General features: G+C 39.3%; 1 long non-coding RNA gene across 1 annotated transcript; it reads right to left on the bottom strand.

Moving 5' to 3' along the window:
- Positions 1 to 50,000: 50,000 nt before the first annotated feature.
- On the bottom strand, positions 50,001 to 119,745 carry LOC134211554 (uncharacterized). The gene is made up of 2 exons (XR_009979039.1): positions 119,443 to 119,745; positions 50,001 to 50,192 (listed from the first exon to the last, which is right to left on the bottom strand). It is a non-coding gene; the product is annotated as an uncharacterized LOC134211554 (long non-coding RNA).
- Positions 119,746 to 144,179: the final 24,434 nt, after the last annotated feature.

Here is a 144,179-nt window from a genome sequence, read left to right as displayed (position 1 = left end):
TGAGACCATGCAAAATATGTGCCGCGTTTTTAATACCTGTTCTAATGTGTTTGATTTTACTTTTTCACGTCTGAGATCACGTCTAGAGATTAAGAGTAGATTAAAAAAAAAGTTAGCATCATAAGCTGTTGTCATTTGGGTTAAGATTTTACCTGTTTACCAATTAAATGAATAAACGAATAAAATGGGAAGCATACCATTTTGCATGCTGACGAATCAAGTTTGAATTTTTGAACAGTGTTTTCGAAATTCTCCACAAGCATATTCAGCTGTAATGTTAGATTAGAGTTACCTAGAGTTTCCCTCATAACAAATTGGTTTCCTGTTGCAAAAATACCATCATCCTCTTTGCCTTTTGCGTATACTCAGTATACGTAAAGGCTGGATCACTCCAAAACAGAACTTTTGATAGAAGACCCGGAGACCATAGTGTTATATACCGATCGACACAGCTCGACGGCCCCGCTTGGATTTTTTTTTTCAAATACAGAAAACAATACTCATTAGTTGGTTGATACTTGTGGGGTGATTGTTTACTGTAGCTCTTTGCTTACTTTGAAGTAGGAACGCACGAGGAAGTTTGAGATCACTCGTAACATCTCCCAATGAAAAGATATGCTCGCATTCCAAAGTGAAATGGAGCAAATGCAAAAGAATTTGATATCCATATGAAAGAAAGCCACCTATATGAACGTTTAGCTGTAGTGTGACTGTGTGAGAATGAAATTGGAAACCTATAAGAGAAATTGCATTTTAAAATCCTTGTTTGCTCGTCGCATACATTGCAAATATTTTGCTACGATTTGCATATTATTGAACTGCGCCCGACACGGGGTTCAATTGCTGCTACAGCATGGAGAGCGTTTACTTTTTTTCCTTCAATCGCAATAATAAGACTGCGAGTGAAGAGGTTCGTTTGTGTCAACAGCACAGTTTGCAGAAGAAGTACCTCCCGAAGTGCGCTTTTCCGATTGCGGCACTTGTCTACACACCAAGGACCAAGCACCGAAGACCGGAGTCAGAGTGAAGATTTATGACGAGGGGGCATTCGGTCCAACCAACAACGCTAACGGGAAGCGCATGTTTTCCTCTTCAACATGAAAGCTCATCCTTGCTTTATCATTTCCTAATGATGCACCCCCACAAGTCACCCCGCCCGGCCGGGCACTGTTCCCATTTCATTAGCATAAGACCATTTAGGCGCGGGTATGCGGCAGTTCGGCCTTTGCTAGCTTTGAACGAACGCGATATTTCTTCTGGAGAGCAGTTTTTTTCCGCTCTTAATGCAAACATAACACCGCCCTCCGTATAGAAGGTACACCTTCTGCAGCACTTGTAGTCTAGAGTAGTTTGCCGGTGAGGATGAAAGCGAGTAAAAATTAATTTATTCAGATGTATGTTTTGCGTTCTCATATAGTCCGTGTGGCACTTAAACACTTTCAGCGCAGCATTTCTCTTTTTGTTACCCGCTTAGAACTGTTACGGTTTGCGAATTGCGCAAAAAGATACCTGCAGCTTTCTAAACACGAGCGACAGCTACAGCAGATTACGGCATTGACTGTTATTCAGGATTTAGATGAGTGTGCAGGCGAAGGGTCCACGAGCTAACCTTATACAGCAATAACCCTGCGTTCGAAGAGTGGACAAACATAATGGGCGGAATATGTAGCAAGAATGCCTGACATCCCCTACTTGCGATTTGCTTCTTTTCATGAGCAACTCGTTTAGTATTATGGATAATTTGTGAATCATTGCATTGGTCTGGGAATAAACGCCCCACTTCCAAAATCCCACTGTCTGGGATACAATAAAAAATAAGCAAAAACTTTGGAGTCCACACTCAAAGTGAGGGCAATACAATTTACTTAGTCACTGAGTAGATGAAACTTAGCGAGCAAAAGGGATTTAATGTAGTTCTAGATCCAGCTGAACTTTTACAACATTTGGTAAAACTTGTTGGAACGAATTTCTAAGCTTCCTCGTGCTCTCAGAGGCATGAATGTCATGAAGAAGAGACAAAACACCGAAAATGTATAATTTGTTGTAAAATGTTTGCTTCGTTTTAAGTTTTAACAATGTTATATATGGGTACTTTCTTGTTCCTCGCACTTTGAAGTAGTAAAATTAATCAAATTACAGCAAATGAAGTTATGTCGCTGGTTGTTATCATATTGTGGCAAGAATTTCACTTTATTCGTCCTTATTTGCAGCACTACTCAGTCATCTCAATTTTAGATGAGTATCGAGTTTAGGTGCATTTCTTATTCACACGTTAACGTTGAAATTAATGCCTCTGTCTAGCGCTATATTCTTATTTGTTGGCATACTATCAATGTCCCCATTCGGGTAGGTTAGCCGGTCTGATCTGATTCTTACTAGTACTCATATTTCGAAACGCTATGCACAGTTTCTTCACGTCAATTGTCATAAGCCCATTGTCGCTTGGTTTCCATTCCACCACACATCGGCTTTCATGGATGGATTGAGAAAGGATTTTCACAGTTCGTCGCTATTCCATCATTCCATCGAACGACGGTAAATCCAACAAACCTACAGCTCAACTGTGTCTGATGGTGTAGTAAGCTGACATCCTGTTTTGAATATTATTACAATCAGTCTATTCCCTACCCCTTGCTGGAGAACCGCTTGTTGTCCTTTCCGATGTGGAAGTATTTGCAAGCGGCAAACCAATAGCGGTTTTCACGCATCGTTGGGTGGAATTTACAGGACGAGCTGCTGCAGGCGATGTTGTCGACGACAAGTTTATTATTTCCTCATTGTTGCGATGACATGTCACTTCATATTCTGAATTTACTCAAGATGTCAAATAGTGATTGAGTTCGTTCAGTTTTTGGGTTCACTGTTTTTTTTTGCTAGTGCGATAATATAGGATTTTATTCTGAGAATATTCTAATGACGTTATTTCAAATAATAGGGATCAAAGAACTTCTGAAATAATGAGAAATCCTTTATATTGATTTGTGTCTATTTTTTTCTCATGATTAAACCCAGTTTAAAACCATCAGAGAATTTAAGATAAAAATAACGTAACGGCTCCCCTGGAACTATGTTCAATATCCTTCATAATCTTTAATCCTTAACGCGCAATTCTCTCCTAGCAAAATACTCTAGACTCCAGTGCAATTATACCACGATGGCTTGGGCAAGTGCTCGTACCTTCGCTCGAGTATCTCATTAAACGTTTTTGAAGTGCCCTCGCCAAATCCAGTGTCGTGTACTTGATGTGCCATTACGCTCCCATCTTTACCCATCACCGCTCTGGCTGGCAGTTGTGACCGACATCGACGAAAACCAACCAATGCGATAACGACATCGTCGTCGGTGGCGGCGTCCGTTCCATACAATGGACGCGAGATTTCATTTGTTTTGTCTTTCAAGAGGACACTCAAGTACAGCACGCTTCTTTGAAGTGGTATTTGTGGGCGTGGATTTAATTTACCTTTGGTTGGTGAAATTGAATCGTTGCAGTAATGGCGTGCAAGTTGAAAGAATTAATGAAGGTTTTTTGGTGAGGGCGACAGATATCAATGGGACCTGCTTTTGAATGGGGTTGGAAGAACTCGGCTTTCAGTCAGACATGTTGAGGGCATTCCGAATTCAGGCACATTATTATTACTATATTTACTATTTAGAAATCTGTTTAATGTTAATCAATCTGTAAATTAATCTGAGTTATCTCCACTACTGCTTGCCTGTGATCGCTCTCTTGTATGCAGGGCATTTGTAGCCGCCCGTCTGGTGGTATTCCTTTCTGAAATTCCTTCAGAAATTCAGTTTGCCCAGATATATCTCTGAAAATCCACCCTGAAAGAACTACCAGGAACTCTTCGGAAATTGCCCCAAGGAAATCTTACGGAAATTCATTATGTAATTCCTTCAAAAAATGTCCAGGGTTTTTTGTTCCAGAAATTGCTCTGAAAACTCCCCACGGAATTTCTCCAGAAATTCACTCACAAAATCTAGTGGAAATTACCCAAGGAACTCCCACAATAGTTCCACAACAATCTCTCTAGTAACACCCGATGAATTCTTCCGAAACTTCCGCTAGAAAATTATCCGAAAACTCATCCAGCAATTTATCCGAATATTTTCTCAATAATGCCGGTCATAATGCTCATGCTCGCCATGCCCACCAAAAATTCATTCAAGTGTTTCACCAGAATTCACTCAAGAATTTCTTCAGGAATTCATGTAGAAATTTCCGAAGGATATAATGCGTCCCGGATCAGCTTCCTGAAAGAGTGAGATGGCTTAAGCGCCACTCCAAAGGAGACCATCCACCTGATTTACAAGCTTGCCCGGCTTTGAGACCTTCCGGAGGGGAGGATCAAGGTTACCCTGATTGCGGGAAGGAAGCTGACTTTCCGGCTGCAGAACGGCCACCGTACTTCACGAGAACGAGTAAGATACCCCTACTTTAATTCGAATTCAGTATGACCAACTTTGAGATCGATTGAAGAAATTAACTCTAGAGCGGATTTATCATCACCGGGCCAATTTCAACATTTCCACATCATCACAATACGCATCAAAATAGGGAGTTGTATACTGGGCTGATAGTTTCCTTTAAACTAATAAACTTACCGAACTCGGAGCAACATGAGACTCAAAAGTAGTAAACCTCGAACTTTCTTCAGTGTAGAAATTCAAATTTATTCTCATGAGAAAGACATTTGTACCGTTCGCTCTACCATAAAGCTCAAAGCTCAGTTTCGTACCATAATTTTATTTATTCTCTGAGGACTTTCAGCGATGGGACTGACAATTGAAATCCAAACAAAGTGTGTATGCAGTTGAAAGGAACTCACTTCTGGTGTAAGCCGCGCTTAACATTTTCCTTTCAATTGTTATGTCAGTCCGGTCAGAATCTGTCAAAAAATCAAGGTAAACAAAAATTGTCAGCTGATCGCAGCTGTCTTATGGATTGCCTTACACGCCCGTTTCAAATCACTCAGAGACTGAGTAAAATTGTATTGCCGTCTCTTTTTTTCTCACGAAAATCTTACTCAATTTTCGTAAAAAGTGGAACTACTCAAATTTTGAGTAGTTCCACTTTTTACGAAAAATGAGTAAGATTTCCGTGAGAAAAAAAGAGACGGCAATACAATTTCACTCAGTCTCTGAGTGATTTGAAACGGGTGTGTATACCGTTTCCTTCTCTCTCTTTCTCTCCGTCGACGGCGATGTCGCCAGCAGCAGTAGCTGATCAATGAGCTAGACTTTACTAAGGTGGCGCAGATCAGCGCTGCGTGCCACTAGTTCTCTCTTTCACTCTCCCGCTGTTCTTATGTTATGTTAGTGACGTCACTATTTGCGTTGCATAAGATCAATGGGAGAGTAAAAGAGAGAACTAGTGGCACGCAGCGCTGATCTGCGCCACCTTAGTAAAGGCTAGCTCCTTGGTAGCTGATCTCCTTCCAAGCGCGCGTGCAAATAGCCGGGCTACAGACTATTGTGTTCTGGGGCAGCAGGGACCATGTCCAAGGGCTTGACGACCCCTCCCCAGCTGTCAGCTGTGAGTCAGGGAGAACTGCCTAGGGCGTGGTGGGATTTAGCAGTGGGCTCTGCTAAAATCCCTCCCAAAAAAACCACAAGTGCCCGTAAGCAGACTCTATCAAAGCGACTGTGTGCCGCTTCAAAAGCACAAGCCCAGGGAGTGCCAATTGGCATGGGGAGTGTCCCTACTCCGGTAGGGTAGCGCGTGAGCTGCTTCGGCAGGGAGTGAGTGATCTGGTTGTGCTGAGGCAGGAGTGTCATAGCGCGTCACCGCTATTGTCACCTCGAAGCGCAGCAGAAGTCTGAGTATGGACTGCACATGCTAAGGTAAGAGTGTCGTAGCGTAGTATCGTTGATTGGTCCCTACATACCGCTATCGACACCTCGAGGCATGGCAGTGGAGTGTTAGAGTGAGTTGTGGAGTGTCCCTACTTCGGTAGGGTAGCGCGTGAGCTGCTTCGGCAGGGAGTGAGTGATCTGGTTGTGCTGAGGCAGGAGTGTCATAGCGTGTCGCCGCTATTGTCACCTCGAAGCGCAGCAGAAGTCTGAGTATGGACTGCACATGCTGAGGTAGGAGTCGAGGTACCCATCGACACCTCGAGGCATTGCAGTGGAGTGTTAGAGTGAGTACCCGAAAAAGGGTCACATGGAGCGAATGGTCTTTGGAGAAGCTGCTTCGGCGGCAGGGTAGCAGTGGGTTGTACCCACACACCTACAGTTGTGCACATGTGGTGCATGGGGAGTGTCCCTGCTTCGGCAGGGTAGCGTGTGGTCTGCTTCGGCAGTGGTGTGATTGATCTGCTCGTGCTAAGGCAGGAGTGTCGTAGCGTAATATCTGTAGGCCCAGGCAGTTACCGCTATTGACACCTCGAAGCGCAGCAGAAGTCTGAGTATGGACTGCACATGCTGAGGTAGGAGTCGAGGTACCTATCGACACCTCGAGGCATGGCAGTGGAGTGTTAGAGTGAGCACCCGAAAAAGGGTCACATGGAGCGAATGGTCTTTGGAGAAGCTGCTTTGGCGGCAGGGTAGCAGTGGGTTGTACCCACACACCTACAGTTGTTTATCGGAGTAGGCTAGGTCCACCGCCGGGGATCAGCTGAGTAGACCGTGGCGTGCGAATGTACCGGCTTCGGGTCGTCGGGGCACCATTGAACTGGAAGTTATCTCCACCCGGAATCTTTGGATTGACCTCGGCACTCGCCCGGTCACCCGTTGAGACGGGTCGTCGGTTACGGGGGAGCTTCCGACGTCGGGGAACTCCCTGTCGGAGTAGGATTGATCCACCGCCGGGGACTATCCGAGTAGTCCGCGACCAAGGTGAGAGCTGAATGGCTCATCGGTTAAGCAAGAAGCTGAAAGGCGCAGTTCATGGGAAATCGGTTAATCGGAGTAGGCTAGGTCCACCGCCGGGGACCAGTTGAGTAGATCGTGCCGCGTGAATGCACCTGCTTCGGGTCGTCGGGGCACCACTGAACCGGAAGCTATCTCCACCCGGAATCTTTGGCCTGACCTCGGCACTCGTCCGGTCACCCGTTGAAGTGAGAATGTGCGTAGGACTTGAGCGGATCTATGAACATGCATACCAGGTGAATGTGTAGTGTTGGTAATGTAACAGCCATCCACGAATGCGGGTCGTCGGTATCGGGGAACTTCCGCCGTTGGGGGACTCCCCGTCGAAGTAGGATAGATCCGCTGCCGGGGGACTATCTGAGCAGCTTGCGAGCACGTTGAGAGCTAAATGGCTCTAAAAATAAAAAGGAAAGTAGATGCGTTGCTGAATGGCACAAGGAAAAAAAAGTAAAGGGCTTAAGGGCCCACGCTTTTGTGTGCTTGCTGGCACCAATAAGAGAGCCAAAGGGCTCAGACGTATGACAAAACATCGAAGAGAGGCACTGTGAAAGGTGTTGTTTTGGGAGGAGTACTTTTAGTACTGCTTTCCCCCACAGAAGTAATACTGAAAGGTAGTCCCGGGGGGAATTGTGCATTAGAAGAGAGGGTAACTCAAGTAACCTTCTGTTGCTTGGGTGGGTTTAGTGGGTCCGGCGGTCTGGCCTTCTGCCAAACGCGTCAACCCCACTCCCTGAGTGATAATTTCAGGTGTCTGTATGCAGATTTGCCTTCATCCCTCTATAAAAAAAAAAAAAAAAAAAAAAAAAAAAAACACACCTACAGTTGTGCACATGTGGTGCATGGGGAGTGTCCCTGCTTCGGCAGGGTAGCGTGTGGTCTGCTTCGGCAGTGGTGTGATTGATCTGCTCGTGCTGAGGCAGGAGTGTCGTAGCGTAATATCTGTACTCCCAGGCAGTTACCGCTATTGACACCTCGAGGCATGGCAGCGGAGCGCCCGGGAGAGCATCCAAGTAAGACTCAAATGGTGTGCGAGCACCCAAGTCAGTCTCGCATAGGACGAGTGCCTGTGTGAGCGATAATGAGCGAGTACGCTTAGTACTGCCATCCCCCCAGAAGTAGTACTGCGAGGTAGTTCCTGGGGGAAACGATGGTGGAGCCCAAGGGAGTTTAGTCGGTATTGCCGGTATGGTCGAGTCCGACACTCCAGTACACTTCCGTGTGGTAGTTTGGCAACTACAATGAACGTGTACTGGGTTAGTGTGTAAATGCATTCTCCCTTGTAATAATAAAAAAAAAAAAAAAAAAAAAAAAAAAAAAAAAAGACTATTGTGTTTCATCCCGCTCATTGACAATGGGATGCTTTCGATTTTGTGTGCCTTTTACGGTCACATGGCCATGGACAACGACACAACAAAAAGCATCCATATGTAGTACTCACGACCTAGGATTTACGATGAGCATCGACGCGAGGGCGGCGACGGAAAACTATCACGGCTGTGATGTGATGCCCGCCGGCATATGGGTTTTCCTCCCTCGCTGATTCGTAGACTTCCGCTAAGCGTGGTGCATACGCTTCGGTGGTCCGTTGGCGCGCAAGACGATAATGCCGCTAGTAAGTCTCGCCGTCGGGACGATGATGTAGGGGCGCATCGGCCGTGCGCGCGATGACGTCGGCAGATGCTAAGCGATCGGTGATGATGCGTACGATGGCGTCGATGTATTCTACACGGACCTACTCGTCGACGTGGACCATGACGATCGAAATACGGTTGTTTTGCCTGCCTAAGGTACGGAAATTTACGGACGCAGCCTTCTTCCGGCCACGTGCACCCCGGGAAAACTTTGCAGCCGATAGGTGGGGTCTAAGAGCGGTCGTAACGAAAGGTGTGATGTGTCGGCAATAAACCGATGCTGCTACGAATCTGAATTGTTAAATGAAACACCACGCACAATGTTTCAATTATATATTATCAATTAACAAATCTTCGGTGTTCTCTTTAACTTCTAATCTTCGTTTCTATTCGCACTAGTCGCCTACCAGAATTTAATTGTGCTTTATACTATTTCGCTTTACTACAGGGAAAGGAAAATTAAATTTAGCTAACTACTTTTAAAGAATCATGTCATTAAAAACCTTTTTCAACACACCACACACACTCAGCAAGAAATTTTGCTTATAACCTTTTTTTCGGAATGTCTTTAAAAAATCCAAAAACTCTTCCGGGAAGCTCCCCCTGAATTCATCTGAAAACTCCCCGAAGGCAGACTTCGGGAATTTTCCAAGGAATCCCTCTGGGAATTTCCCCTTTTCCGGGAATACCCCAATTCCTCCGGGAATACTCTCAGAATTCTGTCTTGAACTTCCCTGGTGTGCTCCCCCCCTTCCGAATTCCTGCGTGAATTTCTCTGGAATTCCTCCAGATTGAAGGAAGGAAGAAGGAAAAAGGAAGAAGGATGAATGAAGAAAGAAGTATTTTCCTACTTCCTACTTCCTTATGCCTTCCTTCTTCCTTCTTCATTCCTCCTTCTTTCTTCTTTCTTCTTTTTTCTTCTTTCTTCCTTCTTCCTTCTTCCTTCTTTTTTCTTCATTCTTTTTTTTCTTCTCCTTTTTTGCTTCCTCCTCAATCTTTCTTTTTTCTTTTTCCTCCTTCTTTCTTTCTTCTTCATACTTCCTTCTACTTTCTTCCTTGTTCCTTCTTCCTTCTTGCTTCTTTCTTCTCCCTTTCCCGTCTTCCTAGACGTACAACCTTACTACTAGTGAATTGATTTCGTCTTTTTGAATAATTTTATTGACAAATTCGCAAATTTGACATTTTTGGGCATTTTAATTTTGTGGTTCGGTTGCAGGCATGCAAAGAATGAAAACCGCTCAGTTTTAAAGAAAAGGAACATTCAATAATGTTAATTGTCATCATGGGCGTAGCCAGGATTTTGAAGGAGGGGGCCAACTTTTTTGGTCTTCTAAATCTTATTCTTTGGCTTTATAGTAGTTTTATAAAACACATGAAACCAAATCCTCGGGCAGCAGGGACTATGTCCAAGGGCTTGACGATCCCTCCCCAGGCCATCCGCGAGTTGTGGGGATTGCCTAGGATGTGGTGGGGTTTGACAGTGGGCCCTGTTAAACCTCTATAAAAAGCTGCATGTATCCGCAAGTAGGCCCCACTAAAGCGACCGTGTGCCGCTCAAAGCGCACAAGCCCAAGTCCTGGTGTTAGGTGGGACGCTAAACAGCCCTGACACGACGGCCCTCCGACGAGACAGGAGGTTTGCGCAGGCCCAATAAGCCGCCTAGAAAACCAATCATTATGAACAATATAATAGATAATGCGACTCGATATAATCGGCAAAGACCTAGGCGACGAATACAGGGATGGAACGATTGGAAGCTTGGAACATGGAATTGCAAGTCGCTAGGTTTCGCAGGTTGCGACAGGATGATCTACGATGAATTACATCCCCGCAACTTCGACGTCGTGGCGCTGCAGGAGATTTGCTGGACAGGACAGAAAGTGTGGAGAAGCGGGCATCGAGCAGCTACCTTCTACCAAAGCTGTGGCACCACCAACGAGCTGGGAACCGGCTTCATAGTGCTGGGTAAGATGCGCCAACGCGTGATTGGGTGGCAGCCAATCAACGCAAGGATGTGCAAGCTGAGGATTAAAGGCCGTTTCTTCAACTATAGCATCATCAACGTGCACTGCCCACACGAAGGGAGACCCGACGACGAGAAAGAAGCGTTCTACGCACAGCTGGAGCAGACATACGATGGATGCCCACTGCGGGACGTTAAAATCGTCATCGGTGACATGAACGCACAGGTAGGAAGGAGGAAATGTATAGACCGGTCATCGGACCGGATAGTCTGCACACCGTATCGAATGACAACGGCCAACGATGCATAAACTTCGCAGCCTCCCGCGGAATGGTAGTCCGAAGCACCTTCTTTCCCCGCAAAAATATCCACAAGGCCACATGGAGATCACCTAACCAAGAAACGGAAAACCAAATCGATCACGTTCTAATCGACGGTAAATTCTTCTCCGACATCACGAATGTCCGCACTTACCGCAGTGCGAATATTGAATCCGACCACTACCTCGTTGCAGTATGCCTGCGCTCTCGACGGTGTACAACACGCGTCGAAGTCGAACGCCGCGGCTTAACATTGGGCGGCTACAAGACGGTAGACTAGCCCAAGAATACGCGCAGCAGCTGGAAGTGGCACTTCCAACGGAAGAGCAGCTAGGCGCAGCGTCTCTTGAAGATGGCTGGAGAGATATTCGATCCGCAATTGGTAGCACCGCAACCGCTGCACTAGGCACGGTGCCCCCGGATCAGAGAAACGACTGGTATGACGGCGAATGTGAGCAGTTAGTGGAAGAGAAGAATGCAGCATGGGCGAGATTGCTGCAACACCGCACGAGGGCGAACGAGGCACGATATAAACAGGCGCGGAACAGACAAACTCGATTTTCCGGAGGAAAAAGCGCCAGCAGGAAGATCGAGACCGTGAAGAAACGGAGCAACTGTACCGCGCTAATAACACACGAAAGTTCTATGAGAAGTTAAACCGTTCACGTAAGGGCCACGTGCCACAGCCTGATATGTGCAAGGACATAAACGGGAACTTTATTGCGAACGAGCGTGAGGTGATCCAAAGGTGGCGGCAGCACTACGAAGAACACCTGAATGGCGATGTGGCAGACGAAGATGGCGGTATGGTGATGGACCTGGGAGAACGCGCGCAGGACATAATTCTACCGGCTCCGGATCTCCAGGAAACCCAGGAGGAGATTGGTCGGCTGAAGAACAACAAAGCCCCTGGGGTTGACCAACTACCAGGAGAGCTATTTGAACACGGTGGTGAGGCACTGGCTAGAGCGCTGCACTGGGTCATCACCAAGATTTGGGAGGAGGAAGTTTTGCCGCAGGAGTGGATGGAAGGTGTCGTGTGTCCCATCTACAAAAAGGGTGATAAGCTGGATTGCAGCAACTACCGCGCAATCACATTGCTGAACGCCGCCTACAAGGTACTCTCCCAAATTTTATGCAGTCGACTAACACCAATTGCAAGAGAGTTCGTGGGGCAGTACCAGGCGGGATTTATGGGTGAACGCTCTACCACAGACCAGGTGTTCGCCATACGTCAGGTATTGCAGAAATGCCGCGAATACAACGTGCCCACACATCATCTATTTATCGACTTCAAAGCCGCATATGATACAATCGATCGGGACCAGCTATGGCAGCTAATGCACGAAAACGGATTTCCGGATAAACTGATACGGTTGATCAAGGCGACGATGGATCGGGTGATGTGCGTAGTTCGAGTTTCAGGGGCATTCTCGAGTCCCTTCGAAACCCGCAGAGGGTTACGGCAAGGTGATGGTCTTTCGTGTTTGCTATTCAACATCGCTTTGGAAGGGGTAATACGAAGAGCAGGGATTAACACGAGTGGTACAATTTTCAATAAGTCCGTCCAGCTATTTGGTTTCGCCGACGACATAGATATTATGGCACGTAACTTTGAGAAGATGGAGGAAGCCTACATCAGACTGAAGAGGGAAGCTAAGCGGATCGGACTAGTCATCAACACGTCGAAGACGAAGTACATGATAGGCAGAGGTTCAAGAGAAGACAATGTGAGCCACCCACCGCGAGTTTGCATCGGTGGTTACGAAATCGAGGTGGTAGAAGAATTTGTGTACTTGGGCTCACTGGTGACTGCCGAAAATGACACCAGCAGAGAAATTCGGAGACGCATAGTGGCTGGAAATCGTACGTACTTTGGACTCCGCAAGACGCTCCGATCGAATAGAGTTCGCCGCCGTACCAAACTGACAATCTACAAAACGCTAATTAGACCGGTAGTCCTCTACGGACACGAGACCTGGACGATGCTCGTGGAGGACCAACGCGCACTTGGAGTTTTCGAAAGGAAAGTGCTGCGTACCATCTATGGTGGGGTGCAGATGGCGGACGGTACGTGGAGGAGGCGAATGAACCACGAATTGCATCAGCTGTTGGGAGAACCATCCATCGTTCACAACGCGAAAATCGGACGACTGCGATGGGCCGGGCACGTAGCCAGAATGTCGGACAGTAACCCGGTGAAAATGGTTCTCGACAACGATCCGACGAGCACAAGAATGCGAGGTGCGCAGCGGGCAAGGTGGATCGATCAGGTGGAAGATGACTTGCGGACCCTCCGTAGACTGCGTGGTTGGCGACGTGTAGCCATGGACCGAGCCGAATGGAGAAGACTCTTATATACCGCACAGGCCACTTCGGCCTTAGTCTGAATAAATATAAATAATATGAAACCAAATCCAAACCAAATCGAAACAATAAATGGATTTAAAAATGCGTGATTTATTGCTCATCAGATATTTTTAAATAAAGTGAGAAAAATATTAACCAACTTAGTATTCAGAAAGAATATAAAATCGGCTATAACAATTATTATAAAAATCATGCATTCTTCCATAAGTTTAAGAAAACTAGAACCATACATCTGAATTTCTAAACAAATCCTCTCTGAAATATTATTTATTATAAAATAGGCAGAAAAATCAATATGCAAGCTTTCTCTAGGAATTCCTTCGACAATAAATTTTGCCAGGAATTGATCCGAAAATTTCACCATTATTTACTCCAAGAAAATCTTCACGAACTTCTTTATAAGTTCTGCAGAACTCCCTGCAATAATTCAAATAATTTCGTGCTGTTTCCCATCATTTTTTAAGAATAAGAATATTCCGTGGAAATTCCGCAGAATTGCCAGTAAACATTCCTGAGAATTTGTAAATTCCATAAATTTTTCCGTGAATTGTTTCGAATAATTTCTTGTGAAAATTTCAAAGAATTTCTCCAGGAATTCCACCGGAAATTTATACAGAAATTATACCGAAAATGAAATCAAAAATGGAATTTTCGGAGGAATTCCTAGATTAATTCGCAATGAAATCCTGAAAGAATTCCGGTGGAAACTTCAAGATTTCCACTGGGAGATCCTCCAGGAGTTTCTCCGAAAATTTCTCCTGGAATTCTTCCAGGAGCTTCACCGGCATTTCCACCAAAAATTTCTCTAGGATTTCCTTCGAGAATTATTCCGGTAGTTCAATCGGCAGTTCCTCTAAAAATTCTTCCGGGAATTTCGGCAGAATTGGAATTTATTTAGGCTTCTTCAGGAATTTATATAGATTTTCCACCAGAAGCTCCTCTGAGAATTTCTCTGCGAGCTCCTCAGGGAATTCTCCGGGAGGTCCTCTGATGATGATGATGGTCCAGCTACAAACCCCAACAAAGGTTTCAGCTAGACGAGATTTGTCTATAAGATGAATTCTCTTGTTTCCGAGAATGCTTCTGGTAGTTTCCCCGGGGTTCCTTTGAAAATTCTCCCGGGAGTTTCTTCAGAAATTCTTCCAGAAAATTTCTTCGAGAGTTCCTCCGGGAATTCCACCAGCAATTCATCCGGGAGTTTCTCCGGAAATTTCTCCGGGAGTTCCACCAGAAGCTATTCCAGGAAATTATTCAGGCTTTTTTCAGGAAATCATTTAGGCTTTCTTCAGAAATTAAGCTGGAAATTCCTCCCGAAGTTCTTCCGATAGTTTCTCTGGGAGCTCATCCGGGAGGTCCTCTAGAGATTCTTCTAGGAGTTCCTCCTGAAATTCCTCCGGGAGTTCTTACGGGAGCTCCTCCGGCAGTTCCTTCGGGAATTCCTCCGGGAGATCCACCAGCAGTTTCTACGAGAATCCCTTCGGGAGTTTCACCGGCAGTTTCTCCGGGTGTTTCTCTGAAAAGGAACTCCCGGAGGAACTCTCAGAGTAATTTCCGGAGGAACTCCCGGGAGATTTTTTATAGGAATTTCCGGAGAAATTATCAGAGGAATTCTCGGAGGAACTGCCGGTGGAACTTCTGGAGGAATTTATTGAAGAACTACAGGAAGAATTTCCGGAGGAAATCCTGGAGGAACTCTCGTAAGAATTCTAGGATGAACTTCCAAAGGAACTTCCGTAAGAATTCCAGGAGGAACTCCTGGAAGAATTCTTAAAAGAACCTCCCGGAGGAATTCCCGTAAGAACTCCCAGAGAAATTCTCCGAGGAACTTCTGTAGATAAATGCCTAAAGAAATACTAAATGAATTCCTGGAAGAAAGCCTTATTGAATTCTCGAAGGAACTACTTGTGGAACTTCAGAGGAACATCCGGTGGAATACTCTAGAGGAAGAGAAAAAATATTTCTGAAGGAGCTTCCGAAATCTCATTTCCCGTGAAATTCCTGCCAAATATCGTCCCTGTGAAGTTCCTGGAGGTATTACCGTAGAATTTCTTGGAAAAACTCCCGGAAGAACTGTCGGAGGAACTCTCACAAGCACTTCCGGAGGAATTTCCACATGGAAGTCCTGAAATAATTCTTAGAGAAGTTCCTAAAGGAATTTCTGAAAAAATATCTGAAGGAATTCCCAAAAAAATACCAGGAAGAATTAATGCAGAAATTCCCAGATGAAATCCTGAAAGTATTCCCAGATGAATTGCTGAAGAAAATCCCTGCGGATTGTTCCGAAGAAATTTCCGGAAGAACTCTTGGCAGATATCCTAGTAAATTCCGAGTGAAATCCGGAAGGAATTCTAGTACACTTCCGCGGAAAATCTCCCGGAGAAATAATTGAAGGAATTCCTGGAGAAGTACCTGAAGAAACTCCCGGAAAAATACCTGTAAGAATTTCTGGGGAAATACTTGGACGAATACCAGGAGAAACTCATGAAGATATTTCTAGAGGATTTCTTGAAGGATATTCTGAAGTAATTGCGAAAAGAATTCCAGATTGAAATGCTAGAAGATTTTGCTATTGAATGTTTGGAGGTATTCCCGGCAAATTTCCTGGAAGTATTCCCGGAGGAATTAAAGGAAGAGTTCCGAGAGGAATGCCCGGAGAAGTTCCTAGAAGAATTTCCGAAGGAATTTCGTATAGATTTACAAGTGAAATTATGGAGCTAAATCGGAGGATTTCCATCATAATTTTTTGAAGAAACTTCTGGTAGAATTTTGGGAAGAAATTCCATATGTATTCTTGACGGAACTCTCGAATGCGTTCCTGAAGGAAATGCCGGATTCTTCCTGAAGAGAGAATAGCCGAAGAAATATCTAGAAGTAAATCTTGGAGAGAAGAAAAGAAATCTTCAAGGAATTTCTTTGTGAATTTCCTAAAAAAAAATTAATGGGGGGTTTCTAGACAAAAAAGAATTGCAATTACATGAGAAGGATTTTCGAACGATTTTCAGAGGAATTTGTGGATAACTTTCCAGAGGAATTCAGAAGTTCCCAGGGGAGCTTCTAGAAGGATTTCAAGGAGAATTTTTTAGCACGAAATGTTTCGAGTTGTTTTGAACTTTCATATATTATGGATCCTGGATGCCCTAATAAGTTTTGGGAATCTTTTGAATTTCAACCACCTATTTTTGTATATGATTGGTTCGTAAAGTGCACATGTTTGAGGGAATTCATTTCAGTACCCGTTCAATCTTTCCACAATTTAGGGGGGGCGACGCACCCCCCTGCCCCAGCCCCAATCCCTGCCATTTAGCGAAGTGTGATTTGTCAGGGTTCTCCTCTGTAAGGAAGTAGACGGGTGATAAATTCGTGAGTGCCGGCGCGCCAGATAATTTTATTGTACTCCACTGAATTCTCTTCGCTCCTTCAAATAACTTTTATAAGCATATTCACAAAAATTCAGAAGCGCAACGAGATTCTAACCCAAAACAATTTCGAATCGATTGAAAGCAAGAAGAGTGAGTGAAGAATCCGAATCATGGCCGAATGATAGGTATTTATTTTTAGTACGTATTACCCTGAGATGGAATCAAACGATTGTGTCGAGAGAGAAATCATCACCGCTGGGGGGATAAATTCGGGTTTTTTGTTTATCTAGCTTCTTGCGGTTGAAACGGATAACATATCTGAAGAATACAGCAGTAGCGATCATGTGCTCGTGGCAGTAGATAAAATTCCAGCTCCAGAAAAGTTGAACAAGTCGAATGATCCACTCGACAATGATCCACTCGATTTGAGGAAAAACGATCCTCAAGAAACAACAATGTTTCTACAGGATATCCAGTTCACACTGAAACCAGCTGTCATATTAGTCGCACAAGTGGCGTCTTAGTTTATACCAGGGATCTGCCAAGCGGCCATGTTTCTGATGCCAGCATCAAAATCATCGATTAATTTAATACGAAGGCGTAATCATAATCGTTGAAACCTGCCATTGAAAATATATTTTAAATATCACAATATTTTGGCGAAGTAGAGCGCTTGGAGCCGATTGAAATATGAAAATTTATTAAAGACATCAATATTCTTGTTGAAATACACCTCGCATTCATACTTTCGCACAAGTTCTTGAAAAATTATGAAAAATAATTTCGGCTATTTGGAAAAAATCACTTCGGAATAGTGGTTTGTTTACAAAATAGAATTGTCAGTGGCATATACACCCATATTCTTGTTTACGTACAAACGCGCTTTCGAACGAAAGTTGAAGTGCATTCTCGTTTACGCCAGCAAAATCAAATGGAGGAACGGTTCGAACGAATCGCATTCGTTCGAAAGTATTTATCGTTCGTCCGTAAACAAGAATAAGGGTGATAGAGTTACGCAAAGAGTGAAGCCAAATCTACCTATTGAACTGTCAAACCGTCTACCTATCGAGCAAAGTAAACAAATGATTGTTGGTAAGGCGGAAGTATTGTTATCGCCTGATGATTATTATGGCGAATTATAACTCATGAATTGAAATGTATTAGATTTGTTCTAGAAACAGCTTCAAAAAACTTCTATACACCCCCCAATAAAGTAGCAACAAGAAACTCACGTGTTTGCACTCTGTAGGTGACTTTGGTTATCGAATTAAAAAGCTTTAGAAGTGATCACTCCCGTGAAGTCACTTGAAGGGTTGAACAAAAATGAGAGTTTTCAACATAATAACAAGAGCATCATTCAGAATAAGAGTAAGAAGATCCTCTTTGCGCAACTCTATATAATAGACTCTGGTCAGTGGGAAACCCAATTACAATAGAACAATGGGAAACTCAAAGATGTTGGCTGTTGTCAAACGTAGGGGGTAGGATTGGGGTTGCCAGATATTGTGCATTTAGACCAAAACTGTTTATATGACGCTGATGAACTGACAGCAAGGCCCACTTCCGACGAGATTCACACCGAAAAATAAAATTAATATGCAGCACTGCACGATGTTATCTGTCACAAAATCGAGCTTGTTTTGTCGCTGACAACGTCGCTGGCACCAAATTGAAGTTCGGAAGTCGATTCCCACACTTCCGAACGCTCTTCCGATAATGTGCACTCTAACTTTCACTTACTCAGAGACTGAGTAAAATTGTATTGCTATTTCTTTATTTCTCTTGGAAATTTTACTCAGTTTCCGTCAAAAGCGGGACTACTATGAGCTATGAGTTATCCTGCTTTTGGCAGAAACTGAGTAAAATTTCCGTGAGAAGAAAAGAGAGGGCAATACAATTTTACTCAGTCACTGAGTAAGTGAAAGTTAGCGTGTGTTGGTAGCAAATTCAAATTTTGTTCTGACGTTCATGATGTCGGAAGTAAGTTCGAAAGTAAAACGTCGGAAGTCGGAATACAATTTAGTGCTGGCGACACAATACCTGGTTTATACAATCATAACTGCTCATATTGAGCTGTCATTAATAACTTCGACATCTGCAATATACAAGATTACAAAACTTGTCCCAGTTGAATATGTTTTGTCATCGAGTGCCACAACAGTAGGGGAACTAGGGGTCAGACGCCTACGTTAAGGAGAATGTTGATTTTATTCATGAAAACCACTCTCCCAGCAAGCTTTTACCACAGAAAACTGAAGAACAGTATATCGGTTGCTGACTACCATCACTACTACTGACATCACCATCATTGCTGCAGCCATTGAGCGATTCAACGGACTCTGATCAATACAAAGAAAGTAAGGATAAAAACTATGCCAAAACACGTGAAGCAAAACTAATTGTTTAATGCATCAAGAAAGGGAAACGCCAAATTCAAACTAAAATTGACAGAACTAAAAGATCTTGTAGTGCACGCAGTTGTTGAGGCCAAAAAAGCAAGGACGGGTGAAAATACAAATGCTGGTATTTCGAATGTATAATTTATTTCTCACTTTTACAAAATGAAACTTTGTTTTCATACACTAATAAAAATCCACACATTTTTATTGGCAAAAATCTAAAGAAATTCACAAATAAATTTTATGTGTGCGTTAATAACCACCCGCTATAGGAAAATCCACATAAAGGTTATTAGTTAATAACAGTTATGTGTGTTTCCACATACGTGCTATGCGAATTCAAATAGCCGTTATGTGGGAAATGGTATAGTCAAAATTTATGTGTGCCACACATAATGGATATGATTGGATTTTTGTCAGTGTACGATTCTGACATTACATTGTTTAATGCATCAATCCTTGGTGCAAATAAAGGGTATGCCAAAAAGAGCGTAAATTTGAATGATATTATCACCTGAATGTATGCAATTTCTATGGCATTATGTAACTATACGATATAGTGTCATAATGCTATAGAAATTGCATACATTTAGGACGAACTTGTTTGCAAAGATCCATGCACGCCCAGAATAGTGTAATTTATCACGTCTTCATTTTTTTCGCGCTGATTAATTTTAATTTTTTTCTGTGCATCTAACGGAGTAGGGAGTTTCAAAAGGAATGTCAGTGAAAAGTCGTGTATCAAACCGAATGCCCATAGGCTGAATTTCGAAATGCTTTTTCACATTACATGAACATTTGTAATTATCTCCAAAATCATTTAATCCATAATAAGAACGCAATTATGTTTTGTTTGTTTTGGAGGAGATCAAAAGTCTTATCCTATATGAGCATGATTCACTGATCTGTACATATTTTATGGTGATTTGATGTGCTATTTGGCGTATTATGCACTAGTGTGACAATAGGTGCTAGAATAATTGTGACGTGACTGCTACATCTACATCTACCCTAATTTATAAACACTCAGTATATGTGGAATAAGTAAAATAGATCAGTCAATGCTTCTAAAAGTGCTACATTCCCTTTAAAGATTATTAGATCCCTTTTCAATTAAATATTCAAATCGAGCATTGATTTATAAGACATAAGACAACGAAGTCTAGAAAATTTCCATAAGCCGCCGGAGCGTCCACGTTAAACACCTTGCCGGCGTTCGGCAGATGGAGGATTTGCGAGCGACGACGGATGAAACAACAAAGAAAGAAAGATCCTTCGGCCAAGAAAACACGGGACACACAAATTTGAAACAAATTTATTTCATTCCTGCGCGACCGTCCGTCGTGATTCCTGAAGGCCGTCAACAAACTACGTCAACCGCGGGATCATCCTGCCAGCTGGAAGCGCCAGTCAAATATGCTGGGACACAAAATCAGGACCCAATGGGAGACATTCTGAATAATCCACCCATTCAATTCCATAGCTTTTCTCTGGGAGACTTGAGTATTTAGCAATCCTTTCTCGGTTTTTAGATAAATATACAATTACATGAATTAATGATACAAATATTGCGTATTTTACAATAGGATGAATATAGATAGATTACAATTGCAATGTCAGCCATTAATATTTCAATATTTAGGAAGATTTATTACAGAGTTGTAAATTATTCTATTTTTTTTTATTATATAGGAAGCCATTTAGGAATACATTTTTCCCATAGAGATTCATTTCTTATAAGTTTAACATATCTAACACTTGATAGTATTCTGAGACTTTTATTTAATTTAGCGAAATTATGGCCTTTCATAACAATGAAAAAGCTAGCCAGTCAACAATAGGAGAAAAAAAAACTTCTGGGCAAACGAAACAGAATCTGTCGTCGGGCACAAATTATGCAAATTTGGCTTTTACTCCCTCGCAAATAAGTTTTTTCCACTTCTTAACGATTTTCCTGGCTTCAAGCGTGTATAAAAGTCCAACGTGTCTACAATAAGTCGCGAGCAGAACATTCTAGAATTGTTTTCTTTCCAAATAGAATATGTACACGTTCCGGTGAACTAGTAATCCATCTGTATAGCTTTTGGTCGCAACGGCCGTGTTTAAAAAATAAAAGATAGTTAATCTTGTAAGGATCTAGAATTCAAATCCTTTTGATAGATAAGGAATCTGTATTAAAGACTTTTTGCCTTTCGCGTATACTAAGTATACGTAAAGGCTTTAAGATCACTTCAAAACTAAACTTTTGATAGAAGACTCAGAGACCCATAGTGTTATATGCAAATCGACTCAGCTCGACGAATTGAGGTGATGTCTGTATGTATGTATGTGTGTGTGTACAAAAAAATGTGAGACACACTTTTTTGTCCTTAGCCCTATCCAATTTGCTTGCAACAGGTTGCATTCGACGCGGACTCCTTCCTAATTTGTCGCCTTCCTAATCGGCCATTGCGTTGCGGAGCTATTAAAAAATTAATTGTTTTTTCCACATTTTTCCCAAGGGTCTCCTCTTGAAAAAAAAAATCAAAATCGATTTTTGCCTTTCTCGTACAATTAAGTTGTACCGAAAGGCTATCATTTCACTCCGAAAACGAACTTTTTATAGAAGCCTCTGAGACCCATAGTTTTATATACCAATCGACTCAGCTCGACGATCTGAGCACATGTCTGTCTGTCCGTGTGTATGTATGTGTGCATGTGTTTTTTTTTCCTTCCTAAACAATGGAGGGGGAATCTGCTCAACAGACATCCTGGGTTGACCAGGAAGTGCTGGGTTAGGGGCCACCTCCAATGAGGGAGGCAGGACTGCATCCCCGACCCGCTAAACCGTTTCCATTGCCGCCAAGCCCATAGTCCCTTCGGTACAACCAGAAAGTAATGCTTCAAAGGGGGGCCAGTGCACAACGCACCCTCGAGGTTAGCTGCGTGTCCTTGCAGCATCGAACATCGTGACTTGCTTTTTTAGAAGAACACCATGGTATCGTGCCAGCGCATTGCCGGCTTTCCAGGTGGCCTTACCACGCCCTATGTCCTCGGAAGGTGGGAAGGGTCGACTTCGCGCCTGCTTCCCTCTGCACGACTGGTATCAAGAATGATGATGCCGCGTGCACCCCAAATTGACCTCTCTGCGATAGGGCCTATTCGCCAGCACACAGAGGGACTTGCCGACGCGGTGCCTACGCCTGCCCCAGCCTTGACGAGGAACCCTTTCCGTCCTCGGGCTCGGAACCCGCCCGGTTGACCGACGCCGCGAAAGCGACGATACCATGTTGTTCTTCACGCGGCCACTTGTTCGATAAAAGGATCGAGTTCGACCACAGGGCACCGGTATGACCCATGAAGCCGACTCCGAACCCTTGGACCACCTCTTATTTGCGCCTGAACTAGCCATTCCTCGAGTCCACGCGCCACCTTCTGTGTAGCTCCGAGACGATTTGGACGATAGCCGATAAAACGGCGTTCCAGCCAACTTCATCTTTACACATCCTCCGGACTAGGTTGTCCGGGGTAGTGTCCAGATCACATGTGGCAAGCATGTGGTCGCGCATTGTGCGAAAACGCGGGCACACGAACAACACGTGTTCCGCCGTTTCCTCTAAACCTACGCACACCGGACACTCGGGCGAGGCCACAACGATTCATCAATTTTCAAATTCATTCCGGGCCTTCTTTTGTGAATCATTCGCCTTTTGATGAGGTTTTATTTATGATACATTGATCATCGTGCATACTATCGAAACATATCTAATATCTATCATCTGAACCGATTTGCGTTTACTATCACTATCTCCATTGTATGAAGGGCCAACTGCTATATGACATCGCCCATGTTCAATTGCGTTAAACGTTTCGTTTCAGCATTCCCACCTCCTTCGCCACTTCATCTAGTTTCCTTTAGTTTGCTTAGTTTGTTATGTTTCTAGGATTTATATTTTTTTGCAGGATAACTGGAGTACAAATTCATCAAGTCATTAAAAATGTATAAAACTTCCATTTACCAAATTCAATATGAGTAAAACCGATCAAGTTTTATTTATTATTGTTCAGTTTATTATTAGTTACCGTGTATTGTGCAGTCCAAATATGCAAAACAAATAAATTGACTGGATCTGTTGAAAATCGTACCCCGGCTGTTACACCCGGCTCTCCGCATGACACCTTCTAGCGCAATGTTGAATAACAGGCACGAAAGTCCCTGACGTAGTCATTTTCTCCGCTGCCTTGACTTTCACTGCCTGTACTCTCAATGCCATTCAAATGTTCCTCGTAGTGCTGCTTCCACCTTTCGATCACCACACGTTCGTCCGTCAAGATGCTCCCATCCTTATTCCTGCACATTTTGGCTCGCGGCACGAAGCCTTTGCGGGATGCGTTGAGCTTCTGATAGAACTTGCGTGTTTCTTGAGAACGGCACAGCTGTTGCATCTCCTCGCACTCCGCTTCTTCCAGGCGGCGTTTCTTCTCCTGAAAAAGGCGGGTCTGCTGTCCTCGCTTTAGTCTATAACGTTCCACGTTCTGCCGGGTACCTTGATGCAGCGCGACCGTCTGCGCTGCGTCCTTCTCCTCCAGAATCTGTTTGCTTGCACTCTTCGTCGAACCAATCGTTCCGTCGACTTCGTTCCACATACCCGACGTTCTTCTCCGCTGCGTCGTTAATGGCTTTGACTGCTGTCCTCAAGAAGGGCCTCATTGAGCTCACCCTCTTCCGGCAACGCTGCATCGAGATGCTGCGCGTATGCAGTGGCGACATCAGGTTGCTTCAGTCGTTCTAGGTCGTTCCGCGGCGGTCGTCGGTACCGAACATTATTGATGACGGATAATTTGAGGAGCAGTTAAACATCACCAGATAGTGGTCAGAGTCGATGTTAGCGCCACGATATGTCCTGACGTCGATAATGTCGGAGAAGTGCCGTCCATCAATCATAACGTGGTCGATTTGTGATTCTGTCTGCAGTGGTGATCTCCAGGTGTACCGATACGGGAGGCTGTGTTGGAAGTAGGTACTGCGATGGCCATATTCTTGGAGGTGGCGAAATCAATTAGTCGTAGGCCGTTTTCGTTCGTCAGCCGATGAGCGCTGAACTTCCCAATAGTCGGTCTAAACTTTTCCTCTTGGCCAACTTGAGCGTTCAAATCTTCTATGACGATTTGACGTCGTGGCTCGGGCTGATGTCGTACTCAAGTTCCAGCAGCGCGTAGAATGCGTCCTTATCATCATCAGTGCTTCCGGAGTGTGAGATTGATTATGATTGATTATGCTGAAGTTTAAGAACCGATCTTTGATCCTCAACCTGCACATTCTCTCATGGATCGGCCACTACCCGATCACACGCCTTTGCATATCGCCCATCACTATGAAAGCTGTTCCCAGGGCCTGATATCAAACCCCCTAAATTTCCGGAGGACCATTCCTCCTTATTCCCGGTGGACCATGGTGCACAGTTTTACTTAGAGTCCCTCGCTGGCACTCGGACGATGATCAGCCGCCCCTACCATGGAGAACAGACGGTGTTGTGAGATAATCCTGACATGGAGAACAGACGCTCAGTAAGATTTACACCTCCGGAGAGGAGCAAAGCCCCCCTTCCCTGTCAGCATACGACCATAGTTCCCTCCGGGGTTGGTTACTCGATCTTCCCTAAGGTTGCTCGTATTCCGGCCAGCACCACGAAGAGGTAAGGATATGAGTTGCTGGGTAAGAGGCTAAGGACCGCGAGATGGGGTCTATTTTACTCCTTCAGGTACGCGAAGGACCATAATGGTACGCTTTACACAGCATTTGCCGTGCCACCTTGCGTATTATGTGCAGTCCAAATTAGTTTGACGCAGATGTTCTATGTTAGTCCACAAGGTCTACTACGCCTGGTTTCAAAACGAAATCAACTCAGCATGTCCACACAAGTCCCTAGAGCCCTTGCCTGTTATATACAGTTTAAAAGGTCCGCTAATCCTGGTATCAAAACGATATCAAGCCAGCATGTCCATACAAGTCCCTTGAGTAGTTTGTAACAGGGAGTTTTCGCCTTCAAAGTCATGGAAATACACTAGAACGAACCGACCAAATCATTTACAACAAAACCTTTACAAACAAATCCACGGTTAGCTGGCCAGACATGGGAATCTCAAAAACCAATCGATTTATCATTCCTTTGCTTAAAAACAATCTCCGAGTTCATTAATTTCGTTACTCAATTGATTCTCTTATATCTTTATTATTGAAGTTTTCTGCCCTGGGCTGGTTCACCTCAGTTTGATCCCCTCCGTTGATCCCCTTCCTACTTTGTGACCAAATAAACTCGGAATTTTCCCAATCAAACAACAAATGCCAGTAACCAGTCGATTTTAGAGGTCAAAAACTACAAATGCAACACACGAGCATTGCGAATACAATTTCAGATTTTGTTGTCGTAGACAAACGCCTTTTTACTCGGTCTGTATAACTATATAACAACACAGATAGAGTTGAATATTCAAACCTAAAATAAATCGCAGATTTCTGTGAAATTTTACCGATATTGTCTACACATGATCCTCCGGGATGAATCTTGCTTACTGCCGAGAGACGTGTCTATTTTCTCCAAAATCCTAATTAGGATAACTTCAATAACAAGCAGAATTTTAATAACAATGCACAGTAACATGATGCGTTGCTAATTGTCGCACACAGATAGATCCCCCTTTTCCAAGACTTCCTTTAACATGCCCTACATTCAGTCAGCCGGAAAAATTACTGTGTCCAGATATTGCAGAATATTTTTTTGAATTTTTCATTTGCTTTTATCGGTGAGTTCACACGAACGAAGCTCAAAGTATAAAGAAGCAATCGAAAGCAAAGAAGAACAGAAAAATATCGCAAGTGAGCGACAAATACGAAATTTTTATTTAATACACTCTAACTTTCACTTACTCAGAGACTGAGTAAAATTGTATTGCTATTTCTTTTTTTCTCATGGAAATTTTACTCAGTTTCCGTCAAAAGCGGGACTACTCATAGCTATGAGTTGTCCTGCTTTTGGCGGAAACTGAGTAAAATTTCCGTGAGAAGAAAAGAGAAGGCAATACAATTTTATTCAGTCACTGAGTAAGTGAAAGTTAGCGTGTATAAGCCGAACTCGTCATAACCGAATTGACAATCTCGGCATTTGCTCGCAAGGCTAACTGGAGAGTTAAAGACCCCTAAAAATCGCTAAACTTAGTCCGTGATGACGGCGGTTTGAATTCTTATTACCAGCTTACAGTTTCTAGAAGATCATTTTAATATTTGATGAAAAGCCAACTTTAAATTATTTGTCCTTCCTCATACCTCTGTACAATATTTCAAATATACTATATGGAAGTTCAACTCTTCAATCCTTTCCTATTGACGTTTTCTTGATGGATCGAAAACAATTTAAATCATACAGCACGCAAATGATAAAAGTTGCACACGATACGGTAGTCGTAAGCCGTGGTCCACATCAACAGGAGTAATTTTGCACCCTAATTTCATTCAAAAAACAGCTTAAAGGATGGTATGTATCCTATTCCTACTGCTTTTTTTTGTAGAACAATCCTATCTATTATATTGTTCTCGTGAATACCAGCCTCACTGAAGCCGATTAAATGCCACAATGAGCTGAAATTGCTACCTACTGTTCAAATAGCCATCCCGCTGCGATAACTGTTGGGTTTGGGTAGTCCGTGCTCAAAGTGTTTGATATCCACTGCTCAATAACCGAACCAGGACCAAAACCGCCCGTTAGGGGTGTAACACATCTAAACAGAATCCTGACTTTTTTCACTTCCCAAACACCGACGACGGTTTTATTTTGCCTCATTCACATTAGTCCTGTCCAGATCCTGCTGTGAAAAAAACATTCAGCTTCACGACTAAGAAGGGTCGCTGTACATTATTGTATGAACCCATCAACCCCTGTTTATTATGTTCGGCTATCTGTTTACGCTTCCCGCTTTGTATCTTGCACAACATCAAGGAGAGGGAAATGGAATGGATCTTTGTCCGTTCCCTTCCAACAGTAATATCCATCATAGTCTGTTTTAAAATATATTTTTATTCCGCACTGTTATTTTATGTAACAGTTTAAAAACACATTCTCCCCATCCAGTGTTCAAATAGGACGTCGTCGTCTGTCGTTGCCTTAAAGCTCTCTTCCCGAGTGCGACCCTCCGGAAACTTGTGACACGCCGCATGGGTATTGTTGAAAATTTTCTCCATCATTCATCAAATTAGCCAAATTGAAATATTCCAATAAAATTTCATGATTAACTATTTAATTTGATTGCGTATTCAATGCAAGCGTGAAGATGAAACCGACAGCGGGGGAGATATGACAGCATCGAATACCACAAGACGAGAACCCGTCCTCCAGGTTGCGTAGTCAGCAGGAAAGGAACGCTTTCGCAATCAATTCTCACACCGAATTCAATATCACGGATTCATCTGTCCAAAACAGCCGGCACCGATGTCGGGCGACAAACCACCGTCAACCACTCTCGGTGAACCATTTGAAGATTTCTCACCGGATTGTGACAGGTTGAAATCAACATTCAGAAATCCAGGGACATTGCCGGGCACGGACCGAATGGTTAGGTTTACAAATTCGAACGAGTTTTAATTTGTTGCGGTTTGTTGAACGGGACATGTATTCGCTTCGGTGTAGTCGGGATTCAAATACAAAGTGAAACGTAGGTATGCTTTTTTGCTAGGGGAAAGGGTTACGAATGGTAGTGAAAGGGTTCTAATTGAAAATAATGTTGTGCAAATGGAGTGCTAATTGAAGGATATGTGCGTAGCGATTGAATCTTATCCTTCTTTAGAAAGAAAAGTTTAAGGATGTTTAAAAAAATGACTAGAATCACGATTATGTTTAGGGTTTTCGCCAATCACATAGAAGTTTTGTAGGCAAAGCCGGTAACGCAACAGGTCTCCAAGTTGGCTTTCTGACTCCAACTGGAGTGAGAAGCTACTCTTTTGTGCCGTGTCAACAAATGTTTTTTATATTGGTGACATTGAAAATTGATTGGAATTGATTAAGCAATACGAACATTTTATGACTTGCCTAGTGCAATCATTGCCAAAAAGAATTAAGGATGAAAATTTTATTCAATAACTTATATTTGTGGTTTTCATAACGAAAGGCGTTCAGCACAATGTTAGCGACGAGCATTAAACCAAGGGTTGCAAAATATTAAGAGGTTCTTTATTAATAAATCAGGACTCACAAAGACTACTTCATAATCCCTGACAACGCTGAACGAGGATCCCTCGTGCCCAATAATAAAATAGTCTTCATCATTCCCACAGACACACTCCAGAACAAACAAAGCGGAAGCAAAACGATTTATTATATCCGAATGACTTTCATTTTGTCACGGTGACATCAACAAAAATATTTTTTTGCCTTCGTTTGATGGGAGCGCGCCCCGATATCAAGTGTTGAAGATCTTAATTCGCGCTCGCCAGCCAGCCAGCAACACCGCGATTCCAAAAAGATACGACATGGTCGTGTGCCTTCCGTCGTCGGATTCGTCCGACGGCAGTCGGTGTGCTATGGCTACGCGATTCCGTAGTGGGTAGTTGGCATTGTTGATATATTTTCCAACATTAATCCGGACGCCAGTAGCAGGCGCCCTTCGATTTCATCCTCCAGGATCGCTCGGGGAAGGAAAAAAAAAAGATAAATGGAACATCATAAACGAAGCGCGAAAAAACAACACATTTTCCCGACTGACTCCCTCGTTATTGTCGTGGCGGTCGTTGTCATTTTCGCGAAACGCGGATTGCGTAAATCGTGTGAAAAATTGTAATCTTTCCTATTGGATAAACATCGTGCTGTTTTGATAGACGGATCGTTTCCGGATCCGCTTCGGCGAGTAAATGTTGCCCGTGGGGGTAAATGATTGACAAGATGGTTTGCAGGTTGGAGTAACTTCATGTGTTCAAGATCAATGACATTAGCTTTACGGTTGCATCTTCTTCTTCTTCTTCTTCTTATTGGCATTACATCCCCACACTGGGACAGAGCCGCCTCGCAGCTTAGTGTTCATTAAGCACTTCCACAGTTATTAACTGCGAGGTTTCTAAGCCAAGTTTACCATTTTTGCATTCGTATATCATGAGGCTAACACGATAATACTTTTATGCCCAGGGAAGTCGAGACAATTTCCAATCCGAAAATTGCCTAGACCGGCATCGGGAATCGAACCCAGCCACCCTCAGCATGGTCTTGCTTTGTAGCCGCGCGTCTTACCGCACGGCTAAGGAGGGCCTCACGGTTGCATCTATACTACGATTAGAAAAAAAGTCAGCTAGAGACTTCTGTTTGTTTATCCACGCCATGGTTTCCCAAACTGTGGGTCCCGACCCCCAGGGGGGTCGCGAGCGGATTGTTGGTGGGTCGCGCAGAACAAATATTAATTGCAGCTCGAATGCTGAACTTTTCGATCATTTTTTTCAAGAACATTATTTCAAGTTCAAACCGCATTTTATTTGAAATATCCATCGCCACGCTATTTTATTTAAACATTTATGCCTAAAAGCTGTCCCCTTAATGAAGTGAAATAAAAATGCTAACATTTTGACAAACAATACCATGTTCGTAATGTTTTGCATTTGTACATGTAAGGTAACGTAAATATTTTTTATGTGGAAGAAGCCGAAACAGATGACATTCTGATTCAATCAATGCTTAATACTACTTGGTAAAATGCATTTTTTCATAGGTGGGTCGCGAGACATATATAATTTTGCTAGGTGGGTCGCATACTTAAAGGTTTGGGAAGCTCTGATCCACGCTATTTGTGTTATCAACGAATTCTTCTTATTTGCTTGATCATGGCTTATGGTCTTGCTTTAAAGCCGCGCATCTTACCGCACGATTAAGCAAGGCTCCAGACTCAACGAATACATTCCCCAATAAACTAGGTACATTCCGTTTTATTAAACTTCGTTTTAATTTTCGAACGAAAATCTTTTTTTTGCATCTTTATTAAAGAGATTTGCAGCTCTGAACTGGACATTAAAATTGAATTAAACTTAAAAGTGTCACTTCAATAGTTTTCAAATGATCTTGCTCGCAGAGACCAATGGCATTTTTGGGTGAATCGACAGCTCTTGTTTTTCTTTCTATTGGAAATCAAGCTTTTTCGCGCTGCTGTGTAAAACTAGATATAATACCAACACTGGCCATTTTCAAACTAAAATGTCTCTAACACGGAATTGAGAAGGAATGTCGTTTATCCCCGAAATTTATCAAGGAATGTTCCTGGAAAATTCCGTAAACCTACTTTTTCCCAAAATTGAATGAATCTCTAAATACTGAACTATTGAACAAATAAAATTTTTGCATCTCAGTACCTCTCTCCAATGATTTGAGGTATACAGGAACCGAATCTAACAAATTTCTATTGACAAAAGTTTTGAAATTTCCATTTGGTGTAATAAATGGTATGTAACCGCATAAAATTTTGATGGGAAGTTATTTTACTTCAACAAAATTTTCCAAAATCTATGCCAAATTACAATTTTGGGTGGGCAAGCAACAGCATATTTTCTCGTGGCGCACGAGAGGAAAGGAGCGTTGAGAGCGATCAATTTTGTATCTAGCGTGACACTACAAGAAAGTGCATTTACATTTGCAAACACGAAGTTACCAAAACTATAATTGGAAATCAAATAGAGGAATGAGACAAGTCAAATAACACAAACAAGGCAAATAAGACAAATAAGGCAAATAAGACAAATAAGACAAATAAGACAAATAAGACAAATAAGACAAATAAGACAAATAAGACAAATAAGACAAATAAGACCAATAAGACAAATAAGACAAATAAGACAAATAAGACAAATAAGACAAATAAGACAAATAAGACAAATAAGACAAATAAGACAAATAAGACAAATAAGACAAATAAGACAAATAAGACAAATAAGACAAATAAGACAAATAAGACAAATAAGACAAATAAGACAAATAAGACAAATAAGACAAATAAGACAAATAAGACAAATAAGACAAATAAGACAAATAAGACAAATAAGACGACAAATAAGACAAATAAGACAAATAAGACAAATAAGACAAATAAGACAAATAAGACAAATAAGACAAATAAGACAAATAAGACAAATAAGACAACAAGACAAATAAGACAAATAAGACAAATAAGACAAATAAGACAACAAGACAAATAAGACAAATAAGACAAATAAGACAAATAAGACAAATAAGACAAATAAGACAAATAAGACAAATAAGACAAATAAGACAAATAAGACAAATAAGACAAATAAGACAAATAAGACAAATAAGACAAATAAGACAAATAAGACAACAAGACAAATAAAGACAAATAAGACAAATAAGACAAATAAGACAAATAAGACAAATAAGACAAATAAGACAAATAAGACAAATAAGACAAATAAGACAAATAAGACAAATAAGACAAATAAGACAAATAAGACAAGACAAATAAGACAAATAAGACAAATAAGACAAATAAGACAAATAAGACAAATAAGACAACAAGACAAATAAGACAAATAAGACAACAAGACAAATAAGACAAATAAGACAAATAAGACAAATAAGACAAATAAGACAAATAAGACAACAAGACAAATAAGACAAATAAGACAAATAAGACAAATAAGACAAATAAGACAAATAAGACAACAAGACAAATAAGACAAATAAGACAAATAAGACAAATAAGACAAATAAGACAAATAAGACAAATAAGACAAATAAGACAAATAAGACAAATAAGACAAATAAGACAAATAAGACAAATAAGACAAATAAGACAAATAAGACAAATAAGACAAATAAGACAACAAGACAAATAAGACAAATAAGACAAATAAGACAAATAAGACAAATAAGACAAATAAGACAAATAAGACAAATAAGACAAATAAGACAAATAAGACAAATAAGACAAATAAGACAAATAAGACAAATAAGACAAATAAGACAAATAAAGACAAATAAGACAAATAAGACAAATAAGACAAATAAGACAAATAAGACAAATAAGACAAATAAGACAAATAAGACAAATAAGACAAATAAGACAAATAAGACAAATAAGACAAATAAGACAAATAAGACAAATAAGACAAATAAGACAAATAAGACAAATAAGACAAATAAGACAAATAAGACAACAAGACAAATAAGACAAATAAGACAAATAAGACAAATAAGACAAATAAGACAACAAGACAAATAAGACAAATAAGACAAATAAGACAAATAAGACAAATAAGACAACAAGACAAATAAGACAAATAAGACAACAAGACAAATAAGACAAATAAGACAAATAAGACAAAAAGACAAATAAGACAAATAAGACAAATAAGACAAATAAGACAAATAAGACAAATAAGACAAATAAGACAAATAAGACAAATAAGACAAATAAGACAAATAAGACAAATAAGACAAATAAGACAAATAAGACAAATAAGACAAATAAGACAAATAAGACAAATAAGACAAATAAGACAAGTAAGACAAATAAGACAAATAAGACAAATAAGACAAATAAGACAAATAAGACAAATAAGACAAATAAGCCAATAAGACAATTAAGACAAATAAGATAAATAGGATAATTTTATTTAATTTATCATCAGACTAAGGCCGGAGTGGCCTGTGCTGCACATAAAAGATTTCTCCATTCAGCTCGGTTCATGGCTGCACTTCGCCAACCACGCAGTCTGCGGAGGGTCCGCAAGTCGTCCTCCACCTGATCGTTCCACCTTGCCCGCTGTGCACCTCGCCTTCTTGTTCCCGTCGGATCGTTGTCGAGAACCATTTTCACCGGATTACTGTCCGACATTCTGGCTACGTGCCCGGCCCACCGCAGTCTTCCGATTTTCGCGGTGTGAACGATGGATGGTTCTCCCAACAGCTGATGCAACTCGTGGTTCATTCGCCTCCTCCACGTACCGTCCGCCATCTGCAACCCACCATAGATGGTACGCAACACAAGACAAATAAGACAAATAAGACAAATAAGACAAATAAGACAAATAAGACAAATAAGACAAATAAGACAAATAAGACAAATAAGCCAATAAGACAATTAGGACAAATAAGATAAATAGGACAAATAAGACAAATAAGACAAATAAGATAAATAGGATAAATAAGACAAATACAGTTAAACCTCCATGAGTCGATGTTCTATGACTCGATATCGACTCATAGAAGCAAATTATTCTATATTAAAAAATATTTTCTGGGTTACTACGATGGTCCCTTCAAACAGCATCACAAGGTTTGTGTATTCCACATCTCGATATTTCCTTGAGTCGATGGTCCCTTCAATATCGACTCATGGAGGTTTTACTGTAAGACAAATAAGACAAATAAGATAAATAGGACAAATAATACTGCACGTGCGGGTTGCTTCAACTGTGAGGCCGTCTTCAGTGTTTCGTACTTGACTCGACTGAATCGGGTAACACGACAGTGACTATGAAAACGTTCCACTAAAAAGAACTTTTTTTACCGCGTACATTGCGTAGATTGTTTTTTTTTCGGGAATCCTTTCAGAAGATCATCAGAAAGTTTCTTCAAAGACTTATCCAGGAATTTCTTTGAAAATTCCGACAATTTTCTTTTGAAATTTCCCACAGGAATTTATTTGAAAAATGTTGTTTATGACCATTTCTCAGGAAATGACTAGGAAATTGCTTCAGAAACGTTTTCGGAAGCTCGTCAAGGAGTTACTTCGGAAATTTCTTCGAATATTCTTCAAGGAATTCTTTCGGAAATTCCTTAAGAAATTGCTAGAGAAATACCTCCTAGAATTTCTTAGGAAACTCATCCAAGGGATTCTTCCTAAAGTCTTCCAGGAATTTATTTGGAAATTCTTTTGGACAATACTCCTGGCATTTCTTCGGAAATTTCTTCAATAACCTCATCAGAAATATCTCCAGATGGTGCTCATTTTTTACCTCAGGGAAGATCCATTAATTACGTAACGCAACCCCCCTTTGTCACACTTTTTGTATGGATTATCACACTTCGGGCAACCCCCTCTCCCCTTTAAGCGTTAGGTAATTTATGGGTGTTCCCTCAGGAATTTGCCAGGGAAATTCCTCTAGGAATTCTTTTAGCAGTTCCTCAAGGAATTACTTCCTAAATTCCTTTATATATTCCTTAAAACTTCTCCAGGAACTCCTGAAAATTATTTCAAAAATTCACTTAGGATTATCTCCAAGAATTCCTTCGGAAAATACTTTACAAATTCCCTCAGATGATCTTAATCGACGCACCTCGTGAATTGCCTCTGAAACCCTGGATGCATTTCGGAAGGTCCACAGGAAGTTACATTGGATTTTCTTCAAAAATTGCTTCGCAATTTCTAACGGGAATTTCTTCGGAAATTCCTCCAGATGTTGCTTATGAACTTGCCCCAGGAATTGCCTTGGAAATTCCTTTGTGAATTCCTTTGGGAATTCTTTCAGGGGTACCTCAAAGAGTTACTTCTTGAATTCCTCTGAAAGTTTATTTTGGTAATTCCTCTAGGAACTCTTCAAAAATATTTCAGAAATTCGATTTCAGAATTCTTCTTCTTCTTCTTCTTCTTATTGGCATTAAATCCCCACACTGGGACAGAGCCGTCTCGTAGCTTAGTGTTCATTAAGCACTTCTACTGTTATTAACTGCGAGGTTTCTAAGCCAAGCCTATTTTAGAATTATTCTTCCGGAAATTCCTCCCAGAATTCCTTCGATAATTCTTTCACAAATTTGAAAATTCACCCAAAAATTGCTTATGAACTTCCCTCATAAACTTCCCAAAGAAACTTATCGGATATTTAACGAAAAAAATGTTTTCGTACGGCCGAGTTGCCGAATAATATGCAATTAACTGTTTTGAAAATTTCTCCAGGTATCGGCTTGGACATTACTCCAGGAATTCTTTCGAGAATTATTTAAGGAATTTGTTAGGATATTACTAGATCCCGGTTTCTTCAAAAATTACTTTTTTAAACTCAAAATCATCTTAATTAATAAAGCAATTTTATTAAAACGTCTTCCTAGTGAATTTTCACAATAAATTCTCAAAATATTATCCTTATAAAATCCCCTGAGAGTTATTTTGGAAATTCTCTCATGAGTTCCATCGAAAATTTCTCCAGGAATTGCACAAAAAATTCCTTTATTTATTTCCTGAAGAATTTCATCGAAAATGATTAAACAAATTGCTTAGAATGTTCCACGAATGAATTCTTTAAGAAGTTTCCGCAGGAATTTCCAAAGAAATTCCTTGAAGAAATTTACGGATGAAGTTCCTTAATAAATTCTGTGATTTTAAGAAATTTACAAAGAAATTCCTGGAAGGGTAAATTATTAGGGAATTTCTCCAGGAATTTGGAAGGCAATTTTTCTGGGCCCTTTTCGGGAATACGGAGAGATACTTCCAAGAATTCGAAACATAATTCCTGCGGGAATTCAGAGAATAACTCCTCAAACAAAATCAGATGGGAGTTTCGCGGGAATTCTGAGAGGAATTCTTCGGGAATTTGGGAGGGGAATGTCGTCAGATATTCGGAAGGATGTTCCTCTGTAAATTTGAAGAAGATTTCAAAGAAAAATTTCTCCAGGAATTCGGTGAGAAATTCTCTCAGGATTTCGGATTCCTCCAGGAGTTGTGAAAATTAACTTCTTTAAGAATGTATAGAAAAATTACTCCGGGAATTCTGAGAGGAATTCGATGAGGAAATAAGGAGAGGCATTCATCCGCGAAACCAGAGGGGAACACTTCCGGAAATTCGTAACGCAATCTCGGTGCTAGCTCTATTGCAGCTCCAGTCACCCATTTCAGACTGCATGATATTTCATGACCAGTCCGAAGACACTTTTACTTACAATAAGCCCGGCCTGTTTATGCTACCATTACCATTTAGGTAATGGATCCACAAACAAACTTCCGGATAATCCATCCAGCGCGTATTTAGTATTGAAATGAAATCAAAGTGCATATTGAAACAATCTCACCAAATCTGTAGCAGCAACAACTATCTGGAAATCGGCTTCACAGCAAAGATGCGCTAAATAATGATTACATTTTTCACGCGATCCTCAGTTAGCAAAGCTTTATCCGACCTGTAGTGAATTCATTCTCCGAGCTATTTATGTTTCGCCATTGCCGATAAAAATCGACAACGGACACACCGGATTTATTTGCACCAACTGCACTATTTAAGGGTTCAGTCAAAAACACACGCGTCAAAAACGGATCTCAACCGTAAACGGACCTCACCGAACGAAAACCGAAGTTGAAATGTGCTTCCTGGATCAGATGCCGCTATCGCAGCCAAATTGCTCGTTTCTGCGTTCAAATTGAGCGAAACGCAGTGCTGACCCCGTTGGAACAGCCTCCTGGAGCCGTCATTTTTCTGCCGCATAGAACCAACCTCCCTATCACAATCTCGCAATAAAAACAATGTATCTCCAGGCATTTTTCCTATTTTCACAGACCGGCCGAAACAAGAAAACTGGTTGGCTCCAATAGTTTTTCCTTTCACGAATTTTTCAATTTTCTCGAATTTAAAAAACATATATTCTAGAGACTCGCTTACAGTTCTTACAATGTGATTTTTATGTGTGTAGTGCGATAGTGGACGGTATTTTAGGTAATTAAAATAAGCCTCCGTTCAGCTTGGCGCCGCCGGGCGGTCGGTCAAAAAAAAAGGAATAATCAAATAATCTGTAAAGTTTTTTGTTTAGAAATTTACATTACATCATTCCAAATAACGAGTACCTAACAATTATAAAAATTTATATATACTTGAAATTAATGTTTAAAATTGTAGAAGTGACAAATATTGAACAGTGATATAAAATTACGAAGATAAAGCGTTATTCTATGAAATTGGATTTAAAATAGCATTCAGATCTCAATAAAACACAAGTATAACAAAAGTGTGACACTTTTCACGCATTTTATGAAAAATACTTCAAATATTGATCTTTTTTATAAGAGCATTAATATATATGAATGATGTCAAATTCTTTACAGTTTTGCATAATTTAGCTGATACAATTTGAACTTGAAATTTCCAAGAAATTTATAAATTAAACGTATACAAAATACCAAAACATAACATAAAATAAAAAATTATATAAAAACATAACTTTGAAAATATCAATTTAAAATAAGTACACATTAATAGCTGAATAATGTCTACCCTATAAGGACTATAATATGACTATCCACGATGTCAAAACACTATTCACAATGTCAAACACTATTAATTATTTAGCTAAACAATCTTCATAAAGATGGAGAAAAGGATATCCCTTGTAGAATTGTGATCATGGTGAGAAACTAAACACCAAATAGGTAAGTGATCAATCTAATTTCAACCATATGGATAACAATCTTCTTAATATTCTGTATGAACCAAGCACTAAATACGTACAGAGCATCGTTTGCTGACTATTGCCGCGGATATTGTGGGAGTCCCAGATATCCGGTTCAAGCTTTAGTTGGCAGTGGTGGCTCTTCTTGACCTTCTACTCCCCGAGTAGTCAGTACGAATAAGGGCGTCTATGCGATGTTTTGCTGCACCTGTTACGAACCCCTAGTACATCCCAATCCCTAAACTTGATGAGACTTCTTGTCTCTAAAGTGATCCTTTTTTTGGTACTAGCCTTCGTAACGATAAGGGCACCATTAAGTAGCATTAGATTTGATCAAATTATTCGTAGTACTACTTATTCAACGCCCCCGGATGGGTGAGGGATAGAGGATGACACACACACACACACACACACACACACCGGTCGAAACAGGAAAACTCGCAAGCACGGCACACTTCGATCAATCAATGGTACTGCAAGTCAAACGTTGATCTTTATTGCTTGACTATGTCTGTCTATGGACGGTGACCAATGATCCCATCGTCTCCAGCTTAACTGCGCCATGATTATGGAAAATGGCGGAAAGTATTTTTTTCTTCTCAGAACAATTTTGGCGTATGTAATCAACTTATGGGGAAATATTCGATTTGGTGGATCACACGAGCCCCAGCTTAACTCCGCCAGTGCAGACCAACATTTCAAGATCAAGCCTGTAAATTGTCGGCTTTCACGTTTCATGCTGAAAAATGCTCTGCGTTTAATATTTCGTGACGAAGCCTTCGCATGCATAGCTGGGATTTAATTAAAAAAATAACAGGATAAATTAATCATTTGTTTGAGAAACTGCATATATCCATTTTACACAATTTCGAGAAACAACAAAAAACTGTTTTTGAACAAATTGGTACCGAATCTTTCGATTTTTTCGATACAGATCAATAGTTTTTGGCAAAACTCAAAAACGTGGGTCACTTCCAGTACAAAACCTGCAAGCAGTACTCCATAATTGCTCTTCAAAGCGCGTGCGTGTTTTAGTCATCGCTAAGTTGTCAGGATATTGAATCAGTCTTCTGTAGGCTGACCAGATCATTTCGGTGAAAAAACGGGACAAACGCACTGGCAAAACGGCAAACGTCAAAAAACCTTGTGACCAAATTCAAGAGCTGTGGAAATTTTAAAATTTATGGGCTTAATTTCCATTTTCCGTGTAAGAAATTAGAAATATTTTAGAGTAAATCAGTCACCATCATAACCTTCTATTGTATAAAGTTAGTTATGGGAAAACATCAAATCTAATCAATTCACAGTCCTTTTTATCGAAATTGATATAAATTACGCTAAAAGTAGTTTCACACCTCGGGAATCTTGTCCGTTGATTTTGTTCCCATGTTCTCCCAATAAAAACGAGACTTATGCAATTCCGTTGCGAAAAGTAAAAAAAAAATCTGGTCAATTTATAGTCTGGATTACAGCTTGGACTCTCGGAGATCTCCTCCGGATTGTATTTTGAATCGGACCGAATTGCTAATTTTTCGTAAAGGATTCCCATAAATCCCATAAAGTACGTGAGGACCTTAAATCTAGCCTTTAATCTAGGTCTTTAATCTGACCTAATCTTCCCTCGGTTTGTAACTGCTTTAAACTCGCTTTGTTCAGTTGATTGATAAATTATTTTTCCATGTCGTTGTTTCTTACAGTGGATGATTTTGAAATATTCAGAATTATTCAGAAAGACTTTGAATGATTCTTAATGTTTCGAAAAGAATGAATTGATTGAAAAATATGTGGTAAAGCAGATTAGAAGAACAAATTGAATTACCTACTTCAGGAGATTCAAAAACAATAATCGAAAATGAACTTAATCTGAAAATCTGTCCCTGCGCTTCATTTTATTGACGTTGAGGCATGACCTGAGATTCAGGAAATACTTGCCTACCCAAATCCGTTCAATCCACTGATGAAATTGGCCAAATTTTAATGCCTCCGGAATGAGCAGAAAAAAATCATTGAAATTAAACTATATGGAAAAATGTTCCGGAGACGCACATCTGTTAAAAATCTTAACTGTTAAAAATCTTTAAAAAAAGTCGATCAATGGAATATACAAAATGGCATAGATAGTATTCTAGGCAAGCAACACTAATAACATAACATCTCACACTTTTTTATGGGTTTCGTCCTCTTTCTTCTTTGAAACATGAGCCAGCCGAGGGCTGCAAATATTTCTTCACTTTCACTTTTTTTCACTTTCTTTGTATTTGATTTTAGATTTCTGCCTAATTTTGAATTTGTTTGAATAATATTTTTGAGCTCTTTGCTCAATTGAATCAATGAAAAAACGGGACCAATTGAGGATTTTTTATATTACGACGTGACAGCACGAGGTCTGAAAAACGGGATTGTCCCGTTATATACGATACGTATGGTCAGCCTAGTCTTCTGGAAAATACGTAAGACGCGCGTTGCTTTTCCGCGTATCATCATGAATATGGCGTCGTTCAAAAGAAATAATTAGTCGCTTACCAAGGCGATTTCCAAAATATTTCCTTCCCAACTAACATACTATTCCTTTCCAGTGCGCTCATGGGAATGCAGAGGATTCCTCAGTCTCTTGTAGCAATGAGTGTCGAGCTAATTTTCCACCCCTTATCCTAATTGACTGTGAGGAAGTGTCCGGCATCGTTATTGGTCTTGAATTAAGGACATAGTTGGAGGAGTACCACGATGGCAGTCAATATAGCACCGGACCTTCCACGGGTCAACCCCACACCCCCCGCACTCCTCTCCCACCAACATTCGAATGCATCGAACAAAAGTATAATATTCAAATTACTAACCTGTTCACAGCATATTTATTCACTTCCCGTGATAATGAACATGTTTCTCCAAAGGGTCCTATGTATTTCGGCTCGAATTATATCATAAATCAGCAGTTTCGTGCCAATTTATTTGCCGTTCGCGATTTTCTGCACTTCACTTCTTCTCAAAGGGCATTGGAAAAATCAAGTTTTTACTCACTTCTCCGCACATGAGCAGCCCGAAATGTTGATAGAATGCAAATTAAACATCACTTTTTGAAATCAGTCACTCGTTTTAACCGGAAACCTAATATAAGCAGCTATTTTTGCCCGAAAAAACGATTAAAAACTGACCGCGGAGCGAATGTAAACACCGGCAGCGGCAGCAGCAAACTAATACATAGGGTGGTTCAAAAAATGATTTTGCTCCGCCGCGCTCAGTCGATTATGATTCATAATCTGGGTGTCATCCGATGGTTTGGGTTGGTTTGAATAAAGGCTTACCATGCACAGGTCGTTTCAGGTTTGTATGACAATTGATATGGCGAGGTTGTATTTTACATTATTTTGATTGTGGCACTCCGTTGGGCGCTGGCGAGGGGGGAGACTATATGACTGGATGAAATATTCAAGAGCTTTAATTCCATAGACAATGGACATTGAATGGTGGTTTCGATAGTTGGGAGTCGGTTTTAATCGAGGTTGCGAATCTTTAGCATGATAATTAGGCTTATTTTTTGCGTTAAGCAATGTGGATTCTCTTTTCGCACGCGTTTGGAGGGAAGACGCTGTAGCCAGTTTAAAGAAAAGTTTAGTTTCTCATACTAGTTTTCATACAAACTTGAACCGGCTAGTGTTCAACCAGTTTTTGTTCAAATCGGTTTTTGGAGGACACTCGGAGCATGGGACGGAATCGAGTGAGCGTGGTGGAGCTGGGTCGTTTTTTGAACCACCCTACTAATATTCTTCGTTGTTTTATAAATACGACACCAATACTACTACAGTATATGACAGTTTTTATTGTATCAATACTTTCAAAGCTTTGTTTTGGTACTCAACCCACCTTCACCTTAAAGAAACTCCTAAGCATTTACAGTGCGAATAGCTTTCAAGTCCCGAGAAAACTATTCAATTGGTGAGCTTGCATTATTTGTTGTTTCTTGGCCGACCACGACTAGCAACTACGATGGGTACAGTCAATCAAGCTAAGCAAACAAAAAAACAAACATTCCTGAACAATTTTTTTTCGTATTTTTTGCCAGAATACGTATTTTTAAACGAGGATTCAGAATATATAAAAATCTAATTTTGGCCAATAATGTTACATATGCAGTTTCTCAAACAAACGGTTTAAATATTAATGCGAATCTTTTTCTGCTGAAATTTTGTGAAGTATGTATATTTAAAATATAAACTCACTGAAGTTCAGTAAAATGTGAAAATTGACCTCCCAAAACTTGTTTTTCAACTACTCTGTTGTATGAGCGAGAAGAAAAAAAAATCTAGCATCGGTTGAATTGGTCGATTTGTTCACCACTTCTCGATACATTCGTTTTCACAAATACAACTATCAAGCAGTATGAAAAATATTGCCCGCACGTGTCAATGAAATTAATGACAGAAATTATAGAAACTACCAACGTCACTCATTATTATTGCCTGCCCAGTGTGTCAGCCTTCTTTTTATCATCTAAACACGACTAAGCAGAGCAATGTTATGGATTTTATACAGGTTCGGGCGAGACAGCACAAACGTGTTCGTGTAATGTGGGAATCAGTAACAGTGTTCGTTTCGCACGACGACGGCGATGGCTCGGGTGCCGGGAACAAAAGAACGGTGACGTCAATCTCACACCTCATGAATGGAATTTGGTGTGAGTTTGACGTCAGCAATCAGCTGATCATAAATGTTTACTCTTTTTGGGCTACTAATACGAACAAAAGGCACGCTCAACCGGACCTGTATAGAATAAATGACATTGTAAGCAGAGCGGCACAAAGATAAAGCACAAGTTCGGCAGTCATCTTTCATCAGTCCAACGCTCCAATTTCCACACCATTGCGTCCTGTCAAATACTGCTCATTGAACGACGCCGTCATCGTCGCTGCCGTCGTCGGTGGACGTATTCATTGGCATCATGCGTGAGAGAGTCCATAAAAAATCACGGGCGTAAACCGAACACGCGACAATTTCTGGTGTCGCCGGCAGCAATTGTGGAAACAATAGCAAATGGGCGTTGCCTACGACTTTTGAACAGCGCATTGTGGCGGAATAGACAGTCGCCGGTGCGCCGCAATTAACGGGAACAATTTTCTCCCGGAACAACCTGCTGCAACTCTTCACGCTTCGATGTGTCCTTTATTGTGTGAAGTTCCCAGAGGAAAGGAGTTTGCAGTTGACTTGTGAAGGGATTATTTGAACAATGAAGCCGTCAAAATATTGACTGGTTGGAGTTGATTTGTTGTCGGAAGCTGGAGCATGCTAATGGAATAAGTCATGTACCACGAAGAATTTTAATTGATTCAGCAATTCTCCGCTGTTGTCATTAGGCGGAAAACCTGCCAGACGGTCATCGGAAAACTTTTCAATTTCGCTAATGGAAACCTTCAAACATTAATCCACGGTACTTTCATATGCTGCGAAATAATTTCTCACTGCATCAACTCGTCCTCCAAGTGTCCGGTGGATGTGGCTGGAAAATATGTTCTCGACTCGAGACAGTTTTCATTTGATTATTTAAATTTTTAATTTCATTATAATATTTTCTTTTTTCCTGACACGTCCGGTGTGTTTCCGTTTTTTTTCTTTCTGTTTCAATTTTTCTTCATACAGGTCTGTTTTTCCTCGGCAAACAGAGAGCGTGAACGGAAAAAATCACAAACCGCAAACATTAGGTAGCAAATCATGATTATTAATGGGGGAATTACTTTTTTCCATAAAGTTATCTGAGCTGAAATGGTGGAAGAAGCTTGGGTACAAACTTCCCTCCTGTTTTGTTTTCGATGCGGGATGACCACAATGCAATTCCATTAGTTTACTACATGTCAAATCTGAAATTAATCACTGACTGTTATGTATTAAGACATTGCGGGAAAATTGTAGCCCCGGGAGCGGGAAAAAAGTGAATCACCCACTACGTAATGCGATATGGCGCTTGTCATAAATGCATATGCGTGAGGATGCATACTTTTCTACCGTAGGTATTGTAAACGGTGCTCATGGTGTTATACAACTCAATATTAGATGTAATCCGGACTCCGGAGGTTGCTCGTCGTCTGTCGAGGCCCGTCAAATTGCCGGTCACATGCGTTCCAGCAGAGGCGTGATTCCCAAACGTGTGTCCCTCAATTATGATGGACAATGCAATCACACAGCTGAGAATACTATTAATGAAGGCATTACATCCCTATCCGAACGAAATCATTTTTTATCGATCATCTTTTTCCGCTATGGTCATCAAGAGAGGCTTTGCTTCTTACATGACGTGGAAATATTTCTCCATTTGATGGTTTAGCTGTCCATCTTTCATTCATCCTGGCGCACGCATCAAATCGTTTGTGAGTTTCATGGAAGATTTATTTTGTATTATGCATTAGTGGGGTTATCAAAATATCATTAGCTTCCGAGCAAATCTGGCCGTGGAACGAAACTGTTCAATCTATCGAAAGTGAAGATTTTGAATGATAAATTGAACAGTAGGGAGAGTATCTGTTTAGATATCCGACCCCGAACATTATATTCAGCTGCATTCCATCAATGTTGCATTAGTTTTTTACTCATCATTTTTAGTAACCTGCAATTAAAAGTATCCTCCCATCATGGATTTACTGCGCTTTGGGAGAAAGGAAAAATCCCCTTTGTCCTAGAGCTTTTATATGGGGTTACAAGAAATTACTGGAAAATCTTAATATTTCTTATTGACAATAAAAAGCTGCTTTGGGAATTTTTCTGGCAATTCTTGAGTTGTTTTTTAATTAATTACCTTTGTTTTGTTCGTTCATTTGTTCTTCAAACATCTTCTGCTAGTAATGTTAATGAGGGCGTAGATGTGGAAAAGTCCTTTGAGCAAGTCACAGATGACGTACTCAAGAGGAAATTAAAACCACATATATTTTCTAATGGGATCGTACACATATAACGTAAGCACTTATGGGGGAAGGGGGAGTAACTGATGGAGGGTAGAAGTTTAATTTTCCCAGGATATAAGAGGCATCAAACAGAACTAACACCAGTTTGCCAGCAAAAAGTGCTCTGCTGGACTCTCGTCGATTTCGTAATGAATCCATAGCCAGGAGACTGCAACGAGTTTTGTATGAGGGTATCTTTGCGATGTCATTTCACGGGAGTAATCTTAACCTTCCGGGACTCGCATACTCCTGGATCACCCAGTGAACCCTTGTGAACGACAACCGAGCTTTTTTCGAAGGTGTTGTACTTTTAACAACGGTGCGAGTCCCGGAAGGTTAAAACACATCTTGTAAACTTTGCTTGAATGGATTCATTACGCCTTATACAGATATCAGCATATGGGTACCAAGCACTTTCAAGCGTGGAACGAATAGTAAAGCGATCATAAGCAAAAAGGATTTGTAAATTCACGAGTTGATCGCATAATTATTCCCAGATTCCTGTTCGTAATAATGCTCGAGTAGTGGTCACGGAAAGACAGATTTGACGACTGTAATTCGGTCAATTTGTGTTCCGCACAATTAGTAATCTCATACTATATGAGATCTATTTCGGTTGAAAGATATAACTAAACAATTTTGAGCGCTTATGATCATGCAATTTCGACGTTCAGTCAGATACTATCTTTTACATATGGTGGTGGGTAGGGTACAAAGTGCCACCGCCCACTATTCCACTATCTATGGTATACCGTCAGAACCAGGAGCCGGTGAATATTCCAATTCGTTGAGAGCAGTCAGAGATTCTTGGAAAAGCTGCTTTTTTTTCTTTTTGAATCCTTAAACGACCAAAATTGCTTTGGGTTCCGTTTGAGAATTGCTTCAGTTCGCGTGGAGTAGAAGTTAAACAGTAGTCAGTTGTATATTCGGTTCATGTTGCTTGCTAAATTGAAAATACGCTTCGATTCCAGAGTTTTTAGCTTTGTTTAGTTTCGTAATGCTTTGGATTAGAGGTGTGCGCCGGTCCAAAAAATCGTCAGCGGCAGCGTTTATCCCAATTTTGGTCGGCAGCGTATTCGACGTCATTCCAAAAGCCATTTTAGCCGTCGGTGGTGGCGGCGTGGCATTTTTTATTGCGTTCATTTCTTCAATATTTTGTTTTCCTAATTTCCCGGACCATTTTCTAGAAATTATTTTTCTTCTTCATCGGCATTACATCATCCACTGGGACATTGCCGGCTCGAAGCTTAGTGTTCATTAAGCACTTCCACAGTTATTAACTGCGAGGTTTCAAAGCCAAGTTACCATTTCTGCATTCGTATCCAGCTTTTTATCCTGTCCAGCTATAATTTTTGAATCACCCCTTTTGACATTAGCGTTGTCCACTATAAATTTGCCTAGCATAGATCAAAGTATGCTGTGTACTATGATGAAAAATGTTTGTTTACAATGAAACTTCAAAAGTTTCCATTATCGCTCAAAAGATCCAACATTCAATTATCAAACTGTTCCTCTCAATTCATTTTTTTTCTATACCTTAAATTTTCTAATCATTTTAGGTTTGGTGGAAATGGTCCTTCAAGAAAGCTTCAATCCTACGCCTAATGTGGGACGGAATATGTGAGACACAACCGTACGACGGAATTCAAATTTTATTCGTCCACATTCGAAGCATATGAAAAGAGCACGATGCTTCAGACATTCTGTATATCCCTCACAACGTTTTATATTTCAATGAATTCAGGGGCTCGAGAAATTTGTTTGGGAATATGATTTTTGATGAAGTAGGACAAAGTATTCGTAAAATTGGTGTGGTCTACTCGATATTTTCGTGGTGTCAATCGAAAAGCCAAAGACTCTCCCTTATATCAGATTCAGACTTTTCGAAATTATCAGCAGAGCATTACGGTGGAGTGCAATATTCACGAGTAGTTTACAGTCAATGATACATATATTTGAGGGACTGTTTGTATGGCTAATATAGGCCTATAATATATGACTATCTTCATTGACGCACTGATTGATCCAGCAGATGCACTGACGAAGATTCGTGGAGAGTTGGAGTAATATAAAACCTCCTTGCAGATTAAATTAAGGAACCGTAGAGCACAAAAGACTTGGGTTCCTGCCGCACCAAAGTAAATCATTGCGAACATCAAATTCGTACAATTTTCCTATCTCGTATCGCCAGACTCGCTAGAATGGAAAAAATATATAATAGTTGTAGACCCAAATTACGTTACCGTGATTTGTAAACATTCACCCATTAGTGAAAATTTATGACAGATAACAAAACAATCCAAAATCAAAGTCTACTGCGATGCTCCTACAAACTTCTGTACACAGCATCTGTCATGATTGAATCACCCCCTATTCAGTTTATGGCTAGCGTAAAAAGCTGGATATCATGAGGCTAACACGATGATGCTCATGAGTGTCCAGACAATTTCCAATTCGAAAATTGCCTAGACCGGCACCGGGAATCGAACCCAGCCACCCTCAGCATGGTCTTGCTTTGTAGCCGCGCATCTTACCGCACGGCTAAGGAGGCCCCTTAGACATTACTGCAAAAATATTTTGAATTTCGCCAAAAAAAAACCGTTGAACTTGCCCAAAAAGTTCCCTTAGTTTTTCCAAATTATTAATTTTGGAATTATTTTTAAATTTTCTACGGGAACTACTTCAAAATTGTCAACTGAGATTCTTTATAGGGTGATTAAGGTTGCTTGTCAGTGTTTGAAAACAATGAGCTTTTTTAGTGTTGTCAAGTTACGTTTACATCTTTTTTTTTATTTTTAAGGAAAGTTATGAAATACTCAATTAATCCTGGTGATTTTCATAAGTTTGCTTTAGATTCAACCGATATAATCGCTATTCAATCAAAATGTTGAAAAAAGGTATTACATACATATTTCAGACCATATGAAAAACTGTTATTATTTACACACTAAGAATTATAACGTAGTGGCAGCACATCGAGTATACTGGGTCTATGAACCTCTAAATATGATTTATGCCAAAAATTAAAGAAGTTATGTTGAAAAATATTAGGAATCAGCATCGTGCGTGCAGCTCCTTTCTTGTTTGAAAAAGTTCAAGAGTGTGTGTTTACTAAAAGTAATTAAAGTTCTCTTCAGTCCGAAATTTACAAATTGTTATGTACATTTTTTGATTAAAATCAAAGTTTGATCATTTTATATCGTGCGTTTCGATTTTATGTACATTTACTCAACTAACAACCAACCCTACTCACCCTGTAGAAATTCCATGGAAATATTTTCGAAATGTTGAAATTTGTTTGAAAAGAAAAAAAGGAAATTGCTTGGAATTTCCGTGGAAAAATCTTCGGAATTTCGGAATGCAACATTCTTCACAATTTTCACTAGGATTGCACTAAAACTCTACAGAATTCCTGCGAGTAATTTTAATTAATTTTTTACGGAAATTTCCGCACCGAAGTTCTTTTTTATGAATTTCAAGGATTTTTATAGGAATTTATTTCGTTTTTTAAGAGCAATTCTTAATATTGTTTAAATGAAATTCTTTGGCAAATTCCATCAAAAATAATTCAACAGGAGGAAGGGTCGTTTGACCGAAAAATCCAACAACATCAATCCACACAACTTGTCTTGGTACATGATTTGATACTACCGTTTTAATTCAAATTCCAAACGAGCATTCGTTTCAAATTTGCCTAATTCTTTCTATAGGATTTTGAAACCGTTTGCAATCATCATTTAATTCTCTGTATAGAGAATCAGCAAAAGCTTTAGCTTCGGAACGCTAAACCGCCAGTGTTCGGAATATGAATCATTATAGTGGCTTGAAAAACACTTTTTCTAATTTTGGGCCGCCCTCTTATTTCGTTCTATTTGATGCCCTGATGCGCTGGATAAAATTTCAGCTAAATCGGACAACACATTTGGGCGGTGCTAAACTTATTGGAATTGTATATGGTTTATATGGAAGTATGTAGAAACATCAAACAAACAGTAATTCGATGCTAGATGGCACCATTTACGCTGGAGAGCTATGATAATCATTCAGATTTTCTAGATCATTGACTCATGTTCAGGATTTTGATCAAAATAGTATTCTAGTTTTCTTTGACCTGATAAGAAATCATCACCTCTTCGGCTACACAATTACCGCCTTCACTCGACCGCTCAGATGCGCTGTGCTTTAATCGTCGAGGATTATATTATTATTTGCTCTTTAATTCTTTCGTCATTGCACTCACCACCGCCAACGGTCCCCCATTTAATCCCGAAAAAGTGCTGAAAAGTTAAAGACTACAAAGCCCTGTCCGCTAGGTAAATACCATGGCGACAACTCAAGCGAGATCTCTGCCCGGGGACACAGCATTTGTTTTAAGAGATGGCGCAATATCCTTGCCCGGCTGGCACAGCACCACCAACCGCCTCCATCAGAGCGAACTTCTTTTCGCGGAGCACGCTCTTAGGTAGGTAGGTATACAATTTTTCGTGGTTGCGCATGGATGGGTTCTATGGGAAGATTTTTCCCAGATGTTCCGTCGCTGCAAGAAGGGGATTCAATCTCGTAGCGGGAAATCTGTGCGGCAAAAGAAAGATGATTTAATGAATTTGGTGATGAATTTTTCTAATTTAAAATATGCTAATTTTTGTGGCTGTGTTTGAGATTTGTCGAGAGGATTTTTTCCTTTCTTTGTGCAAAGTCCACTTTTTGTAAGTCGACAGTTTTGGTGTTTGATGGCGCCAATTTTTTTAGGGCCAAATAGAACTGGGTGCTAATTACAATTTATTGAAGGATGTGCAAGTTGCACAATTTCATGAAAAATGTGAAATGCTAATACAATTCAATGTAAATAAATAAGTTAGTTAGCAATATTCAGTTTGAAGAATATTGCACTGACGGGTCTACAAACATTTTCATCAATTTACTGAGAAGTACTGCACTTCTGTCTTCGATATGACTGATCGATCATGTTTTATAGCTTATTACATCACATCATTTATGAAATCCACTCGAGTCCTAAAAAGAGTGTTTCAACAGATAAATTTGGAAATGTGACAATATTGTCCAGTAAGATGATTTCATAGCTTTAATTATAACTATGAAATCATTGTTATTGTACTTGTCATTGTTGCATATGGTTTGTTATGTTTGGATTTATTTATTTTTTTTAAAGTTGTACATGTAAAACGTGATTCGGAACTTCATTGGCTATTATCTTAATATGCGAGGATCGAATGTGGAAATGATATTGAAGTACCGGCAGTTAAGTGGATATTTAATTTGAAGACTTAGTTATAAATATTCACAACCCATTTATTTTCTATAAAATGTATCGACAATTAAATAAATTAACACAAAAACGGGTAGCACTTTATACTTCTTACTAGCAATTATTTAAAAAATGATTATTAGAGATAGAGATTATTAGATATTATTGAATATGTACCACCTAAACAGATCCTCAGAACATTGATTTGCTCGAACATCAATCAGCAACTTGATTTAGCGTTGATTTTTATACAATAGCTTCTTGAGCGCACTAGAACTGAAACGAAACAAGATAAATGAGCCCCTTTCATTGTTCAACCACAAGAATTACGACCTTTTTCCAGGCTAGGGTCGCCCAGCAAAGATAAAAGTTTCCATCGACGGAAACCGCAGTTTGGAATCTGTTGCAGAAAGGGGACGCGTATCCCGATGGTGCAAACGGGATAGTGCTGGTCATTTGCTGTCATCACGAACCGGGCCAGTTGAAACACATACTGCGGATGACTCTGGGTGCAGTAAATTGATTTTATTGAAATTGAATTGGATCGTTTCCTTCAGTAGCCAAGTGTTTGAGGAAGTTAAAAGCTACTATCATTGTTCTCGATCGTTTTACACATGTTTCGATTTTCGTTCGTTATCGTTGGGCTGCATCCTGTCCGCTTGCAAACTGTGAGCGAATTGACCAAGGGATGGCATCCTGGAATTAAACGAGAGAGGGGAAACCAACTTAATGGAGAACTATTAATTTTCTATGTTTTACATTTGTGTCGATGGTTGTGGACGGAAGGACGTGTAAAGCCACAAACGAACTATTAAAATTATTGTCCGTGTCATTGGGTGATAATTTGGAGAAGAGCTCTCAAATTAGGGTAAGTGAAGGATAATGGAAAAGCTTTTACTTTTGATTGGGATGTTGGAGAGCATGGAGGGAAACCAAACATTGTTGCCGGTCTGGATGCTTCCTGTGTGCGTACAGAATGGTACAATGTTGTGATTGCAACACTTGTCTAATTTGATAATTGATTAAATGTACGATGCCATCTATCACCATGAGGTTGATTCTGCTGATAGCGTGCACTAATTGTTGATGGCTTGGGTTTGGGTTTTCCATTTATGTTAGGCGTACAATGTACATACTGCCCTTCTACGCATAAGTGTCCCATGTTACCCTTGATGAAAAATCTCAAACTCGAGTCAATTTGTCCCACTGAAAAAATGAAGTTGTTGTCTGATGATAATAGAGGCTGAAAACCGTTTAAATCAGTAGGGATTCGTTTTATGTCCTGGAAAAGTGTTGCCTACGCTCATAACATCCCAAACATATTTTGTTAAATTTGAAGATCGAATCGATTCTTAAATTGGTGGGACAAATTGACTCGAGTTTGATTTTTTTCATTAAAGGTAACATGGGACAATTATGCGTAGAACGGCAGCATAGTCGTGTTAGATTGCTAGAGGAATTTATGAGGGAATTCATAAAGTGATCTTCAAAGGAATTTCTTAGAAATTCCTTCTGAAATCTCCCGAAATCGAAAAAAATCGAAAAGAAAAATCTTTCACAAATTATTTCCGGAACTCCTCCAGGAATTTAATGATGCACGCTGATCTTTAATTATTAAAACTAGTTCATATTTCATCTATGAAAAATCGAAGAATTTTCATGTAAATTCGATGAGTTTCAAGTAAAAAATCTGTAAAATTTTCCGATTAATATCCCTCAAACTACGCTTTTTTTAGTTGTGCCAATATTGCACGAAACCGTCGAAATGGTCGTGATCGTCATAAGACAGCGATCAAAGCGTCTTTTTCTTTGATCAATTTCGCATGAAAAGCCGTCATTAGGACGAAAATGGAAATTATGTGCAATGGAGGATAAAATGTAAATACAAATTAATCAGAACTTGAATTGAATACACCCAGTTTTTTTACACGGTTTGGTTTTAGTCGTTTAAGACCTTCAGCGTCAATGAAAGAATAAGTGAACCCCACGAAAAAAGTCACAAAAAATCAAAGAAAATTTAGGTGGTATTTAAAATGCTGTGAAATCTCGGGTTAATCGAGACATTAATAATTTCCAAAAGCGTAAAAAAACTGGGTGTATACGAGAATGGGGCTTCCGTAGCTGAGTGGTAAGAGGACCAGCTTACGGTTGTTGGGAGCGATTACCAAAAATATATAAATTTTTTGTTGACGGTTTATGTGGCTGTTCGGTCACATTGAGAGTTGACGTAAAGTCAATGTCAACCTCCCTCCACGAACAGCCTAGATAGCCGTGTGGTATCGGCAGCCGGTTGTCTGGCTAAGAATAACGCTACGGATTGCCTGTTCCAGTGGTAAAAGTTCACCATACAGGTGACCCCTAATTCTTGGTGTGATGCGGCTGTATGCTTACTGTGCCTATGAATGAATGGTTAGGGGGGGTCTAATAAAAACCCAACCGCTAACGGAGCCTGTGAAGCACCAGGGCTCCCTTCACAGTATTGAGCCCTTACTGCGCTAACCGGAGCTATGGCGTAGTTGACTTTTTGCTTCTCCGAAATAATTGGCTACTCTTATTTAATCTCAACTTGAGGTTAAATAAGGGTGGGATTATGAGTATGTTTTTATTTTGTTTTTCATCAAATTGTCACCTACATGGACTCGCTTTATGCGTTTTTCACAGTGTACTCTGTGTTTCGTCTTTGATGTTCTTGATATGATATCGACTTGGTTTCATCGTTGCTACATAAATGTTGAAGTTGTGGAGTGTATTATCTTAATTCGCAATGGCTACAGTTAAGATAGCGCAAATCAATCTTCAGCATAAAAGAACGGCAACGACTAATCTTTGAAGACTTATGCAAAATGGCAAATCCCAAGTGGCTTTGGTGCAGGAATCCTATTCTCGCAAGGGTAGCTTCTACCTAGGTAACCTAGTGAACCCGGTTTTTGCTGCTTTCAGTAATGGAATGGCAAACAATCGATCAATGCCGCGTGCATGTGTATTTGTTAACAACATTATCGTTGCTAAACTTATCTCTGAACTAACAACCATGTGCTGTCCGGCTTATTGGAATACTTAAGTAGTACCGAACTTGGTTTACTTAATGCTTGGGTGCGTTCTTAGATATTGAGGGTGCTTTTGACAACGTGTCTTTCGATGCCATATTGGAAGCCGCACGTGGTCATGGGCTCCTTAATATAATAACCAAATGGATTCACCAAATGCTTAAAAACCGACATCTCTACTCGACATTACGTCAAGCAGCGATTAGGAAATTAAGTGTCTGCGGATGCCCCCAAGGGGGAGTTTTATCTCTACTTTTGTGGAACCTCGTTTCAGATACGCTATTGAGATTACTCAATAATGGCGGTTTTCCTACCTATGGATTTGTCGACGACTATCTAGTATTGATGGTCGGTTTGTGTATTACTACTTTATTCGACCTGATGCAAAACGCTCTGCAGACAGTCGAAAGTTGGTGTCGCCTTTCGGTTAATCCGAATAAAACAGCTATTGTACTTTTCACGGAAAAACGTAACCGTAATGGTATTCGCACATTACATATTTTTGACTCTGAAATCAATGTTACGGAACAGGTAAAGTATGTGGGACTAATTCTTGATTCCCAGCTCTTCTGAACACCTAACATTGTGTTCAGAGTCCAGAAGGCGTGTATGGCTTTCGGCCAATTTCGACGACCTTTTGGTAAAACTTGGGATCTTAAGCCCAAATATATCAAATGGATTTACACAACAGTTGTACGACCAATTTTGGGTTATGGATGTCTTGTGTGGTGGCAAAAGGGTGAATTGAGGACAATTCAGTCTAAATTAGGCCATCTTCAAAGGATGTGTCTAATGGCAATGACTGATGCGTTCTCTTCGACTCCCTCGGCTGCTCTCGAGGTTCTCTTCGACGTTGCCCCACTACACAAACATCTCAAACAAGATGCACTTTCTTGTACTTACCGATTATGGGTTCTCGTTTTCAAGGAAGAGAATCCTGTAAACCGCAGTTCTACACACACTTCGTTGTTACAACTCATGGTTGATTGGGACAGAACAGTCCTCGCTCCAAGTGATCTCACACTCGCCAGTAGTTTTCCTTATAGGACATTTTCAACACAATTCTCCTCGTGGGATGAGTGGACATCTGGCTATTTGGAGAGAAGTATGTCGGACAGCGGGGGGGGGTCTCCAGTAGCCTTGCGAGCAAAGGCGTAGGATTGCCAATCCGGAGATGGCGAGTTCGATTCTTGGTCCGGTCTAGGATGTTTTCGGGTTGGAAACATTCTCGACACCCTGGGCATAGTGTATCCATTGTACTTGCCACACAAGATACATACTCATGCAATGGCGGACATAGAAAAGCTTTCAATTAATAACTGAGGAAATGCTAATAGAATACTAAGTTGAAAAGCAGGCCAAGTTCCAGTTGGAATGTAGAGCCATTGAAGAAGAAGAAGAAGTATGTCGGCAGCATTGTTTGTTACACTGACGGCTCCCTCTGCGAAGGTAGAGCGGGTGCAGGTGTCTACTCGCGTGAGCTAAGATTGGAACAGCCCCACTCACTGGGAAGACACTGCAGTGTCTTTCAAGCGGAAATATTTGCCTTTATGTGTGGAGTGCAGTCCGCACTGCAGAAACACATAATGGGCAAAGTAATATACTTCTGCTCAGATAGCCAAGCAGCTATCAAAGCTCTCGCTTCGGCCCACTCAAGGTCGAAGTTAGTAATCGCATGTCGAACTCAAATTGAGGAACTGAATTCAGCTAATTCCATAGCTGGAAACGAATTGGCTGATGATTTAGCTCCCACTGGAGCATCACAAGACTTAATTGCTCCTGAGTCAGCTATTCCAATATCTAAGTGTTGGGTGAAGCGTTTGATTAGCTCTTGGGCTTCCACTCAGCACAAACGGTGTTGGAGTAGTTTGGATTCATGGTGACAAACAAAATTGTATATATCCGAGAGCCATCTGCGGTAGTAGCAAACTATTTAGCTAATCTGTCTAAACAGAATTGCAGTGTCTTAGTTAAGGCCTTGACAGGTCACTGCCGACTCAACTATCACATGGCAAATATTCAATGTGTTGAATCATTTGTCTCTGATGGTTGTGAATCCGATTATGGAACTTCTTATCATCTGATATGTAACTGCCCAGTTTATATTTATGCGCAACTGCGTTTCCACTTTCCAAGTGAAATAACACTTTCCAAGTGAAATTGACCACAGAAAACTGGAGCTTCAAAGTACTCTGTTGTTCATAACCCGTTATGGTTAGGAGCTATGAGCTTTTGTACGTATTGTATACGTTGTATGCCCTATTCAAGAGTCGCTATCCCAAACTTCCCATTTTTCTCCCATCCATATTCCTTTCCTTTTTGTTCACTTCCTTTTCCGTCAGGTGCGTGATGAGAAAGGCTGTGAAAGCGATGCCACAAATCTCCTAAGTTGAGGTGAACGTGCCCCTGGAACCGACGTTCTGATACCTGATGAGTAGTAAGAGGACCGGCTTACGGTTGTTGGGACCGATTACCAAAATATATCTGCTGGGTGATTTTTTTATTGACGGTTTATCAAACTACGGAGATTCTCCGTAGGAATTCACTTTAAATATAGATACTGATTACATTGGCAACACTGTAGATCTGTTCAGGATTGTAAGTATAATAGTATAATTCTTAAGAGATGATTGGTCAGTAGAAAAATAGTGGGACATAATTCCTCTAAAAATAAACAACTAGTAAATCACTAGTAGATCATTTTTCTCTCTGTCATGGGTACAGAACTTTATTAAATTTCATTTCTTAAATTCAACTATTAAAACTGCATTGACCTTCACACTGGTCTATGCTGTTTTAATAGTTGAATTTAAGAAATGAAATTTAATAAAGTTCTAAAGTTCTCATTAGGTAAAATTGTAATACATGGTTTCCCAAACTGTGGGTCCCGACCCCCAGGGGGGTCGCGAGCGAATTGTTGGTGGGTCGCGCAGAACAAATATTAATTGCAGCTCGAAGCCGAACCTTTTGATCATTTTTTTCAGGAACATTATTTCAAGTTCAAACCACATTTTATTTTAAATTTCCATCACCACGCTATTTTATTTAAACATTTATGCCTAAAAGCTGTCCCCTTAATGAAGTAAAATAGAAACGCTAACATTTTGACAAACAATACCATGTTCGTAATTTTTTGCATTTGTAAGGTAACGTGAATATTTTTTATGTGGAAGAACCCGAAACAGATGACATTCTGATTCAATTAATGCTTAATACTATTTGGTAAAATGCATTTTTTCATTGGTGGGTCGCGGGACATATAGAATTTTTCTGGTGGGTCGCATACCCAAAGGTTTGGGAAGCTCTGTTGTAATAAAATGGGGAAACAGCTTTTCGTTGCCTACATTATGGATAACTAGTTTATTTGTGGACGCAGTAGCGCCCGTGGCAAGTGTTTTTTTAACGGTTCATTAATTCCCTTGAAAAAAATCAAAATTTTCAACGTCTGTTGCCTTTTTTCATCAATTGCTGTGTCTGGTTGTCTAAGGTTGTCACTGGTTTTGTTTTCTGCAACTGATAGTCAAAAAGAATTGACGTGTCAAATATTTTTTTTTTTGAGAATTTCCCCACGTGCTGCGTCTGGTTGGCTAGTCACCGGACAGACAAACAGGGCTATTATATATAGTATCTTAATCTTCTCAATAACATAATTTTTTATAGTATAAGCTATTTTCCCCACTTTTTATGTAACATATTTAGTAATATTTTGTTACAATTTTTATTATTTTAACTACCAATAGTACATGTTTGATGACAACCACTGTTATAAAAAACTGCTGTAACAGAATAACAAGTTCTTATATGAATCTATTACTCTGTACTGGTCGGGATATAACAGTATCTTAGAAGCATCCTTTGCTTTGGTTCTCTTAAATATCTAATCCTTTTTGATCCTTCCTTCGGAAGTGTCTATAATTTCACTTTGTATGCGTTACGCAGGTGTGTTACGTATTAATCTATCAAGAAATCTCGTTAATTATTAAATAAAATGTATGGTATTTGAAACAAGTTCACTTTGACATTGAAAATATAATTATAACAAATGATATGATATGGAAGTATGCCTATTTTTCTGATTTGTTTCAAAGAAACAAATGATTTTTATTGAGGAACATATAGAAGCATGTACAAAAAAATCTTCTCAGAAAAGCAAAAACGTAAAAATTGAAAGGGATTTCAAAAATTTTTTCAGTAGAAGCTAGATAGCAAATGTGAGCATGTTTTGAGACACTAATAGATCACTTGTATGCATGTATGTGTGCGTATGTGTGCAAATTCTGAAATTTACTACCATAAAAATCTCGCTCATTTTTAAGGTATTGAATAAGTTTAGTTTTACTAAATTAGGCATCCATAAGGTGAAATATATGTTATTATTGAACGCTATTGAGTTTTGCTCAGATCAATGACTGATTTAGTTAGTTCTGGATTAATTAATATCGAGGTCTCTGGAAATTACGAGTACAATATATGCAACCAGCGTTACGATAGTTGCTAACCATCTTATAATAGTTATTCAATCCGACGAGCGCCTTATAGATAGGCAGCATGAAGTACAGTACGTTATCATTCGTAAAGTTGTCACTCAACCCAAGACATCCGCCTTTGGGTAGGCAATTATTTTGTCACTTTCACGGTAAATCGCCGTGGGAAGCTGAGTAGTTTTATCTCGTTTTAAATACTGGAGTCTGGAAAGAAAATCCTTATAACTAAGGAAGGGTCAAAAACTCACTGTAGGTGGATTAATCTGGGTTTTTTAGCATCAAGCTGCAAAACTGTAAAATTATGAATAATAATGGTTTTGGCCTCGTAACGCTTGAGCATAGTATGTAAAAAAAACGAACAAATAATGAAAACATGAATAGTTTTCCTTTTAGTTCAATTTATTTTCTTACGTTTATTTTGCAATTTAAATGCGCCCTATCTAAATGTGGTATGTACGTCTTCGTTGTTTGGTTTCAATAAATGATGGAGCAAAAAACATGATGTTCATGTAGAAAAAGCGTGGGGGTGAATATAGGATGGACTCAATGTTTATGTTGCGAAGGAAGAAGGAAGAAGGAAGAAGGAAGAAGGAAGAAGGAAGAAGGAAATAAGAAGAAGGAAGAAGGAAAACAAGAGATGGAAGAAGGAAGAAGGAAGAAGGAAAAAGGAAGGAGGAAGAATGAAGAAGGACGAAGAAAGACGGAAGAAGGAGGAAGGAAGAAGGCAGAATGAAGAAGGGAGAAGGAAGAAGAAAAAAGAAAGAAGAGCAATACTCTGTGAAATCGAAGGTCGATCTATTTTTGTATTTTTTGATTTCCCTGAAATTTTGCATATACATTCTTTATGGTCAAAAAACATAACTTGCATTATTGGTTTGCCATTTTGACTCTAGCCTAACTTTTGAAAAGGGCCTAAGCAAAAACACCTTGAATACTTTAAAAAAATGGCTTGAAAACGGCTTGTCCGATCGTTTTGGTGTCTTCGGCAATGTTTTAGGTAATCATTGAGATCATGTGAAAAAAAAAATTGTTCAATCATTGAAAATAAACATTCAAAATCAATTTTCTCAAAAACAAATTTTTCAATATTTTTTTTGTTTTTTGATATGTTTAAAATGGTCAACCACTGCTCCATTACTAGCATTTGTCAATAAATATCAACGACTCAAAATTTGATTCTAGAATGGATAGAATCGAAAAACATTCGAAAACGACTGAAAATTTGAAAAATCGGTTTATTTTATCGTATATTTGCTGTATCTCAGAAACGGTAGCACTTGAAAAAAAAGGTGTACTTTACGTAATTTACGTACTTTCATAAAATCGAGTCGATAAAAACATAAACATAATATTTCGATCATTTTTGGAAAATTAACTTATTTAAAAAAATTACAACTTTTTGCCTTTCTCGTACAACAAAGTTGTACCAGAAAACTATAATTTCACTCCAAAAGCCAAATTTTGATAGAAGGCTCGGAGACCCATAGTGTTATATACCAATCGACTCAGCTCGAAAAACTGAGCACATGTCTGACTGTGTGTGTGTATGTGTGTAGCCTCGGGAATTTTTTATTGTTAAACACGTTTCATATAGAAGGACTTGACCGATTCGAGTGCAACAAGTTTCATTCGACGGAGAAACTTTCCTAGTTAGACACTATTGTTTTTGTTTGCTAATATCTCATGCGGTTTGAATAATATTTTTATTTTTATTTTATCAAATACGCTGTGTACATGCACATTTTAAAACATTAATCAATTTAGCCGTGACGCAATCCATTACTCTCATAGTTGAGTTATTTTTAAGCAGCGTGATATAATCGCATAAAAGCTATTAACCGCCTAAATGTAGGCAATTTACGTTGCATTTACCATACTAATTTGAATTCAACACATTGAATCGAGAAAGGCATAATTACCACTGGGGGATAAATTTGGGTTTTTATTCATCATTTCTCCATTATGACCCATAGTGCAAAAAAGTACAAGTTAAAACATTTTGACGGGAATTCGGTTTTTAAAAAAAGATTGCTCCCGACTGCGCCACTCGACTGTTCGTATCGAGAATAAAAACTATATTGATTCAGTCTCTTATTTACTAGATACAAAGAGCCCTAACTTGGTCCCTAAATGTGCTGACCTAGCACCTAGCAGCAATGGTCGGGATATCGCGTGGTCCGCCGCGATCGATGTTGCTGAACTGGTGGTTTTGATAACTGCTGATTTAGCAGTTCCGATGTTCGCATGCGTCGTTGATTGTGAGCGTGGTGTTGCTACGTTGATTGAATTGGGTGATGAGTCGAGTTCGCGTTTAACTCATATATTATATGCTACAACAAGGGTTCGTAATGCTCACTCAATCTCAGGAGCACAGGATGCTCCCTTACGAAAATTTTCGATGAGAAATCGCTTTCCGGGAAAGAAAAACAACCTGGAGAGTGATAACCATTTTTCGCTCACTTCGTTTGCCGCCAAACGTTGGTTTGCTCTTTTTCTTTCATATTCGAGCCTTTTCGTGGCACCATAAATGCAAAAGGTAGTAGCTTATGTGGAACAAATAACTTAACGCTTTCATACAGATAGCGTGGTGGTGTGTCTAGAGTAAGCGCATTTCCACAGCTATTATTGTTACTATTCTGGGTTCGAGTGCCGACGCGGTCATACAATTTTGTAATTGCTCTGCGATAATTCTCGCGAAAAGTGAGTGCGAGGTAAAAGTTATGAAACGAAAAAGGATTTTCATCTAATAAGCAAGATTTTCGTTTATCTTCCCAGGCTAATTCTGGAGAAAAGATTTGATGGGTGAAAGATGATCCTCAACATAAACAATGAAAAAAGATTCTCCCTTGGTCCGAAAAACGCTTGCTTTGGTCTCATTGAAATGAAAAGTCGAAACCCTGTATAACATATAAAAAAAAACAAAAAAACTCTTTTTTTTTTGAAAATTAATTTTGAAGTTTTATTTTCACACATTGCCAAAGACACCAAAACGATCGGACAAGCCGTTTTCAAGCTATATTTTTTTGAAAGTGTTCAAGGTGTTTTTGCTTAGGCCCTTGTCAAAAGTTAGGCTGCAGTCAAAATGGCAAACCAATTATGCAAATTATGTTTTTCAATCATAATAATGAATGTTCAAAATTTCAGGACAATCAAACAATACAAAATTTAAATCTCGAAAAAAATCATGATTTCACAGAGAATTGCTCAGAAGGGAGAAGGAAGAATGAAGAAGGAAGTAGGGAGGAAAAACTAAGAAGAAGGAAGAAGGAAAAAGTTCTCTATTCTCAGTTCTCAGTTCACTTTTCTCTTCCCACTTTCACTTCATTACTCGTAATCTGAGGTCAAATTATTTAACTAATTGGCCAAACGGCACTCGGATAAATGGTCTGATACGCATGTGGGAAATTGCACGGCAATCAGGCGCGTACCTGAAGGAATAAAATAGACCCCATCTCGCGGTCCTTAGCCTCTTACCCAGCAACTCCTATCCCTACCTGCCCGTGGTGCTGGCCGGGATATGAGCAACCTTAGGGAAGATCGGGTAACCAACCCCGGTGGGAGCTATGGTCGTATGCTGACAGGGAAGGGGGGGGGGGGGGGGTTGCCTTACTGAGTGTCTGTTCTCCATGTCAGGATCGGCTCACAACAGCGTCTGTTCTCCATGTTAGGGGCGGCTGATCATCGTCCGAGTGCCAGCGAGGGACTCTAATGAAACTGTGCACCATGGTCCACCGGGAATAAGGAGGAATGGTCATCCGGAAATTTAGGGGGTTTGGTGTCAGGCCCTGCAAGCCAGCCTTTAAAAAACATACGCAACGAACAATCAGCAAGAGAGTACGGACCGGAACCATCGGCGAAGACCACCGCGACGAAAAGGGACTAGCTATTGGAAACTCGGTTCGTGGAACTGCAAATCTCTCAATTTCATCGGGAGCACACGCATACTTCGCGTGATGTCGAGACTTATGTCTAATCACTATTCACTAAACGCACATCTGTACAGAATAAACCTTGTCGATAGCAACTTATGTAGGTGCGGAGCCGGTTATGATGACATCGATCACGTAGGTTGGTCCTATCAAAATTTAATATTGTTTTTTTTTTCTGATTTCAAAGTTTTTTTTTGTTTAGTCTCTGCTTTTTTTGTTCCGTAGAGCTCCATAGCTCTTGCCATCCGGAAGATGCTCCCAGTCGAACCATTCCTCGAGCACGACGACACGCCACATCGTCACTGACGCCAAATGCCCGGATGAGAAGCTGAAATTTCCTTATCCCAAATCCTAAGCCCCGTCCATCATTGAACATTGTAAACTAACCTCGAGTCACCACGAGTACGCTGGCTCCTACCCCTCTCTTATGAACTGTATAATAAAATGATATTGATTGTATATCACAAAGAACCATGGCTCCGTAAAGTGTTATACACGCCTGAGCCTACCAAATAAACGAATTTGAAAAAAAAAATGCTCGAGGAGGACTTGCAAGCACTCGGAGTATTCGAGAGACGGGTGCTTAGGACCATCTCTGGCGGTGTGCAAGAAGACGGTTTGTGGCGGCGAATAATGAACGACGAGCTCGCCCAGCTCTACGGTGAACCCAGTATCCAGAAGGTAGCTAAAGCCGAAAGGGTACGATGGGCAGGACATGTTGCAAGAATGTCGGACAGCAACCCTGCAAAGATGGTGTTCGCTTCCGATCCGGCAGGTACGAGACGGCGTGGAGCGCAGCGAGCGAGATGGGCAGACCAGGTGCAACACGACTTGGCGAGGGTAGGACGTATTCGAGGATGGAGAGATGCGGCCTCGAACCGTATATTGTGGCGTCAAATTGTTGATTCAGTGATATCTGTTTAGATGTAGACAAAATGAATAAATGCATGTGGGAAATGTTGCATGTAAAATTGTTTTTATCTTATAGAAATTTTGAAGTTCAAAATTGATTAATTTTACTTGGTTTATGGACAATTCCTAAATGCTTACGTAAGATTTCAACACTTTTTTTTTTATAATTGCTTTCAACGTGACTCTTACTAGTAATTATTTATTTTTTAGGGAAAAAATCTATATTAATGAAGTTTTATTCATAACAAAGCTTTTCTTTTAAAGCTTTTTTTAAGTCATTTCGAGCCAAACACTAAATGTTTTAAAAAATTAATTTCAGTTATAAGTATGTACAAGGCAACAATTTTCTATTAAGAATAGCTGTCGTCAGTAACCGAGCTTGCGAGAGAAGAAACAACTTACGACAATAAATATTTACTTACATACTAATAGAAAATGGAAAAACCTTTTCCTCATATGGAAATCTCACCCATCTATCTACCGACGACGTTAGAATGGTGAAAGGTTCCGAGTCAACCATGAAGAAGATTATATTGATTTTTTTTATATTCGTTGCTTCGCCAATGAACCTTTTTTTGCTGTATCCAGGAGCCAATCATCAAGCAAATTTATACGGTTGAATCATGTAAAGTATTTGAGAGGAGAGAAAAAAATTAACACGTCGACGTTGGTGAGGAATCGACCTTTTCTGGAGAACCGACAGTCAGCCGATTGCATTTGACTAGCCGAGAAATTGCTTTTCCCTGAAGTAAGGCCAATATTTACATTTTAAGAGCATGTGAAATTGAACGATATTTAAACTACCTTAAAATGAAGCAATAACATTGCGCAATGACTGTTATGGCTTTTAATATTCGGAAATTGCCGTTTATCTATTTGGGATGCTAATGATTATGATGAAATCGATCGTGGCAATTGTGGAAGCATTACTACTTGCGTAAAGTGCATAGAGTATTTAATGTGAACAAATACAATTACATTCAATTTTTAACTTAAAAAGGGTTCTAAAACCACTTCCTGTAAAACTAAGCTAATCGTATTTAAAATACTTCTATCAGCTACCCTGTGAGCCGCAATCAGGATAAAATCCATTTCCAACTTATCGCTATTTATGCAAATGCAAAGTTTTTTAATTAAATTTATTTGAGTCTAATTACAGATGGCGTTCATAGTCTGATAAAGTTCCTCCTTCTATTAACTCACACTCTCTCTTCGTCACGCTTGCAGCCACTGAAAGGCTCATCTCGGTGGACATTCCATTTCCCGAAATTATAAACTAGCTGTCAGCTGTGCTTTCCCGATGGATGACCGTGGGAACTCTTGGAATCTCGCCCTTTGAATAATGAAACTTCTCGAGAGGGGTGGAGGGATGATGCACATCCTCGGAGCTCAATTAAAATTTAGCTTGTTCCTCTCCCGGGATCGTAGTGCGGACGAATGAAAGCTCAATTTCAGACCTCCTCTCCGAGTGAACTACGAACAACAGAATTCGTGGCCTGACGGCGAACTGCGGATGAATGTTGACTGGTTTTAATTATGTTTGATGTCACAATTTCAAAAAGTTTAATTAAAATTTTGAAAGTCCTGGATAGCGAGTGCCGGTGAGAATTACTGTCTGAGAAAAATGGAACAGCTCCGAAATCAAAACGGGAAGCGCAGAACGAGAAGGGCAGCGGTGTGTGCCGAAATAGTCAGCGTTCTCCTCGTGGGAAAATGAAAAATCGGGGGGCTTAGTGCCGAGTTCGAAAGGGAATGGACGGATCTGCATAAAATTTCTAGCTGAGTGAAAATGTCAGCTCAGAGGGTACAGAGTTGCAAATTCTACTAAGGGAGGTTGATTTCGTCGAATTTTTAGGTTTCCATCTGTGGTTTTTATTTTTCTGTGTTGATAAGTCGAAGAGATTAGGTGAAATGTCAGGAAGAGCAAAGCGTTAATAATGAGGTGTGATGAGATGCTTTATGAGATGGGGTTCGCCAAGGTTGAGAGCAAATGTCTGTTTCGGGTTACGGGTTACAGAGTTTGATTAATTAGCATACTAATTAGTTGGTTTATTTTGCTATTGAAGACTTTGTGCTTCGGAGGTGTACAGTAGAGAAGGTGAAATTAAATCTGACAAATTCGGCAGGGGTTCTTGATCATTCTTTTTCTTTTATTAATACTTTCCAATCTTTTAAACTTACGCATTGGTATACATTTTGCGGATTATGTCATAGAGCGAATTGGTAGCTCTACGCTCTCATGTTGCGAGGATTTTCTAGATATCTTTGCAAATCGATTGTCATCACTGAAATTTGAACGAAAAAAGTAAGAAGTAAGAAAAATGAGATAAGGAAACCCCACTTTTTTACTAGCAAATTAAAGTAGGAAAGCCTCGTTAAACGGGTGAAAAACAACATTTTATGGCTTGTTCGTTATAGTTTGTTAATTACATAATTTATGCCACAGACCTACACTCGTTTCGCGCAAAACAGGCCAGCTTAAAGCTGCTATAAAATTTAGGATTAGCATTTTTGGCTGTTGATTTTCTCCTTAAACAACAAAAAAGCTGGTTTTGAGATCGCTACCGCTCAGGTATGCTGTACAGCATTTAACCACGGCTATAATACGAAACTTCTATGCCATACACCAACATTAGGACGGAGAAAAAATCCGCTATGTTGCGTACTTGCCCTTCTGCGACAGCAAAACGAACAACTCGGAGATAAAGCTGAATTATGAAAATTCCCCCAAATTTAATGACCCACAAAACTGAACGACAGCAACGCAGCGCAGCACTTACCACGTGTTACCATCATGTTCTGGCGGAAAATTATTCCCAAATCCTAGAGTTACGATCGAAAGCGCTTGTTAGATCTAGGGTTAATTACTGCAGAGTAGTGGACGTAAATGTCTGGTGGATAGCCTATTTAATGGATTACTCGTGCAGCTAAGACCAATCGGAATGTAATCAAAGGTAGAAAGAGTTTGCGTTTTCAACTTCGAATTATAACCGCTCTATTTTAACTCATAATTGAGTAACACAATAAGTTGGTTTCTTACACCTAGCTGTAAGGCGAAGAATTGCCAGCCTGAAGATGACAAGTTCGATTTTCGACCCGGTCTTGGAAGCATCATACCGAAAAGGATTCTTGAACTCGCGATGTATTTTATCATATTGTGCTCGAAGCATCCCATTAGCATTAGCGGCAACAGAGTTCTGGTAATTGTGGGACACCAGCATTTTTGGTACAATTGATTCTTTTATAATTTGGCGTTAGTAGTAAGAACTGTAATTGGAGGCGCTTATTAGTCAAGCGATAAATCAATTTAAAAAATGTTAGGCAGTTTCAAGTATTATGAGTGTATTGTATCTTACAGATGAAAAAGTCACTAGGATTTTCCCAATAATTTCCGATTCCTGTATGATAATTGATAGACTGTAATTGTGACTGTTTGGGGGGTTTTCTAGCAAGCAATTCCAGAGCCAAACCGTATTTTACTACTGACCAGAATTCTCCTGTCCTTAGGAGTTTACTTCTGACATTTTTATACGAAATACCTTCAGGATTAAAAAAAGTCAAGAATACTACCAGAACTCTTTCAAAAATTATTTCAGGAGTTCCTTCGGATACCATCGTGAATTCCATTCCCTCGGACATTTCTCCAATAATTCCTCCGGAATCGCCAGCAAGAACTAAATTTCCAAAAGAACTGAATTTCTCAAAAAAATTCTTTATACATTTTCCCAGAAAATCCTATGAAAATAACTTCGAAGATATAAAAATTAATTGCACTGAACCGTACGAAAATAATATTTTTTGTTAAATATCTTTGCTGTGCATATGCACAGCACTTGTTTCGAAATGGATAATTTGATATGAAATTGGCATAAAAGAATCCACGTGTCTTAGAGGGACTCGAACCCCCAACCTCCTCCTCTCTAGATAAGCGTGATAATCGCTACACAACAAGACCACTTAAAGGTCCCGTTTGTTGAAAAGCCATCAGAAACCGAGTACCAACCTTCACCGCGGTTAGCTCTTTTTTGCAAATGTAATATCTTTCGGATGCTTGATTTGCCCAATCGTCACTTCGGGGATATATCCAGAAATTCTTTTGGAAATTCGAAGAAGAAATTCCAAGAAAATTGTGAAAATTTCTTCCGAAAAAAAAAACAAAATCTTTAAGGAATTTCTTCAGAAATTCTTTTAGATATTCCTTTGGAAATTCCTTTCAAAATCTTTCGGTTATTCCTTCAGAAATATCTACAGAAATTGTTTTAGGAACACTAGGGTAGAAACCTTTGGAAATTTCTTCAGCAATTTCTTTGGAAATTCCTTTAGGGGTCATTAAAAAATGACGTCCACAGTTTTAGGGGGGAGGGGGTCATGATTGTGTGACAGTACATTCATTTATTTAGTCTACATCTATACAGATAACACTGAATCAACAATTTGACGCCACAATACACGGTTCGAGGCCGCATCTCTCCATCCGTCCACACCGTCTTCTTGAACACCGCCAAAGATGGTCCTAAGCACCCGTCTCTCGAATACTCCGAGTGCTTGCAAGTCCTCCTCGAGCATTGTCCATGTTTCATGTCCGTAGAGGACTACCGGTCTTATTAACGTCTTGTACATGACACATTTGGTGCGGTGGCGAATCTTTTTCGACCGCAGTTTCTTTTGGAGCCCGTAGTAGGCCCGACTTCCACAGATGATGCGCCTTCGTATTTCACGACTAACGTTGTTGTCAGCCGTTAGCAAGGATCCGAGGTAGACGAATTCCTCGACCACCTCGAAGGTATCCCCGTCTATCGTAACACTGCTTCCCAGGCGGACCCTGTCGCGCTCGGTTCCACCCACAAGCATGTACTTTGTCTTTGACGCATTCACCACCAGTCCAACTTTTGTTGCTTCACGTTTCAGGCGGGTGTACAGTTCTGCCACCTTTGCAAATGTTCGGCCGACAATGTCCATGTCATCCGCGAAGCAAATAAATTGACTGGATCTGTTGAAAATCGTACCCCGGCTGTTACACCCGGCTCTCCGCATGACACCTTCTAGCGCAATGTTGAACAACAGGCACGAAAGTCCATCACCTTGTCTTAGTCCCCGGCGCGATTCGAACGAACTGGAGTGTTCGCCCGAAATCTTCACACAGTTTTGCACACCATCCACCGTTGCTTTGATCAGTCTGGTAAGCTTCTCAGGGAAGCTGTTCTCGTCCATAATTTTCCATAGCTCTACGCGGTCTATACTGTCGTATGCCGCCTTGAAATCAACGAACAGATGGTGCGTTGGGACCTGGTATTCACGGCATTTTTGAAGGATTTGCCGTACAGTAAAGATCTGGTCCGTTGTCGAGCGGCCGTCAACGAAGCCGGCTTGATAACTTCCCACGAACTCGTTCACTAATGGTGACAGACGACGGAAGATGATCTGGGATATCACTTTGTAGGCGGCATTAAGGATGGTGATCGCTCGAAAGTTCTCACACTCCAGTTTGTCGCCTTTCTTGTAGATGGGGCATATAACCCCTTCCTTCCACTCCTCCGGAAGCTGTTCGTTTTCCCAGATTCTGACTATCAGTTTGTGCAGGCAAGTGGCCAGCTTTTCCGGGCCCATCTTGATGAGCTCAGCTCCGATACCATCCTTACCAGCTGCTTTATTGGTCTTTAGCTGTTGAATGGCATCCTTAACTTCCCTCAAGGTGGGGGCTGGTTGGCTTCCATCGTCCGCTGAACTGACGTAGTCATCTCCTCCGTTGCCTTGACTTTCATTGCCTATACTCTCAGCGCCATTCAGATGTTCCTCGTAGTGCTGCTTCCACCTTTCGATCACCACACGTTCGTCCGTCAAGATGCTCCCATCCTTATCCCGGCACATTTCGGCTCGCGGCACGAAGCCTTTGCGGGATGCGTTGAGCTTCTGATAGAACTTGCGTGTATCTTGAGAACGGCACAGCTGTTCCATCTCCTCGCACTCCGCTTCTTCCAGGCGGCGTTTCTTCTCCTGAAAAAGGCGGGTCTGCTGTCTCCGCTTCCGTCTATAACGTTCCACGTTCTGCCGGGTACCTTGCTGCAGCGCGACCGCCCGCGCTGCGTCCTTCTCCTCCAGAATCTGTCTGCACTCTTCGTCGAACCAATCGTTCCGTCGACTTCGACCCATATACCCGACGTTGTTCTCCGCTGCGTCGTTAATGGCTGCTTTGACTGTATTCCAGCAGTCCTCAAGAGGGGCCCCATCGAGCTCACCCTCTTCCGGCAACGCTGCCTCGAGATGCTGCGCGTATGCAGTGGCGACATCAGGTTGCTTCAGTCGCTCTAGGTCGTACCGCGGCGGTCGTCGGTACCGAACATTGTTGATGACGGATAGTTTTGGGCGCAGTTTAACCATCACCAGATAGTGGTCAGAGTCGATGTTAGCGCCACGATATGTCCTGACGTCGATAATGTCGGAGAAGTGCCGTCTATCAATCAGAACGTGGTCGATTTGTGATTCTGTCTGCAGTGGCGATCTCCAGGTGTACCGATACGGGAGGCTGTGTTGGAAGTAGGTGCTGCGAATGGCCATATTCTTGGAGGCGGCGAAATCAATTAGTCGTAGGCCGTTTTCGTTCGTCAGCCGGTGAGCGCTGAACTTTCCAATAGTCGGTCTAAACTCCTCCTCTTGGCCAACCTGAGCGTTCAAATCTCCTATGATGATTTTGACGTCGTGGCTTGGGCAGCTGTCGTACTCACGTTCCAGCTGCGCGTAGAATGCGTCCTTATCATCATCAGTGCTTTCGGAGTGTGGGCTATGGACGTTGATTATGCTGAAGTTGAAGAACCGGCCTTTGATCCTCAACCTGCACATTCTCTCGTTGATCGGCCACCACCCGATCACGCGCCTTTGCATGTCGCCCATCACTATGAAAGCTGTTCCCAGCTCGTGTGTGTTGCCGCAGCTCTGGTAGATGGTATGATTACCTCTAAACGTTCGCACCATTGATCCCTTCCAGCAAACCTCCTGCAGCGCTACGATGCCGAATCCACGGTCCTTGAGCACATCGGCGAGTATGCGTGGGCTCCCGATGAAGTTGAGAGATTTGCAGTTCCACGAACCGAGTTTCCAATCGCTAGTCCCTTTTCGTCGCAGTGGTCTTCGCCGATGGTTCCGGTCCGTACTCTCTTGTTGCTTGTTCGTTGCTTATGATTTTTTTAAAGGCTGGCTTGCAGGGCCTGACACCAAACCCCCTAAATTTCCGGAGGACCATTCCTCCTTATTTCCGGTGGACCATGGTGCACTCGCTGGCACTCGGAAGATGATCAGCCGCCCCTAACATGGGGAACAGACGCTGTTGTGAGCCGATCCTGACATGGAGAACAGACGCTCAATAAGATTTGCACCTCCGGAGAGGAGCAAACCCCCCCTTCCCTGTCAGCATACGACCATAGTTCCCACCGGGGTTGGTTACCCGATCTTCCCTAAGGTTGCTCGTATCCCGGCCAGCACCACGGGGAGGTAGGGATAGGAGTTGCTGGGTAAGAGGCTAAGGACCGCGAGATGGGGTCTATTTTATTCCTTCAGGTACGCGAAGTACCAATGGTACGCTTTACCCAGCATTTGCCGTGCCGTGTGACAGTACATACACTAGGTATACAAAAAAACCTAACATAGGGGGAGGAGGTCTAAAAATCTTAAAAAGTAGTGGACGTCATATTTGAATAACCCCTAAGGATTTTCTTTGGTATATGTTTTAGGAAATACTTCATAAATTCTTTTGGAAACTCCTCCGGGATTTAAGTCCACGAATAATTAAGAAAATTACGCCAGGAATCCCTTTTGACATTCGTCCAGGAATTCCTATTTAAAATTCTCTGGAAAGACCTTTTTTGTTTTTTTCGGAAATTCCCTAGAAACTTCCTCCAGGAAATTCTTCGGAAATCCTTTTAGTAAAGCCACACGTATTTTTCCCAAAATTTCTGTAGTAATTATTCCGGAAATTTTGTTAGGAGAATTTTTCAAGAAACTTAATAAAGAAGTAGGAAATACTAAATAAATTTTCAGAAGAGTTCGGAAATTGACTTGGGAATTTCTTCGGGATATGTTTTAGGAAATACTTCAGAATTTCTTTTGGAAACTCCTCTGGGAACTAATTCCAGGAATTATTAAGAAAATTACGCCAGGAATCCCTTTTGACATTCGTCCAGGAATTTTTTTTTAATTATCTGGGAGAGCCTTTGTAATTTTTTTTTCGGAAATTCCTTAAAAAACTTCCTCCAGGAAATCCTTTTAGTAAAGCCACACGTATTTTTTTCCCGGAACTTCTGCAGTATTTTTTCCGGAAATTATGTTAGGAGAATTTTTCAAGAAGTTTATTATAGAAGTAGGAAATACTAAAGGAATTTTAGGAAGAGTTTCTAACAAAAATTTCAAAGGAATTTTCGGATGAAATTTCAAAAAGAACCCTTATAGTAGTTTACGAATTACACTCAAAAGAATTTCTGAAGTGATTTTTTTTTTTCAGAAAAATGAATATCTGAAGGGTTTAGACTAATCAAATTTCCTGAGTAATGTCCGAATGGAACACCTGGAAAAATTATTGAAAATTTGCTAAAGATATTTCGGAAAGCAATTACGTAGGAGTTTCCAAAAGAATTTTTAGACTATTTTTTAAAGATATTTTCGAAAGAATTCCTTTAAAAATTTCTGGAGGTATTTCTAGATTTTTTTGCGGAGGATTTTCTAAGAAATTCCTTGAGGAGTTGAGTAATGAATCACTGGAGAAGTTTGCATTACTTGGAAAAATTTGCGATGGAACTCCTGGAGGAACTTTTGGATAAATCCATGAAGTATTACCTGGATGAATACTGGAGAAATTTCCGAAGCGAAGAAGTATGATTATGGATTTTTGGCATGAATTCTCAGTGTTTTCTGTTTTCTTTCACTACTGTTTGGATTTTCAAAAAAAAATCCTGGATAAATTCTTAAAAGAAATCCAGAGGAGATTCCTACAGATATTTCTGAAGGAATTCTTGCAGGAGTTTCTGAAGTAATTTCCGAATGAATTCCAGTGGAAATCTAAAAATTAAGAATGCTCAAAGGGAATTCCGGATACATTTCAATTGGAATCTCCGAAGGTCTACAGGTATTCCTGAAGAATTGAAAAAAAAACTTATGAATGAGCGAAGGAATTCTTATAAGAATTTTCGAAAGAATTTCTGTAGATCTGAAGAGATTCCTGAAGAAAATTTCGAAGGAACTCCAAGAAATTCTTACCAGTATTTCCGAAAGGATTTCTTGAGAAAGTACTGACAGAATCTTTAAAACAGATTCCGAAGAGATTCCTAAAATAATTCGTTTTCTTTATAATTCCAATTTTTGAATTTTGTCTAATTTTATGATTATGAGGAATATCCAATGGAATTTATTTTCGGATTCCTATTTTTTTTTCAATTTATCTTCGGAAATACCGTTCGAAATATCCCCAAAATTTTTTTTTCGGAAATTACTACGGAAATTCTTTTAGGGATTCCTACGAAAATTCTTCAGACACAGAATTTTTTTTAGATATCCATTATTCGTTATTGTTGTCGTTGCCAGTTTATATTGTCGTGAGTCCATTGTGTCCGTTTGTCCATGTCGAGTATCCAATGATCGTCGCATTGTTCGGTTGCCATTTTAATCCGGGTAACGTTGGAGGAATGCCTCCTAGAAGAAGCTGTGACGGTAAGACGCGTACCCCAAACGCCACCGTATGGGCTGCGGATCCGGCGACTGACGAGGGTTTGGTGGAGGGGCTGGGAATCGATTCAATGACCATTCGCTTATAAGGCGAACGTGTAGCCAACAACGCTACGGGACCCCCACGGAATTTTTTTTACGTAGGACTACGTCTGTGTTTTCTATATTGGGGTACACTATACGATTGCGAAAATCTGGGACCGTCACGAAAATATGATAGACTTTAAACTTTAATATCTAAGCCGTTTCTCGATGGATTTTCAATTTTTTTGGACCATTCGATCAAGGATGAGTCAACACTTCTTTGTATTTATATTTTTAACTATTTATTATCGAAAATTGATAAAAAGTTTAGAAATAGGTCAACCAACCAATCACGTAGATGCATCACTAGCACAGACATCAAAAATCAATCACTTGCGGGTTTGGATCTAATCCTCAGTTTGAACAAGATTTTACGCAGAGCAGACGCATAAAAGCGATCGCAGCGGAGCGGACACAGCATCACGGAGGCGCTAATGACATTTTCAAAGGAAATTCATCGCATTGGTGGTGGTGCTCGATGTGTTGCTGCAGATCATTCAACCTCAACGAACCAGAATTTCATATGAAGAAAAGGTTGACCATAAAAAATAGCACTGTGACGATCCCGCACCGCCAGTGCCGATGCTGAAAATTTATTACAAATTGTGGTGTCAGTTAGTTAGGAAAGGAACATTGGGAAAAGAAAATTGGTTCTTCTCAGGACCAACATTTTACGAAAAGAAAGAGTTAATTGCGAAAATGGACTGTTTCGGTGGCATCGGGTTTGGCGTGGTAGTTTGGTTGCTGTTAGTGATTCCATCCATTCAAATTCACTGCATCATCTCCCTCCGACGCGCTATTAAATTTGCTATTTACGATTGAGTTTTGCACTTTGAAGAAAGTTTATTTCGGATAGTCGGATCAACCTTCTTTTGTATAAAATCAATGAAGACGCCAACTCAGTGGAAACTTTACACAGCAACCACCCATCGGTGAACGTCGCTCGGACAGCCAGATGCCGAAAGCTAATGTTTTGCAATACGAAGAAACTCTGAAGAAACTGTTGTCGTTCCTCGCAACAATACGCATCTAAGATAAACTACATCTCATAACCAAATTCAGAATCGAGAAAATTTCATAGGATTCTTAGAATTTGTCATTCTTCGAACGGTCCGTTGTCTGCGGAATCTCGATCGAAATGACTCGCGCGCGCCCGAAAAGCAGCTTTCTCATATCTAATGAAGTAATTCCATTAGCCCCGCCCCTTCATTAATCGTTGAGTGCACATTATATTTACACCCATATCAGATCACAAAGGGGCGGGGCTAACGAGCTTAATTTATTAAATACAAAAAAACTGCTTTCCGGCGCACGCGAGCCATTTTGATCGGGATTCCACAGAGAGCGGTTCGACATTCAATGCAGCGGAGCGGACACAGCAGCACTGAGTGGGTGGCAATGCTGAAAAAATATTTCATCTTTTGGAGGCTTAGCGAAAAATCATCGAGTGGCGGTCGGACAGTTGCAACGCAAGGTGTCGACAAGCGATTGGATGCAGTTAATATTGGACAGAATGCGCATTGGGAAAAGCAAATTGATTCTTCTCAGGACCAACATTTTACGAAAAGAAAGAGTTAATTGCGAAAATGGACTGTTTCGGTGGCATCTGGTTTGGCGTGGTATCTTGGTTGCTGTTAGTGATTCCATCCATTCAAATTTACTACATATCTCCCTCCGACGCGCTATCAAATTCGCTATTTACGTTTGAGTTTTGTACTTGAAAGAAAGTTTATTTCGGATAGTCGGATCAATCTTCTTTTGTATAAAATCAATGAAGACGCCACCTCTGTGGAAACTATCTACAGCAACAGATGCCAAGAGATAATATTTGGTAATATGAAGAAACTTCGTCTTGAGTCAAATTTATGTTGTTATTCTTCACAACAATACGCATCTTAGATAACCAACAGCTCATAACCAAATTCAGAATCTTGCGAGAAAATTTCATAAGATTCTTAGAATTTGTCATTCTCCGAAAGGTACGTTGTCTGCTGCGGAATCCCGATCAAAATGGCTCGCGCGCGTCAAAAAGCAGCTTTCTTATATCTAATGAAGTAATTCAATTAGCCCCGCCCCTTCATTAATCGTTATGAGTGCACATTTTATTTACACCCATATTAGATCACAAAGGGGCGGGGCTAACGGGCTTAATTTATTAAATACAAGAAAGCTGCTGTACGACACGCGCGAGCCGTTTTGATCGTGATTCGGTTCGACATTCGATGCAGCGGAGCGGACACAGCAGCACGAAGGCGGTTGGACAATTTCAACGCAAGGTAAGGTACTGTCAAGCGTTTGGATGCAGTTAGTTAATGGAAAGACGCATTGGGAAAAAAAAATTGGTTCTTCTCAGGACCAGTATTTTATGGAAAGAAAGAGTTAATTGCGAAAATGGATTGTTTCGGCGGCATCGGGTTTTGCGTGGTAGCTTGGTTGATGTTAGTGATTCCACCCGTTCAAATTAATTGCATCATCTCCCTCCGCCGCGCTATCAAATTTGCTAGTTACGATTGAGTTTTGCACTTAAGAAAGTTCATATCGGATTGTCGGATCAACCTTCTTTTGTATGCATAAAGACCTTTATGGAGGACACCATCCTCAAAAATGGCCGAAATAAAGGAGAAATAAGCAGAATCAGAAGTGGCGTGAAACCAAACACAAATATATTTATAAGCAACGTTTGGTCTTCGCCCGAGATGTAAGCGATCGTGGCAAAGTAAGGATTGTTATGTCCCCGACTGAAAGCCAGTCGAGTGGCTTCAGCGGCCAATGAGTCATGTTAATTCCACGGTTGGAGACTCAAAGTCCATCCAACTGGGAACAACTATTCGACTTCTTGATTCAGTTGGCCTCCGAGCAGTTTGCTCAATGTTAATAAAACGACACAAATTATTATGGCAAATACTATCAGTTTCGAATAGCTACGTAGTCCTACGTCACCTTTGCGTACAACCCGATTGGGCTGCACCTTTGAGTTTTTTGTAAATCCCATTTGAAATTTGTTTGGGATTCCAACGGAAAATAAAGCGATTTGAGCGTTACTTATTTTTTAAGCAAACATTATTTTATGGATTCCGTGTAATGCAAGTGTTTTTCTCCAATATTAATTCCCTAAAATGATAGAGAAAAGCTTATTCTTCCGAATACATACAGTGGTTTTCTTCCGAAATTTTTGCTTTAGCAGGAATTTTGAAGTAAAAAAACTTTGTTTACTAAATAAGTTATGCCCAAATCGCAAATCAGTCCCGATATGGTCTATCAAATCAACCATGACTTCCATGAAGTCCCCAGCCGCGATATTAACCATATTATGTTGTCCGAGTATTTGTCTTTCATTTGCGTCTCAAATACAGACATGTAAGATGTTATAAGTTCTCCAAATTGTCCCACAGTTTGAGGTTTCAAGGTTCAACCTTGAAGAATCTTGAAAAGTGATAAGTGAGAAGTTATGTGTGATTGGAAGTGAGAAGTGATAAACGACAAACGAGAACTAAGAATCGAGAGTAGGGATGAGTGAGCAGTGAGATGGAAGGAGCGATCAGTAAGAAGTGAGATATGAGATGTGAGAAGTGGAAAGTGAGAAGCGAGACATTAAATGTGGGAATCGGGAAGTGAAAAATTAAAGAAAAATATGAGAAGTGAGAAATGAAATATTAGAAATGAGAAGGAAGACATAAGAGGTGAAAATTGTGAATCAAGAAGCAAATTTGGAGAGTTGAAAAGTAAAAAGCAAGAAGCATGAGAAACGAGACGCTATGAGTAAGATGTGAGATGTGAGATGTGAGAATTAAGAAGTCAGAGATCATAAAACAATAAGTGATACGTGAAATGGGAATATGAAACATCTAGTTTTAAGTTCTTCTTCTTTTTGATTGGCTTTACGTTCCCACTGGGACATTGCGCCTCGCTGCTTGGTGTTTATTAAACACTTGTCTTCTTCTTCTTCTTCTTCATTGGCTTTACATCCCCCAATGGGACATTGCGTCCTCGCAACTTAGTGTGCATTAAGCACTTCCTTAGTTATTAACTGCGAGGTTTCTAAGCAAAGTTACCATTTCTGCATTCGTATATCATGAGGCTAGCACGATGATGTTCAGGGATGTCGAGACATTTTCCAAACCGAAAATTGCCTAGACTGGCAACGGGAACCGAACCCAGCCACCCTCAGCATGGTCTTGCTTTGTAGCCGCGCATCTTACCGCACGGCCAAGGAGGGCCCCATCCATTTTACCCCATTAAGGTCACTCCTGACGGAATCCAAGTTTCAAAGCGCTCGCGTTTTCGGGGGCACACCACTCGACTGGGTGAAACTAATTCGTAACACTTCCGTACGCGGTGAGTGCTCAGACTCGAAGGAGTACAAAAAAAAATCTCCAATTGGAGATTCTTTAGTTGGTGTGCTTTTCAAATGAGAGTTCGCTAATTAATTCAAATAAATAAACGAATAATTGGTGCACAACCCATTGAAAAATAATTGGTGCAAAATCCATTGAAAATCATTCTTTTTTTTACGTGATCGATAAATTTTATATACCCTATTTGTTTAATGCACAAGTAACCAAAACTAACGCTTGTCACGTATTTCGACCTTAACAGTAAGGTCGTCTTCAGTGTCTTGTACGAGCTGCAATTAAGTGGTGGAATTGAACGGGGTAGTACCGGTAGTACTAACTCGTCTTATGACAAGAGAAAATATTCCTCTAAAGCTCTAAATAACTTTCTTATCAATATTTTCGTGGTAAACTTATTAGTGTTGCCGAATTTCAGGTAGGTAGTATCCTTCAATCCTGTGTGGAAGTAAAACAGCACTAGCTGTTTACTATATTATAAAAAAATATTCAATAGCATCCAAACCATCGAAGTAGGCCTAATGCGAACCACAACTGACAGAGACATTATACACGGCGTGTTTGGTAGAACAATATTATAAAAAAAATACATAGATGAAATATCAATTAAGTGAAAATATAGCTTCTTATCTTTCTTTTCCTAGATGTTTAAAAAAATCTACCCGGGGTCCCGAAAACTTTTTTTTCCAAATGTAACCTGCATTCTGAACGAATGGCTAAAATATAAAACTCCCCCTTACTAAATAGAAATTTTCCATCAAAAAATAGAAAATTGCCAATAAAAAAATCAGGATGTGAGCAATAAATGAATATTCTTCTTATTATTTTATTTTAAACCTAATTTCAAAGGCCCAGATGTGGACAAGCATAACGGAGCCGAAATTATTAAATTCAACATTTGACTAACAAACATTACCGCTTCGCAATGGTTAAACTTCTCCTTGATTTACTTTTGTTTTGTTACACTTTTGGTTATAAATGTAAATTAGCAAAATTCGTATCTATATCTGGAAAATTTGTTAACTGGTTGTTTGAGCTCGAAAAACGATGAAATACCAACATTCAAAACATAAGGATTTTTGAAAACCTAACGATTTTTCTCACATTTGCAAGGATGATGTTATCAAACCATTTTAGCCTACCTGTGAAATGTGCATGCAAAGACCATGCTGGAGGTGGCTGAGTTGTATCTCCGGTTTGGTGTAGGAAATTAGGTTAGATATTTTCTCGGTATTCCTATGTGGGATGATTTTTTGTTTGCTTTGAAAGCAAGGAACACATTTATTTTATTGAATTTTGACAAATATTAGCGGGGCTTAATCGTTGGTAAAGCCTTTTGAATTTATGGTTCTGATCATTGTTCATCTAGATTCTTTCCTTTAGATAGATTAATGAAAGTGAAGCTCATCGATCACTTCAAAGTCTGCTGGTTGTATCAAGAATCATGAAAATAATTGTAGCTTAGAAGAAAATGCATTTGGAGTATGATTTTCGTTTATTGATTATTCTGAACTGTGGGACAATTTTGTTTTCAAAAGATACATCCCTTTAGCACGATTTTTCTGACTAATCCAAACTTTTGAAAATCCTTCACAAAACTACCCTGGTTCTGATCGTCCAGATTTTGTGTTTGCGTTTTTTGTTGGTGGTATTTGGCTTGACAAAAAACTTTAATGATATTGAAATTGATTGCCAATAGCAATAATGCGACTATAAAATGTCGCACGGCGTATTAATATTTGTTATAAAAATCGGACGAAAACTAGGCTGCTGGTTGAAGGAGCTACATCATTTGTTGTAAAATGAATTTGATTTTTAGTTGAATCACTCGTTTTCATTCCCTTAGCTATATGATGATCAATTTTTTGCGCCTGACTTCTGTCTAGTCTGCTGTTTGCACAATCCTACATGCTAATAATATGATGCAAATAGTATGATGGGTTTTATAAAACGTTTCTGCTATAACTTTCATGACCCATACACAATTAAAACATTATATATTGCTTATGTAAGGTCGATACTGGAATATTGCAGCATTGTATGGTCTCCATTTTCAAAAGCACACGAAGAAAGATTAGAATCAGTACAAAAACAATTCCTATTATTTGCTCTTCGTAAATTAGGTTGGACAACATTCCCACTTCCATCATATGAGGCACGCTGCAAGCTTATAAACATTCAATCTTTGAAAGAGCGTCGTGAAACTGCAATGGTTTCATTTATTAACGATATAGTTTCGCAGCGTATTGATTCAACAAACATTTGATCGAAATTAAATTTCTACACACCATCTCGACAACTGCGTCATCGACATACATTTTTTATTAATCACTGCCGTACAAATTATGCAAAATTCGGACCTCTCAATCAGATGATGGCCATCTATAATCAACACTGCGAAACTATTGACTTTACAATGTCTCGGCAGAACCTAAAAAAATATTTTGTCACAATTCGAAACCTACACATCTAAATTTACATTAAATCCCAAAATTAAACACTACTTAACCAAACTATTTTTATTTTTATACACTATAATACCGTATTTATAGCATTAAGAAAATAAAGAAAAACATGTATATTGTATATGTACTAGTCTACGTCGGTTGACGAAATAAATAAATAGATTAAATAGATTAATGCTGAGTTCGTTCAGAAACCCCATCATCTGGGAAATGGCTCACCTACAAAGACACGATTGAGTGAATTACCGATTTTCGATATGTTTTTGTACACATCTCCATGAAGTGACACAGACACATATACACACATGTACATACACGTACATTCACAGTCCCACGTACACTAACACATACATTCACATCCTCACAGACCCATTCACAGATCACTTTGCTCCGTAAAGCGCATCTCGAAGCGAGGGATAATGGAAAATTGCATCCTCCATTTCCGACAAATGATAACAATGTTTGTTGAACAAAAGCAAGTTAAATTAGATTCTATATTCATTTATATGACGGACGAAGTCATGTTTATACATTATCATAAATAAAGTTTCTAAATATGGGAGCATATGTCTGCGTCTACCATTCTAACGAGTTCGGTGGTCTGGAGGTTGTCGCTTCTGCCTTGTAGGCGGGAGGTCGTGGTTTCACTTCCGGGCTCGTCCCTTTCTTGTTTTGTGTTTCTGTCTTACTTCTTTCTGTGTTTACGGTGCACCGGGGCGATTCCTGCTGCTGTAGCCCTCCACACGGTCCCGGGGCCTCTGAGAGTTCTCTGCGTCTTTCTTGAGTGGGTGTCCGGCGGGCCATCCCTCCCCTTCCTCAGCGTTTGCAGGGACGTGGCCGGGGCTGGTTTCGACTGATGGAGGGTGCATTGCTACCGTCTGAGAGTTGGGGATTGGTCCCAGATCGGTGGATGTGGGGGAGGATGAGAGTGATGCTGCTTCATGCAGTAGTCTTGGCTTGTGCCACCTGAGAGTTTGTGCGAGCTGCAGAATGCTAGTGCTAATATGTCTGCGTCTACCATTATATAAAATTGAAGAATATAGTGGATATAAACTATTGGTAAGTAAAATTTTGCATAATTATCTGCATTCTTATGTACTTTTCCATTTTAGGTATCCCGAGGAATGACCTGATTATAGAGTACTAGATCTACCAAACAATCGGACAAAGTAAGTGTGATCATCGAATATCTGTATACGTCTTAACGTTAACCAAACGATTCCCATTGTTAAACCTTTCCCCCACTCCAAAAAACTCCCGGGACACCTATGAGAGGTCGTAGAGTTCTCTGCATCTTTCTTAAGTAGGTGTACAACTAACTATCCTTCCCTTTCCTCAGCATTCGCAAGGACGTGGCCAGGACAGATCTCGACTGTTGGAGAATGTACTGCTCTCGTCTAAGAGATGAAGATTAGTCCCAAATCTTTTTCTGTGGTTACGGACGAGAGTGATACTACCCTTGTACAACAGTCTAGGCTTGTACCACCTACGATATTGTGCGAACTGCTCAATGCTAATGCTAATGCTAATGCTAATGCTGAGTTCGTTCAGAAACCCTACATCAATCTCGCGAAGATCAGGAAATATATGATTTCGAGCGTTTTCATACCAATCGAGTGGGGTTAAATTAATAATGTCGATAAAATGTTTACGTTCTAACTTCCATCCGTTAGAGAGACCACAGTGGCACAGGCCAAGATCGAATATGTACCCCCTGAAGCGCAAAGGTCCGGCGTTTTCAGCTTGCGCCATTGTCAGGGAAATGTGGAAATACTTGAGAAAAACTTGACTTTTACGTTGTTTTAGAATTGAGTTTGTTTGTGAAACGATGGACGAATCGATGCGTGAATGTTCCCTAATTTTACGCAGATTACAATTTTACAGTTTTACATTTTTTCAATGGATTTTTGAATTACGAAATAAATGGTGTACGCATAATAGTTTATTTACCTTAGCAGATTTAGCATCTCCTCCTCCCATGTGGTTTATCGTGATTATTTAGCAAATGTTGTCCTCTTTGCTCTCACCCACATTTCCCTCACCCAATGTATGAAGCCATGACCACATGGTCTAGATGTGTAAATGTTTGTGGACTGTGGAGATTTCTGCACACGCCGTTGTAGAGACGGAATTCTGTCCGTAAACTTTTGCAGACAAGTTCATTTATTACATCAACTTAAATCGCATGCCTTTCTCGTACACTATGTGTAACGAAAGCATACTTTTTATAGAAGGTGCAGATATTCATATTGTTATACATGGGTTTATTTTTTTTCTTGTCTTTATAAGCTTTAAAAGCGCTGGGAGTCGAGAATGTTTCCTACCCAAAACATCCTAGACCGGACCGAGAATCGAACTCGCTTTTTTAGATTGGCAAACCTACGCCTTTGCTCGCAAGGGTTGGAGACCCAATTTCAAATAGTATTAGATGTTGAAATATAGATTTCGGAAATTGTATTTTTTTCATTTATGATTAGAAAATTTGTAATGCACTTTCCAATATGTAAAATACTGTTGTTGGCCATTGATTAATCGAGAAATGAATTGAAGCCCATTTTGCTAGGGATGCTGCGAGAATTGCGTCTACCCCCCTCATAATCGTTCAACCGGCTGATACTTCACGTCGTGTGCCCCTCCGCAGCGAATAGTTTCTGTTTTTATTTTTTGATTGACTGACCAATAGATGTGTTACGGGCAGCTGCCAGCAGCACTGTCGACGGATGGTCGTCGTCGGTGGTTGTAGGCGTGCACTTTTGCGATCAACGCGAATAAGAGCAAACGCGAGAATCGGCCAGCGAACGAAAGGGACAGAAACCGAAAAAGGCGTGGTTCGGTCTTTCGTCCAAAGGCGCCAGCATTCTTTTTTCTGCTCTGTATACCTTCCAGTATCTTACCGCACGCCGCAGTCCAGCAGCATTTTTGCGCACCCACATGTTCGCCCGCTACGGAATGTGACGTATTTGCGCCCCGCAATGTTTTGCAACAGTGTCTCAAACTATCCTTTTCGCGGGGGTGCCGTTTGCTGGAAAATTTATGATGCTGCGCTTCTCGAGCTTTCATTTCGCACCTTTTTGCCAACTTTGAAAGTGGAAACCGGTGCATATAAAAAAGGATTTCGCAAGCATACCGCTTTAATTTCATAATTTATTACAATCTTAACGGGTCGTAATTAAAATGATAATGATTTCCTTAAAGTATAACAAAGTTTCTTTCCCGATGGGAAAAGAGGGTTGAATGACAACAACGAAAAAAAAATCACTTCGAAATGGGAGCAACGCGGACACCACGACGACGGCGACAGTTAAGGATCTTGAAGGATTTATACAGTGCGGAATGGATGCGACAGTTTTGCGTTCTGTAATTATCCTCGAAGGGTTGTTTTTGTGGAAGGGACAACATTTTTATGGTATCTCATCTCAATTTCACGTGCAATTAAGCTGGTACTGGTGTCTTATCTATGTTTGTACAAGTGATATAATTTACAATTGGATGCACAGATTTTTATTCTATATTTTTCTCATGATTTGTATGTGAATTCCAAGAATTTTTATTCCACGGACCAAAAAGACATGGTTCATAAAGCATTCATCATTATGCCAGAATATCCATTAAACTCTTGAGAAATTTAACTAAAGATGTATTAAGAATGTTCAATACCGCTCGATATTTTCTCACTAAAAATTTGATTTTAAACATGACCTGCAAAAACCTTGTTTCAGTTTTTGTCATCTGTTTCCAAAAAGGCTAGAATGTTCGAGTTCTTTGAGAAAGTTATACACCTTGCTGTGAGAAAGTTGGTCCAATATTTTTTGTTCGGGCTGAACTACTGAACTTTTGTAGCCTTGTAACTAGCACTTTTAAGTGAACATCATATCATGAGTTCGATTTTCTCGTATTAATTTAAATCATGCATGGTATCTCGTGGTTCATCATAGTTCAGCGAAGGCGTTTTTCTTCGCAAAATCTTTATATTTTTTGCCTTTCTTGTATACTATTTCTTCAAATATGGATAACTTTAGTTCTAGTTTCTGCCGTTGTCATATCTTTTCCACGTACACTACTCCATTTCCAAATTTCAGAGAATTACGTTTAACGAGAGATTTTTTTTCTTGTGGCCTTACCACACAGGTGAAATATGTTGTTGTTTTAAATGTACATATTTTCATGCACATAATTGGAGCATGCAAATAAACGCAAAATTTAAGCGATGTCTTCTATTAAATCGAAAAAAAAATGTGTTTGCTTGTAAAATTCAACTAAATTAAATTCAATATCGAATGTTTATTCGTTTGTTGTTTGTTGTGCCTTCTTCAGTTCTCGAGGAACCTTTCTTGCTTCTCTGTTCGATTGTTCTTTCCAAGATGGCCGGATTGTCAGATGGGAAACGAGACTAAATCCACTAAAACAGCAATTTACTGATTATGGATCGACTGTATGATTTAATTACACGACATACCGATATTTAATTACAGGGCATATAATACGACTTCCTGTGTCGAAACGTCGGCTAGATAATAAACTCGTGGTAAAATTGTAAGAATGAGTACCCATTGAATACTCAGAAATAAAATAAATCCGCGATAGATTTGAAATAAACCTCTCTAATCATTTTTTGTCGTATACCTTACATAGTATAGAAAGTATACTATCTAGCGTTATATTTTAAACTAACCCGGAATAACATGAGAATAGTTTTAATTTGCATTCTGTCTTTTGCTAGTTTTTTTTTTTCATTTGCATTCCAAGACTCCGCGTTGTCCTGACTGATTTTTCATAAAATTTTACTGGAAATACCGATAGTTCCGTCGCTAGTGTTACGTTCATCCACCTTTTCACCCCGTGTTCTGTATAGCGAGAAATGCACTCGTTTCACGAATGTTTGCGAGCCTGATTGGTAGATTCCAAAACAGAACTGCAACTCCCTCAAGAATGACAACTACCACATCCACGGCACTCCACCCATGTTGTTGATACCCGTTTTGAATCTTCCACGCACACGGGTATTTTCTTACCTTAACGAGTTACAAATTTTTGTTTTAAATTGTGTTGTAATATCCGATATTACCGATTATATCCGTTATTGTATTATCCGATAACATTCTTCGCTTTCTCTGGATCGTCTGCTATAGCCTCTCGTAGATTCGTTGGGATATCTGCTTTTGTTTGTTCTTCGTCTAAAACTGGACAATCGACGATCAGATGTCTCACTGACTGCAGAGCATTACAATGTTGGCACCGTGGAAGAGGATCTTTCTTCATAAGAAACCTGTGAGTAAGCTTGGTGTGCCCGATACGAAGGCGGACGAGAATGATGTCTTCTCTTCGACTTCCAAGGAACGCTGATTTGAAAGGTGTCACTGTATCACTGTATACTTCACTCTCACAGCTTGTTTTCTCTCGTTGCAAGCCATCTAGATTGCCACTGCTTAAGCATTTGGATTATCCGTAGAAAGGGCAATATTTTCTCGGAAGTACACTACTAGACCAAACATCGTCAGCGTTGGAACACGTTCCAGGCCAGCTACGACGCGGGATGGTTACACTTTGTTGTTTTCTGTGGATCATTTGATTGAAAGTTTCAGCCCAAAAGATTCTGTTTACCATTTTGGACTCAAATTCCGCACATGATCTATATGGTCGGGGTTCTGCCAAATCACACCAAGCGCCAATGAAAAATTTTCAATTTTTTGGCCGAAGTTTTCGTGTAACAGATTTAATTAATCACAAATCACATCGGACAACGTTCAACGCCATAATTGAGGATATTCTACAACAAATGTACGCATGAATTGACATAAAATACATTCCGTTTTCCTTTTGCGAACAAAATATCACAAGTCAGTCAAAAATCCGCTTGGTGCGGTTTGGCTGAACCCCGACCATATCGAACACTGGCTTCTTAGCGCCCTAAAACAATAACTTTTATCATTTTTCGTACTGGGGATCAAGATTACAAATGAATTCGATATCCTGTTGAAAGAATTACACAAATACACCCGACTCTTTTTTTACACGGGGGATGCGTTCCGTGTAAAAAAGTTTTCAGTTCATAATTTGAAAATTCGTGTAAAAAACGTTTATGATTTATGATTTCTGGACGAATCATGCAAAATGAAGCAACTTTGCAAAAATTTTGCATGGGATTTTTTTTACACGGCCGTGTAAAAAAAAAATCCGTGTAAAAACAGAATCGGGTGTAAAGCAAAAATGACTATTTCAAAAGCGAGTGTTTAGAATATGAGTTATGTTCGGATTTTGAGTCAAAATGCACGTGAATATTATTTTGGTAAGCTAGCATAATTTTTTGGAGGATGTTTATAAATATCCGATTGTTATTATTTTTTAAAGATCGTCGGCGTAAATTGAAAAAACTCGTCCCATTGAAATCATCTAAACTTTCTATCTGGTTCTGAATAAACCAATATTCTCGGCGGAAGACAACTATGCACAGGATTAAAACAAGCCGCTTCCTGTTTGGCGACCAGATTCCGTTTTTAGATCGCCGAGTTACACCATCCTCGGTGGAAGAAATCCAAGCTCAGTTCCAGTCAATTAAGTAGGCCCCGGTTCCGTACCTCTGAGTGGTATCCCAAGCGAATGTGTATCATTATTATTTTATATTTTATATTGTCAACAGGATAATTTTGTTTTCTTGTTGATACTTCATTATTTGAATAAGAGAAGGCAGATTTCATTTGAAAACGTTAACTGATTTTGAAAAAGGGATCAAAACAAAAATCGCCTTATTCCGGACAAACGTCTATTTCTAGAGAAGGAAAACAGCCACCGGTGTCTTATTCAGCGCAAACGTCTATTTTTAAAGAAGGGATCACATTCATCATCCAGAAGGAAACACATTTATGATTGCTTTTCACTAAATAATCGATCGATAACTAAACAATACCACTTCCCCACACCGTCCCCTTTTCCACACCACTATCGTCGTCTCTTTAACATGAAGAATGTGTGTTCCAAATTTGGTTGAAATTGGCTAAGGGGAGATCAGAAGTTACATTGAGGTGATTGAGAGCTGAACAATCCCAGCCCCTCCACAACCTTCCTATTTTCTAAATATCATCCATAACCCCTATCTTCGTCTTCTTTAGAAAAAGAATGTGTGTTCCAGATTTGGTTGAAATCGACCAAGGGGTACAGAAGTTACACTGAATTGCCCGTTTTCTGAACAATACCGTCGTGCGGGGCTTCTTTTGACTTCAGGGGCTACTTTGGATTTTGGATTTCCTGAAAAAATTAGGCGAAAAAAATACCAAATTTGAAACAGAAAGTTAGCATCCAACTATCAACAAGATACCCGAATGGTAATAATGGCGATTTGATAGTAATTTGCGTTACAATTCTTGTTTCAAAATGTTCAAAGTAGCCCTCGATTTGTCAAAAGAAGCCCCGCTCGACGGTACCCCTCCCCCTTTCCCAAATTAGTATCCCGTATGATCGGCTCCTCATAGTGAATATGTGTACATAATTTGGTTGAAAACGGTTCTGGGGGTTGGGAGTTACACTGAATTGATCGTTTTCCAAAGACAACCCTTCCCCCAAACCCCCCCGTTTTCTCATTGACCATCACACCCTTTGTTATCTTCTCCTTATCATAGAGAATGTGTGTACAAAATTTGATTGAACTCGGTACAAGGGTTCAGAATTTACTCTTAATTGCCCGTTATCTGAACAATACCCTTCCCTCCAGACCCCTTCCCCCTTTTCCAAAATTACCCTTCCATATGATCGTCTCCTCATAGTAAAAATGTGTACATGTTGTCTATTGTGCGTTTTCTAAACAAAACACATCCCACCACCCCTCCCCCTTTTCCAAATGACCCTCCCACCCCTTTGTTAACTTCCCCTGAGGATAGAGAATGTGTGTACCAAATTGGGTTGAAATCGGCCAAGTGGTTCTGAAGTAGTTTGCGAACATACATACATAGATTGGTTTTTATATAATGTAGCTGCATTTCTCGTGCATTAGAAACGCAAAAAGATTGGGATTCTTGACGTCATTCCAAAGTTCCGAATTCGGGACCGCCAGGATCTTTTCAACCCAGGAAGTAATAACCAATAACTCAGCCGTTTTTCAACGGATTTTGGAGATTTTGGTATTGACCGATCAGTGAACTATCTAACATTTTATACAACTGTTGAAAATAATTGATGCAATGCATTTTACCCAGCGATGCAAGCTAGTTTCAACATCATTTCTGTAGATTCGCTCAAAAATTTTGACTGTCAAGATACTGATCTTGTTTTTTCTTAACTTTCATGAAGAACGAAAAAGAAAGAGATTAGTTACCACCAATCTAAAACACAGTTACCGCCAATTCAAAACAACTGCAAAACCAAAACACGCCGACCCGATACACGATCCAGTCAACGATATCATCGAGCCACACGGAGACCAAACATCAACAATCGATAATTATCATTATCGAATCAAAACATACAACATACATTTCACCATCTATAAATATCAGCAGCCATCGGAATGCGCACGTTTAGTTTGCAATTAGCTTAGGACTTAGATAGTCATTTTATGATTAGCTTAGGATTAGGATAGTAGTAGGATAAGTGAATAAAGTTATTTTTTAAAATAGATTTAGGATAGTAATTCGTTTAACTGGCGCCCGAATAGGGACCAGCGCGTAATTCCATTCCATTGTGTTGTCAGTGATAAAACGTGAACAAACATATAAGTGAATGTGAAGATCGCACTGGTTCTTTAAAAACAGTGTGAGAGTTTAATAGTGCCACAGCGATACAGCCTGGTGGGCTATATAAACGTTTCGATTCTACCGCGTATACACGCAGCCGTGAAGATACAGCGCCCGAGTCACTGGTGCAAGTTAAATTAAGGCAGCAGACAAAAGGGATCCCGCAACTTCACTGGGACAATTGGAGCTCACCTGTTTTCCAAGTCGAGATTGCAAACGATACAGCATTGCAACCGCACTGCCTCCGATACAACGAGGTTGTTAGCATGATTATATTGTAAGTATTCTTTTAAGATAATTTAATAAAGAAAGTGAAAGTGAAACAACTTTTTCTATAATAATAGTGTTATAATTTATATTTATTAAAATAAAAACAGAAAATTTCTTAAATTCTTTACATACAAATTAAATCATTCTGGATTATTTGATAGACAAATTTAAAAATCTCACAATGACTAGTGAAACGATCGATGTGACCACTATTCTACAGAGGCTTGATGCTCTAGAACAAGCTAATTCTACTCCACCGGAATTGGATTATAATGATCCAATTCTGTATTATTTGAATCCAGACGGGACTAATGCTGACCCATCCGCAATAGAAAAAATACCAGATTTGATCAACGGAATTCCAAATTTTGACGGATCGTCCGACGAATTGAGTAGTTGGATTCGTGATGTTGATACACTGGTAAGAGCTTACCAAATAAACTCTTCCAGTACTGTTCCCCAAAAAAATAAATTTTATGCTATTTGCACCGTAATTCGTAGAAAAATTTAAGGTGAAGCAAGTACTGCTTTAGTAAATTCAGATGTGAATATCAACTGGAACCTTATAAAGAAAACGTTACTCACTTATTACGGAGAGAAACGAGACCTCACTACGCTTGATTACCAATTGATGAACATGACTCAATCTGGTAAACCATTGAAAATATATTATGATGAAATTAATAAACTTTTATCTTTAATAGCAAGTCAAATAAAGACCAATTCTGCCTTCCAACATCCAGAAGCATCAAAAGCAATGATCAGTATGTTTAATAAAAAGGCAATTGACGCTTTTATTAGAGGCTTAGATGGAGATATAGGTAAGTTCTTGAAAAATTACGAACCTGATTCACTTGCAAATGCGTATGCATATTGCATAACCTATCAAAATATTGAATTAAGAAAAATGATGACAAAACCCAAATCTTTTGACATACCTTCCACTTCGAAATATCTTCTACCCGAAAAAATGCCACCAAGAATTCCACCACGTCCTTTGCAGCAAATCCATGGACATAAAGTGATTCACCCAACACCAATATACATGCCACCAAAGTTTGTACCAAAACCACCACAAATAGTTCCATTTATGAAACCACAGAACCAATACTTCAACCAATATTCACCAAATCCACAATGGGCTCCTTCCCAACCTCAAAGATTCATTACCCAAAACAATCCCAAAAATCCACCGAATAACCCATTCTTCTATAAACCAAACGTCAAACCTGAACTTATTGATACCGATGTCTCAATGAAAACACAACAAGTGAATTATGCAAACAGACCCCAGCTCCTAATAGGAATCCTAAACACTATAACATCCAAACGATGGATTATACGGACATGAATCAATATTTTGAAGCAGTACCAAATCTTTCAGAAGAATCTTGCGCAGATGGAGAATCTTTTGAAAGATACGAAAATAAAATTGAATACCAGGATAATTATGAAGAATCTTCCCAAGAAGACGAAGCCGAATTAAATTTTTTAGAGTAAATTCCGCGTTACCATATTTTTTATTTTATGGTAATTGCGAAAAGCCATTAAAAATGTTAGTCGATACTGGATCGAATAAGAATTTTATTCATCCAAAATTTGCTAAAATTTCACACACAGTTAATAATCCATTTTATGTTTCTTCAATTGGAGGAAGCATTAGAATTGAAAAATTTTCACAAGCAAAACTTTTTAAACCTTACTCTGAGGTAAATGTTAAATTGTATCATATGGACAAGCTAAAATCCTTTGATGCAATAATTGGCCATGATACACTCAAAGAAATGGAAGCAATAATTGACACAAAAAATAATGTATTGAAAATTAATAATAATTCTATTCCTCTACTAGCACACAAATTACAGGAAGTTAACCAAATCCAAATACGAGATGACCATCTGGAGGAAACCAAAAAGAAGCAGTTACTCAAATTATTAACCCAATTTCAGGATCTTTTCAACCAGTAGATGGTAAGTTATCATTTACATCGAGGATCAAAGCAGAAATAAGGACTCATGATGACAATCCTATTTACTCCAAATCTTATCCATACCCACATAGCTTAAAATCCGAAGTTGAAAGTCAAATCAATAAACTTCTAGAAGATGGAATAATTCGTCCATCTAGATCTCCCTATAATTCACCAATTTGGGTTGTTCCAAAAAAATCGGATGCTTCGAACACAAAAAAATACAGATTAGTGATTGATTATAGGAAACTAAACACAAAAACAATAAGCGATCGTTATCCTATTCCGGATACTTCATCAGTACTCGCGAATTTAGGAAAAAATAAATATTTTTCAACTATTGACCTAGCTTCCGGATTTCACCAGGTACTCATGTCTGAAAAAGACATTGAAAAGACAGCGTTTTCAGTGAATAATGGAAAATACGAGTTTGTTCGTATGCCATTCGGTTTGAAGAATGCTCCTAGTATTTTTCAAAGAGTAATGGATGATGTTCTAAGGGAACATATTGGGAAAATTTGTTTTGTTTATATTGATGATATAATCATTGTAGGTAAAACATTTGAAGAGCATCTAGAAAATATTAAAATCATTTTCGAAATTTTGAGAAAAGCAAATTTCCGAGTTCAACCAGACAAATGTGAATTTGTCAAATCTGAAGTAGAATTCCTCGGCTTTATTGTAACTAAAAATGGTTTAATGCCGAATTCAAAAAAAGTTGATGCCATAAAAAAATATCCAGAGCCTACTAACTTGAAAGAACTTAGAATGTTTTTAGGATTATCGGGATATTATAGACGTTTTGTTAAAAATTATGCAAATGTAGCAAAACCCTTAACCAAATTTCTAAAAGGTGATAAAGGACACAAACAAGTTTCAAAGACTGAATCTAGAAACTTTAAAATTTCATTGGATAATGACGGAAAAAAGGCGTTCAAATTATTAAAAGACATACTATCTTCAGAAGATGTATTGGCTTTTCCCGATTTCAAAAAACCTTTTCTTCTAACTACTGATGCTTCAAATAAAGCCATAGGCGCAGTACTATCACAAAACTTTCACGATGGAGAAAGACCGATCACGTTTATTTCTAAAACTTTGTCTAGTACAGAGGAAAATTACGCTACCAATGAGAAAGAAATGCTTGCTATATTGCGAAATTTTATATATGGTCATAAAATTATCATTTATACTGACCATCAACCCCTAACATTTGCCATCTCTCCAAAAAATAACAATTCAAAGTTAAAAAGATGGAAAGCATTCATAGAAGAACACGATCATGAAATTCATTATAAGCCTGGTAAAGCAAATGTTGTGGCTGATGCTTTATCAAGAGTTCAAATAAATTCCATGACCGCAACCCAGCACTCCGCTGAAGATGATGACAATTCCTTTATTCCATCCACGGAAGCTCCCATAAATGTCTTCAAAAATCAATTATTTTTTAAAATTGGAGCAAGATCTAGTTACGGCCTTGTAGTTCCATTTGATAATTATAAAAGACACATTTTCATTGAGCCTAGATTTTCAAGAGATTATTTGAAGGAACAATTAAAGAATTTTTTAAATCCTAATGTAATTAACGGAATATTTACTGATGAACCAATAATGGCTACTATCCAAGAAATTTATAAAGATACATTCAATCCAAGAATTATAAAAGCAAGATTTTCTCAAATCAAAGTGCAAGATTTAAATAACAGGGAAAAACAATTAGAAGAAATAAAAAAAGTTCATATATTTGCTCATAGAAATGCTCAAGAAAATTCAGAACAATTATTGAAAACTTTTTATTTTCCAAAAATGGGTAAAATAACTGCAGAATTTGTGAAAACCTGTGAGATATGCAAGACTGAAAAATATCAAAGAAATCCTCAAAAATTTATACCATTTAAAACACCAATTCCAAATCAACCTTGTGAAATAGTTCATGTAGACATATTTATATATGATCAGGATAATCTGTTTCTTACATCAATTGATAAATTCTCTAAATACTTAAAATATAGAGCAATAGAAAGCAAATCACTTTTAGATGTTGAAGATGCTTTATTAGATCTCATGCACGAATGGAATATACCTAAAATAATCATTATGGATAATGAAAGTTCATTTTAATTCAAATATTATTGAGCAACGATTGAGAAATTTGAATATCAACATTTATAAAACTCCTATCAACAGATCTGAGACAAATGGACAAATCGAGCGTTGTCTTTCTACTCTACGTGAGATTGCCAGCTGTATAAAAAGGAAACACCAGCAATAGATGTACCACATTTAATAAGATTGGCTGTTCATAAATACAACAATACTATTCACAGTTTTGTTAAAAACACCCCACACAATATTTATATAGGTGAAACAAATAAAAACTTAAGCACACAAGAAATAGATAGAAGAAAAGCTAAAAGCCATGAAAAAATTATAAACCAATATAATAAAAAGAATGAAAACATACAAGATAAAAGTTATCCCAGTTTTGAACCAGGATCTTATGCTTTTGAAAAATCTAAAGAAATTTCAAAACGAAAAAGTAGATATAAAAAAATACAAATTCAAGAAGATTTTGATACATATATTATAGATAGTAATAACCGAAAAATACATAAAATGAATATAAGAAAATTATAATGTTTTATTTTTATCTTTACTTTTAGGGCTGTTCTTTTATGCGTGCCATACATTCTGGTGGAATCAACATTCAAAATCCATGATCTCAATAACAATCCTTTGGCGATAATACCGATAGGAAAGGCAAAACTACAATTAGGATTTGTTAGAATAGTTCAACCAATCAATTTCACAATATTTGAGGAAATAATTGAAGACTTCGATGAAATAATAAAAACAAATAAGTTGAATGGAAAATTATATCAAATACTAAAGAAAAAACACTCATTTTTGTATAACACATATTATAAATTGAAACCAACCATTCATCGACAGAAGCGTTGGAACACCATTGGAACTGTTTGGAAGTGGATAGCTGGTTCTCCGGATGCAGATGATTTGAAAATAATAAATTATACTATGAATAATTTGATTAATCAAAACAATCGACAAGTTTTTGTCAATAACGCCATGGATATGAGAATACAACAAATTAGTAAAACAACAAACGACCTCCTCAATCTGGATTTTCAAGCAAAACAACAACACGAAATGGATATCAATATTTTAGCTACTAAGTATACTTAATATGGATACAGTTCAACATCAATTAGAAATTTTGGAAGATGCAATTCTACTCGCGAAGCATGGTATTCCCAGCAGCAGAATCCTATCAATGACAGATTATGTGAAGATGAAACCATTCCTAGATCAACAGCATGTCTATGCTTCAACATTTGAAGGTATTTTATCAAAATCATCTACTCAAGTAACAATGAATGATACACATATAATGTACATAATAAAAATACCTCAATTATCATCGGAATTATATGAATACTAATTCATTTACTCTTTAATACAAAATGAAAAAGAGTACATCTAAACTTGAATTATATCCTTTCTAATACAACAGCCATATATGAAGTCGATAATGAATGCATAAAGGACGACACTTTCTACATTTGTGACACTAAGATGCTAAAAACTCCGAACTTATGCATCACCAATTTAATCAGGATACAATATGCCAACTGCACGTTTGAAAAAAATACGCAACAGGAATCATCAAACGAATAGATGAAGCAACAATTTTACTCAACAATGTAAACATAAGTTTTAAATCAAATTGCAGCAATAATACACAAAATTTGAAAGGATCTTTTCTAATCCAATTCGAGGTCTGTAAACTGTACTTGGACAACAACATATTCACAAATTTCATGATCAAACTTGATAGTAAAAGCTTCAGGCCAACTACAGGATTATCAGTAATGGAAGATTACGTTATCGATATTCCATCCCCAGAATACTTGGCAAATCTTATACTTAATCACAGAGGTATTTTGGAAAACGTGTATCTGCAAAACAAATCATTACAATGGAATTTTCATTTTCTTCAAACCATCAGTGCTTCAACTATACTTCTGATAGTAATAACAGTAACTGTATTCATTATCAAGAAATTTTTATCAAGGAAAATAAACATTGAAATAAAGGCCCCTGAACAACCTGAAGCAACAGCACCTAAACTACCAGAAATTCAAGCATCACCATACCCAGATGTTTCATCAGAACGATTAATCGAAATTCAACAATTTCTCAACATGCCAACACAGGAACGTTCCATTAAACTTTGAGGACAAAGTATTTTTAAGAAGGGAGGAGTTACCACCAATCTAAAACACAGTTACCGCCAATTCAAAACAACTGCAAAACCAAAACACGCCGACCCGATACACGATCCAGTCAACGATATCATCGAGCCACACGGAGACCAAACATCAACAATCGATAATTATCATTATCGAATCAAAACATACAACATACATTTCACCATCTATAAATATCAGCAGCCATCGGAATGCGCACGTTTAGTTTGCAATTAGCTTAGGACTTAGATAGTCATTTTATGATTAGCTTAGGATTAGGATAGTAGTAGGATAAGTGAATAAAGTTATTTTTTTAAAATAGATTTAGGATAGTAATTCGTTTAACTGATTCATTCGCTCAAGATATCCAGTTTTCCATGCTCGCCATAATGGCGGTTGCTATAAGAATTTCTGGCAGTAACTGTCAGGAACCATTTTCACGTAGTTGGTTTATAAATCTTACATAGAAATAGAATCGGTTTAATATTGTAAATTTATAATTTTTCAGAACATTCCAAATTATTAAACTGTGTACTTAGCTGCTTAGTGCCGATAGGTATACTTTTTTAACCATTAAATCGCAAGATGATTTTTCTAGGATTCTTCGATAAAAAAAATTACCTGTTTTAGAATGAAAATCATTAGATATATCTTCGGTGTGTTAATTTGGGACAACATTGCGCATTATATGATGAACTAGTTATAAAGAAATAACACGTTTATAGGGCTATAATTAAAAAAAAAACATTGCACATTTAGAAATTTAAAATCAACCTTACATGGGAACGATTTGATCCCGAGAAAAGATGTCCTATTTTAAAGGGACGGAAAGAAAGTAATTCAGGAAAAATATGAAGTTAACAGGGATAGGTTAAATCGAGCCCGTTTAGCTTTTGGGATTGTCCCACAATTGAGTGTTATAGGGCGACTGTACAGATAAAATGGAAAATGATCCTTTCTTTGGTAATTTAATGTTCCATTCCAGATGCATGCAGATCTCTCTTCAGTATAGACAAATGAATTTTTTTTTTATTATTTACATAAGAAATCATCTTGAATCTTTTAAATGAGTAAGCTCTGGATGGGGCCCGGTAAGACGCGCGGCTACAAAGCAAGACCATGCTGAGGGTGGCTGGGTTCGATTCCCGGTGCCGGTCTAGGCAATTTTCGGATTAGAAATTGTCTCGACTTCCCTGGGCATACAAGTATCACCGTGTAAGATGATATAAGAATGCAGAAATGGTAACTTGGCTTAGAAACGTCGCAGCTAATAACTGTGGAAGTGCTTAATGAACACTAAGCTGCGAGGCGACAATGTCCCAGTGGGGGATGTAATGCCAACGAAGAAGAAGCTCTGGATTATCATGGAAAGTTGAGGAAGTGATTTGACGAAGTGAATGTGTTCAATGTTTTATGTCGATGGTCCTGGGGTTTTAAGTAATAGCCTATTCAGATTACGCCATTAATAACATAATAATTGGCGTTTTAGGGTAAATACGCTTTATGATGTCATTATTTACGTAATATTCCATACATTTTGCGCTGTCAAAAGATACCCGCTAAAAAGAGTCATGAAGAATTTATTACGAACAATTATTACGAGAGAGCTTTCGTTCTAACTGGAATGCAGCGAGAAATTCGACAAAACAAAACTGACAAGCGTCACGCTCTCTTTGCCAGAGAGAAAATTCTCTCTGTTTTCATTTCGTTTCGTAGTTGACAGTCATGCTCTTTCTGTCGCAGCAGGGTCGAATGCATGTTAGATGGAAATCTTCTGAGCGCTGAAGAATAACTCGGATTGTGATGGTTTTGTGGAAAGCATTTTATATGATGAAAAATAATGATGATAATTATTTATTCTCCACTTATTCAACATGAATTGTTTAAAACACAGATGCTCTCTAGAATTAACATGAAGTATTTAACTTAAACCTAGATTTAATAGAACAAATCGAATAAATTTTCAAAGTTCAAGGGCCAATGCGGAAGACAATTTAAAACGTAGGAATGGTTGTAAAACGAATATATTTGATGAATAAACATGATTTCATAAATTGTTTCAATTCTGCTCCTTGAATGGCTTAATATACTTTGGATTTCAACATTTTTCACGTGGGACAACTGTACGATTTGAATGGGATGTATATATAAAGTAGATTAACCTTAAATAAAACATGGATTGGTAATGCATTAATTCATCCAAAATTCAGTTTAAATTATATCACATTCACACGATTCGATTTTGTTAGAAGCTGTATCATTGATTGTCGAGTAGAACGCAATGGTTCAGTTTCCATTTTGAAAAAATTAAATTGCTGAGTTGCCCTTCATACATGGAGATACTGGTGGAAATACATTTTAGTTGGATAATATTTCTTGAAAATTGGTCCAATCGTCCTTTTTTTATTTATTTGTGAGAATTCCCAAAAGTATCTAAATTTTTCTATCAAATCTCCGTTCGATCATAGTACAGAATCAAAATACCTTTTAAACTTAAAAATAAATTGAGGAATAGTGTGATTCTCCGAAGAACGGGGCACCCAACTAATGAATGTAGCTTCGCTCATAATCCTTAATGAGAGCTTCAAATATTCTTCAAAAATCCCTTTTCATATTTTTTTTTTATATTTTTTTTTTCATAGAAACTTTGTTCAGAAAAAAATGTTCGATTGTCGCCACACAAATGCTTGATTTCGCAAATTAAATTTTAAAACTCTCCTTGAATTCAACCCTGTATTAGCGTGCAAATGAGGAAACATGGAAACGTCAAGATATATTATCTTGCTGCAGTCTGAACACCTCGTAATAATTGGATACCCTCTCACTTAACAAAGTCATAAATAGCCCAATCTGAATAGGCTATAAGGATGTATATGCCACTACGTGTTTAATAAATATGAGAACTGTTGGATAATGTGTTATGAATTGTGCAGACGGCTGGGTTGGGTATGCAATGCATGAGCCTAGAAATTAATCACGTCCGTGGCAGCGCCCTCTAACCATTCCTATCTATTTTGGGAAAACTTCGGTGACCAAAAATAATGACCCTGCGAGCCGGATGAGTGGGATACTATTTTTACCTCCTTTGATCTGAGTCAGTGGGACTTGGACTGCTGACAATAATCTTCGTTGACAATAATCAAGTTGGAAGTGATTCCTAAATTTCACATAGATTGGACACACGGCTGATCAAATTTAGCTACAGGATTAGAACACAAGATTATTTGCAACAAGCTTCATGGATCATACACAATAAATATTTCCAAACGAATACTTCACTGGACGAAGATTATTGTATTCTACGACGATAGGCAGTAATCTCGGTGAATGATCATCACGGATTAAAATCGCTTTCAGAATGGGAAGGGAATGAAGAAGGAGTATCAGCATGCAAATTGAGTTCTCTTCAACACCATCTTTACACGGTTGCTGTCCGGCATTCTTGAAACATGCCTCCTGCAACAACAAGTCCTCCTCGAGCATGGTCCAAGTTTCATGTCCGTAGAGGACAACCGGTCTTATGAACCCAGCTTGATAACTTCCTACGAACTCATTCACTATTGGTGACAGACGACGGAAGATGATATGGGATACTTTGTAGGCGGCTTTAAGGAGAGGTGATCGCTCTAAAGTTCTTACATTCCAGCTTGCAGCCTTTCGTATAGATGGGGCATATGACCCCTTCCTTCTACTCCTTTGATACCTGTTCTGTTTTCAAGATTCTGATAATCAGTTTCTGCAGGCAAGTAGTCAGCTTTGTCCGGTATAGAAAATCAAAAAGCAAGCTAAGTTTAGGTACGATCATATATGACAATTCTCAGATACTCCTGGAACTGTTTGACTGTCCGAAGATTCATTTGCTTATGGATTTGCATAAAAAAACTATTCGTCAGTTAAGTTAGTTGGATTATCGAAACAAGCTGAGTGCCGATTAGTAGCAGGCGTCAGAGGTTTTCACTTTATAAGAGGCTAATAAGCAGAAGGCAGTTCATATTTCAGTTGTTGAAACACTCTATTCATTATTCGAACATTGAACATTTTGAACTAGCTCTTAATATTTAATTCGAAAAAATATTGCTTACACTATTTTAAAACATGCTTTGTAGCCTGTAACTCCACCTTCCAATCCATTCATCTTTCTCTCCATTGGATATCTTGTCAAACAAAAAAAAAGTCCTGAAAGAAAACTACCTCCATCATTCATCGACGACAAAACAACATCTCTCGTACGACATCGAGCCAAGTGCGAACACTAAACATAAAACACACCCGCTACCAATCCAACAGGTTCTCCGCCTCCAAAGTTCGCGATTTGCTGGCGATGTGGCATATGCGCATTTTAATGTTGCTATACACTTAACTATGTAGTAGTCAGACCACTGCCGAACAACTACCGTCGGTGTCATCGGAATCGCGAACCTAAACAGTGCTTCTTCCGCTTTACCGGAAGCTCAAAGCATTGGTTGTTTTTCCTTCGACGTTTTCATAGTTTTCCCACCTACCGAAAGCACGCGCGAGAAAGAGAAGCTCACAGGATGACCAAAAAGGTGCAATCGATTCCATTGGAAATAAACGTTCAAATTTGAATTTGAATGTTTGACTCAATACCCGACTGGTTTTAAAGCAATTCTCACGCAATTTTTGCAGGACACCATCCGCCGGTTGGTTATCAAAATTGACACAGTTTTTATGCGCTTATACCTCGGCAGGGAATTTGAATTTCATCGATTATAATTTTCATAAATAATTTATCGTAGGAAAAGTTTTCCCTAAAAAGCGTAACTTTGCCACGCTGTGATGCCAGCCGAACGGATTTTCTAAAGGGGCGGGAAAACACCAGACGAAGAGTTTTGTTGTTTTTTTTTCTTTTCTGGTCTTGCATCTGAAGCGTATAGCGAAGGATAACGAGAGAAAGCTTCTCCGATGCCGAAGCAATCTGGATTCTGCGCATAATCGTGTTTTGAGGTTCACATGGACCGAGTTAGAGCATGCCTACGCAGAGAAGTATGTACTGGTTGTAACAGTCATGGGAAAGACGCAGATATTCTTTTTAGCAGAGGAAGTTAACTTTGTAGAACATTGATATATCAATAGCATGCAGAACATTAGTGTGGACCAAATTGAAGTTAATTTCTGTATATGGATCCCATCTGTATCTTCTTCTTCTTCTTCTTGGCATTACATCCCCACACTGGGACAGAGCCGCCTCGCAGCTTAGTGTTCATTAAGCACTTCCACAGTTATTAACTGCGAGGTTTCTAAGCTAGGTTACCATTTTGCATTTGTATAGCCTCATGATCTAGCACGATGATACTTCATCAAAAATTCAAAAATTCAAAAATTCAAAAATTCAAAAATTCAAAAATTCAAAAATTCAAAAATTTAAAAATTTAAAAATTCAAAAATTCAAAATTCAAAAATTTAAAATTCAAAAATTGAAAATTCAAAAATTCAAAAATTTACAGATTCAAAAATTCAAAAATACAAAAATTCAAAAATTTAAAAATTCAAAAATTCAAAAATTTAAAAATTCAAGAATTCAAAAATTCAAAAATTCAAAAATTCAAAAATTCAAAAATTTAAAAATTCAAAAATTCAAAAATTCAAAAATTCAAAAATTTAAAAATTTAAAAATTCAAAAATTCAAAAATTCTAAAATTTTAAAATTCTAAAATTCAAAGAATCAAAAATTCTAAATTCTAAGATTCTAAAATTCAAAAATTCAAAAATTCAAAAATTCAAAAATTCAAAAATTCAGAAATTCAAAAATTCAAAAATTCTAAAATTTTAAAATTCTAAAATTCTAAAATTCTAAAATTTTAAAATTCTAAAATTCTAAAATTCTAAAATTCTAAAATTCTAAAATTCTAAAATTCTAAAATTCTAAAATTCTAAAATTCTAAAATTCTAAAATTCTAAAATTCTAAGTTCTAAGATTCTAAAATTCTAAAATTCTAAAATTCTAAAGGTTAAAATTCTAAGGTTCTAAAATTCTAAATTCTAAAATTCTAAAATTCTAAAATTCTAAAATTCTGAGTTCTAAAATTCTAAGGTTCTAAAATTCTAAATTCTAAAATTCTAAAATTCTAAAATTCTAAAATTCTAAAATTCTAAGGTTCTAAGGTTCAAAGTTCTAAAATTCTAAGGTTCTAAAATTCTAAGATTCTAAGGTTCTAAAATTCTAAAATTCTGAGTTCTAAAATTCTGGGTTCTAAAATTCTAAGATTCTAAAATTCTAAAATTCTAAAATTCTAAGGTTCTAAGGTTCTGAGTTTAAAAGTTCTGAGTTCTAAAGATTCTAATTTAAAATTCTAAATTCTGAGTTCTAAGATTCTAAAATTCTAAAATTCTAAAGGTTCTAAGTTCTAAAATTCTAAGTTCTAAGTTCTAAGGTTCTAAAATTCTAAAGGTTCTGGATTCTAAGGTTCTGAGTTCTAAGGTTCTGGGGTTCTAAAATTCTAAAATTCTAAAATTCTAAAATTCTGAGTTCAAAGGTTCTAAGGTTCTAAAATTCTGGGTTCTGGAGTTCTAAAATTCTAAATTCTAAAATTCTAAAATTCTAAGGTTCTAAGGTTCTAAGGTTCTAAAATTCTAAAATTCTAAGGTTCTGGAGTTCTAAAATTCTAAAGGTTCTAAAATTCTAAAATTCTAAAATTCTAAAATTGGATTCTAAGGTTCTAAAATTTCTAAGATTCTGGGTTCTAAGGTTCTAAAATTCTAAAATTCTAAAATTCTAAATTCTAAGGTTCTAAGGTTCTAAAATTCTAAGGTTCTGGGGTTCTGAGTTCTAAAGTTCTTTCTAAGATTCTAAATTCTGGAGTTCTAAGGTTTCTAAATTCTGAGTTAAAGGTTCTAGGAGTTCTAAAATTCTAAGGTTCTAAGATTCTAAGGTTCTAAAGATTCTGAAATTCTAAAATTCTAGGGTTCTAGGGTTCTAAAATTCTAAAGATTCTAAGGTTCTAAAATTCTGGAGTTCTAAGGTTCTAAGATTCTAAATTCTAAGTTCTAAGGTTCTAAAATTCTAAAATTCTAAAATTCTAAATTCTAAAGTTCTAAAATTCTAGGGGTTCTAAAATTCTAAGTTCTGAGTTCTAGGGTTCTGAGTTCTAAAATTCTAAAATTCTGGGTTCTAAGGTTCTGGAGTTCTAAGGTTCTAAAATTCTAAAATTCTAAGGTTCTGGGATTCTAAAATTCTAAAATTCTAAAGGTTCTAAGGTTCTGAGTTCTAAAATTCTAAGGTTCTGAGTTCTAAGGTTCTAAGGTTCTAGGTTCTAAAATTCTGGAGTTCTGAGTTCTAAGGTTCTAAGGTTCTAAAATTCTGGGGTTCTAAGGATTCTAAGGTTCTAAAATTCTAAGGTTCTAAATTCTAGGGTTCTAAGGTTCTAAAATTCTAAGGTTCTAGGAGTTCTAAAATTCTAAGGTTCTAAGGTTCTGAGTTCTAAGGTTCTAAGGTTCTAAGGTTCTGAGTTCTAAAGTTCTAAGGTTCTAAAAGGTTCAAAAGCTCAAGGTTCAAGGGATTCAAAGTTTAAGGGTTCAAGGTTCAAGGAGTTCAAGGGTTCAAGGATTCAAAATTCAAGGTTTAAGGAGTTTGAGTTCAAAGGTTCAAGGTTCATGGAGTTCATCAGGTTCAAGGAGTTCAAGGGTTCAAGGATTTCAAGGAGTTTAAAGGTTCTGGGTTCTAAGGTTCTAAAGGTTCTGGAGTTCTAAGATTCTAAGGTTCTAAAAGGTTAAGAGTTCTAAGGTTCTGGAGTTCTGAGTTCTAAGGGTTCTGAGTTCTAAAATTCTGAGTTCTAAGGTTCTAAAGATTCTAAGGTTCTAAAGTTCTGGGATTCTAAGTTCTAAGGTTAAAATTCTAAGGTTCTAAGGTTCTGAGTTCTAAGGTTCTAAGGTTCTAAGGTTCTGGAGTTCTAAAGGTTCTAAGGAGTTCTGGAGTTCTAAGGTTCTAAGGAGTTCTAAGGTTCTGGAGTTCTAAAATTCTAAAGGTTCTAAAATTCTAAAATTCAAAAGGTTCTAAAATTCTAAGGTTCTAAATTCTAAAATTCTAAGGTTCTAAGGTTCTGAGTTCTAAGGTTCTGAGTTCTAAAGTTCTGGAGTTCTAAAATTCTAAGTTCTAAAATTCTAAAATTCTAAAAAGTTCTGGAGTTCTAAGGTTCTAAAGTTCTAAGGTTCTAAAATTCAAAATTCTAAGGTTCTAAAATTCTAAAATTCTAGGAGTTCTGAGTTCTAAGGTTCTGGGTTCTAAAGGTTCTAAGGTTCTAAGGTTCTAAAATTCTGGGTTCTAAGGTTCTGAAATTCTAAGGTTCTGAGTTCTAAGGATTCTAGGGTTCTAAGGTTCTGGGTTCTAAATTCTGAGGTTCAAAATTCTGAGTTCTAAGTTCTAAGGTTCTAAAATTCTAAGTTCTAAAGGTTCTGAGTTCTAAAATTCTAAGGTTCTAAAATTCTAAGGTTCTGGTTCTAAAATTCTAAGGTTCTGGGTTCTAAGGTTCTAAGATTCTGAGTTCTAAATAAGTTCTAGGGTTCAAATTCTAAGGTTCTAAGTTCTAAGGTTCTAAAATTCTGAGTTCTAAGGTTCTAAGGTTCTGGGGTTCTAAAATTCTGGGGTTCTAAAATTCTGAGTTCTGGGTTCTAAAATTCTAATTTAAGGGTTCTAAAATTCTAAAATTCTAAAGTTCTAAAATTCTAAAATTTAAAATTCTAAAATTTAAAAATTTAAAATTCTAAAATTTAAAATTTAAAATTTAAAATTTAAAATTTAAAAATTCAAAAATTTATAATTTAAAAATTCAAAAATTCAAAACTCAAAAATTCAAAAATTCAAAAACTCAAAAATTCAAAAATTTAAAAATTCAAAAATTTAAAAATTCAAAAATTCAAAAATTCAAAAATTTAAAAATTTAAAAATTCAAAAATTCAAAAATTCATAAATTCATAAATTCAAAAATTCAAAAATTCACAAATTCACAAATTCACAAATTCACAAATTCAATGATTCAAAAATTCAACAATTCAAAAATTCAAAAATTCAAAAATTCAAAAATTCAAAAATTCAAAAATTCAAAAATTTAAAAATTTAAAAATTCAAAAATTCAAAAATTCAAAAATTCAAAAATTCAAAAATTCAAAAATTCAAAAATTTAAAAATTCAAAAATTCAAAAATTCAAAAATTCAAAAATTCAAAAATTCAACAATTCAAAAATTCAAAAATTCAAAAATTCAAAAATTCAAAAATTCAAAAATTCAAAAATTCAAAAATTCAAAAATTCAAAAATTTAAAAATTTAAAAATTCAAAAATTCAAAAATTCAATTTTTATAATTTTTTAAAAATTCATAAATGGTTTTCCTAATTCAAAATTTTAAAGCATATGAAATTTCAAATTTGAATTAACAATTTAAAATTTTACATTACAGTCACTTGTTGTACGCTACTCTATATGTACTGCAGGAGCGAAGCATAGGTCGATGTACATCGTCAGTGACATTTGTATCATGTAGGTTTGGAGGAACATTTATCATCACTTCTCATAGGTACTGAAAAGGTAACAATGCAACAAGCCTGACGCCGTTATTAATCTTTGATTGTGGTATGCCCTTGATTTCTTTATTGTTCTGCTTTCCACTTCATTCGTGTGATATCAATGTGTATTTTTTACACCCCATTCAGTAAAAATAAACTATTTTTCATGTCAGTTACACTATCAGTTGATTGATCTTTCAGGTTTCTCCCCTTAGCCGCCACCGATTGGCCACTCGGCTGCATTCTACAGACTGCTCCGCTCGAGACCGGTGTGTTCAAGTTTCAGATGCATGCGGTGCTATAATTTCTATTGAAACCTGCATTACACCTGTTGACTGACTGACTCTTGCCTCGTTGCATGACAACAACTTGGCGGCCGGCCACCGCCTCCGCTCACCCAATGCCAGCAAAATGTGCATCCAAAACCGATTGCGATGTAAGTGCATGCACACATCAAGTGAAAACAATAAAACATGCAACAGTAAGCACCAACCCGACAATAGTAAACAACGCTATTCATGGCGATTTGGAAAAGGTAGTTATCGTTAATATAGATTAAGATCGGAACCATTTTTTAACAGTTCCACGGCATAATCCCAATTGCACGGAGTTGCGTACGGGATCGTCGATCGCTGTCTGTTGATTTTCCGATCTGATTTATGATAGTGGCTAACGCATAGAGTTTCATTGAACTGTTGCGTTCAGTTTCCATGTTTCTAAGTGAATAGTAATGATTTTGCTTGTGGGGCTATTTGTTTCAGTCTACTTCAAAGTAAAAATTGCTACCTTGAGGGGGTAGTTTTGGGTTCAACATTGCGAAATTGAGTTGTGAATGTTCTTCCTTCGCTTTACAAAATATTTGAAAGGTGGTGGTACTCTTCACATTTATCCAAATTAAGAAATACACATTTTCCATGTCCATAAAACAGGAATAATTTTTTTTTTCAAAAAATAACATCAGAATAAATTATTCCGAGGCGTGTGGTTTTCTCTGAACTATTTGATTAAACGTTTCATCTACGAGAAACGAGATCTTCACACGACAAACGCCCGAACTGTGGTGAATTATTTTAATTTGCCAAATTAATGAGCCTTTGCAAGTAGCGCTCAAATTGAAGCTTTCAGCTAACTAGCCACTAGGGACGTGATCAACAATTGAGTGAAACCCAACGAAGAAGCACTCATTGCAAATTAATTCAATTAAGAGAATTATTAACCCGAAACGAGTCAAGCCCTCGCTAGGTGAATCCGGCGATGGTGGTTGGTAGTCAGCAGGAAGAATGGCCTTTCGAAAGAGGAACTTCTAGATAGGTATGAGTTCGTTCGTTCTTCATTAGCAGCTGATTAGCTTGTTCTTAAGGTGTAATGCAAGATAAGAGTGATTGGAATAAAAAATGGGCTGTTATTTATCCCAGACGATTTACCTTCTGAGTTATGTGGTTCCTTGTTTAGGTAATCAAATGCCAGTGAAAAAATATATTTTTCAGTGTCTAGGGTCACTGGAACTATTCGTGGTCACTATGTTGTTTCATAAAGTATGCACAGCATGTTTAAAATAAGTATTCGAACAATGTATCACTATTCTTTGGTATAGAATCCAAACCCTCGATTCCAATATATGCTAGAAGATGCTTAGTCGCTATGCGACTGCGACTGCTGTTAAAAAAATCTCAAATCAAAAGTCTATAGGCTTTCCATGCCTTTGTTTTCACACTTGTATTTTATATCTTGATATAGAATTATTTTTATTTACTTTTCTAACGTTGAAATTGGTTGCTGGTTATTTCAACATTCTTTTGTTTAGAATATGAGAAACAAATCGAAGATTCATGGGTTGCCTCGGAAAGCAAACCCTGACGGAAAGAACATTAAGAAAAACATGATCAGATGCACCATCACTTTTTGGCTACCTTCTTATCTCTGCCCTTCTTTGATCCTAATTTATGACACCATTGCAAATAGACCTTGTAGTTGGTTTTCTGCTAATTGGTCTATTGTTTTCGATGTGGGTTGCTTTTTATGGCTAACTGCACTCGTATACCCAGTATCGAGCTAAGCCTTCGATGTTTCACAACATTGTAAATGGTTCGTGTCACTCCCCTCGGAACGGCAACTCTCCGGAGATATGCAGTCAGCGCAGCAAAGCAGCGTGGTTCAAGTAACTACTATGGACGATGCTGAAGTGATTTCACGCAACTGAACTCAATTTTGCTGCCTTGCTGAAAGGAATAATACACGTGGAACATGCCCAGCTTACTCAACCCTACTTCGCCGAATGATCACCATCATTATTATCATCATGGCCAGTCGAACTCACGCATCCGTCTTCCTACGCTTCCAAGGTGGGTTTCTGGTACAGTTTAATGTTCGACTAATTGCATCAATATTAAAATTTGCATGCGTGAAGCGGTTCCTCTCCGCTGATCGCCAAGTTGCTTCGCGTTGTTAAACTGTTAGCAAGAACCCGGGAATCCTCTTCGCTGATTGCAGTGAGTTGGCACGGAGGTTTTACCATGGAAGAACAGCAGTTTTCCATCTCAAGGCATCCAATTTATATTCCATTTCGCGGAACCCGTCTGAGTGATCTACATACGCATGATATGAGCAACACATGTTCGAAAAATAGTTGCGTGGCGCGAAAGCATAACGCTGCTACAAACTCCGGTAATGGATCAATCTGCTTTGGAACAGGTACCGCTCTGCGCTGAAATCAGCCAGACGGGAACACGTGTTGCTGATAATTCATTCATATTGATAGCAGCTATTACAAGTGTCTACGGACTAAATCATCTACAAAGAAATGGTGTTAGACTAACAGTGTCACAAATTCAACTCATAATTGAAAGCAAGCATGGGGCAACTGAATTTGTATGTAAACCTATTCGCAGAATCAACAAGTGTTTTCAGTGATGAATATATTCATGACGGCGTTGAAATGAAGCAGTAAGCATTAAATTTGTGGCTGCATACTGCATTACTCGTAATATGCTTTTTTCGAGCTGGTTAAACATTTTAGTACTCTCACACTCACACACATATCCATCGCAAATCCAATTCAGTAACCGTATGTTCTTGGAACCGAACAGTCAGTCGGTTACAATGAGGTCGTCATAAAACAGCCAGCAAGCCAACCACATGCAAAAATGCAACCCAAAAGCGCAACCGAATTGTGCATGCGATTTATGTGAATGCATTTTCATTTTCATTGCCAAGATCCGCCGCCAATGGCTCGCCTGGCCCAACCAGCAAGGGGCTACAGACAGCTCGGAAATGAGAGATTTGCTATTCTTGGCACATTTAAGCAAATGCAGTAAAGCTGCTGAATAATCGCCACATAAGTATGCTAATTGAAACAAACAACAGTTGAAATGGGGTAAAATGATTTAGATCGTTGTAATTTGGTTGCTATTATCAATATTGGCTCGTTTTGTTGTAGATAGGAGCTGACTGGAATAAACACACCTCACGGAAAATAAAAAGTTTTTCATAAAAAATGTAGAAATTGCCAATAAAATAATGAGTATTTCCTTGGGCTGAAAGTCTCACTAATAAAGACAAAAAATAGTATTTTAGCTATAAATAAATATAAAAATTTCCATCATCAATTGTCAATTCCCATAGACATATGGTCGGAATTTTACTAAACTGTCAGATTTGGTTTGGGTGTTGCAGATCCAACTAATCACTAAATGTAACGTATTCTCATTGAATGTTCACTTAGTGTACGAGAAAGGCAAAAAAGGCATTCAACAAACAACTCTGATGTCATGCTCAAAAATTTGCACAAGAGGCATTAAGTTGAAAGTTTTATTGCCAAGTGTTCTACGGGCGCAAAACTCAGCTATCAGCAGAAGCCATCATCAAATCGCAATATATATTCTAATCCGCAGACAGCGACTTATTATGAGAGAGCCATCGCGTTCAGAATTCGCGATGCCATTTCACACTCGGCCAAAGACCGGTAGCTTTTACATCACAACCGTTTTTACTGCGGATACATTCACAGAATTACTAATTTCACTTAGTACATATGATGCGACTTGGGGCTACCTCGTTGGACATTGGACCGTGCTGGCTTATGTCCCAGAAGTTGAAAATCACGTTATGAATATTTTTTTCTGTGAACTGGCTCATCTCTTGCCGTCAAATGGTCGGTATTTGATATTCGTAACAGATATGCTAAAATAACCACGTCAATTAGATGAACGTGTGTAACTACAACAAGCGGTATGTTAAAGCAACTATCCGCACTATTGTTGGTGGGTGCTTACCTGCACCTTAGAAGCAAGTATCAGTGCTGGGAAAGCAGTTGGAACAGACTAATTTGCGAACTCATTTCGCACCATAGAGCACGCAACGCCTCGCAAAAAAAGCTACAAGAAACATATGTTTATGCATGTTTGAACATAAACCATTACAAGTGAAATGCGCAAAGGCATTTCTGCGGATAATGAGTTACTCAGCTAGCGGGAACATTTCGCGGGGTTGTTTCCTTGCTTGCCTGTGATTGAGCTGCAAACGAATTATCATGGAAATTCCGAGCATTTGTTGATGATGATTGGTAGGTGCCATTGCTAGATTGCTCAGCAATAACTCATTCCCATTGGTTCAGCCTAAGTGAATTGCAGGGCGTAGATACCCGTTGCGTAAAGGCTATTCTGATGCTGGACAGGTATTATTGGTGATCGGCATTACATCCTTTTTTAAGCATATATCGTGTTTAAGAATTTTTTCTTCAGTTCGTCCAATTTATGGCTTAGTTCAGCTTAGCTTGATTGACCGTACGCATCGTAGTTGTTAGTCGTGATTGGCTGAGAAACACAATTTAATGTGAAAATATTAAGGATTTTCTTCAAAATTCCATACATTTTCCGTTGAAAATTTGACAAACATTTCGTAAAAACAGTGGTATCTACAAAGAATTTTCCGTCAAAATCCAAATAATTTTCATCGAAATTCCGAGAATGCTCCCATTAGAATTCCAAGTAAATTTCCTTGAGATGTATTCGAATTTTCCGTGAATTCGAGAAAATATTCAAACAGAATTCCTTATGAAATTGCCTAAATTGCCTAATGAAATTCCGAAGAATGTTTCCTTAAAACCCAAATTTATCATTATTAAAACATTTTTTGAACGGAAAGGGGCCGAATGGTTTGAAATTGTTGGTGACCTGTCTTCATGGCCTATTCGGCCTGTCAAATGGCCTATTCGGTCAAACGCCTTTTTTGGCCAAGCGATATTTTTGGCCAAGGGAACAGTTCAGCCAAATGATTTGTTAGGGCAAATGGCTTTTTTGGCCACATTACCAGCCGTGCATCCTTTTCCACCGTATGTGGCTTTCAACCAGGTGACAATCTCGGCCTAACCATTTTCGATCTAATAACAGTTTCGACCAAATGGAAGTCAGATTGATTAAAAACCATTTGATTGAAGGCCTCTCTGCCAAAAGTTGTTTGGTCGAATGTGTGATTCGGTCGATCGAATCAATAAGCCGAAACCCATCTGTCCAAAAATGTCGTTTGGTCGAAAAAGTTATCTTACCGTAAAGGTTGTTTGGTCGGAAAGATCATTTGCTAGACAAAAAGACCTTTACTTATTTATGTGTCCTGTACACTCCCTATGGTCAGTGATGAACTCTGTCAAACTTAAAACTCACTCTAATAAAGCCCAAAAAAAAAAAAAAAAAACTCACTATGGTGCAAAGGGCCGAGAGATGTCCGGCTATCGCTTTAACCTGTTGCTAGGTAAGATTTCGGTCGATATCTTTTAGTTTGTTATTGAGGCTGCCCTGCTATGAGCCTGAAGGGACTCTTTAAATTCGTTGACCTGCTCCTGAATGATACGGAGCGTGACAATATCAGGAGCTGCCTGTACGGAATCCAGCTTAGTGTCCACAGGAGAGTCGTATCGATATTCTCCTGAATCCGGGCTTTAATAATGAACTTTGAGAACGGTACACAGCTTTTTAGCAGCTCGGTTGATATCCACCTGGGGCTTTATTCGATTTCATGCTTTGAATGGCTACCACCCAAAGTTTACGTCTTCATTCTCGCCAACAACATCCTATTGATCCGATTGATATTAGCATGACAGACAGCAAATGCATACGCGGTCAAGTATGTCGAAGGAGGTATTAACTGTCAGGAACATGCATTAAGTTGGGGGATTACTCCCCAACTGCAAAAATTGTTAAAGTACTCGGCGTGATCTCACATTTCTGCCTAATTTCCTCACGGGTACCTCAACCCAGGTGTAAGTCCCACCCCCGAGTTGTCGTATTGTAAATTAATTAATCAAATATCTAGGGTCGTCCAAAGATGCCAGGAACGGTTGTCAGTTAATTATGAGCTAGGAAAGGAACTGGACGAACATCGGAAACAATGCGCAAAAAAACAAGAAAGCGCTAATAGCTCATTTTAGCGAAACCTGAACTATTTACACGTGCGATACGGCCAAAAAACTTGATGTTTTTTTTAACCACCCAGTCAACGCAAAATCGTATATGATGCAACATAAGATGCTAAAGTGGAGGCGATATACGTACATATTGTATGGGGAAGTACCTATATGGCCTCCACTATAGCATCTTATGTGACGTCATATACGATCTTGTGTTGACTGGGCAGTTCATTTATTTGGTAGGCTCAGTCGTGCGTGACACTTTGCGGAGCCGCAATTCTCAAGTATGATATTTTTTACATGGTATATTATCTTATCTTAACAGTTAGTTGTGAGGGGATATAGACCATAATACTCGTGACCAGGGAATCAATTTTTTTGGAATGCGCCTGCGAAACAAGCGACAAAAGAGAACCAACGACAAAGCTTTGTTTTTGTCGGAGATAATAATGACAAAGATCCGAAAAATTTTGTCAGCAACAAAAAAGAAGACAATCTTTTTGCTAACTTTTCATTCCGTTATTTTGCACTATTTCTCGAGCAAATTTCGGTTTTATGCTATCATAGTTTCTGCTTTTATGGAAATATTCGAGAATCGAACAATGATTACAAAATTAGCAGCGTATTTTCGGAGATATCAGAGCATGCAATGCAAAGGATTCTTGTCATATTGTGTTCAATTTCTGATAAAGGTTTGTCGCTAGGTGCGTTTGTCAGTAACAAACTCTGTTGATGACAAAGAGTATATTGTTAGGCGTTGCTCGAATATTGATTCCCTGCTCGTGACGACTCAAGGTTAAAAATTACTTAATACAGGACGGACGGGGTAAGGATTTGGGTTTAGGTTATTTCTGCTGCCCATTCTAGCGAAAACTTGATGTTATGCAAAGTTTCGTTCAGAAAGCCAAAGCGCGCTTCGGATTGAAAAGTGCAAAATTTCGCCAGCAAAGTGTTTCCAAAACGCGCGCCTGGAAAGGGGGCTGTCTATATACCCAGTGGACATCTTAGGGAGGAGGGGATGTATGTCCACGGTTCATACAAATTTTTAAAAATGTATTTGATCAGTTTTCCACACTGGGGGAGGCGCGGTAGGTGTGGTATATGGACAACCCCAACTTATACACGGACCTAACGAAACATTGGTGCTGCATCATGGATGCTGCTGATGATGACCATTTCAAAAGGAAGGATTTCACTTCGAAGTAGCAGATTTTTCAGGCCATATGTACTTGTGGTAAACGGAGTGAATCATTCGTGGTCAAAGGCGCCTTTAACGGTGATATATACTTAGGTGAGTGTCTTTAAAAACGGCTTTTGCTGTTGTTTGGGCCCAATTTAGCTTCATCACTACTACTTCGTCACTACTTCACAACTATGCAAGAGTGATTCTGTGGACTTTGTGCTGAAAGACATGAACCTACCTAACTGTCCAGCACTCCGTCCAATTGGACTGTCCAGAACTCCGTCTAATATGAAGCACGAAAAACGAAACGGAAGAGATGAATAGGTGAAAAAAAAATACCGGAAACGACTGTACGATATATTTCATTTGTTTAAAATACATATACCTACTGAACTAGAAAATTGGAAAGAAATTTGGCTTCATTTCGATAACTGTAGCCAATTTGTCAATCTGTCTAAAGTGGTACATTAATTAACGACTCACCCTTTAAACGATGACCCTTTGAAAGAAAATGTTTTATGCTTTACTCTATTCGTTTAAACATTCTTGATTTTTTATGAGGCGATGAAGATCATAATGATGCCTATACTCTGTTCAGATTATGAGCTTTCAGGGGTGAACAATAAATGAATATAAAATCTCCACAAACAGTTAGGGATTTTCCACAAAACAAAAATAAATTAGCACTTTTAAAAGCAAAAATTGTAATTATAAAAAACCCTGATTCATCCACCTTGCGGTGTTTGTGCCATTCTCGTACATTATATATACTAAAAAGACTTGAGTGAGATTTTCTTAGCGTATTTTGTATAGAAATCGTATTTTGGCCATAACAATAACAATAGAAAACAACGAAACAAGATTCCCCATCGAATGCAACTTGTCGGATCAAGATAAGTGCCTAATTGATGAGTGAGTTTTATTTTGCGCACATACATACACACACGCACACACACACATACAGACAGGCATCATCTCAATTAGTCGAGCTGAGTCTATCACAAAATCGTCTTGGAAGCGAATATATAGCCTTTTCGTTGCACCTTGGTGTACGAGAAAGGCAAAAATAATCGTCCATAAAGAAATCAAAATGTTCCACGGAAAAAATACTGAATTTCCATAAATAAATCAATATTACCAATAAACAATCACATGATTTTCCACCAAATAAAAAAATAGACCTGTTCACCGATTGAAAATTGTCGGCGGCGGCGCGATAGATCATTTTCAGCAAGCGGCGTGGGTCGGTGTGAGCTTATTTAAAGCAATGGAAATTTTCCGAAATACTTCCACAAATTCCTCCGTTAATTCTACCAGGAAGTGCATTGAAAGCTGCTCCAAGAAGTTCTCCGAAGGTAGTTCCTCTAGGAATTTCTCCGGAAGTTCCTCTAGGGCAGCGGGTACATGTACCCCTGGGGGTACCTCGGACAAAAATGCGTAATGGCGGACGTATTACAGTTTTACAATTTCAATCGAAACTTATTGATAAAGTTTTGATAATTGTGTATTTTTTATACTTTCGAATGATGTATTTTTCATTTCGAAACTTTGTCTTGTACATAATGTACATGGCATCCAGTCAATCAAAGCCAATTGAATCGAACAAGCAGCACAGTGTATGAAGGACAGAAGAACAAAAGATCAAACGGATAAAACGTCGAATGAGTCAATTTCAAAAATCTCCGATGAAATATACCTGATCTAAATAAAATGTTGAATAATATGTTAAGAACATACTTTTGACCAAATCTAGAATCTAGAGATTCCGTGAGAGGTGAGGTGAGAGGCATGAAGCCTTTTTTTCAGAAAAGCTCTATGCTTTGTTGCAATGGGATTAAAAGCATCATTCTACGCTCGGAAGACTTCAAGAAAGCAGCTCAAAGGTTTCTTTTTAATATGTTCAGAAGCTTTCTTTCAAAAGGTTCGGAAGCCTCCTTTTAAGATGCTTGGAAACCTCCTTTCAAGGTTGGTCATTCTGCAGAATCAAATTCGAAACCGTTACGAAAAGTGGTCAGGAAGTATGGGCTAATAACTCAGCCATCTTCCAACCGATTTTGATGATTTTATCTCTATTCCTACTCATTAAGATTCTGAACAACTATCAAAACAATTGAATAAAGATGCTAAACAATCAAAAAATTGAATTTCGTCAGTCTTTGTTGAAAACTTGTTATACACAGTTAATTGCATACATTTCAGCTATTAGCCATCTGGCGCATGTTAAAAATCATTTTCAGAAAATGATTAAAGGCAAGAAACCTATAATTTCTGTTTTAAGTCGCTGCACTCTAATACGTAATTCTACGTTGATTTTGCGATTGTGTCTCTGATACAACCCTCTACTTTTTATTCAAGAAGCCCGGAAGCCCGGAGGTTTGTCCAGGAATTCTTTTGGAGAAGAACCTCCAACCGGAAGTTCCTCCGAAAGTTTCTCCATAAATTTCTTTAAAAGTTTCTCCAGGAGTTCCTTCGTTCTTTCAGGAATTTCACCGGTAGTTCTTCCCAAAATTCCTATGGAAGTTCCTCCTGAAATTCCTCCAGAATCTCCAAGAATTCGATTCGAAGATCCCCCGTGAATTCGTCCAGAGATTTCTCCAGGAATTTCTTTGGAAGCGCCTCCAGGAATTCTACCGGTAATTCCTTCAAAAAGTTCTCAGGAATTCGTCCGGGAATTCGACCAATATGAATGCTTTTGGACGTTTGTACAAGAAATCCCCGAGAAGTCCTGTAACTTCTTGAATAATTACTCATAGAATTTCTCCTGAAAGTCTCTCTGGAGTTCCTCAAAAAACTCCTCCAAGAACACTTTGTAAATTACTTTGAATACTCTACATAAATTTCCACGTGTGCTCTTCAAATATTTCTTCTGTATTCCTTCTGAAATTCAGAAAATTGTCCAGGAATTCTTGAAGAATTTCGAATGAAAATTAGAATGCGAAATCTACATCTTATACCCAATTGGGATTTTTTCAGAAATTTCTACCCAAAAATTCCTCCAGGGATCATCCCGGAGACTCGTTCACAAATAAATTATTCTGGAAATTATTTCTCCGGTAATTTGTTTGGGAATTCTTTCACAACCTTCAAAAATCTCCCAGCCAATTCCCACGGAAACTTCTCCAAAATTTCTCCAAGAATTCGACCAGAAGACCTAAGGGTCTGTTCATTACGTAACGCAAAAAAAAAAAACATTTCAAAGAACCCCCCACCCCCTCGCGGGAATTCCTCTTTAATGAAGAATTCTCGACGGAGTTTTTGTGGGAATATCCAGAGGAGCTCATAAAAGATTTTGATTAATATACATGCAGTACATATTTCTTGAAGAAATTCGAAAGGAATTCCTGATTTGAAATTAAGAAGATATTTTTATATGAATTCGTGAATGAATTTCGTGTGGATTTCCCGATGGGCTTACAGGAGAAATTTCCGAAGGAATTCCTTTATTTATTTATTTATTTATTTATTTATTTATTTATTTATTTTATTGTTACCTCCATCTGACTTATAGTCTTAATGAAGTTTACTAACAGCTATTCACACATGTCTACAAAATAGTCACAGAAACTTACAAAACAGTCAATTACTATAAAAAAATCTGCATATATATTCTACAGCATCTGTTGTTTTCCACGCGACTTCACATTCGCAGCCTTAACTGGTTAGCAAATATAGAAGCTCCCTCATCAAACTCGAAAAACCTAAATGCATCGTTGAAACGCGAAGCCATAAACCTTATCGGATCATGCTGACCATAACGGCTATTACGAGGAGCGAGATACAGGAAATTTCTGCGTCGTAGAGGTCGTTCTGGAACATAAATATACAATTCAGCTAGAATAGCAGGGGCATCGATCCCGCCGGTCAGTATTTTTGCAACGAAGACTGCTTGTATCGTGGTCCTCCTTTTCTCCAATGTTTCGATTCCGAGCAGCATGCAGCGATGTTCGTATGGCGGTAGAACGGGTGCATCACGCCACGGCAGATTTCTCAGAGCTATGCGAACGAATTTTCGTTGAACCGCCTCGATTCGTTCGATCCAGCTCCTAGCATGAGGACACCAGACCACCACTGCTGATTCCAAAATTGATCGTACCAATGCGAAGGAATTCCTAAAAGGGTTCATGTGGAAATTCATGAAGTAGACGTATTAGCTCATTAAGAATTTCGAAAAATGATTATCGAGTTTCCAAATAATTTTTGAATGAAGTTCTGAAATATTTTCATACTAAAATATTCTAGTACATACTGCCGAAGAAGTTCTAGGAGCAATTCCTCTAATTCCTGGAGAACAAATTCCTTATGGGTGATTCAAATATGACGTCCACTACTTTTTGAGATTTCTAGACCCCTCCTCCTCTGTCACGCTTTTTTGCATACCTTGTATATGTACTGTCAGAAAAATTTTAAACTCCTCCACCTAAAACCTATGACGTCATTTTTAACGACCTCTTATTTTTCTGACAAATTTAATGTCAGCTGCATTTTGTTTGAACAAATATCGTTTTGTTTGACCGAGCATACGTTGGACAACTAGATCCCTGTAGTAGTTCCCCAACAAATAATTCAGGCTGAAAAAGCTACTTTTTCAGCTAAAAGAGTCTATTTTCAATTAAATAAGTCCTCCATCAACTTTCAATTTGGTAGGGTCTAGATTTTATTGGAAATGAGAATAAATGCTGCGTAATTGACAAGCAAATTATTTTAAAATTTTAGTGGAATGTCTTTACTTGTCATAAGACGAGTTTGTACTATTTCATTTAATTCCACTACTTTATTGTACCTACGACAGATACGTATTACGACCTCAACAGTAAGGCCGTCTTCAGTGTCGCGTACTTGACTCGACTTTACTCGAAGTAAGTCGAGTCAAGTACGAGACACTGAAGACGGCCTTACTGTTGAGGTCGTAACACGAATCTGTCGTAGGTACAATAAAGTAGTGGAATTAAATGGAATCGTATAAACTCTTATTATGGCAAGCTGCATAATTGTAAAGAAGATAATTGTTATGTATGAACGTGGCTGAAAATATGTCTAATACGAGTTTAGGCTCTGTCTTATTTGGAGAATTAAACTTAAAAGTGACAGCTCGAAAATTAAAAAATCACCCGGCAATAAAAATTGCTGGTGCTAACTAGCAATTCCAATAGGACATCGATGAAAATGATTCGATAGCTATCAACAGTAATCTTGCTCTGCGAGCAGGGTTATTTGATAATTATTGAACTGTCACTTCTAAGTTTAATTTGAGTTAAATTCTCCAAATGAGACAGACCCTACTTTCCATTTAATTCCACCGCGTTTTGTTATCTTTTCAAATATGTATTTCGAATTCAACTGTGAGGCCGTCTTCAGTATCTCGTACTTGACTCGACTCGAGATAAGTACGAGACACTGAAGACGGCCTCACAGTTGAGGTCAAAATACGTATCTGGAAAGATAACAAAACGTGGTGGAATTAAATGGAAAGCAATAAGCTCGTCTTAGATAGTTGAAGACATTTCACTAAAAGAGCTTAAATTATTTTTCTGAAAATAGGATTTCTTATCCCATTCCCGGCCTAACATGCATACGACTGCTTTATTTAATTGATATTTATGACAGGAAGCAACTTTTCCTGAATTTCGTGGGCCGTGCAATACCGCAAACGGGCACGTAGTCAGAATGTCGGACAGTAATCCGGTGAAAATGGTTCTCGACAACGATCCGACGGGAACAAGAAGGCTAGGTGCACAGTGGGCAAGGTGGATCGATCAGGTGGAGGACGATTTGCGAACCCTCCGCAGACTGCGTGGTTGGCGAAGTGCAGCCATGGACCGAGCTGAATGGAGAAGTCTTTTATGTGCAGCACAGGCCACTCCGGCATTAGTCTGATAATAAATAAATAGCAATACCGCAAAGGGGTTCGCTTCTGCTTAAAAATAGATTTTCTTGGTAAACATCGTTTGAAAAAGCTTTTATTTGATCTAAATTAACGAGGTCCAGCACTAATTTCAGTCATAGCGATTGCATATCCGGCCCACTTCCAAACCAGTTCCTGGCCTAAGCAAAATTTCGCTCAATCTCTCAACATCTTACTCTCATTCTCTCTAGGGACGGTAGAAAATGCGACATAAACAAAAATATGCACGTTCAACGCCGACATGACGCCAGATGCTATTATTTATAATCATTTTTATTTGGTTGAAAAGATATATTCACTCACCCAAATTACTTCCAAACGCTTAAAAACTATATTTTTTTCAGTTATTGGAATCGAGAGAATTATAAATAACATGATAGCGTCAACTAATTAGATAGTTTTCCTATGAACGATGAAGGATTTTTTCATACTAAAAAAGACTCCTGGCCTTCTGGCAGCACGGTGCGGCTAGAAGTTCTTAGGCCGAGGTGAATTTTTGTTCGGTTTGAGGATACATTTTTAAATGTATTCTAATATGTTTATATTAGTTCTAGTGAAACGAACAAATAGAAAGGATTAAAGTGCGTGAGTTTAGAATTATTGTGTGGTGATTAACAGATTGAAGCAATGATTGTATCGAGAACTGTGACGATTTTCAGGTAGGTGTTTATATGAAAATACCGTTTTGTAAAAGTGGAAAGATTCACTCCGGCTCAGTGGTGTAGCAACGGAGAGCGAATGTTCGGAATCTACATTTTTATTTTCTATAATTGGACCAATTAGGAGTGAAATAAATAGTTGGAAAATATTGAGTATTGTGCGAAATAAATGGGAGACTTTTTAAAAATTATCAATCATAAACCTATGGCTTCCAAAAAGTATAAACTCTTAGTTTTCTGTGCAGTGAGCCGGGAATCGGGTCCATAGGCCCAAGTAGTGATTTACCCTATGTATTTCCTGTAGGGAATAGAACAACAACTTTCAATTAGTTGCAATGTACTGTCCAAGACAATATTAGCTGAATCCAATCGTGTCATGCATGTATTTCAGTATAAAGTATTTCATATTTCAAAATGTGTGAGACAAATTATTAGAGTGTAATCAAAACACATTGAATGTCCGTGAACGCGAGATGTTAAGGTGATTATAGAATGAAGCCCGTGGTGAATTTCAAATTCACCACACGTTTATCTACATACATTTCCAAAAGCCCAAATTTGGCGTAATAGGTTTCGTACAGTGCCGAAACTCAAATTATGATTGTTCAGCATAACTAAGCAAATGTTCTACCATTATTTCAGCCCCATACGCGTTATGGTTCTTTCATCTCGTGCGCTTGAAAAAAATATTTGAAAAGCACGTGGTTTACAAAATGGCCGATTTCTGGCTTTATTCTATAATCACCTTAAGATCCATTATGCTATTCGAGCGAAGAGCGAAGAGAGTAACCCCCTGGAGGACTTCAGTGAGTTTGAAGGTAGCGGTTTTGTGACGAACGTTGCTGAGAACGGGTGTGATGGAGGATTGAAGAAAAAAATTGAAAAAAAAGAGAAAAAAAATAAGCAAAAAAAGTTGAAATTGATTTATTGTTTGTCAGTTTCATTTAATTACATTATTAAAGAAATCTCGCTTAACTTTTCAAAATTACCTAAGTAACATTTTTTTCATGAATTAATTTGAATGTCGCAATCAACAGAAAAACATGAAAGCTTTTGATTGCAGTACTCAAATTAATTCATGAAAAAATGTTACTTAGGTCCTTTTGAAAAGCGAGAAATCTATATAAATCTAGAATTAACAGTTAAAAAGCCATCGGCTGGTGCCAATTTCCATACGACGGCGCGCCTATTCATTTTTCACGGCGGCGGTGGCGTAAGAAAATCGTCGGCGGCGACGGCCCACAGATCTAAAAAAAAAAATTAAAACTTTCCACGAAAAAATAATAAAGAGCAATAAAAAAATATGTAAATTACCATAAAAAAATATGAAAAGCAATTAAACTGAATATTTTTCCATAGATTACGCCTTCTTTAAAAACGTTTCATTTTTTTGAATCTTTATTATTGTGTTTTAATGTTTCAAGTTTATACAGAATTTTATCAATTTTATTGCTTTTTTGTATTTGATATGGATTTTTTTTATTGCTCATTATAGATTCTTTTGTGGAACATTTTTATTTTTTATGGAAAAAACATATTTTGTGGAAAATATTTTATATTTGTCTTAACAAGGAGTCAATGGAAACTTTTTACCATCTAGGTTTATAACTTAGGGAATGGAAATTATTTTAATGTGTTTATGATATGCCCGGCTCATAGGTTAGTGACACATTGAAGATTCCATTCAGAACAGAGAACGAAGTCATATTTATCTTAATTAAACAATTTTCAAAAAAAAACAAGAAACTTGGTTCCACGGTCATGGCCTCGCTAACATGAGTCACAAATAGGTACGGATCGTAATCATAAACTTTTTACAGTTACATTGTCAATCCACTCAACATATGATTTATACGGAAGCAGTTTTCGAGACAAGAAACATTTTTACACAATGTACTGTACATATTTTTGAAAAATCACAAATTATTATAAAATATTTCACTATTCCGTGGCATGGTTAGCAAGGTCAGATTTCACTACTTAAGAATATTATTTTACGCATTTTTTAGTACACAGCAGCACATCACGTTCGACCCTTTTTCAATCATCCATGCAAAAGTTCTTCCCCTATTGCTCACCTTGAGTATTTCCGAGGTGCTTGCGTGCCCGGCTAATTTATACACTTGATGTGGTTAATAATCCAACTGTTTATGATTTATTTAACACGAAATTTCATTTCCAGCTCCACACACATCGAGAACGGGAAACATGCAAACAGTTTGTTTGTGATTTCCCTTTTGTTACTGAGCTCTGTGGCACTTAGCCGATGTTCTTTTTTTATTTTCACATTTAATTAACTATGCAGAGTAGATGCTAACTAAGCCAATCATGATTTAACCTGATCAATCTTTGACTCACAAATTCACACCATTTGGAATCGAACCGCCTAGTTGCTCGACGACTACTTCACGAATCTAAGAATCTTTACCGGAAACCGACGAATCCGAGACTAAATCTGTGGAAAATAGCAACCTGCGAGGAAGTCCCACCGTAGCCATTCGGAATATAGCAGCTTGAATCTATTAACTGTCGGAAGATAAACTCCAAAACGTCCGAATACTCCGAGCTGGAATATTTCAACGACTTCAATGCCGAAGTGTGTGTCGACGGCACGCAAGGAACCATAAATGATAACAATGATAGTAATTTTATTCCAACCTAAATTATTAAAATATTCAATTTTTGCAGAACCAGACCGTCGGCAACGTCTCGTCCTTCTGCTCAAAATCGGGAAAACGGCGGGGGTGGAGTGTGGCTAAAATGAGTTTTTGCAGCATCCTGGATGGCAGAGGGTCGCCAAACTAGGAGCCCGGAACGATTTTAATAATCATCCTCCTCCCCGTCGGATACTGCGGAGGAAGTTGGGACTTTTTTTTCTGGCAAGGCACCGGCCTCAATGTCAAGGTGAGAGAATTCAGGATGGAGTCGAGAGTGATTATTACCGGGAGGGCAAATTGTGGAAGCGGAACGTGTGGTTTTGGTGCTGAAGATCCTTGCTCCCGGGATCTGCGGTGGTCCAGCAAAAGCAGGAGGCATGTTGCGTAAATGAGATGCACCCTTGTTTCCTATTCAGACCGACCGACATTGGTACAAAGCGGCGGAAAATTATTTTAATTTGCGTTGTAATGTTGTGTAAATTTCATTGTAGTTGTTTGTTCTGAAAAATATGTTTTCAACCAATTATATTTCCGTGAGCAGCACAGGTGAAGTGAACGTGCCGCAGTAATATAATTTGAAAACGAATGTAGGTATATTATCAAACTTACTTTTGTTTACTATCCGAAGGGTAGCCTTTCGTTATTCTTGTTCCATATACTGTTTCTGTTTACGCGTGTAGATCTTAAGGCCTATTCCAGGGTTTTCTTGGATGGCCGTGAACCTATGCAATGGTTGCGTTCTATCCAATGTATCACAAAACACAGGTCCAAGCTCCAGGAGGTTTTTGTAAAACTTTAAATACGTGAAAACGATGATGAACGTCTTACTGTGCGTTATCAAGGATCTGCACCACTCATGACTTGTTGATTTTTTGGCGTACCAAGAACATCTTAAGGCCCCAGCATTCAAACAATTGGACGACCATGATAACGGAAACAATTTGGACGATCCTAATACCAAAATTGGTAAAAGACACATCTTAAGACTAAAAGTGAGTTAAATATCAAATTTTGCTTACCTAAAAGATTGCAAACTTTTTTACGTTCCAAATTCCAAATAACGCTCCCTCTTTTTACGCTCAAAATTCCAAATAACGCTCCCTCTTTTTACGCCCTAAATTCGAAATAACGCTCCCTCTTTTTACGCTCTGATTCCATTTACGCTCCCCCGTTTTGAGCGCAAAAAGAGGTTTTGCAGTAGCAGTGATGCCCAAAATGCGGCCCGCGGGCTTACATTTGCAGTGTTCGACGTTTCGGCCCGTTATTGAGTCTTTTTCCCGATGAGCATTTTCCTTGAAAAAAGATCAAATAAACGAGTCGACATGCCGGGCAATGCAGGTTTAATCCCGTTTGACTATCTCAGATAGAAAACTCTTAGAATCGGTCGACAGATGTTTAATTGGTAAAATAGTTTTGACAACTAAGCCGAGTAGATTTTGTTGCGAATGTAAGTCCGCTATCGCAGAAGTGTGTAATAATATGAACTAAAACTCAGCTTTGCTGTAGTATGTAATGTTTTACAAGTATGTTTTTTAAACAATTTTTTTGATTACTTTGTATTATACTTCAAAATTCAATTCGAAATGATAAACAAATATTGCAAATATACCGCGGCCCGCTTCAACAGTTTAAAATTGCTGTGTGGCCCTCGATAGTAAGCAGGCTGGGACCACTGCATATAGCATCACACCAAATTTGCGATAGGGAAGTCCGAAGTTCAGATTTTTACTTTTGTTACTAAGTATTAATACATTTTTCTTCAAAGTAGAAGATATTTTTAGTACCGTTCTTGTTTGTGCCGAAGGTTCTGTTATTTCAATAAAAATTTTATGAAAGAAAAAGTTTTATTTTTTCAAAATACTGATAAAATTGGCTTCCGTTTTCAATTGAAAACTTTATTTCTACTATGCTTTGTTCTTGAGTTATTATTTTTCATAGTTGGTGGTGCCTAGGGGGCTTCTTTACCGGACATCGAAATAACAAAATCACTGCAACAGCACATCTTCAAATTATTCAACTCGAGCCAAACAATTGAAATTCCTTCGGTATCTCACAAAACTTTTAAAAAAGGTCAATTTTTATCTTCTTCTTCTATGGCTCTACATTCCAACTGAAACTTCCACGGTTATTAAAAATTAAAGTTAAAAAATCCACAGTTATTATTTTAAAGCTTTCTATGCTCGCCAATGCACGAGTATGTATTTGGTGTGGCAAGTACAATGGACATCCTGGACCGGACCGAGATTAGAACTTACCATCTCCGGGTTGGCCGGGTTGGTTACCTCAGTCGTTCATTGGCTTATAGTCAAACAAAGGTCAGTTTAATTTAAAATGAATACTCTTATCTCAATATAGAACAAAAACAACATATATGCAAGCTTATGTAAATATTAACGGAAAGCAAATTAAAACAGTTTTGATTTATAATATCCAGCGAAGCAGCTAAAAACTATTTGATGAAGATAAATTTATTTAATGGCTATTGCGGAAAATCTCGGACGATTAAACTAACGCAAAGCTGCCTTCCATACTGCAGTTAATGTATGATTCATGCTTGTAAAATCCCTCAACACTGTTGCATCGCAGCTACAAAGCCGAAAGCAGCGGCAGAATGCGTGAAAAGTGAAAGGCAAGTAACGCAGATTTCCCCGGACCGTTTATTTTTTTTTCTCTGTTATTGAAGACCACGTGTTCATCAACCAGCAAGTGTCCGTTCGTTTGCAGACTTGCTACTGACTGGTCCGGCGATCCTCGATTTTCCGCTAAATAATCGGCCACAAAGGAGCAATAAAAACTGTAAAACGTTTTCCATTTCTGACGGGTACCGCTCACCGAGCAAGCTCTCCAAATCCGCCCATCATCGGATGCCGACGAGGCTCCCTTTATCAGTCTCATAAAATCAGTCACAAGTCACACTAACCTTAATCATTGTTGCCATTTTTTATTGTTCATTCGCTTAAATTTTTTTTATTTGTTTTATGTAGTGGCTTACAACATTTTACGATCCAGTCGACCGTCTCCGTGATTTGCCGTAGAGTAATACAACTGCGGACTAACTCATCGTCGAAATGAAGCGCTGAAAGATAGCGGATCGGATGCTTGTTGCTGGTCAAACCCGTCGCTGGCCAACCTGTCATGAACTATCTTCAACCCATCAGTCAAGTACGGAAGTTTGCCCAAGTAAAAGATAACAAAAGATAGTATTTATAAGAGCGAAGCGAAAGCACCATTTTTTTGCAGTTCGCCGTAGTTCATAGTCGAGAAAATCGAGTACCAAACAGCTCAGAGAAAAAACTTTTCAACACTCCCGAATTGAATTATCATTTTCTTTTCCAACGGACGAGTGTACCAAAATTTATGATGATTGTATGTTGATGAAATTCTCTAATAAATAATGTATAAGATCAAAGAGCTTAAAGTGTACTGAATTTTATATTTTAGGAGTTTAACAGCTCCATCGCCGGACGGCTGCTCGCCCAAATAAAACATGCGGATTATGACACTTTAAGATACAGTTTGACGAACGTCCAGGATGGAAAAACTGGGACAATCACCTGCACTAAGTTTGCTGAAGATAATTATTCAACCGCTGATAGCTATATAACTCACTATGAGGGGCAGCTTCGTTTTGAAATAATGACTGGGTCTCCATTGAGTATAATGCGACATTAAGGAAACTTATGGGTCTGTGATTAGCAAATATAGTTAAACTGTTAAGTGACAGGGCAGGAATGTTGCCGAAATCGAGATTTGATATCATGTTATCTTTGTTTTAGTTAATGCATTATTCGTTGCAATCCCCTGTTCGGCAACATGTGCTTATCAACTCGGCCCTACAGTTAAGGTCGAAATATGTATCTGTAAAGATTGCAAAACATGGTGGAATTAAATGATATGGTACTAGACTCGTTTTATGAAAGGCTTATCAATTAATTTATTCCCTAAATCGATTTTCGTGGATTCCTCATCAATTTCAGTAAAAATCAATAAATTGACATTGTTGTTTCATAAGTGCGAAAGTTGCAAATGTAATCATTGCCTGTCGTAAGACGAGTACTATTCTACTTAATTCCATTTAATACTGATAACGAATTACGGCTTCAACTTTAAAGGCGTCTTCAGTGTCTCGCACTTGACTCGACTCGACGACTAAGTCCAATCCATTCTGAAAAAAATGAGCGCTATCCTTTCATTTTCACCTAAATTGGGTTAGTCGTTAGTGGTATTGAGATTACTACATATCTTGAATCTATTATAGAAACTGAGCCTAAATCCAATATTTCATGAGTTTTGCTGCACGGGAACTGTTTTAAATCAAATTCGAAAAACCTAATAATTTCGCATATTGAACACCCCTAATTTGATCTTACTATGAGCGAGCTGTCAGCCTGTGAGCTAGCTGCCAAGCAGTCAAATTTCCGAAAAACTTTTAAAATGGATTTTAAACATCAAATTTAAAGTTTATGAGTGTGAAAAAAATATGTTGTAGCTCAGAAAAGGAGTTCTATACTATTCCCCAGAAAACCCATCCCTAGAATCTACCGATCCCCAGAAAACCATTCCTCAGAATGTACCGTTCCCCAGGAAACAGGATATATATTTAGATGAAAATGATTTCATTTCTTGTTTTTGCCTTTCGCGTATACTAAGTACCCGTAAAGGCTATATTAACACTCCAAAACCGAACTTTTGATAGAAGGCTCGGAGACCTATAGTGTTATATACCAATCGACTCAGCTCGACGAATTGAGGTGATGTCTGTATGTGTGCATGTATGTATGTTTGTGTACAGAAAAATGTGAGACACACTTTTTTGTACTTAGCCTTATCCGATTTGCAACAGGTTTCAATCGACGCGGAATCCTTCCTAATTTTTCGCTAATGAAAATTGGCCCAATCGGCAATGATCGATTCCTGAGTTATTAAAAAAACATCGTTTTTTTTCCTTATTTTGCCCAAAGGCCCACCCTTGGAATTTGTTTTTCAAAAACTGTTGCAATGCATTCAAATGAATGCAATTTTGACCTCTCTTATCTGCATTTCTTGTTATTCTTATGTGTTTTCTTGTTTTATAATTCATGAGAAAGGCACCATCACCGCTAGGTGGACTATTCTGGATTTTTTTAAACATCATCGCAAAATCATACAATAATACACAAATAATGCATACACTTGTATATAAAAGCAATTATTTTGATGGGTTGGAAGTGCAAGGGCAATTATGATAATTGTTAGAAACTATAGTTTCAAATACGATGGGCCTTATGGCATAATGACCATGGTTAAAACAGACAGTGAATTTCTGCTTTCACAAAACAAATACCACCCACGCATTTGCCCGGAATAAGTCAACCCAAGCAGCACTAGTCAAGTGAAACTGGTTTCAGCAACCTAATTTTGACTTAATCTGGTCACATATCGGTTACTATGATCTATATGTAGCATTGTAGCATGTGTGCTACTCGGGAAATAAGTCGATGATTCCTTCTTTTAAGAAGCGAATTTTCCCTGAATAAGGAAAATGAGTATATATTTTGACGATCCCTCCTCAGGCCATCTGCGAGTTGAGGTGCCTGGTTAGGATGTGGTGGGGTTCGTAGGCTCCGCCAGAGCGTCTGTGTGCCGCCGAAAGCGCACAAGCCCAAGTCCTGGTGTTAGGTGGGATGCTAAACAGACCTGACACGACAGCCTTCCGACAAGACAAGAGATTTGTGCAGGTTCAACAATCCGCCTTTAAAAACAACCATTACGAACGACATAGAAGATAATACGACTCGATACAATCGGCAACGACCTAGGCGACGAATAAAGGATCACGATTGGAAGCTTGGATGCACTGGGAGTTTTCGAAAGAAAAGTACTGCGTACCATCTATGATGGGGTGCAGATGGCGGACGGTACGTGGAGGAGGCGAATGAACCACGAGTTGCATCAGCTGTTGGGAGAAACATCCATCGTTCACACCGCGAAAATCGGAAGACTGCGGTGGGCCGGGCACGTGGCCAGAATGTCGGATAGTAATCCGGTGAAAATGGTTCTCGACAACGATCCGACGGGAAGAAGAAGGCGAGGTGCACAGCAAGCAAGGTGAATCGATCAAGTGTATGACGATTTGCGGCCCCTCCGCATACTCCGCAGCCATGAACCGAGCTGAATGGAAAAGACTTATGCACTGCACAGGCCAGCCCGGCCTTAGTGTGATAATAAATAAATAAGAAAATGTGCACACGAACTTTTTCTTTTTACGGTATACATTGGCGTATAATAAGGTAATAAAGTAGATTATTCCTTCTTTTGGAGCACGCGTCTGTTCGGAAAAAGAAAAATGAGAAAATGATTCCATCTTAAAAAGCACAAATTTGCCTGAAATAAGGTTAACCAATAGTTGATTCCTTCTTCTAAAATACGCATTTACTCGGAAAAAGGCAAATTAGTGGAACCTTCTTTTGACTCAAGCATATTCATGGAATACGCCTTCTTTCAAAACACAAGTTCAAATCAAAACAAGTTTTATGTGTGTGGTCATAACCACCCGCTGTACTGCCGCATAACTGACCCATGTACATAAGAATCCCAACAAACATGGGACAAACAACCCGAAGTTTGCTTCAAGTGCCTGGAACCGGGGCACAAGCAATGGGACTGCAAAGGCCCTGACGAAGCAATCTCTGCCGACGCTGCGGATTAAAGGGACATAAGGCACAATGCTGCACGAGCCCTCCCAACTGTTTGATCTGTTCCAGCAAAGACAGTTGCTGAATGGGGGACGGATATCGCCATCATAGCAGATCCTTATCGGGTACCCGCCAGGAACGGTAATTGGGTCACCGATGGGTCTAAAATGGCGGCAATATGGACAACGGGGAAATACCTAATTCAAGAGTTGGTGTCTTCGACACACGAGGGCTTCGTCATTGCCAAAATCAACGGGGTCTTCTTCTGGAGCTGCTATACGCCTCCTCGATGGTCGATCGAGCAGTTCGGTCGAATGCTAGATTGTTTGACGGCTAACTTGATGGGGCGTAGGCCGGTGGTGATAGCGGGGGACTTCAACGCTTGGGCCGTGGAATGGGGAAGCCGATCCACGAATCAACGGGGGCAGATCCTGCTGGAATCACTGGCCATGTTGGATGTGGACTTGGCTAATGTCGGTACCAAAAGTACCTACAGCTGGAACGGGGCCGAGTCGATTATCGACGTTACGTTCTGGAGCCCTGGCCAAACGAGTAGTTCGAACTGGAGGGTAGATGATGGCTACAGTCACAGCGACCACCTGGCGATTCGCTACAGTATCGACTATACGACCAGCATTCAGCGGACGGAAGAAGGGGCGAGGCCTAGCCCTCGTATGTGGAAGACATCATACTTCGACGACGAGGTGTTTGAGGAAGCGCTCCGCCGCGAGCACAATACTCTCGGTCTGAGCGGCGAGCAGCTGGTAACAGTACTCTCGCGTGCATGCGATGCCACCATGCCTAGGAAAGTCCACCCTAGGAATGGGAGGCCACCGGCTGGTGGACTCAAGCAATTGCGAACCTGCCTGCCTACGGGCAAGGAGGCGGATGCAGCGAGCACGCACAGAAGAGGAGCGTGTTGAACGACGGGTGGCGGCCGCTCTGAAGACTGAGATTAGATCAAGCAAAAAAGCCTGCTTCGAGGGCCTGTGTCAAAGTGCCAACGCGAATCCATGGGGTGACGCCTATAGGGTCGTAATGGCCAAGACACGTGGGGCGATGGCCCCTACAGAGCGGTCTCCAGAGATGCTGGAGAGGATCATCGCGGGGCTCTTCCCATGTCACGACCCAAGTCCCTGGCCTCCCTTTGTGGAGCTGCCAGGGGTCAGGGTGGCCGACGAGGGAAGAGTAACTGTGGCGGAACTTGCGGGGATTGCACAGTCCCTTAGTGTAGGTAAGGCGCCAGGACTGGATGGTATTCCGAACCTGGCCATCAAAGCGGCCATTGCTGAGGCTCCCGAGATGTTCAGATCTGTCATGCAGAGATGCCTGGACGAGGAAAAAGCAGAGCTTGGGCTTATTGCCAAAGGCGGGAAAACCACCGGGGGATCCGTCGGCATATAGACCAATATGCCTGCTTGATACGGCGGGGAAGGTGCTCGAGAAGATCATCCTCAACAGGTTGTTGATACGTACGGAGGGTGCGGATGGTCTATCGAGCAACCAGTTTGGCTTCCGAAAGGGTAAGTCGACCGTAGACGCTATCTTGTCGGTTACCAAATCCGCGGAGATAGCTATCCAGCGTAAGAGGAGGGGAGTTCGCTATTGTGCAGTAGTGACTCTCGACGTGAGGAATGCTTTCAATAGTGCCAGTTGGGCAGCTGTTGCAGATGCGCTCCTGCGTCTTGGATTTCCCGAGTACCTGTACAAGATTCTCGGAAGCTACTTCCAGAATCGAGTACTGGTATACGACACGGAGGCGGGTCGGAAGTGCGTTGACATAACCTCAGGGGTTCCGCAAGGTTCCATACTGGGTCCGGTGTTATGGAACGTCATGTACGACGGTGTCTTGAGGTTGAAGTTCCCGGTGGGCGTGGTAATCGTCGGCTTCGCTGACGATATTACGCTGGAGGTTTACGGCGAATCGATCGAAGAGGTGGAGTTGACTGCAGCCCACTCGATCGCAATTGTGGAGGAGTGGATGGATTCCAGGAAGTTAGAACTGGCTCACCACAAGACTGAGGTGGTTGTTGTTAACAACCGGAAGTCGGAGCAACAAGCGGTGATAAGGGCAGCTTTGGTAGCCACGTCAATTACGCCTGCAAGCGTGCCTCCACAGCTATAGTGGCATTGTCCCGGATGATGTCCAATAGCCCTACCCTCTGGTAAAATCCTACCCCTCTGGTAAAATCGGTTGCTCATCACCCGCCATTGCTTGTGACGATCGCTCATAATGCGGCGCATGATTTCAATGCTTCAGATGTAACTGTTTCATACAATTTCTCAAGAGCCGATAATCGAAGTATCGACGAGTTATTGTCTTCATTAGATTTGAAGAGTATTTTAGAACAAGAGGATGTCGAAACCGCAGCCCAAATTTGCTCAAACATTTTGACTTACGTTATTGATCGACATGTTCCAAAGACTATGAGAGATAGGAAAACCGGCTGTCCCTGGCAAACGACTTCTTTACTGAAATCATCTAAACGAGCTGCGTAAGTTGACTAGTCACCGTACAGTACCGCTCAGAAATCATAACGTCAGACTCAATCACGACTCACGAGTACTAGCGAGCCAATCAGATGTTTTTTGTTTTCAATATGAGCAAGATATTTAGCGTAAGCTACGCTCGCACTCAAAACGTTTTTGGAAATATGTCAATGAACAGCGAAAGGAGTCTGGGTTTCCATCCTCGATGCACCTGGATGACGAAATAGCCACTTCCACCCAAGAAACGTGTCGTCTTTTCGCAGAGAAATTCTCTAGCGTATTTAGCAATGAAGCTGTAAGTGATAATCAAGCCACCCTCGCTGCTAGTAATGTGCCATTGGTTGGACAAACGCTTGGTACATTCGATGTGGACGCGGATGCAATTTCCAGGGCTGCGTCTCAACTGAAATCATCGAACAGTCCCGGTCCAGATGGGATTCCAGCATCGTTCTTGAAGAAACATATCTCCTGCTTATTAGTACCGCTTCAGCGCTTATTTCGTTCGTCTTTATCCAGCGGCGAATTTCCATCCTGCTGGAAACACGCCCACATGTTTCCTGTACACAAAAAAGGCAGTAAGCGTGACGTTAACAATTACCGAGGCATATCTTCGCTGAGTGCGTTGTCGAAACTCTTCGAGCTGATTATCATGGAACCGTTGCTCTCGCATTGCAAACAACACCTCTGCTCAGATCAGCACGGTTTTACTGCTGGACGTTCAACGACCACCAACCTTTTGTGCCTGACATCGTTTATCACCGATAGCATGATTGAACGGGCTCAGACAGATGTCATTTACACCGACCTATCCGCCGCATTTGATAAGATAGACCATGTCATCGTGATAGCAAAACTTGATAGATTCGGTATATGCGGCAACCTTCTTCGCTGGTTTAGATCGTATTTGTCGAACCGACAACTGATGGTAGCGATTGGAGACTTCAGATCTGATTGCTTCTTTGCAACATCCGGTATACCTCAAGGAAGTCATCTAGGTCCCCTGATTTTTCTACTCTACTTCAACGATGCGCATTTGATCATAAAGAGCCCCCGGTTATCGTACGCTGACGACCTAAAAATCTTCCTTTTGATCCAATCAATCGCCGACTGCTACTATCTGCAAGAGCAACTAGATCTCTTTGCCAGTTGGTGCCTGCTAAACCGCTTGACACTGAATCCTACCAAGTGTTCCGTCATCACCTTTTCGCGAAAGAGGCAACCGATCACATTCGCCTACAACCTGCACGGTACCACAATCGGGCGCGTAAATCAAGTGAAGGATCTGGGAGTTATTTTAGACTCGCAATTAACATTCAAGCAGCATGTCTCGTATATCGTCGAGAAAGCTTCAAAGACGCTGGGATTTATTTTCAGAACAGCGAAAATTTTTACCGATATATATTGTCTGAAGTCTCTGTATTGTGCCCTCGTTCGCTCCACACTGGAATATTGCGCAGCAGTCTGGAGCCCGGCCTACAACAATGGCTCTGATAGAGTAGAATCCGTCCAGCGCCGCTTCCTTCGTTTTGCGCTTCGAAAGCTTCCTTGGAGGAATCCGTTCCAGTTGCCGAGCTACGAGAGCAGATGTCGTTTAATAGATCTTGAGCTGCTCCGCACCAGAAGAGATACAGCAAGAGCAATGACGATTGCTGATACGCTTCAAGGTCGAATCGATTGTGAAGCCATCTTGGAGCGAATCGATATTAACGTTCAACAACGCACGCTTCGCAACAGTGTAATGCTTCGGTTGCCTCTACGACGTACCAATTATGGCCTGCAAGGAGGAGTTAGTGGCTTACAACGGATCTTTAATAGAGTGGCACCGTTGTTCGACTTCAACAGTACACGTGATATGCTTCGTCATAAGTTTTCGTCATTCTTTTCTAACAGGTGTCCGTAACAGTATTAGTTGATGAATGTAGATTATTGATTGTTATTTTTTATTCTATTTTTATTTTGTTTTACTTCTATTTGCCGACCTGATTTGTATCTCTGTTTTTGTTTTATATTATTACCAACATCATTGGGGCTATTTTAAGCCTGTTGATGGATAAATAAATAAATAGAAATAGAAATAGCTCTGCGGTTTATGCCAGCAAGCGCAAGCTTCTGGCTAGCGTTGCTCTGTCCATACTGAGGTATGGGGGGCCAGCTTCGGGTACGGCCCTGCGTATGAACTGCTACAGAACAAAGTTAGAAAGTACGTATAGGCTCATGTGCCTAAGAGTTGCGAGCGCGTACCGTACCGTGTCGCACGATGCACTTTATGTCATCACCGGTATGATGCCTATTGACATCGTTATCGGTGAAGACATAGAGTGCTTCGAAATGCGCGGCACGAGAGGCATCCGTAGGACTGTCAGGTTGGCCTCAATGGTCAAATGGCAGCGTGCGTGGGACTGTTCCACTAAGGGAGATAAGGAGATAGGTACGTGGGTCAAGCGGCGCCATGGGGAAATCACTTTCCACCTGACCCAGGTCCTGACATGCCATGGTTGCTTCAGACAGTACCTACACCGGTTCGGACACTCTTCCTCGCCCGAGTGTCCGGTGTGCGCAGGTTTAGAGGAAACGGCGGAACACGTGTTGTTCGTGTGCCCGCGTTTTCGCACAATGCGTGACCACATGCTTGCCACATGTGGTCTGGACACTACCCCGGACAACCTAGTCCGGAGGATGTGTAAAGACGAAGTTGGCTGGAACGCCGTTTTATCGGCTATCGTCCAAATCGTCTCGGAGCTACACAGAAGGTGGCGCGTGGACTCGAGGAATGGCTAGTTCAGGCGCAAATAAGAGGTGGTCCAAGGGTTCGGAGTCGGCTTCATGGGTCATACCGGTGCCCTGTGGTCGAACTCGATCCTTTTATCAAACAAGTGGCCGCGTGAAGAATAGCATGGTATCGTCGCTTTCGCGGCGTCGGTCAACCGGGCGGGTTCCGAGCCCGAGGACGGAAAGGGGTCCTCGTCAAGGCTGGGGCAGGCGTAGGCACCGCGTCGGCAAGTCCCTCTGTGTGCTGGCGAATAGGCCCTATCGCAGAGAGGTCAATTTGGGGTGCACACGGCATCATCATTCTTGATACCAGTCGTGCAGAGGGAAGCTGGCGCGAAGTCGACCCTTCCCACCTTCCGAGAAAATAGGGCGTGGTAAGGCCACCTGAAAGCCGGCAATGCGCTGGCACGATACCATGGTGTTCTTCTAAAAAAGCGAGTCACGATGATCGATGCTGCAAGGACACGCAGCTAACCTCGAGGGTGCGTTATGCACTGGCCCCCCTTTGAAGCATTACTTTCTGGTTGTACCGAAGGGACGATGGACTTGGCGGCAATGGAAACGGTTTAGCGGGTCGGGGATGCAGTCCTGCCCTTTCCTCGTTTGCTGTTGGAAGTGGCCCCTAACCCCGCACTTCCTGGACAACCCAGGATGTCTGTTGAGCAGATTCCCCCGCCATTGCTTAGGAAAAAAAAAAACTTGGTACAAATATGCGAATGATGGCACGACTGTTGATGACTGTTACGACTTAAAAGCTTGAAAAATAAAAAAGTTATACAGATATTTTTTGGAAAAGATGTTTAATTTTGATATACATAGTTAAGTTTGCCATTTTAGGGTGTTTTTATGAGATATTGCGAAAATAGATTCGGCTGCCGGTGAGACTTGAACCCACACTATTCCATTTAGTACACGTATTACCAATTATACAACAGCTGCCCTTGCGAGAAGTTGTTCCATAACCAGCTAATAACGATGGGATATCAGTCAATTCCCCGTATCTATCGAATCTGTTTTGGCAACATTCAACGCTCTACCCAACTATGTGTATCAGAATTGAACAACAGCAAACTTAACTATCCGATTTCGTCACGCTCCGATTTCGTCAACAAAATTACGTTTTCATCAATAAAAAATTCAATCATTTTTTAAAAGGAATTTAGCTTTTAAAATAAAATAGCTTGGGTTAGATTTTGGCCAAATGTTATATTTATTATAATTCAAGAACTAGCGGTAATAAGGCCGTAACTAACAAGTGAGGATTCTCCTCACCGTTTGCCTCTTATCGAAATAAAGTGACAATATGCGGGTTTGTTTACACTTTATTACTACAGGACGAAGGATTACATTGTTATCTGGCCTTCTGATATGACTGAAAAATCGTTAAAATTATTATTTTCAGATGATCTAGGCGGTCCAAACTGTTGAGTTCAGTGCGTGTTGGCTCTTGTTTCGGACGCAGAACGATCGCGCGATTTGCCGAAATTTTGTGTTTTGCATTGCGCGGCCGGTAATAAAGTTAATTAGTTCAGTGCGTGTTGGCTCTTGTTTCGGACGCAGAACGATCGCGCGATTTGCCGAAATTTTGTGTTTTGTTTTGTTTTTCCCTTAGGACGGTTCGTAAGTAAATTGATGAATATATTTTATTATTTTTACAGCATATACTGTTATTGACAAACGCTCTATATTGTCGAATAGAGCTCCCTATTATTCACCTTTCCCACTAACACAAATTTTCCTTCCCGAGACATCTATGAAGGTAGTATGGGTTCCCTGCATCTTCATTAGTAGATGTTGAACTAACATTCCTTCCCTTCCTTCCGTGATTGTCAAGACGTGGTCAGGTGTACAACTGCTACTGTATAGGAAAAGGTACTAATCCCAAGTACCAATTTGCGACAATATACAGTAGATTGCTCAATTCAAGCTCTGTCTGGTGAGGGGGCGGGTGTCGCGGGAGAGAGTTCTCTTCGTCGACTTCCCCTCATTTGATTGGAGGTGAAGGGCAGGGAATTTCTTTGCGGTTTATCACCTCAGAATGCAAGTTCGCATTGTTTTCTTTCGTTTTGAGGTGATAAACCACAGAGAGATCTGCTTCTTGTCACTTTTGTTTAAGGGAGGGGGGGTCGACGGGGAGAGTCCTCTCTTGCGACATTCGTCCTTATTCCGGATGGAGCTTGAATTGAGCATTGTATAGCCACCCACGATTTGTACAATCACATATGCTATGCTATGCTATGCTATCTAGGCGGTCCAAACTGTTCTGGAGTACACATCCTCGTATGCATCAGGACATATGTCTACACACAAAATATCATAATCTGAGATATATGTCCAAAAATATCTATGTGATCACAAGAATTGATCAAGTTTTGAATAAACGTAAACTATTTCAAGGTCTCCAAAACGTGCTGGAGTTCAGAACATGTGATAAACCCGATCAACCAAGCCTTAAAAGACGTATTCGTGCATTGTTGAACATTTAAGCAGGTACATTGAATCGATAGGATTTCACTCATTACTTTTATACGCAACTACAGGCCTTTTTGTTTCTCCAAAACGTCCTTGAGTTCAAAACAGTTTAGAATATGTGATCTACCCGATCAACCAAGTCCTGAACGATGTATCCATTGAATATTCCAGCAGGTCTGTTCTCGTAGAACTACACAGGCAAACACTTTCTCGATAGCAATTTTATTCAAGGGGCTTCAAGCTGCAATTATAATAACAGTCAGTCATGCGCTACACGATAGTAAATTATTCACGACTTACAAAATAGTGTTCCCTTGATTCTAAAAGTTCTGGCTCTTTCGAGAACTATTCCTTGGGTAGCAAACACTGTAGCAGACAGAACCAATTAGCTAATGCAAAATAGGGACAAGTATAACCTACCACAAGTGTACTGTAGCGAGAAATTCCCGTAGCTTAAACCTGAGTTCACAAATTCACGGAGGGCTGGTAGATTTAAAGATACTTTTAGCAACAAGTTTATCATAAGCATGCCTTTTAAATAATACCTTTTCGTAACGAAATTGATTTGGATAGCTTAAAACCTTCAAAATTCACAACCACGTTGAGTATAGGATTTGTTGTTATGACAAGTTGTTTGATGTGACGTATTCATGACGATGGTTGTCACCGTGGAAGCGTTGCCAGGCGCGATGATTCGCCTTCGGTAGCAACAGGTCTATTGAGCCGAAAGGATTTCACTAATTACTACCATAAGCCACTACAGGCCTTTTCGGTTCTCCAAAACGTCCTGGAGTTCCGAACATGCGATCTACCCGATCAACCAAGTCCTAAGTGATACATCCGTGCATCACTAAACATCCCAGCAGTTTCATCGAGCTGGTAGAATATCACTCAATTATTTTATAAGCTGCAGTGGACCCTCCATGAGTTGATGTTCTAAGACTCGATATCGAATCGTTGGAAAAAATAATGCCATACTGAAATATTTTCACGGTTACTCTGATATTCCTTCCAAACAATTTTCCAAGAACTTCTGTTCCACATCTCGATACTGATTGTTTGACATCTCTTCAAAACGTCCTAGATCTCAGATCATTTTAAAACAAAATTTTCCAAATGACTTTGACCTATCCAATGATCTAACTTATGAATGATGTTAGATATGATATCCCAGTGAGTCCACTTATATGATTAATTCAATCATCACTTGTACTAGCCATTGCAGGCTTTTACGGGTGGTTAAAATATCCTGAAAGTCGTATTGTTTGATGTAATCATACAAATCGGCTATACTCCTCAACAAAAAAGTCCGCAGCCAAATTGCTCGACACAAACACTTCCTTAGTTATTGTGCATCTAGTAGATATCTAGATCTTAGCTCAAGATCATTATGGAGGACCTTAGACAATTTCTTCTTTTTCTTTGGCTCTATATTCCCACTGGAACTTAGCCGGCTTTTCAACTTAGTATTCTTTTAGCATTTTTTCAGTTATTATTTGAAAGCTTTTCTATGCCCGCCATTGCATGAGTATGTATCTTGTGGGGTATGTACAAAGGAAACGCTATGTCCAGGGAATTAAGAATGTTTCCCACCCGAAAACATCCTAGACCGGACAAGATCTAACTCACTATCACCGGATTGGCAATCCTACGCATATGCTCGCAAGGCCAACGGGAGACCTCTCGGACATCTTATGTTCATGGAAATTATGATCCTATGCTTTTTTGACGTAAACTACGTCTAAGGGGAAGACTCAGATACGGGTGTAAAACCGAAATTTCCAAATTCGAGACCGTCACGAAATTAGGATAGATTTCAAACGCTAATGGCGTCTTTATCTTTCGATGGATTTTCGACATTTGCTTATCAATCGATTCAGAAACTCTCCAGCAATTTGCCAATTCTATTGATACTATTGATTATCAACCTTAAACTATTGAAAATGTTGTTGCTTTCCAAACCGGGTGAAAAATTCAATTCCGTTCATAAATCCCCAACACGGACATCAGATTGCAGTAAGGTACGGGCCTTTTGATCCACTGCTTCGTTTTCCCTGTGTATAAAAAGCCCCGTGTTTCGCGTGCGCGCGTCATTTTCATTCTGGATGTCACGGCGAGCGGACCAGGGCGTCCAGAAGCGGTCCCAGTGACAACGGCTGTCTCAGCGGTGTGGTGGTACGGATGAAATTTTTTCGGTCGGTGGTGGTGGCGGTCGTGGAAGCAGCAGCACATCATTTTCATCCGTGTCCCATCTTCGGCGGATCTGGCAATCGACGGCGTTCGTTGAGCCGAATCATCGGATGGCGGTCGCGCAGCCCAGTGGCTGCTGATAAGGCACATAAGTGTCAATTAATCGTTTTTTTCAGGACCATCATTATATTTGGGAGGAAGGTTAAGTTGAAATAATTTTCCTAAAGTGCAACCGTTAGGAACTAGAAATTTTTTCGGTGAAATTTTCTAGCGTAATTCGGAGTTGTATGTGAGAATGTTGATATTAGACGAACTTTTTTCATTGAACAAAGCATAATTGTTTGGTATCGGTAGCGGAATCATAGCATTAGTGCCGGTCCGAGCATAGGCTGTCATCGGAAGATTGCTACAGAAATTTGTTCACTAATGTGTCGTTTGCAACGATTTGGAAGTCGTCGGCACAACATGAAATTTTCCCGCGAGACTCTAATTTTGTATTTTTCGGGTTGATAATTGAAAAAGAAATCGGTTCCGAGATGAACTTTATTCAAAGCGCAACGCTAACGTCGGTAGTTGAATCCCAAGCAAGTATCGGAAGGAGACCATGCAAACAATTGATTCGCATTATGACTGAAAAAAATTGTATGGCGTCAGTATTGATGTTTGCTACAGTTTTTTTGACGTAAACTTCGTCTAAGGGGAAGACTCAGATACATGGTTTAAAACGGACATTTCCAAATTCGAGACTGTCACAAAAATTAGGATAGATTTCAAACGCTAATAGCGTCTTTATCTTTCGATGGATTTGCTTATCAATCGATTCGGAACCCTATTGATTACTATTGACTATTGATTATCATGCTTAGTTTTTTTTCTACAACAAATATGATTTTGAAAAAGTATCTACATGCTGATACATTTACCAATTGTGGCCAAATTTGATAAAATTGGAAAAAGTTGGACCTGTAGCCACGCCCCTTTGGTGAGTGTGTGACGGTTACACAATATTTGCAGTCATACCGGAGAACAAAGAGGCGGGACTAATGAGCCATCTTTATTGATTATAAGAAAACTGCTCTCCCGCGCGCGCGTGGCCCATTCCAGTTCGAGACAGCAGCACGTACGGACGTGTTTTTTGTTCGCGCATTTTGACGTTAACTACGTCTAAGGGGAAGCCTCGGATACAGGGTGCAAAATGAAAATTTCCATATTGGGGGCCGTCACGAAATCATGTAAGATTTCAAACGGCAATAGCGACTTTATCTTTCGATTTCCGAGATTTTCTTATTAATAAATTCGGAAACTTTCCACCAATTTGCTAATTGTATTAAAACTATTCATTATCAACGGCAAACTATTGAAAATGTTATTTCTTTCCAAACCGGGTGAAAAATTCAAAAATAGTCAATCCCGTTCATAAATCCCCAACACGGACATCAGATTGCAGTACGGTACGGGCCTTTTGATCCACTGCTTCGTTTTTCCTGTGTATAAAAAGCCCCGTGTTTCGCGTGCGCGCGTCATTTTCATTCTGGATTCTGGATGGAAAGCGGACCAAGGCGTTCTGAAGCGGTCCTAGCGACAACGGCTGTGGTGGTGCGGATGAAAATTTTTCGTTCGATAGTGGTGGCGGTCGTGGCAACAGCAGTACATCTTTACATCCGTGTTACAAGCAGCATTTTTGGATCTGGCAATTAACGGCGTGCGTAGAGCCGAATTATCAGATGGCTGTCGCGCAGTCCAGTAGTTGTTGTTGGTGAGGCACATAATTGGGAATGAATCAGATCTTTTCAGAACCACCATTATGTTTGGGAGGAAGGTTAAATTGAAATAATTTGTCTATAGTGCAACCGCTAGGAACTAGAAAATTTTTCAGTGAATATTCTAGCGTGATTCTGAGCTCAATTATATGGTGTTTGTCTAGCACTTTACTACTCTTCTTGCTGTGGATTTAATTTTGAACAATGATTCAGTGATTGATAAATGATTGAGAAAGTTGATATAAGACGAACTTTTTTCATAGAACGAGGCATAATTGTTTGGTATCGGTAGCGGAATCATAGCATTACTGCCGGTCCGAGCGCGCGTCAGAAGGAGAAGCTGCAAATATGTATTCGCATGGATGGAAATAAAACCTTAAACAAGTAGCAGGCTACCTACTAGAATTATAATCGTCTTTTTATAACGCGCGCTTGTGATTCTGCTACCGATGGAAAACAATGTGCCATCACCAAGCAATTAAGTTTTACATATGGGATATGGGAAAAATCGGTTCTCTACAGGGCTTCCATTCTATACAAAGGAAGATTGAGGCGAGGCGAACTTTTTTCAAAGTGCAAATTAACCGCTTGGAGACGCCATAAAGTTGCCTGGCGTCCGTAGCAGAATCACGAGCGCGCGTCGGAGGGAGATGCTACAAATATGTATTCGCATGGATGGCTTCAGTGGTTGACTGCCAAGTTTAATTCTTTCAAGATTCTTATTTGGTTTTGTTATTCCCGCCTATGGCGTGGGTCGTGTGGTCGTTAGTGATTCGAAATATGCATTATTGGGAATTATTCGATTCTTCTCATGGACACCATTTTAAACATAGGAAGATTGAGGCGAGACGAATTTGTTCAAAGTACGACGTCGTAGCAGAATTACGTTGCCGTTTGTAGCAGAATAACGAGCACGTATTGTAGAGAGCTGCTACAAATATATATTCTTGCACTGGCACTAGATTCTACATTTCACCAAACTGTTTTACGTAGTAATTCGAAAACGTTTCGGAGTACTATGAACACCTCGTTTTCCAGAAAATTGGGTTTACATTATTCTTATTAGATATATTGAGTATATGCCAAAGATAAGAACATTGCAAACTCCTTGAATGGTTGACTTGGTTCATACCTTGAGCTGAACTCGAGAATGTTTTAGAGTTCTTTGAACATCTCGAATTCATGGAAATTGGGTTTGCATGGTGCGCATATTCTTATTGAACCAGGTTGGGTACATATCGATGGTGAGGACATTGCAGAAAGCTTTGGTTGTCCTGTAGATACTTTCGGTTTTATCTTGGGGGCATTTTGGAGTACCTTTAACATCACGTATTCCAGAAAATTTGATTTACATGACGCGCATGTCCATATTGGACTAGATTACGTATATCCCGATGATAAAGACATTGCATAAGCCTAGGTTGATCTGGTAGATACCGTGGGCTGAAATCGAGAAAGTTTTGGAGAACCTTGAGCATCTCGTATTCCAGAAACTTTATCACTGTCTCAACGATCAAGATAACTAAACTTGATTGAGTGTTCAGATTAATTAAACAATGTGGTACAAGATCCTAATATTTCAGATTCATTTGCATGCTGTCAGAAGCAAAACCTTCACAAGGTTTTTGATATCTAGGTCTTCAGGGTATAGCCAAACTAGACCTCTAGTATTCCGAGGTAGCCGACATCCTGATAAACATTTTTGCTGAAGAAACTGGGGGTCTAGCTCTCTTCTGTGATTTTTTTACAGCCAATCTAAAACGCTGGGCATATATGACCCATCCTGCAAAAAGGGTTAAGGAAGTCAACTATTTTCAAATTTATTTTTATGTTATTAACGGATGCCACAGTATCTTAGGGAACGTTCATAAATTGCGTCACGCTTTTAGTGGAAGGGAGAGGGTTTCTAGAAGTGTGACTACTCACATATTTTTTTTTTGGAAATTTCATAAAAAAGTGGGACAATGAAAATGGTTTATGGACGTTCTCTTGATGCAAAGAATCTCAACCAGTCACCATTGATGATCAAAATACACTTCCTATATATAATAACTTTGGTCTCTTTTCACCAACCCTTGCCTCCCACTAGCGTGTTCACCTGGTTTATGGACAGTCCCTTAGCATTTAAAAATGCTAGACCCTTAAAATCTAACATTTGCCCAGCAATATAACATTTTTACTCAAACTTTCGCTTAAAAAAATGTCAAAAAAAATTATTCCGATTTTGTCACTGTTCCGTTTTATCAACTCACGGACCGTTGATAAAAGCGGAACATATTTGTAACAGTATTTATGGATTTTTTTATGCATATTTGATAGAACTGCTTGACAAGGGGCAAATCTCATACGTATTTCAAAGTACAAAAAATTGCCTATGATTTAATATCTGAACTGACGAGTTGTAAGCGGATGTAATGTATATTCAATCAAAAACCATTTCCAACTGTTCAAAGCAGAAATCAATCTTTTGCCATTACTCTTGTGGAACTAGTTTTTTGATCATAACTTCATGCAAATATGCTCTAACTGGTATGGAAAATATTATAAAGCTTTAATTTTTGCACAAAAAGTTTAGTTCCAAAGAGTTGATGAAACAATACATCACTGCCGTAATCTGGAAAAGTGACGTAACAGCCATTTTACAACATGCATGTTTTCCATTTTTCTGTTAAAGAGCTCGATGAGTAGTACTCGTTAACACCATTTTTGGAAAATGGCGTATACGTCACTTTTTCAGATTACGGCAGATCATGCGTCTCCATATGCTTGTATGCTTATATGACGAACATGTTTAAACTTGTAGGCATAAATAGTAATTGTCTCCAAAAGTAATGAAATCACGAACTTGGCGTCTTCGACAAAGTTTTGCATAAGAAGTTTAGCAACAACTTTTGTGAAGACACAAACCTCGTATGTTGTAAAGTGAAAAAAAATATTTTTTTTCGTCTCACTTTTAGGAGGGGTCGATCATTAAGCTGAATACCTCCTAAGTAGCGCATTCACGGTGCCCCGGTAGACCGTTATTATAAAATAAAAATGTCCATCAAAACCAAGTACAGGGCTCGATTCCAGTGGTAATTCTGCACCTCTGGACCAATTTTTAAAAAAATCCCTAGGAGGAATCTCGAGAAATCTTGATTTGAAGTTTTTAGTTAAGAAATTTCAAAAGAATCCATATAAGAATCCATAATTATCACCAAAAACCCTGATTAATCCACCTAGATAGATGACCTTCAATTCTTCTTGAACCTGACAGTCGGAAGTAACCACCAGTTTTGTAGGGTTGCTGTCCGGCATTCTTAAAATATGCCCTGCCCATCGTGCCCTTCCAGCTTTAGCTACCTTCTGGGTACTGGGTTCGCCGTAGAGCTGGGCGAGCTCTTGTTTCAACCTTCGCCGCCACACACCATTCTCTTGCACAACGCCAAAGATGGCCCTAAGCACGCGTTGCCGTTATTAGAACTATAAATATTTACAACTGACTTATCTTACCAAACTGGTTTAAGTATGTTTTTGTATGGCTAACTTGCTCGGGTTTAGTATAAGTGTTGCTTTCAATGTTTAATAGAATGAAAGGTAAATATTAATTTTAATTTAGTGTTTATGTTCATAATGGAGAGAAGTAAGACCAGAGTTCGTGTGGAATAATAGTAGTTAGAAATTGTTATACTCGATCACAGCACTTATTAACCGATCTTTGGTGCCACATCTCGTCAAAGTTCTAATCAACGGACTAGAAAAAGCATGTTTTATATGTAAGCCAAAACCTATTCCGGTACCTCTACAGAACTCAGAAACATGATAATTCAAGATATGGTACTTTGACGTGAATGGAAGCTGCGGCTTTTTACAGCTGCTAGCAAAGCCATCAATTGCTTCCTCGAAACCATGCTCGAGTCAGGGATGGAATGCTCCTCAGAGCGAATCAGGAGAAGAAAAAAAATGCTCACTGCTCTCGACACACGAATCTTTGCTCTTCTCTTTTGCACTTTTGCGTTTCTCTCTTTTTTCGGGTAGCTCCGAAATAATATTCATTTCTCAATGATAACTAAATGGTTTGACTCAATGAGGTGAGGAAAAAGTTGCTCATTGAGTATCTTTGAGCCTCTTTTCTCGAAGGACGGAATTGGTGATGGGGAATAAATTTATGATAATTAGTTGGCTAATCTGAAGGGTAGCCAGTAGGTTATTGTATTTATCGTGTTTGTTTGGAAAACAATTCAATCACTGTCATAATGCGGGTTAAGGACATTTTATTTTTACACGTTGAAGACATTCTCTTAAAAGAGCTTAGTATATTTTAATCAAAAATGAAGTAGTCGAACGAATCTTGTATTTATCGGTCAAAACGGTATATACGGCAGTAAATAGTTAATGTAAAGATAGAATGGTGTTCATTTCTACCCGTTCATGGATGCTATACACGGTCCCTATTCTCATGCTGGTCTCATAAAAGTACGAATGTGTAAGACTGTTGTGCGGGTAGCGATGGTATGACAGAAGTGTGCTTTCATTTATCTATACGTTCAGTTGGAAAGAACAACAAAAATGATGCTCCTCAAAGAGGCTCATTGAGACAAACGGTTTCTCTCAATGAGAGCCGCTCCTCATTTTTCCCACAACGAAGAGCATTTTTGTTGGTTTGATCATACCCGTGATATTTTGTTGCTCACTTTTGATGAACTTTTTTTTGCTCATTGAGCTCATTGTGCGAGCAAATGCCAAGCCTGGCTCGAGTTTCAAAGATCTGTATCTTGCGTACACTTTTTTGAAAATATTCAGAAACCGCTGATTGAAATATTTATTAGAAAATTGTTAATGTTTAAGCAGAGTAATGCCGTATTCCGAAAGATCTGGATTCTAGTGATTTGTTGATACCTAATCTGTATTTGGTTCACCCTTAAATTTACTCAACATGGCGCTTCTCGAGCAACTTTAAAATCGTATTACAATTCCGAACTAGATGTGTAGTGACGGAGATAAGCAAAGGTTCATTTTGTTTCTTTTTTAAAGTGTTTTTAAAAGTTCAAAATTGAATATTGTACGTGGATTGGACCCGACCGTTCGAAATAGTCGCTCCTTGAACGGTCGTTGAAATCGCCGTTTTCACCTTCACATCCGTCTTCATAGTAAAATCTGTCAAAACTGACAAGTCTGCCACGTGGTTTTTGCTGTTTCCCTCGGACTTCGCTTTCTTTTTCCGATGTTTTGACATCTGTTTTGATAGACAAGGAGCAAAAAACAAGGTAATCTACCAAACATTTATTAAGTTTGGCAAACCGTGCAGGAAAAGGGAACGTTTGAAATAAGCAAGTGAACCGACCTTAGAATCCATTGGTCAAGTAAATCCACAATATTTCTTCGTCCAAAGAATATGCACAAAGCTTGACATTTTTTTTCTTTCTCTTGTGCATTTTTCCTGATATATTCCTTGGTTCTCGAGATCGCATTCTATATGCCGAGCTCACTCATAGCTTTTCCTTACCGCCATCTTTGGATTCATTACCAGTCCGATGCTTCTTTTGGGGGGAAATCTCAGAATATGATAAAGCTCCGTCAATTCAATTGGTACAGCATCTGCCGAAGATCTAACCTTTTATGTAATGCTAAACAACTACACTACTTTAAACAAATATTTAAGCTGTTGGTTTTTTTCATCAATTTTTTCCATACTTCAATCTTTACTTCTGATGCTCGAATACATTTGTGAATACAATAAAAAAATACAAACTTTAATCTGAATGGCATTCAACAAAGAATCTGCAGTCTGCACGTGAATTCATGAATGGTTTTGAACATAGCA

The sequence above is a fragment of the Armigeres subalbatus genome, chromosome 2 (assembly GCF_024139115.2).
Source record: "Armigeres subalbatus isolate Guangzhou_Male chromosome 2, GZ_Asu_2, whole genome shotgun sequence".
Taxonomy (NCBI): domain Eukaryota; kingdom Metazoa; phylum Arthropoda; class Insecta; order Diptera; family Culicidae; genus Armigeres; species Armigeres subalbatus.
The sequence above is the reverse complement of the archived record's forward strand: the minus strand, read 5'-3'. Positions and strand labels throughout refer to the sequence as shown.